This window comes from Saccopteryx leptura, chromosome 1 (assembly GCF_036850995.1).
Source record: "Saccopteryx leptura isolate mSacLep1 chromosome 1, mSacLep1_pri_phased_curated, whole genome shotgun sequence".
In the NCBI taxonomy this organism is placed as follows: domain Eukaryota; kingdom Metazoa; phylum Chordata; class Mammalia; order Chiroptera; family Emballonuridae; genus Saccopteryx; species Saccopteryx leptura.
Genome location: NC_089503.1, coordinates 103,470,244 through 103,614,422, shown reverse-complemented (window position 1 = coordinate 103,614,422; position 144,179 = coordinate 103,470,244). Strand labels below are relative to the sequence as shown.

At 43.2% G+C, this 144,179-nt stretch overlaps 1 protein-coding gene and 3 pseudogenes across 4 annotated transcripts; 2 read left to right on the top strand and 2 right to left on the bottom strand.

Moving 5' to 3' along the window:
* Window positions 1-6,232: 6,232 nt before the first annotated feature.
* LOC136388107 (protein FAM118B-like) lies at window positions 6,233-7,218 on the bottom strand (annotated as a pseudogene).
* A 24,805-nt stretch (window positions 7,219-32,023) lies between these two features.
* Window positions 32,024-32,918, top strand: LOC136388980 (probable ribosome biogenesis protein RLP24 pseudogene; annotated as a pseudogene).
* Window positions 32,919-48,241: 15,323 nt separating this feature from the next.
* USP28 (ubiquitin specific peptidase 28) lies at window positions 48,242-113,156 on the bottom strand. 4 transcript variants are annotated; one of them, XM_066372855.1, is made up of 26 exons: window positions 113,042-113,156; window positions 99,177-99,254; window positions 98,043-98,175; window positions 94,410-94,515; window positions 93,364-93,523; window positions 87,723-87,809; window positions 86,887-87,024; window positions 85,968-86,041; window positions 84,044-84,123; window positions 82,137-82,285; window positions 79,831-79,958; window positions 76,122-76,217; window positions 71,517-71,696; window positions 65,415-65,620; window positions 63,953-64,023; window positions 62,146-62,374; window positions 59,761-59,955; window positions 58,447-58,586; window positions 58,102-58,287; window positions 57,044-57,139; window positions 56,205-56,383; window positions 56,013-56,091; window positions 54,583-54,662; window positions 53,958-54,081; window positions 51,766-51,961; window positions 48,242-49,803 (listed from the first exon to the last, which is right to left on the bottom strand). In XM_066372855.1, the coding sequence occupies exons 1-26, from the start codon at window positions 113,096-113,098 to the stop codon at window positions 49,628-49,630; spliced, it is 3,423 nt and encodes a 1,140-aa protein (XP_066228952.1). In that variant the 5' UTR covers window positions 113,099-113,156; the 3' UTR covers window positions 48,242-49,627. The 4 variants fall into 4 exon arrangements, with proteins under 4 accessions (XP_066228952.1, XP_066228967.1, XP_066228958.1 ...); XM_066372870.1 differs by having other exon boundaries at window positions 62,146-62,284; XM_066372861.1 differs by lacking the exon at window positions 113,042-113,156 and adding an exon at window positions 105,449-105,499.
* LOC136389720 (pleckstrin homology domain-containing family M member 1-like) lies at window positions 67,354-68,819 on the top strand (annotated as a pseudogene).
* Window positions 113,157-144,179: the final 31,023 nt, after the last annotated feature.

The following is a 144,179-nucleotide window of genomic DNA, read 5'->3' as shown; positions in this document are numbered from 1 at the left end:
CCAGAACATTCCAAACCAACTGTCAAATGACAGCTCTGCCAAGAACCAGCCCTGAAGGAGCAGTTATCACCACAGCCGGGGCAAGCACGGGCAGAGCAGGAGCTTTGGTGCTGGGAAACTAAGTCTGTAGGCCCTGGTCCGGGACTGAGTCCGGGCTGAGTGCTGTCTGTGGGGCCTTGGCTGGGACCTGTCAGGCCAGGCAGGGACTCTGCTCTCATAAATTCTGCTTTCAATTGTGTTTGTAGCAATACTCCTGATGGACTAAGGAAAGCGATTTTCCACGTATAAAAGAGAGAATACGGTTTTAATTTTGCCATTTCACAGGTTTCTCTTGCCTACGAGGTATCAAATAGCTACAATGACTGATTTTGAATCACCTGAGAAATGTAATTCCCCCAGTGCCTTTGTAGGGTGTACCCTGTACTTGGCAGGACATTCTGAGTGCTCCTGGGAGCCACTCTTCATTGGACCTCTGTAGAAACCTATTACCCAGCAGGACAGATTTCATTATCACTAAGGCTCTCCAGAATCTGCTCCATAGAGCTCCTGCAGCCAGTGCCTCAGTTGGTTAGAGCATTGGCCTCAGGCACTGAGAATAGCTCCATCGGAGTGCAACAGCCTCAGGTGCTAAAAAAAAAACTCAGTGCTTGAGCATCTGCCCCAGATAGGGGTTGCTGAGTGGATCTTTATCAGGGTTCATGTGAGAGTGCCTCACTATCTTCCTCCTCTCACCAAAAATAAAAATAAAAAAACAAATAAAGCTGTTATAGGTGGGAGCTCTTCCTGGAGTGTGTACCTCTGATGCACATCAAGTTGCCAATTATAAAATGCTTAAACCAGTTGATCCTGTGGGAAATAACTCATCACCCAAATTATAATAGAAGCTCTCATTTCAAGATAATCTTTTCTATGAGCTATCAGTTGGTAAAGACCCACAGTAAATACCAAGCCACTGAATTATGGTTGTTTTGTGTGTCATGTATTCCATACTTTGTCAGATTCTCCTATCTGAACTGAATTAAAAAGTAATATACATATATGTCATAAATAAAGGGGGCATTACCTGAGCAGTAGATGTTTTGACTTCAAAAACTGTCTGAACAGGGACTCAGGTGGAGAGCTAGGAGGATGCAGGAAAACTGTCAGTACCTTCGTAGTTGCTGATCATGAATTACTCAGGGTAATTCGATGGGTGCGGACCAGGGATGGGGGGTATGGAAGTGGATGCTTAACAAGTATAGACTGAGCTGATGTGCTATCCTACAGGGTAGAAGACAGAAGCAAAAAAAAAAAAAGGCAGAGTCTTTGTACAGTTTTTGCTCACATATTAGATACTGAATAACCTACAAATTATTCATCATGAATCAAATATTTGGATTTTTACAGTATTTTAAATCCACACATAGGTTGGGTATACTGTGTTGAGAAGCAGGACATAAATTTAACAAACCCATTGCTGGTGTATTCTGACTGCTCCCGGGAAGCCTCCCAAATTGGTCCTACCGGGACTGTTGAAATCCAGCAGACCAGATGTTACCATCGCTAACGCTCTCCAAACTCAACTCTTTCGAAACACAGACATCAGGAAGAACATTATGAGAGAAAGGGGCTTACCCCTTTATCCAGAGACCAGGGGGGCTATGCTGGCTGACACCCAACCACCCTGCTCTTTCTTCGGCATTCATAGCACTGCCAACTGTCTTTTTTTTTTTTTTTTTAATTCTGCCATTAAGTGATTCCAGAATTGATGTTCGAGGCATCTGCATGTATATAAAAGAAAACACTGTGAGGGTCAAGTCAAGCTGTGTGATTTTACACAGGTCTGTTTTGAATGAAAGGTCCGAAACGTCACAGCAAGGAGATATAATCCTTGTTAAAAGGCAGGGGCTTTCTCTGGAGCATGTACCTATCAAAGTCATGGGGAAGCCAATTACAGAACACTTAATCTAAGGTGGAAAACTGTGAGGGAAAGACACCGCATTTATAATGAATGCTATTGTTTCAAAATGTTCTGTTCAACCAGTTATCAACTAGTAAAAGACACAAAGTCTATGTTAATCTGACATATCAAGGGCACTGTGTATGTCTAGCAAATTGCACATTTCAGGGTTTTTATATCTGAATTTAATTGAAAAGGAAAGAAACCATGAAAGCAACATTTCTATATCAGATCAATAAAGGGGGCCACAAAAGTTTTTTGACTTCAGAAGTTGTATTTAACAGGGTCTCAAAGCCAGGGGGACACAATCTCTGTCAGTGCCTTGATGGTTGCTAGTTCTGAAATACCCAGGAGTTCTTCTTGGTTTGAACAACAGGCTAGAGGCTATGATGTTGGTTAGTTAATAAATTTGGACTGAGCTGTAGAGCCAGCCCCCTGGGTGAAAGGTGACGAAGGAGAGGAAAAAGGAAGGAAGGAAGGGAGGGAGGGGAGAAAGGAGGGAAGAAGGGAGGAAGTTAGTTTTCTTTTGTGTAGTTTTCCATTACATACAAGAAATTTTAAAACTTACCATTATTCATTGTGTAAGAATATTGGAATTTTTATACTACCTTTTATTTTTAATTTATTGATTGATTGATTTGAGAGAGAGCAAGAGAGAGAGAAACACCAATTTGTTGTTTCACTTAGTTGTGCGTTCATTGGCTGTTTCTAATATGTGTCCTGACTGGGGATTGAATTTGTATCAGTATCAAGGTTGGGTCAAACTGCGCAATTTTACAGTGGTCTTCTCTTTTTTTTTCACTCTTTTTTCTTTTATGTATTTTTTTTCTGAACCTGGAAACGGGGAGAGACAGTCAGACAGACTCCCGCATGCGCCCGACCGGGATCCACCCGGCACGCCCACCAGGGGCGACGCTCTGCCCACCAGGGGGCGTTTTTTCACTCTTAATGAGTTAATAATAATAAAAAGAACAAATACAGAACAGGGGCCGAGTCAAAGATCCCAAATAGGGGACATCTGTAAAACAGAAGGAGCATTCCACAGAGCATGTACTTGCAAGTACTGCAAATTACAAATTCTTCATCCATTGAGGGAAGTTGGTCTTGAGAAAAGGACCCCACCATTCAGTTTATAATAGATGCTATCATTTCAAAAAGTTGTCTTCTATCTGCTATTAACTGGTAAAAGGCCCACAGTGTACTCTAACCCATCACATTAAAGACACTTTTTGAGTCGTGGATACTGCATATTATTAGAATCTCATATCTGAACTTGATTAAAAAGTAAGGAAAGCAACAGTTCTATATAACATAAATAAGCGGGGCCTTACTTAAACAGCAGATGTTTTGGCTTCAGAAGGTGGTTTTAATAGGTTCTTGGGGGAGCTAAGGGAACACAGGACAACTGTTAGTACCTTTGTGGTTGCTGATCATGAATTACTCATGGAGCTTTGATAGGCGTGAGCAAGGCGCCAGAGGGTGTGGAGGTGGTTAGTGAACAAGGGCGGATGGTGTTAGAACTTTGGACCTTGTGTTAGGTTTAGGTTTGGGGGCTCCTTTAGATCCAGAGCACCTTTAAAGCTCAAATTCCCCTCACCCAACTTCCCACTAGGGCTCAAAACAGAATATCCTCATCCCCCACCAGGGGATGCAAGTTAATTTGCTTGCTATTCTCTCTCTTAATGGTTTCTTGGCCTTTACTTTGAAATGTAGTAAAAAGTTTACCTTTGCAAGAATGTCAGGGAAAGCCTACATTGGGGAGGGACGTGGCCATTAGGGGAGTTAAAATCACAATAGTTGTTTGTGAAAGCCTAGCGCAGGCTCAGAGACACCAGGACCTTGCTATTCCTGGGATATTCCTGCCTTCCTGGCTGTCTTCAAAGTTTACCAAGGACACCTGAAAGGATCACGCAGAGTAAGCCTGTGCAACATCAAAAAGAAACTTGTGTTTCTGTAGCAGAATTCCCCCTCCTCCTGCTAATTGTCAAGACAGTGACTAAGGCCACCCCCCCCCCCATATGCTAATCTGAGCATGCCCAGTTGCAGGCAACCCCATGCCAGCAAATGCTTGCCAGAACTCCTATATCTAATGCTCCCTCCCACAGCTTGGGGCTGACACCTTTTGCTGGTCTCAGCCCACTTGCATCCAGGCACTTTTAAAATAACCTTTCCTTTTGGAACACACTAGCCTAGTGTTTTCTGTTTGTCCCACGGTTTCTGCCTTTCACCTTGTACTGCTAAAAACCTTTGCATTCCCACGGGACAAAATTTGTTACCTCCCATAACTCTACAGTAACTATTGCTGCCGTTGTTTTTCAGAAAACAACCAAAGCCATAGATTAGGATGTGCTAATCTGAGCATTTTAGATGTGCCAACCCCCACGTCTACGGATGTCTGCGTTTTAGATAGGAGCCATCCCTAGCCTCTATAACCCTAACTCTTCTGCACACTTGGGCTGGCACTGTTCTGGTCTCAGCTCATCTGCTGGCAGGTGATTTAATAGACTTTGCTCAGAAACCTCTCCAGCCTGGCTCCTCTGGGCACAACACCCGCCCTTACAAACGGAGCCTCTTCTGGGCCATCCCACTGGGTGGAAGCCACATAACAAAGCAGATTCATAAAGACAATGATACGATGGGTCTTTGTACAGTTTCTTCTTACACACGGGACATGGAGAAACTGGCAATTATTTGTCATGAATCAAAATAAAATAGGAATTTTCACAGTATCTCCAATCTAAACCACAGGTAGGGTTCACCCTGGTATTTGGTAAGGCATTGATCCTTCAAACCCACTGATGGTGTATTCTGACTGCTCCTAGGAAATCTCCCCCACTGGTTGTGCCTAGACCCTGTTATCTAGCAGGACAGACACTCTAAAAAGATATACTCTGTCAAAACATACATGTCAGGAGAAAGTTGTCAGGGAGAGAAAGTTATCAGCCCTTCCTTCAGACCCCAGGAAGGCTATGCCTGCTCAAATCAGATCACCCTTTGGATTTATAGCACTTCCATAGAGACTCGCTGGCCATAGTAGCACACATGTAACACCATTGTCTCTGACCACACCCTCATGCCCATGTCAGTACCCAGAATAAGGTGGCTATATAGACAAGACACAACTCTTTTTTTTAATTCAGATAGCAAGTGATTCCAGAATGCATACAAGTATCTCTGATGTCTGAGATACCTGTAATTGTAGTAAAGAAAATTCTATGAGGGTCAAGTCAAGCTGTGAGATTTTACACAGGGCAGTTACTTGAACATTCACAAGCACACAGGTGCACACAGGTGCCTGGGAACAGAGGCACACGAATATGCTCACCAAGGGAAAGCACTGGATAGCTGGACACTCCCTGGGAGGATGCTCCTTCTTAGGGGAAGTTCTCCTAAGTGGAAGGACTTTGTTGTTTATTTATTTCTTCTTCTTTTTATTAATTAATTAATTAATTAATTTTTTAAGTGAGAAGAGAGGAGATAGACAGTTCCCTGCCCACCCTGGGCTGGACATGCCTGTGTCCATGCATCATATCAGTATGATGTCCACATGTGCCCTGACTGGATCCACCCAGCAACCCCCATCTAAGGCCAATGCTCTGCCCATCTAGGGCCGATGCTCACAACCGAGCTATTTTAGCACCTGAGGGAGAGGCTCTACAGAGCCATTATCAGTGCCTAGGGCCGATGTGCTGGAACCAATCAATCCATGGCTGTGGGAGAAGAAGAGAAAGAGAGAGAGAAGGGGGAGAAGGAGGATACGAGAAGCAGATGGTCACCTCTCCTGTGTGCCCTGATAGTTCTTCTCTTTTTCTTTAATGAACAGCTTTTTAATATAGCCCATGTATGTAAAATACTGTACAGTGTAAAATATCTAGAAAGCTAGACCTTCAAGTCTTGTTTTCAAAAAGCCATTAATCTTAAGCGAAAATTCAAGTATGGAGTACAAAACCACAGCAAGGGCCGTGTTGAGTCTAGGTTGTCTGTAGCCTGTGTCCTCCATGCAGAGCAGCAGCTTACTCAGTGGACATCATACTGATATGATGCATGGACATGGGCATGTCCAGCCCAGGGTGGGCAGGGAGCTGCATCTGGGTCCCGTTGTCAGGTCACACAAGACCAAGAGCTGGCCAGCATAAAAGATTAAGTTGGAATGTGTCCCCTACACAGCCCCCAAATTCTGGGTTTTCGTTCTTCCCAGGAGTCATGCTGGGTTCTTGTAAACACTGTTCACCATAAGGCCTTACAGTCAGTCTAATGGTAGGGACTTCTGTAGCCCCCGCATGTGCTGCCGTCTCATTTCCTAGGTACTACTGATGAGATACGAGACTGACCCTCTCTTGCCATCCGTGGTCTACCCCTTGTGGACAGCTCACTGGTCAGTCACTTGAAACATCCTGGAAGATCAGCACGTTCATTTCCATAAGAGAGGATCATAACCCGTCTGCCCAGTGTTTTTTCTTGAAGCTTCCTGAACCCATCTGCATCTCCTCTCCAATCTAGCATGACGTGTTCTAAGTCAGATTTATGCTTGATGGCTCAAGTAAAAGGGGTTGGAAAGTGGTGTCCTGCACAGTCTGGCCACAGCCTGGGGGGAGAGAAATGACTGGCTTTCCTAGAGTTTCTGCACCTCTCCTGTAACGTCAGTGTCCCTGGGCAGGGTCTGACGTCCAGCGGGGCTGGTGTCAATGCCATGATGTGCAACACGGTCAGCTTCTGCCTTTTGTAAGTTGTTCCAGGACCTTCTTTCATCATAAGATCAAGGGGAATCAAGTTAATTTCCCTGATCAGCTGCATACAGTTCCAGATTATCAATATGTGTAGTCAATACTAGGGCTCCATTTTCTGTCAGGCGTAGAACTAACAGAAGTAGCTGTTTTCCAGAGCCTTCCATCTTTGACTCCAAGTCCTCGAGCACTTCATAGAGACAGTTCTTGAAAAAAAAACGTGGATCAAACATTACTAGTACAAGAGGAGAGTTTCTGAATGAGGTCACAGGCAGACATAGACAAGATTCTCAATTTTGTGGAGATGTTTTTGATATTCTTTGCTCTCCTCATCTTTAGCAAGATCAAAATCAATGGTGGCCTCCAGTGAGGCATGAGTTGACCCCTTCTTCCAGGGTACAGGGCAGGAGCCCGGGGTGCAGCCACAGATCCGACACCTGTTCGGTCACCAGCACATACATGTTCCTGAGGCTTCTTTTTAAGCTTGGAAGCAGCGCCCCAGGGTTTCTGGTGGCAGTGTGTGTGCGCGCCATCACTGAAGAATCCAAAAATCATGTCTATTTCTTAGGCTGGCTCCCTGTAGAAGCGTCTGTGGCAGCATCTGACACTGAGTCCCATGCTCTTCTCCTCTGAATACTGTGTTTTCCAGGTTTTGTGCCCACCTCTCTAGCAGAAACTCTCCTTCCTCTGCTCATTCTGCATCCGTGACAAACACCACACTCGAACTCTGTTCTTAATTACTTTAGAATTCACTCTTTTACTATAATAAACCCTTGCTTTCTTTGTAATAATCACATTTAAAAATACAAACTAAATAATAGTCTTCACCCCATTCCGTGGCCAAAGAAGGGATAACATTAACATATACTTTTAATGTTTCTAGAATTATAAAAGTAATGCACTGTATAAGAAATTTAACCACCATCTAAAGGAGACTTGATTGGCAAGCCTCACCTCCAGAAGTGATCATTGTGCATGGTTTGGTGGGTCTCTGTCAGGCTCTGTTTCTCGTTTTTGTCTTTTTCTGTCTGTGTCCATCACATGCTTTTACACATAGGCCTGTCTGCCTGTTGAAATTGCATGTATGTCATCTAACAGGTGGGATCCCAGATGTAGAGGGTTGGTCCCAGGGTCTCATCTAAAAGAATCCCGGGATCCTTAGCAGTGGCACAGAGAGACCCCTGCACCTACTTAAGCAGCTGCGTAGCTTCCCTCCTCCGTGTGGTCCAGGATGATAAAAGTCGAATCTCTCTGCAGGAACATTTCCACCAGTGTTCCAATGGGGAGACTTTGAAAATGCACCTCTGAAAAATTATGCATGTGTTCCTTAGGGTCACTTCCTAAGACAAGTGCTGCCTGTGGAAGCTTGACGGGTCCTGCACACTTTCCTCCCAGAGGGGGGCCTTGCCCCTCCTCCCCAGGGCATCTACTGGGGCCTCTGCTTTCTTACTTCATATCTGGGCTGGTTGCCTCCCAACTGGAAGCCTGTCTGATTGTGAGAGTGTGGTCTCCAGCGTTTATGTGCGTACATCCCTGTCAGAGGGGCCGGGCACCTCTGACATGTACTGGTTGGTGTATGCACTGCCTCTTGTTGAAGTGCCTGTGTTTTCTCTTTGTACTTTTTAAAACACTAACACAGAGAACATTTTGCACTGCAGAGACATTAAATCTTTCCCCGACCTTGTGTTGTAAAGAATGCTTTCCAATTGTGGTTTGTCTTTCCAGCTTTCTGCGTTTTTCTTGTTTTTGTTTGGGGCACAAGAACCAGCCCATTCCCTGATTGGCTGGCTCTTGGCTCTGGGCTCACACTCAGCTGGGTAGTCTCAGCCCTGGGATTGTGCACATATGAATTTCTTTTGGGGAGATAAAATATCCTGCAAATAGATTGTGGTGATGTTTGTGCACATAAGGTAAATAATGCTCATAACTTGCACAGTTTATAACACTTTATACTATGTAATTTACAACTTGAAATAAAATACGCGACTTAAAACAAAAATATAAATACCAAAACAAAAGCTCAAAAAAGGTGGCTAAGGGAGTCCTGGTGGAAGAGCTAGTGGAACCAGAGGCTCTATAGCTGACATTGAGGAATTTTGTATAAACCAGCTGTTTCTTCAGGGATGGTGGGTAATGTGCCAGCTCCCGGCCTCCAGCAAAATCCAATGCAGGTGTGTAAGTGATGGCTCTCCCTGCAGGGGCCTGGGTCACTTGCCAGCTCTTGTGTACAGAAACAAGGGATGGTCTTCCCGGTGGGGATGCTGTGTGATGTGCTGACGCCCGCTCTCTTGCGGAAGCTGTCACGGGTGCAGAAGATGGTTCTTACAGAGGGGCTGCTGGGCCCTGTGCCATCACCTGGTCTCCTGCAGTATCCAGTGCAGTTGCAGGTGATGGTTCAGCTGGCAAGGGTGATGGTTCCTGTGAGGTATCAGGTTACCGTGGGGGAACTAATGCAGGTGCAATCCATGCTTTTCTCAGCAGGGGTGGTGGGTCCAAGGCCAGCTCCTGGTGCCTTGCCCTTGAGAGTTACTGCACTTGCTGCCTCTCATTCCAGATCTGCTGATGGGATGGACGCTGGGGTTGCTGGCAGCACTGGGGTGGCTACTGGACGTGGACATTGCTCAGGTTCTGGAATGGCCTTTGCTTCTACACTGTTGTCTGCAATTGTACCTGGTTCCTTGGGATGTCTAACAGTTGTTGAAGTGGAAGCTGGCTCTGCTTCCGGGCTGGGCCTGGGGCTGCAAGAGGAGAAAAGGTCATCCATGTGCCTGCATCTCCATGTGCCCCCCCCCCCCCGAGACAGAATACAGGCATAGCCTTCCAGAGAGCCATAACCCAGGACCCAGCACAGGATATCTTCCCTGCCCAGACGGGCAGCCTGAGGACAGACTTTGTTCCCAGTCCAGTGCCAGCCTCCGGGGGTCCTCCCTGTGCACCTGGCCCCCGCCCCTCCTTGTATGCTCTCATGCACCCCCCACCCGCCTTCTCATGGTTGGCCTTTGCTATTGCAGGCTCCAGGTTCTCAAGCCAAATCCTGGGGAGTTGACACAGTGTTCCAGATCAAGGCTACACATGACAAAGCACACATAGACCATGGACGGGACCCTGGAAAGTGACCTGGGCAGTGTCTGGGCAGCGTCTGGGCAGGGCCTTCCCCAGACATCCCTGAGCCATTTCTGGAAACCTCTCAGGAAACCCAAGCTAACTGAGTCTGTACAGGCCCTCGTTAGTAGTTTGGCATACTTACCTCTCACTTGGGGAGATGGAGTGCTGCCTCAATCAGCCACCTCCTCGCTGATCTTTTGGGTTGAGCTCTGCAATGACAGTGACTGGCAGCCTATCTGGGGGCACCAGAGCCCTGCCAGTTCTTTGTTGTTCTTCTCCGGACCGTTTAACCTTCTGCACTTCGATGAGGCCCAGCACTGTGTCTGTGCAGTCTTCACCCTGGGGACTGTCCCCCTCCAGGGAGAGGGATACACCTCAGGCAGAGGGCCCGCCCACAGCCCACAGTCGTTCCCCCAGGCAGCCTTGACTTGTGCTGTGAACAGGACTGACCCTCCAGGCTTCAGTCCCCTCCTCAGCCTGCTCTTGCTTATGGCAGGCCCTCCCCTTCACACACACATGGGCTGGGGACATAAGGATGCCCAGGTGGGGTCAGAATGACGACCTGGCATGAATTGAACCACCCTGGACCTCCCTTCATTACCTTTGGGTTCCTGTAAGAAAAAGGCAAGAGGCTTTGGGTGAGACCCCAGTATCTACTATGTCTAAAGAGGCTGTCTTTGCCGGCTTTGCTGAGGCCACCACCCTGCATATTGGGGACCCAACAAGTAAACATCCTGTCTGTGCAAATGTCTGGAGTCAAGTGAGCTGGGTAAGGGCTTCTCTAGAATGTGGCTGCCTAGTTACCAGGGTTCCAAGTTCTGTTGAATTTCATCATAAAGAAGTAAGGTCACTTCCCGGGGTCCCCAGACAAGATCTCCTCAAGGGTCCCTCTGGACCCCTCTGGAGCATCTGCTGATGCTCATCCTGCACCCAAACCACACACAGTTACTAACTGTCCATACAGCCTGACAAAGTAAGGGGCTCAGTTTACTTCTTTCTCTTTCTTTGATGTCCTATGACCTCTGCCATTAGGGAACCTCTGGGGCTTGTAAGTGACTCTCATCTCAGAATGGCAATGTTGAGAGTGGCACCTTGGTCCCAACCCCAATGCCAACCCTCATGCTTCAGGGTGAGAAGCTCACCATGCAAAAGCCATGAGTGAAATAATGTAATATAAAATTATTCTGCCTCTGGCTTTTTTTTTTTTTTTTTTTTTGGACAGAGATAGAGAACCAGAAAGGGGTACAGATAGGGACAGACAGACAAGAAGGGAGAGAGATGAGAAGCATCAATTCTTTGTTGTGGCACCTTGGTTGTTCAATCATTGTTTTCTCATATGTGCCTTGACCAAAAGGTTACAGCAGAATGAGTGACCCCTTGCTCAAGCCAGCAACCTTGGGGTCATGTCTTTGATCCCACACTCAAGCCAGCAACCCCAGGCTCAAGCTGGTTGAGCAATTGCTCAAACTGGCAACCTCGGGGTCTCGAACCTGGTCCCTCAGTGTCCCAGTCCAATGCTCTATCTACTGCGCCACCACCTGGTCAGGCTGTCTCTGGCTTTTTTTAACTTAAATTATGTTTGTACTCTTATAGCAGTAATATTGGACTTAACTTTCATTGCTATGTAGAATTACATTTTATGAATACACTGTACTTCAGTTTGTTTATCCATTTTACTATTGGACTTTCCTTTTCCAGTTGGTTTTTTTTTTATAAATAATACTGCTATAAACTTTGTTAACACTTTTGTAAAGCATATATACATATTTTTTATTGGAAATATATCGAGTAGTGGAGTTACAGGGTGATTGGGTAACTAGTTAAGTCATTTCTAGATGTTTTTAAACTTTATTTCTTTTTTTGTGACAGAGAAACAAGGGACAGGTAGGGGTAGACAGACAGGGAGGAAGAGAGATGAGAAGCATCAATTCTTCATTACAGTTCCTTAATTGTTCATTGATTGCTTTCTCATATGTGCCTTGACAGGGGGGCTACAGCAGTGCGACTGACCTCTTGCTCAAGCCAGCAACCTTAGGCTCAAGCCAGCTAACCCCCGCTCAAGCTGTGAGCCTGTGCTCAAGCTAGACAATCCCACACTCAAGCCGGCAACCTCAGGGTTTCAAACCTGGGTCCACTGCATCCCAATCCAATGCTCTATCCAATGTACCACTGCCTGGTCAAGCTAAACTTTATTTCTTGATACATCAATGTAAAAATTAAATGCTTCCCACTGTGGTTAGATTCTCGAGAAGAATGAACTACCCTAGGTAATCCGAGGAGCCCAAAGTATTCAATAGTAAGCACTAGGGTTCTTATTTAAGAGGAAGGCTACAGGTTGGGGATGGGGGGGAGCATGTGATAACAAAAGCAGAGGCCAGTGTGGTGCTACCACTGGCTTTGAAGATGGAATTGGGTCCCAAGGAACAGAATGGTAAGCAGCTTCTACAAGCTGAAAAATATAAGACAGAGCTTCACTCCTGAGTCTCCAGAAGCAGGGCAGCCTTGTTGGTTTCTTGATTGCAACCCAGGCAAACCCATTTTGGACTTCAGATCCACAAACTGCATGATAATAAATGTATACCATTTAAACCACTAAATTCATGGTGGTTTGTTGCAGCAGTAATATTAAACCAATGTTTAACCCTCTTTCTACTTCATAATATTTTTTAAGTTTCTAAAATATTGATTTATTCTATGAATTCAAACAGAAGTCCCATGGAATCCTAGTGACCACTCTAACTGAGACCCATTTTAATGTCCTATAACTCGAGTAGATTTAGAACCTATTAGTGCAAAACTTATTTGAATATAACTTAAAATCTCTCTATGTAGGTAAAACATGCAATTTCATCTTCATATTGAAGAGCACAAGATACTGGGAGAAATTAAACACTTTGATCAAGTTCACAATAGAGCCAGGTCAGACCGCAACTTATTGTGTCCATTTTCTAGTGAGCACCTTGTGTATCCCCTCATTGTCTTCAGCATATTAAGTCAAAATCCTGTATATTTGAACTTCTAATGTATACCGAAACATACAACTTACATTAACATCTCAGATTTTTACACTCATGCGGATACACTAAGTAATTCAATATTTTAGGTAACTTTTAGGACATTTTTTTTTTACCATTAAATTATCCAAGATGATAGGCAAGGACAAAATAAAAAAATTTTGTCCCTTTGTGCAAAGCTAGTTTTCTGCAGGTATCTTTAAATAATCGGCACTTAGTAGCATGTTGCATAATGGGGGATTTAGGTTTCTTTTTATTTCAGAAAATGAGGGGAGATGGATTCTTTTCAACTAATTTTCACAACAGTTGTATCATCATGGGGATTAGCATTAACATGTTTTACTCCCTCTGTAATATATGTCCTGATTGGAAATAAACACTTTCAGTTAGGAATCCTTTTCATTATAAAACTCCATGTTATAATTTAATATTTATGTCTGTGATTATTAAACATCTCTCGGCTTTGGAAACAAAGCTTTGTGACGTCGAAGCTGGAAACTCAGCAGTGTATCACCTGTGCTTGTGTACACTGTGAGCCTTCGAAGAGGTTCTCAATAAGTAGCTGTATATGAATTTAGGTGGTAGGGAAACGTTAATGCCATCAGAACATGTTTCTTTCTGGTTTTTATTTTTTTTGTATTTTTTCTGAAGCGAGAAGTGGGGAGGTAGAGAGATAGACTCCTGCATATGCCTGACCGGGATCCACCTGGCAAACCTACTAGGGGGCAACGCTCTGCCCATCTGGGGTGTTGCTCCATTGCAACTGGAGCCATTCTAGCACCTGAGGCGGAGGCCATGGAGCCCTGGCCAACTTTGCTCCAATGGAGCCTCGGCTGCAGGAGGGGAAGAGAGAGATAGAGAGAAAGAAGAGGGGGGAGGGTGGAGAAGCAGATGAGCACTTCTCCTGTGTGCCCTAGCTGGGAATCCAACCTGGGACATCCACACTCCAGGCCAACACTCTACCACTGAGCCAACTAGCCAGGGCCAGAACACATTTTGTTTTGTCTTGTTTTGTTTTTAAAACCAAAATTGTGTTCTTGAAACAGTGTTCTCTTGTAACAAGAATCATAAAAATGTAAAAGAACTTCAATTGTTAAGAAAATTTGAATAGTCTGTGTAGAGACTCTTGTTCAGCAAGTTATTTATTTTTTTTACTGTGTTGTTAAACTCAAAAGTTAAAGGTAGATCATGTACCTTATGTATTCAATACATCTAACTGAAATACCTTTAGGGCATAACCATCTCTTTTTAAAACTTTTTTTCAGGTAAAGCTAAATGACCACAGTGTATTTTCCCTGACTTAACAATTGAAGAAATCAGAGCTTAGACATGAGCAGTAAATTGTTAAAATTAATATAGCTGACAGGCATTAGAGGAGGGGTCTCAAACTCACGGCCCTCCGAATAATTTTGTGCGGCCCGCAGACTAATCCACAAAGTTCAAAATATTTTGGATAAAATTAAGTAAGCCTAGGGACTTACTTGTATTTTTCATTTCTCTAGCATCCTAGCTAGATATTAGCTTAGTTAACAGCAGTTGTGATGCGAACTACAGTTTCTGGTCATTTTGTGACACTGAGTAAACTGCATGTACGATTGTGCTTGTTGTACTGATTTTTTTTTGTTTTCAACTGCAGTGAGAAAAGTGTTGCGTAACAGTTGCCTTTTGTAGACCTAGTGCGGCCCGCCGAACGGCTGTGCTCTTGCTCTGCGGCCCACATGCTGAGTTGAGTTTGAGACCCCTGCATTAGAGCATTTCTGAACAAATATTTGGAATAGGTGAGAACATTTTACCCACACGATAGATTTAAGTAGCAGAGGCTATAAAAACTGTATTATGATGACAAAGTCACTGAATCAAAGACAGAAAATGCAATGGAAACTAATGTCTACCTTGGTTGGTACCTTTATAGCAAATACCACCAGTGGTTAGCAAATACATTTCACTACTGGGAAAATAGAATAATAAAAGTTTAAAAATAGATCAGGGGTTTGACTTTGGGTGATGGCTATACAGCACAATAGACTGTCCAAATGATGTGGAGATGTTTGCTTAAAATCAATGTACTCTAGTTGACCAATGTCACCCTGTTAAATTTAATCATCTAAATAAAAATGTAAAAAATATTTTTTTAAATAGATCAGGGGAAAGTCTAAAGTCTAGCAATGTAAATTTCCTTCAAATAATATTAAGAAAAGTTAAAAATCAAGAAGTAGCCAATCAAGCATGTTGAAATGTATTGTTTGCTATGTAGTAGCCTTTGTTTTAGGTCATCACTAAAATTAACATTTTCTCTCAGTCTGAATGTGGTACTTAAAATGCATGTAAGCTCAGATTAAAAGGCAATCATTTCATCTTAATATATTTACCTTCATAAAATACTTGTGCCCTAGCATTAGCTCAGTTGGGTAGGAGCATCATTTTGAAACAACAAGGTTGAGGGTTTGATCCCTGGTCAAGGCACACTTGGGAAGCAAGCCAAAAAAAAATTGCACGACTAAGTTGAACAACAAATACTTCCCTTCCTCCTCTCCTCTCTCTCTGTCTCTCTAAAAATTGATAAAAATTAAGCCCTGGCCATATAGTTCTGTTGGTTGGAGAGTCATCCTGGAACATGGAGGTTGCCGGTTTAATTCCTCATTCAGGGCACATACAAGAACAGCTCAATGTTCCTCTCTGTCTCTCTCTCTCTTTCCTCGCCTCTCTCTCTCTCTCTCAAAAAAAAAATCACATTTCCTCTATTTTTCACATTTCATTGTTATCAAGTGAATAATTTGTCAGGGACCAGAACTAGTTTACGGCCAATGTTCCAGTAGATTCTTTTGTGTGACAGGAGGGTACAACATGTCAGTTGTTTTTCCTGTAATATTTAATAGTTTCTCATTTGTAATCCGATTCTCCCTCCACCCCAGTCCCACACACAACCCCAGTCACATCTGATCGTTTCGTGTTTCACTAGATGGAACACTCATCAGAGGCTGCTGTGTGTTTTAAATCACAGATATAAAATGAGTGATCCTATCATTCCTCGTGGCTACATTTAGGTGTGTCTCCTCTTACAAAGGTTCAGAAAAGTTAATGATGTCTCCTGCTATAACAAGTAACTGGTTACATGGAGAATTAAATCATCAACTCAAAAATTTATATCAATGGCTAAAAAGTACTAAAACAATGATTTGGTAGTTATTTCAGAATGAGTAGAAATTTAATTTATAAGAAAGTAATTTAAAATGTGTATGTATATGCTCTTAAGTAATAGGCTGTTCACTTAAAGAATTTTTAAAAAGAAATAATGGCAATTAATGTACAATTTTACAGCTTAATTTAATGGAAATCCTTAAATTATCAAGGTAGAGTGATAAGAAGCATACCTTTCTCATTGTATAAATATTTTAACCAACTTTTACCAAGTGAGATGTTATTACTGGTCAAGAATGATTAGACCAATACTATGTCTAGCAATGTAATCAAAGGGTTACTCAAATAAATGTGTGTATATATACACATATATATGCCTATTGGCTGATTACAATATTTCTAACTTTCTCTAAAGTAATGTGAGACTATAGCTTTAAAATGAGATTGGGGAAAAAAGACATGAGGAGTATTAAAAGACAGAAGAGAGACAGCTTTATTCACAAATAAAAACGGAAACATTATTGAAATTTCAGGATTTTGTGATTGGAAGAGACGAGAGTTCCTGAGGAATGGGTTGGTGTGTTTTCTAGAAACTAGTAAGAGTCCATTAAAGCCAGTTTCATGAGTGCTGTGAGTCACAACCACTGCCCGACCCCCCATGCTGTGTGTCAGGCTACGGCTGAGATAAATAGTGTTACAACGCCAGGCTTCTCACTCTGATTTCTCATTACTCAATAGTAGGACGTTTGGATATGAATTATCTTACAATTTCACTTTGGTTGAACAGAACAATGGCCCGTAAAGCATCATTTTCAGTTCCCGAGTAATCTAAAGGGAAAGTTTCACAATGTCCGGAGCCCTTGATTGTCCAGCAAATTAAGGAGGAGGATACCCTCAAAGCACTTACAGCCAGTGGTGGGATCAACTAATTTAACAACCAGTTCTCTGCCCTCATGACCATTTTAAGTATAAAAAAATGATATACCAAAAGGTAGTTTATTATTTCATGCATTTAATACTTAAATAAGAATAATAAAAGAGGTACCCAAAACTAAATTATGTTGTTTTACAATATTAATGAAAAAATATTAAATAATACCAGACAGAAAAACAATTAAACTGCTATTTAAGATATTTCCATATTGTTTCTTGATTGGCATCCTCCCTTGCAATTTTTTTCACCTGTGAACAGAAGAAACATTACTATGGGTGCTTAGAATACGTTGTTGCACAGATGAATGTCAAAAAAAGTAAGGAATGTAAATGTGTGATTTCCACATTGGGTGGCTGCCCAGGCGCCCACCTTAGCGAGAATCCTGATTACAAGTGCCATTTTAACAACCGGTTTACCGAACTCAGCAAAAAATTAGGTATTAGTTCTGTTGAACTGGTGCAAACCGGTGCAAACTGGCTGAATCCCACCACTGCTTGAAGCAGGAACACACTTGGGCAGCACCAACCTTGACTTCCAGGTGGAGGAGTATATCTAGAAATGGAAAAGTGATGTCGTTGACACTGTAAATCTGAAGAGGATCCGGGAGAAGCTTCTGCCAGCAGCTCCTGCCATTGTTGCCACTAAAAACCCTGCTGATGATGGCAGTGGCATATCGACCGGGAACACTGGCCTGCTAGCTGAGCTGAGTTTGTGGCTGCCACTGGTGCTGCTCCTACTGCCAGTAGCTTCCCTCCTAGAACTTTCACTAACCAGATCCAAGCAGCCTTCCTGAGCCAAGAGCTCTGGTGGTGACTGATCCCAAGGCTGACATCCCTGGCAACAGCGAGGGGGCTCACTGAGTGGGTCTGACGGGGTAGATGCTGGCCTGGGAAGTTCTGCACACACATGGCACCATCTCCTGTGAACACCCATGGGGGGGGGGGGTCATGCCTGACCTCTACTTCTACAGAAATCCCGAGAGATGGAAAAGGAAAAGCGAGCCATTGCTGAAAAGGATGAAAAGGCTGTGAGCAAGGAGGAATTTCAGGGTGGATGGACTGTTTCAGCATCGACTTCACTGCTGCTCTGCCCAGCCTGAGGCCACAGACCAGTCTGAAGGCATGCAGGTGCCCGTCCTGCAGTTCCCTGCTGAAGCCTGGGGCATTCAGCTGCCCCTGAAGACTGGTCTGCAGCGCCCAGCTCAGGCTGCTGAATGAGTAAGAACAATTGCTGAAGGGGCTTAAGCTCTTCTTCCACAAACTCTTAAGCAGAATGGAAATAAGGTTGACAAAAAATAAAGTTTCTTAAAAGAAAAAAAAGCCTCAAGTGATATACAGAGAATTCTCTGTTGAAACTATGAATCTAATTAATTTCAAAATGAATAAAAAAACAACAACACAGGAACAAGTAGATATTTTAATTAATGTCTGCTCTGTGAGAATGAATTGTGCACACTTTATTGATGTCAGGGTTTATGAATTACAGCACAATGATTTATGGTTATGTCAAGGTGGCGATAATTGTACTATTAGAGGAAAAGACAGCAGTACCAATATCTGAATAATTATATCATTTGCTGAGGGTAACTGAGCTTCTGTCAAATATAAAATCCCTGAAGAAGGCATCATGTGTGAGAAAGGCAGTCACAATGCTAGGACCGCATGGTTGGCCTAGATTTAGATAAGGAAATGCAACAGGTGCTGATAGACACATGAATATGGATAGGATTTGGGTAGATATGGCTATGACTATGAACATAAATAAAAAGTTAGGTAACCAGCACTTATTTTCACTCTTTTATTATTCTTTCCATTGTATTAAAGTGCCTTTAAGTCTAACAACTACCATTGGAGAAATACTTCTCTTTGCCAATGGTGTTCTTTTTTTTTTTTTTAATAATTTTATTTTTAATGGGGCAACATCAATAAATCAGGATACATATATTCAAAGATAACAACTCCAGGTTATCTTGTCGTTCACTTATGTTGCATACCCATCACCCAAAGTCAGATTGTCCTCTGTCACCTTCTATCTAGTTTTCTTTGTGCCCCTCCCCCTCTCCCTTTCCCTCTCCCTCTCCCCCCTCCCCCCGTAACCACCACACTCTTATCAATGTCTCTTAGTCTCACTTTTATGTCCCACCTACGTATGGAATAATGCAGTTCCTGGTTTTTTCTGATTTACTTATTTCACTTTGTATCATATTATCAAGATCCCACCATTTTGCTGTAAATGATCCGATGTCATCATTTCTTATGGCTGAGTAGTATTCCATAGTGTATATGTGCCACATCTTCTTTATCCAGTCATCTATTGATGGGCTTTTTGGTTGTTTCCATGTCCTGGCCACTGTGAACAATGCTGCAATGAACATGGGGCTGCATGTGTCTTTACGTATCAATGTTTCTGAGTTTTTGGGGTATATACCCAGTAGAGGGATTGCTGGGTCATAAGGTAATTCTATTTTCAGTTTTTTGAGGAACCACCATACTTTCTTCCATAATGGTTGTACTACTTTACATTCCCACCAACAGTGGCCATATATCTGTTGGCCATTTGTATTTCTTCCTGGGAGAAGTGTCTGTTCATGTCCTCTTACCATTTTTTAATTGGATTGTTTGTTTGTTTGTTGTTGAGTTTTATGAGTTCTTTGTATATTTTGGATATTAGGCCCTTATCTGGGCTGTTGTTTGAAAATATCATTTCCCATTTAGTTGGCTGTCTGTTTATTTTGTTATCAGTTTCTCTTGCTGAGCGAAAACTTCTTAGTCTGATGTAGTCCCATTCATTAATTTTTGCCTTCACTTCTCTTGCCTTTGGAGTCAAATTCATAAAATGCTCTTTAAAACCCAGGTCCATGAGTTGAGTACCTATGTCTTCTTCTATGCACTTAATTGTATCAGGTCTTATGTTTAGATCTTTAATCCATTTTGAGTTAATTTTAGTACAGGGGGACAAACTGTAGTCCAGTTTCATTCTTTTGCATGTGGCTTTCCAGTTTTCCCAGCACCATTTATTGAAGAGGCTTTCTTTTCTCCATTGTGTGTTGTTGGCCCCTTTATCAAAAATTATTTGACTATATATATGTGGTTTTATTTCTGGGTTTTCTATTCTGTTCCAAAGACAGCACTTCCGTAAGACCTGGGATGTCAAAAGTGTCAGATATCATTATGTCTTCGCAGATACATGCACGGGTTGCAACAAGAGTTAGAGGTGAGAATTTTCCACCAGCTTCCCAGAATTCTCCTTTAAAATAATCATTCTGGTGCTATAAACAACTGAGCTTACCGTTGCTGTTTTCCTACAATTTCTGCAAATTCCTTATTCCCTAAAAGCTTAGTGAAGGTTCTCCCTGACTTTTTTCCCCAGCCTTAAATTCAGAAGTCTTATTATTAAATCTTTTTTCTGTTTTAAATATTTCAGTTGTTTCTTTTTTGTCTGAACCCTGAGAAATTCACAAATATTACAAAAACCTCTATCCATAAAGAAAATGTTTTTCTTCCCTCAAAAAACAGCTTGAGAACATCCTTAACCCACATCTAGAGTCCTTCTAAACACACCCAACTCATTCTTCCCAGTGAGTTTGGAGTTATATCTTCCAAATCAACATTTTATCCAGGAACTGAAACCGGAAAAATGTCTCTCAGGTCTGCCTGTCACCATGAAAACCAGCTACATGGCACAGGTGCTGGTGGGAAGGCAAAACGTTTATTCAAGCGCCAGCCACCTGAAAGGAAGGGGGCGCTCCTGTCCTCAAAAACCCATCTTCTTCTGGTGCAGGAAGGGGTTTTTATAATGAAGGAAAGGGAGGAATGAACAAAACTAGAAGAGATGAATCCAAAGGAGGCAATTGAGAGTTCTTTGCTGAAGGGACTCAGCTCAGTTTGTTCAGATTAAGTGGATGAAGGTCTCATTATCTTTTGGAGCAGGTATATCTGAAAGCTGGAATTGATCTTCTTGGTTGTTACCGGAACCAAAGCTAGCAAATGAATTATGAACTTAGGATTTTTTAAAGACTTTATTCATTTTAGAAAAGAGAGAAAGAAAAGGTGGAGGGAACAGAAAGTATCAACTCCCATAAGTGCCTTGACCAGGTTAAAGCCTTGGGGTTTCGAACTAGTGACCTGAGTGTTCCAGGTCAATACTTTATATCCACTGCACCACCACAGGTGAGGACTGAACTTGGTATTTTTGTTCATGTAACAAGCGCCCAGAGTACCACAGTCAGGGTCTCTTTGATAAGTAGCTACTCTTCTTGCTCAGATGTTATCCCTTGATATGCATCAACTGGAGGGAAACAGGCCTTTTAATTGTCACATGAACTTAGCCAGAGGTGAAAGCACAGGATTGATTATATACATGTGATTTGTTACAGAATACTCAACTGTGATTACCAGACTAGTAATACTGGATCATGGTTATTGTAGGTCACCAAAGGAGAGTCACACAAGGCCCAGGAAATTTTTAAGAAGTTTATTTATGCATCTGCAAACAGATGGGCTGAGACCCTAGTGGGTTCAGCAGTGAGAGGATGCAAAGTCTCAGGGGGTCCTCGGTTACAACAGTCAACAAATGGTGTTTTTAGTTTATGATCCTCACTCCCATAAAACTTAAAAAAATTGAGATGTGTTTTGACTTATGCCGTTATGTCATACTTGTGGACTCCATGGATGAACAAATTTGGTTGCATGCAGTGCAAGAATATGCAGTATTTTTCTGTGGCTTAGTTGTGTTTCTATATTCTACGTTATGATTTTATAACTGTATTATGGAAAGGCTAAGAAAGGAGAAGTCAGGCTCCCTACCCCTCATTCCTGAGGAGGAAGAAATAAGAAAATGCAAGGGAGAGGAGCCTGCAGGGGCAACTGAGTCAACCAGTTATAGATTAACTACTTCCTATAGTTCTCTGAAAGAGTGACTGGGGCCACTTGCTACACAAAGCAAGGAACATAAAACTTATCTGTAAAACCTCTTCCCCTTTTCTTAAAAGCTTTTAAGAAACAATGTTTACATACCTTCATTAAAAAAGTCCAACATTTCTCCTCTGAACCCATCTAAACTCACCCTCCCATCCTGGAGTCATGAGAGTGACGTATACCTCTAGACAAAGGGATCATGAGCCCCTTGCATGAAAACCTGTATTCTGTAAAAGGTATATAACCTGTAAGAAAATCAACCTCAGGGAGCACGTATCTTTGGAGCTACTAGTCCCCACAAGGTCCGCTTGCTTTTTAATAAATTTTCTTTTCCTCTAATAAAGTTATCTGCGTGTCTATCCTCTGTTGAGTTGCTTCCTGCTACAGATTTTGGTGCGCTGGCCCGGAAGCAAGGAGGAAAGACACCTGCATTTGGCAGACTTCAGGTACCCCACTGAGGAGCCCCCAAACCGTCCTGTAGATGAACCCACTAAGTGTGCACTGGGAATTTGCTCTTGTGGACGCCTCATAGGGCAGAAAGGGAAATTCCCATCTGCGGGTCCCAGTAAGATTCAGATAACAGAGGAACGGGACAGGAGGTGCATCTCAAGCACAGTAAGACATACCAGGCAAGGGAAGCTATCTGAGGTCCTGCTTTACTGGGCAGAAGGGAGGCCTGATCATCCTCCGGAGAGTAACTAATCACCCCCCAGAGGTTAGGAGCAGCGACTATATACTCTCCATTGGTTGTGGGAAGTGGTCCCCATGGAGTGGTGACTCGTCATCTTCCACTGGTGTGTGGGAGGTTGTGTGAAAGAGAGTGAGTGCCAAGTGAACAAGAAGGACACCAGGAGAGGGTTCTGATTCTCTCCCACAGGGCCAGGCGAGTGTTGGGTTCTAAACCATGGTTCCATAGGGCACCTCATATGGCTAAGAGGCAGAATTGCATGCAGACAGTTTATATCAGCCTTCCATAAGCCAAGAGGGCCCGCCATTCCCACGAGGGAAGCAGCTGGTGACAGAGTGAAGCTAGTGATGTCCCCTCCAAATTTCCCTTACCCTTCTCCAATTCCTTCATGTGGCATGATTTTTGTCTGGCATGGGAGATTCACAGAGGAAACTCACTCCTTTAACCACGATGGTCAAGAATTTTAAGAAAGGGTTCTCAGGGGATTACGGGGTTACTATGTCCCCAGGGAAACTGAGGATCTTGTGTGAACTAGAATGGCCCGTCTTTGGTATAGGATGATCACCAGAGGGAAGATTGTATAGGTCTGTTGTACAGAAGGTGTGACAAGAAGTCACTAGAGATCCAGGCCACCCCAGTCAGTTTCCCTATATAGACGCCTGGTTTACATTAGTTTTGCACCCTCCCACTTGGCTTAGAGGTCAGGCCTCTACAGTATTGATAGCAAAGGCAAGGAAGCATTCCACATAGACCCAGAGAGGTGCTGCAGCAGCTGAAGCCAGAAATTTTAACCCTTAGTGAACCATAAGAAGCAGAAGCTCTGGCTCCTCCACCTTACGTGCCGGCGAGGCATTACCTTTCCACACCGGACTCTCTGTCCACCCCAGAGACTGCCACTGACTCAGGCCCATCATCACCAGGTTCATCAAGCCCCAGCATAAGCTCACCTGAGCCGGAGGTGACTCCCACGGCCCAGCCAGAATTAGGTCCAGGCTCTCCTCCCCTAGCTGGGAGGTTATGCTCAAAAACAATGCCTGATATGCAGATGCCTCAGAGAGAAGTAAGAAACACAGTGATAAATGAGCAGGGGAATATAGTGGAACAGCAAGTGTTGTGTATCAACCTTTCACCACCACCAACTTTCTCAACTGGAGACACCACACTCCCTCTTATACAGAAAAGCTTTAGGCTCTAATAGATCTCATGTAATCCATAGTCTAGACCTAAAATCTTCTGTGGGTAGATTGCCATAAATTGCTCCTCACTTTGTTCAACACAGAGGAAAGATGCTGGATAATGCAGGCGGCAACTAAACAGCTAGAGGAGAATGCTCCTGAGAAACACCAGAATCCCCAGGAATATACAAGGGTCCAGATGCCAGGAGAGGATCCTAAGTGGGATCCAAATGAAGAGGAGGGTTTGAGACGGCTCAGGAGATATAGAGAGGCTCTCCTCCAAGGCCTACAGAAGGGAGGCCAGAAGGTCACTAATATCAACAAGGTGGCAGAGGCTTTGCAGAGGAAGGATGAAAGTCTGGGTGACTTTTATGAGAGATTGTGTGAGACCTACAGAATCTATACCCTTTGTGACCCAGAGAGTCCAGAGAACCAAAGAATGGTTAATATGCCCTTTGTCAGCCAGAGTGCAGGAGTATAAAAAAAAAACAAAAAAAAAAAAACTCCAGAAATTAGATGGCTTTGCGGGAATAAACATATACCAACTCATGGAAGTAGCCAATAAAGTCTATGTGACTAGGGAGATTATAAGCAGAAAAGAAGATGAGCGTGGAATGCAGAAAAAGGCTGAGTTCATAGCTGCAGCCCTTCAACAGAAGGGAAAAGGAAAATCTCCCCCATTAGAAAAAGGGAAGAAAACAGGCAACGGCAAGAAAGAGCAGTCAGGCAGAGCTCCCCTGTGACGTGATCAGTGTGTCATCTGCCGGGGAACCGGTCACTGAAAAAATGAATGTCCCAACTGGGAATAGGGGGAGCGTGCCTGCCAACAGCCTCCCAAGGGAAAGGCTCCCTGTTCAACATGGCTGGGGAGTCCCTCTTGGACTGAGGGTGACTGGACTCAGGAGCCCCCCCTGATCTATGGTCTGCATGGAGGTAGGGGGCCAGCAGATGGACCACCTGGTTGATACAGGGCTGAACACTCAGTGGTGACCCGGCCAGTAGTGCCACTCTCCACGCATAGAGTGGACTAATTATAGGAGCTACAGGAACACAGGCCGGACAGGCGTCTGTCTGCCCCGTAAATGTACAATAGGAGGTCATGAAGTTATGCATCAGTTTTTATATATGTCTGACTGTCCAGTGCCCTTGTTGGGACGTGATCTGCTGAGCAAATTAAAGGCTACTATCTTTTGCTGACAGTGGCCGGCTGGACTTGCAGGTGCCTAAGCCTAGGCTTGTTCTAACTCTAACCGTCCCCAGAGAGGAGAAGTGGAGGATTTTTGTTACCGAGTCTGGGAAGCCACTAAGCCAAAAACTAATTCATAAACACCCTAGAGTCTGGACTGAAACCCCCCCCCCCCCCCACCTCGGGCTGGCAATAAACCAAGTGCCAGTGCTGATAGATTTAAAGCCTGGGGCAATACGTGATTCCCAGCAGCGGCCTTGGAAGAAATCCAGGTGCTTTTACAGAGGCTCAAGGAGCACGGCATTATTATCCTGTGCCAGTCACCCTGGAATACTCCTTTGCTCCCTGTCAGAAAACTGGAGACCAATGATTATTGGCCAATACAGAACTTGAGGGTCATAAATGAGGTAGCAGTGACTGCATTACACACTCCTAAGCCTCCTCCCTACTCCAGTCTCATGGTTCACTTGCTTAGACTTAAAAGATGCCTTTTTCAGTATAAGAATGGCTCCTGAAAGCCAGAAGCTGTTTGCCTTCCAATGGGAGGACGCAGCTACAGGGGAAAGGTGCAGTACACCTGGACGAGGCTCCTGTAAGGGTTCAAGAACTCCCCTACCATCTTTGGGGAAGCCCCCGTTTGGGACCTCCAGAGGTCTCCTGCACAGACATTGGGTGTGTCCTCCTTCAGTACGTGGATGACCTGTTGCTAGGTCACAAGACTCTCCAAGGATGTGCTGGAGGAACAGACAAGCTTCTAAATCATCTAGAGAAGAATGGATACAAGGTCTCGAAGAAGAAGGCCCAGATCAGCCAAAGGCAAGTAAAATACTTGGGATTCATTCTCCAACAGGGGAAAAGGAGGCTAGGGATAGAAAAGAAACAGGTTATTTAGAACAGCCCAGTCCCCACCAGGAGGAGACAAGTTAGAGACTTCCTGGGTGCAGTAGGATTGTGGATCTCCAACTTCGCAGCACTGGCCAAACCCTCTATGAAGTCACAAAGGGGGGAGAAAAAGAGTCCATGGATTCAGGGCCAGAACAGGACTGACCCTTTCAGACTCTTAAAAAGGAATTACAAGTTGCTCCAGCACTAGGTCTTCCTAACCTAGCAAAAACTTTTGTGCTGTATGTCTCAGCGAGAAGCAAGACAGCAGTGGATATTTTAACCCGGGATTTAGGGTCATGGCCTAGACCGGTAGCTTACCTCTCCAAGCAAGTAGATAGGGTTGCAAAGGGCTGGCCTCCATGCTTGAGAGCCCTAGCAGCCACGGCCATGCTGGTGCAAGAGGCAGACAGACTAACTTTAGGACAAGACCTGAAAGTGCAGGTGCCACATGCAGTGACTCTGATGAATGCCAAAGGACATCACTGGCTCACTAATGCCCGCCTCACTAAGTACCAGAGATTATTATATAAAACCCTAAGACTAGTAATAGAGGTGTGTACCACTCTAAATCCAGGACACTGCTCCCAGTGAATGAGGGATAGCCGCAGCACAATTGCTTGGAAGTACCTGATGCAGTATACTCCAGCCAGCTGGACTTACTGGATCAGCCCCTAAGGGAGCCCGACTGGGAGCTGTATGTAAATAGAGGCAGCTCTGTCAACTCAAGGGGAGAAAAGCAGGCAGAGGATGCAGTAGTGACTCTAACAGAGACTACAGAGGCATGGCCTCTACCCCAAGGCACTTCTCTGCTCAGCAGGGAGAACTGACTGCCCTGACTTGAGCCTTAGAGCTCAGTGAAAGGAAAACAGTTTATATCTTTACAGATTCCCATTTTGCCTTTCTCACTCTCCAAGTACATGGGGCAATTTACAAAGAGAGAGGACTCTTAACTGCTGGGGGTAAAGAATTTAAATATCCATGAGGAATTCTCCAGCTGCTGGAAGCAGTCTGGAAGCCAAAACAAGTAGCAGTGATCCACTGCCAAGGACACCAGAGGGAAGGAACGGTAGAAACCCAGGGAAATGCCAGAGCAGAAGCAAAGAGGGCTTCTACCCTGCCCTACCAGAAGGGCACTAAGTCCCTCTCATCCCATGGGCCCCAGTATTTGCACCCAGGTATTCCGAGGGAGAGAAAAGGTGGATAGAGAAAGAAGGGGCCAAAGAATTAAATTGATTGGATGCAACTTCCAGATAGTAGAGTCGTCATTTCCCATCTGTTGGGGCCAGTGGTAATCCAGGCTTTGCATGCTGCCACCCATCGGGGACAAGAATAGACAGAAAAACTGCTAGGGAGATATTTCTAAATCCCTCTCCTGGCAACCCTAGCCAAGAAAGTCAGCCTGCGCTGCTCAACCTGCCGTCAGAATAACGTGAAACAAGGACCTTCAGTACCCTCAGTATCCAGTCTTACGGGGAAGCCCCCTTTGAGGATATACAGGTGGACTTCACTGAGATGCCCAAAAGCCAAGGTTACCAGTATCTATTGCTGTTAGTATGCACCTACTCAGGATGGGTAGAAGCCTATCCCACCCAGACTGAAAAGGCTAGAGAAGTAACAAGGGTATTGCTCAGAGATGTTATTCTGAGATTTGGACTGCCACTCTGGATAGGCTCCAACAACAGCCTGGCCTTTGTGACTAAGGTAGTACAAGGAACAGCTCAAGCATTGGACATCACCTGGAAGATTCACGCAGCATAAAGACCCCAGACCTAGGCCCTGGCTGGTTGGCTCAGCGATAGAGCGTCGGCCTGGCGTGCAGGGGACCCAGGTTCGATTCCCGGCCAGGGCACACAGGAGAAGCGCCCATTTGCTTCTCCACCCCCCCCCCTCCTTCCTCTCTATCTCTCTCTTCCCCTCCCGCAGCCGGGGCTCCATTGGAGCGGGGATGGCCCGGGCGCTGGGGATGGCTCCTTGGCCTCTGCCCCAGGTGCTGGAGTGGCTCTGGTCACGGCAGAGCGATGCCACAGAGGGGCAGAGCATTGCCCCCTGGTGGGCAGAGCGTTGCCCCTGGTGGGCATGCCGGGTGGATCCCGGTCGGGCGCATGCGGGAGTCTGTCTGACTGTCTCTCCCCGTTTCCAGCTTCAGAAAAACAAACAAACAAACAAACAAACAAAAAAAAACCCAGACCTTGGGAAAGGTGGAACACATGAATAGGACTCTGAAGTTAGGGCTTAGCAAATTATGTCAGGAAACAGGTCTTAAAATGGGTACAAGCTTTGCCTCTAATATTGTTTAAGATTTGGTCCACACCCTCCAAGAACACCGGGTATTCACCTTATGAGGTATTATATAATAGGTCTCCCCCAATATTACGTAGTTTGCCAGGGACTCCCTGAGAATTAGGAGAAACAGAACTACAGACAATTAGAAGCTTTAGGCAAGGTGGCCAGTGCCATATCCAAGTGGTACTAGATAGGGCTCTAATCAGTTTGTTTGACCCTGTCCATTCTTTTTCTTCAGGAAACCAAGTGTGGGTCAAGGATTGGAATCCAGTTCCCTTCCAACCCAGGTGGAAGGGACCCTACACCGTGATCCTGACCACTCCCACTGCTGCCAAGATAGAAGGCACACCTGCCTGGATTCACCACAGCTGACTGAAGCCCCAAAGGAGATGCCCTCATGGACAGCGGAGACTGGCCCTACCTATCCTTGTAAATTGACCCTGAGAAGGTCAACATGTCCTGCTTCAGTCACAAACTGGGAGCTGGCTGGTCCACGTACGACCAAAGTCTGAGGAACCTTGCTGTGGGGCTTCTTATGATTTGACTCTGGGGAGGGAGGAAAACTAAGGTTAAAGGAAAGCCAGAGTAAATCATCTTAATGTTTAATGCTTGTGCCACTATAAGTCATACAGAAAAGGGATGTAGGTCCCTTGGCTGGGAGAGAAGTTACATGGTAAAGGAAACGTATATATGTGCTCACAGCTACCCCTGTAGAATAACCTGTGAACGTTGATCATGTGTCCAATAGGCTACTTAGAAGAAGGACACCTCCAAAAAGAAATATATTTTAAAAGAGGATTAGTTATTACTCACTTAATCCTGACTGAAGGTTAAGGTTTTTAGAAATTAAGAATTCTGATTAATTGGATAGGAATTGTATGGTTTTAATGATAAAAGGTATAAGGCATAGAGGTACATATAACAAACTTTTTTTTTCAGAGACAGAGAGTCAGAGAGAGGGATAGACAGGGACAGACAGACAGGAATGGAGAGAGATGAGAAGCATTAATCATTAGTTCTTCATTGCGACACCTTAGTTGTTCATTGATTGCTTTCTCATATGTGCCTTGACTGTGGGTCTTCAGCAGACCAAGTAACCCCTTGCTCAAGCCAGCAACCTTGGGTCCAAGCTGGTGAGCTTTGCTCAAACCAGATGAGCCCGTACTCAAGCTGGCGACCTCGGGGTCTCGACCTGGGTCCTCCGCATCCTAGTCTGATGCTCTATCCACTGCACCACTGCCTGGTCAGGCAGCATAGAGGTACTTTTAAAAGGAAAAAGTTGTTGTGAAAGCTGGTTATATATGAATATTAAAGAAAGTTCACAAAAGTTGAAGGTTTGTGTAAGTTGCAGAAAGTTTGTGCAGGTTATAGGTTTGTTCAGAAATTTAAAAAAAAGAAAGGTGAGACTCCAGTATAATAAAAAGTTCTGGAGGTCTCAAAGTTGTAAATAAGGAAAGAAAAGGCAGGCCCCCTAACCCTACTCCCTGAGGAGGAAGAAACAAGAAAATGCAAGGGAGAGGAGCCTGCAGGGCAACTGAGTTAGCCAGTTATAGACTAACTATTAATATTTCCTATAGTTCTCTGAAAGGGTGACTGGGGCCACTTGCTACACAAAGCAAAGAACATAAAACTTATCTGTAAGACCTCTTCCCCTTTTCTTAAAAGCTTTTAAGAAACAATGTTTACATACCTTCATTAAAAAAGTCCATCACTTCTCCTCTGAACCCACCTAAACTCACCCTCCCATCCTGGAGTCATGAGAGTGATGTGTACCTCTAGACAAAGGGATCATGAGTCCCTTGCATGAAAACCTGTATTCTGTAAAAGGTATATAACCTGTAAGAAAATCAACCTCAGGGAGCACGTGTCTTTGGAGCTACTAGTCCCACATGGTCCGCTTGCTTTTTAATAAATTCTCTTTTTCTCTAATAAAGTTATCTGAGTATCTATCATCCATTGGGTTGCTTTCTGCTACAAGGTAAGTGACTTAGGCTAGGGTGTGTTTTGCCTTACACCAAAATTTGGGTTATATCACTGTCGTAGGAACAGAACTGTGTTGTAACCTGAACACTCCCTGTATAAGAATGAGTTTGGCTGTATTTCCATTGCAGGGGGAAAACTTCTGTTACCTGTGGTGGTTGAACAATGGAAGGGCTAAACAGTGGGGGTGGTAGTAATTAATGGCCAAGTAACAAAACATTCAGTAAGTAACCAGCTGGCAGAATGTCCGAGGGTCAGGTGGAAGTAAGACATCAATTAGGATTGCACAGGTGGAGAGCTGCGGGAACTGCCCTGGCCCTGGATCACCTAAAGCTCAGCTTGGCTAGTTGAGGCTTTTGGTAAGGGGCCCTGAACCTGACAGAAAGGAGAGGAATACAGACAGAGGCCTGCCTCAGTGTTAGTGTGATCTGAGACAGGAAAAGGGCCCCCTCCTCTCTGAGCAATGAGACGTGGCTGGTCTCTCCACCTTTGTCTTTCTGCTGAGCTGCAGGCAGGACCCATTGTCCTTAGGGGCTAGTTCTCAGGCCTCAGGACTCCATTATGTGACATGGAAGGAGCACCAGTGGGTTTACACCTGAGGAGGCCACTCTGTGGAATGGAGTGGTCAGTGTGGTAAGGTGGGTGTAGCCCAGTGAAGGGCCCGGGGGGAGGGAATCTTCCCATTTGTGAAGAGGGTGTGGTCAAAAGAGCAATGCTTAGGTAGGGTCTGGCCCTCAGGCAGAATGCTGACATTGAATTTCAGACATGGTGCAAAGTGCGCCAGGGCCAGCAGGGGGCACAGTGGCTTGTGTCTGAGCCCTGTGCGCTGAGATCACAGATCTGAAGCTAGCACCTGACTGCTTAGTTACCTATTTCCCTATGTATAAGATGCACTTTTCCCCCTGAAAAATTTGGGGTCTACAAACTGGGTGTGTCTTATACAGTGGTTGTTGATTTTTTACTTGCATTTCCTGCTTTTTCGCACTTGTTTTTGTGCTCATTGTTGAAGACAGTGATTAGTCCTCATCAGACACAGACGAGGACAAGCTAATGGATGGGAGTTTTGACAGTGATGAGGAGTTGTACAAATTTTTTTTTTAATAATTTTATTTTTTTAATGGGGTGACATCAATAAATCAGGATACATATATTCAAAGATAACATGTCCAGGTTATCTTGTCGTTCACTTATGTTGCATACCCATCACCCAAAGTCAAATTGTCCTCTGTCACCTTCTATCTAGTTTTCTTTGTGCCCCTCCCCCCCTTTCCCTCTCCCTCTCCCCCCTCCCCCCATAACCACCACACTCTTATCAATGTCTCTTAGTCTCACTTTTATGTCCCACCTACGTATGGAATAATGCAGTTCCTGGTTTTTTCTGATTTACTTATTTCACTTTGTATCATGTTATCAAGATCCCACCATTTTGCTGTAAATGATCCGATGTCATCATTTCTTATGGCTGAGTAGTATTCCATAGTGTATATGTGCCACATCTTCTTTATCCAGTCATCTATTAACGGGCCTTTTGGTTGTTTCCATGTCCTGGCCACTGTGAACAATGCCGCAATGAACATGGGGCTGCATGTGTCTTTACGTATCAATGTTTCTGAGTTTTGGGGGGTATATACCCAGTAGAGGGATTGCTGGGTCATAAGGTAATTCTATTTTCAGTTTTTTGAGGAACCACCATACTTCCTTCCATAATGGTTGTACTACTTTACATTCCCACCAACAGTGGATGAGGGTTCCTTTTTCTCCACAGCCTCTCCAACATTTGCTATTACCTGTCTTGTTAATAATAGCTAATCTAACAGGTGTGAGGTGGTATCTCATTGCAGTTTTGATGTGCATTTCTCTAATAGCTAAAGAAGATGAGCATCTTTTCATATATCTGTTGGCCATTTGTATTTCTTCCTGGGAGAAGTGTCTGTTCATGTCCTCTTCCCATTTTTTAATTGGATTGTTTGTTTGTTGTGTTTTATGAGTTCTTTGTATATTTTGGATATTAGGCCCTTATCTGAGCTGTTGTTTGAAAATATCATTTCCGACTTCCTTTCGAGCTCGGCGTTTGGATGGTGGGTCCCCACGCGCGTTCAACATGCGTATTGAGAAGTGTTATTTCTGTTCAGGACCCATCTACCCCGGCCACGGCATGATGTTCGTCCGCAACGATTGTAAGGTGTTCAGGTTCTGTAAATCCAAGTGTCATAAGAACTTTAAAAAGAAGCGCAATCCTCGCAAGGTCCGGTGGACTAAAGCATTCCGTAAAGCAGCTGGTAAAGAGCTGACAGTGGATAATTCATTTGATTTTGAAAAACGTAGAAATGAACCTGTCAAATACCAGAGAGAGCTGTGGAATAAAACAATTGATGCAATGAAGAGAGTCGAAGAGATCAAACAGAAGCGTCAAGCTAAATTTATAATGAACAGGTTGAAGAAAAATAAAGAACTACAGAAAGTTCAGGACATCAAAGAAGTCAAGCAAAACATTCATCTTATTCGGGCCCCTTTTGCATGCAAAGGAAAGCAGCTGGAAGACAAAATGGTACAGAAACTGCAAGAAGACGTGGACATGGAAGTTGTTTCTGACAATGTTACCATTTAACCATCTCTGTGAGCACATTGGAAAACCTCCTTTAGAGACTTAGATGTTCTAAGTTATTGATATATTTCTTACATATTGTGACTCAAATGGAAAGGTGGTTAAAAATACGTTTCTTCTACATTGCTATTGGCAAAACATCAGATAAGGTGGATGCATAGTTGCATCTCAAAGGTAAACCTTCACTGATAGGTTCACTTATGTAAATCAGTAAAATTTTGTAGATACAAAGTGGAGTGTAGACATAAAATATCGTGCCATGTAGATAATGGCACCAGGCAGCATTTATGTAAGAACTAATAAAAATTCATGGCTTGTGATGTATAAAATAAAATTTCCTTTCCAGTAAAAAAAAAAAAAAAAAGAAAAAAAAAGAAAATATCATTTCCCATTTAGTTGGCTGTCTGTTTATTTTGTTATCAGTTTCTCTTGCTGGGCAAAAACTTCTTAGTCTGATGTAGTCTCATTCATTAATTTTTGCCTTCACTTCTCTTGCCTTTGGAGTCAAATTCATAAAATGCTCTTTAAAACCCAGGTCCATGAGTTTAGTACCTATGTCTTCTTCTATGTACTTTATTGTTTCAGGTCTTATGTTTAGATCTTTGATCCATTTTGAGTTAATTTTAGTACAGGAGGACAGACTGTAGTCCAGTTTCATTCTTTTGCATGTGGCTTTCCAGTTTTCCCAGCACCATTTATTGAAGAGGCTTTCTTTTCTCCATTGTGTGTTGTTGGCCCCTTTATCAAAAATTATTTGACTATATATAAGTGGTTTTATTTCTGGGTTTTTCTATTCTGTTCCATTGGTCTGAGTGTCTATTTTTCTGCCAATATCATGCTGTTTTGATTGTCGTGGCCCTATAATATAGTTTGAAGTTAGGTATTGTAATGCCCCCCGCTTCATTCTTTTTCTTTAGGATTGCTTTGGCTATTCAGGGTTTTTTATAGTTCCATATAAATCTGATGATTTTTTGCTCCATTTCTTTAAAAATTTTGATGGGAATTGAATTAAATTTGTATATTGCTTTGGGTAATATGGCCATCTTGATTATATTTATTCTTCTTAACCAAGAACAAGGAATATTCTTCCATCTCATTATATCTTTTTCGATTTCCCTTAACAATGGTTTATAGTTTTCATTTTATAAGTCCTTTACATTCTTTCTTATGTTTATTCCTAGGTATTTTTTGTTGTTGTTGCAATCGTGAAGGGGATTATTCTTTTGAGTTCGTTCTCAAATGTTTCATTGTTGGCATATAGAAAGGCTATTGACTTCTGTATGTTAGTTTTGTATCCTGCGACCTTACTGTATTGGCTTATTGTTTCTAGTAATCTTTTTGTGGATTCTTTGGGGTTTTCGATGTATAGGATCATATCATCTGCAAAAAGTGATCCCTTTACTTCTTCTTTTCTGATATGGATGCCTTTTATTTCTTTGTCTTGTCTAATTGCTCTGGCTAGAACCTCTAGTTCCACATTAAAAAAGAATGGAGAGAGTGGACAACCCTGTCTTGTTTCTGATTTAAGGGGGAAAGCCTTCAGTTTAGTGCCATTTAATATGATGTTAGCTGATGGTTTATCATATATGGCCTTCATCATGTTGAGATATTTTCCTTCTATACCCATTTTGTTGAGAGTCTTAAACATAAAATTGTGTTGTATTTTATCAAAGCCTTTTCTGTGTCTATTGATAAGATCATGTGGTTTTTGTTTTTTGTTTTGTTGATATGGTGTATTACATTAACCGTTTTACGTATGTTGAATCATCCTTGAGATTCTGGGATGAATCCCACTTGATCATGATGTATTATTTTTTTAATATGTTGTTGTATTCGATCTGCTAGTATTTTGTTTAGTATTTTAGCATCAGTATTCATTAGAGATATTGGTCTGTAGTTTTCTTTTTTTGTGCCATCCTTGCCTGGTTTTGGTATGAGGATTATGTTGGCCTCATAAAATGTGTTGGGAAGTATTGCTTCTTCTTCAATTTTTTGGAAGACTTTCAGTAGAATAGGAACCAAGTCTTCTTTGAATGTTTGATAAAATTCGCTGGTATAGCCGTCTGGGCCTGGACTTTTATTTTTGGGGAGGTTTTTAATAGTTTTTTCTATTTCTTCTCTACTAATAGGTCTGTTTAGGCTTTCTGCTTCTTCTTGACTCAGTCTAGGAAGGTTGTATTGTTCTAGGAATTTATCCATTTCTTCTAGGTTGTTGAATTTAGTGGCATAAAGTTTTTCATAGTATTCTACAATAATTCTTTGTGTATCTACGGTGTCCATGGTGATTTCTCCTCTTTCATTTTGGATTTTGTTTATATGAGTTCTTTCTCTTTTTTCCTTGGTAAGTCTTGCCAAGGGTTTGTCAATTTTGTTGATCTTTTCAAAGAACCAGCTCCTTGTTCTGTTAATTTTTTCTATAGTTTTTCTGTTCTCTATTTCATTTATTTCTGCTGATTTTTATTATCTCCTTTTTTCGGCTGGTTTTGGGTTGTCTTTGTTCTTCTTTTTCTAGTTCCTTAAGGTGGGAAGTTAAGTGGTTCACTTGGGCTCTCTCTTGTTTGTTCATATATGCCTGAAGTGATATGAACTTCCCTCTTATCATTGCTTTTGCTGCATCCCATAGATTCTGATATGTCGTATTGTCATTTTCATTTGTCTGTATATATCTTTTGATCTCTGCACTTATTTCTTCTTTGACCCATTCATTTTTTAAAAGTATGTTGTTTAATTTCCACATTTTTGTGGGATTTTTTCTCTCTTTTTTGCAGTTGAATTCTAGTTTCAAAGTTTTATGATCAGAAAATATGCTTGGTACAACTTCAATTTTTCTGAATTTGCTGATGTTGTTTTTGTGGCCCAACATATGGTTAATTCTTGAGAATGATCCATGTACACTGGAGAAAAATGTATACTCAGTCACTTTGGGATGAAATCTCCTGTAGATGTCTATCATATCCAGGTGCTCTAGTGTTTTGTTTAAGGCCACTGTATCTTTGTTGATTCTCTGTTTGGATGAACGATCTAGAGCCATCAGCAGTGTATTGAGGTCTCCAAGTATGATTGTATTTTTGTCAGTTTTTGTTTTAAGGTCAATAGTAGCTGTCTTATATATTTTGGTGCTCCTTGGTTTGGTGCATATATATTAAGAATTGTTATGTCTTCTTGATTCAGTGTCCCCTTAGCCATTATGAAATGGCCATTTTTGTCTCTGAGTACTTTTGCTGTCTTGTAATCAGCATTACAGATATGAGTATTGCTACGCCTGCTTTTTTTTGGATGTTATTTGCTTGGAGTATTGTTTTCCAGTCTTTCACTTTGAATTTGTTTTTATCCTTGTTACTTAAATGAGTTTTCTGTAGGCAGCATACAGTTGGATTTTCTTTTTTAATCCATTCTGCTACTCTGTGTCTTTTTATTGGTGAGTTTAATCCATTTACATTTAGTGTAATTATTGACACTTGTGAGTTCGCTATTGCCATTTTATAGATTGCTTTCTGTTAGTTTTGTGTCTTGTTTGATCTTCTCGTTCATTTTCCTATCTTTTGTTTTTATTTGGTCATATTCCATACATCTTTCCTCTGTTGCTATCTTTTTTAAATCATGTGCTTCTGTGGTGGTTTTTTCAATGGTGGTTACCTTTAAGTAATGAAAAGGGTTCCTACCCTATTTATTGTAGTGCACTATTTTGTGAGTACTTTTGCACTCCATCATTCTTTGCTACTGTTAATCTCTATCCTCTACCCCCTCCCTTTCTTTTTGTTGTTGTCACAGTTTAAATTTGGTTTTATTATGTTCTTCTTGGAGCTTTTACTTGTGGCTTTGTTTTTTGTTGTTGTTCTTTGTATCTGATTGGAGAACCCCCTTTAGTAATTCCTGGAGTGGGGGTTTTCTGATGATAAATTCCTTCATCTTTTCTGTATCTGTGAATGTTTTTATTTCTCCTTCATATTTGAAGGATGGCTTTGATGGGTATAGTATTTGTGGCTGAAAGTTCCTCTCTTTCAGGACTTTAAATATTGGGGTCCACTCTCTTCTAGCTTGTAGAGTTTCTGTTGAGAAATCGGATGATAATCTAATGGGCCTTCCTTTATATGTTGTATTCTTCTTTTCCCTGGCTGCCTTGAGAATTGTTTCTTTGCCATTGGTTTGTGCCAATTTCATTATGATGTGCCTTGGAGTAGGTTTGTTGGAGTTAAGAAAACTCAGAGTTCTGTTTGCTTCTTGAATTTGAGGCTTTCGTTCTTTCCACAGGCTTGGGAAGTTCTCGTCTATTATTTGTTTGAGTATGTTCTCCATTCCATTTTCTCTCTCTTCTCCCTCTGATATACCTATTATTCTTATGTTATTCTTTTTGATGGAGTCAGATAATTCCTGTAGGGCTATCTCATTTTTTTAAATTTTTAAGTCTCTTTCTTTTTCTCTCTGTTGTGCCTCAAGTTGCTTGTCTTCTATTTCACTAATCCTACCTTCTATCTGGCCTATTCTATTAGCTAAGCTTGTTACCTCGTTTTTCAGCTCGCGAATTGAGTTTTTTCATCTCTGTTTGATTTGTTTTTATAGTTTCAATTTCCTTGGAAATATATTCTTTGTGTTCAGTGAGTTGTTTTCTGAGCTCCCTAAATTGCCTTTCTGTGTTTTCTTGTATATCTCTGAGTATTTTTAGGATTTCTATTTTAAATTCTCTGTCATTTAACTCCAAGGTTTCCAATATATTAAATTTTTTTCTCCATAGATTTTTCCTCATCTATCTGTGTTACCTCTCTTTCTTTTGTATCCATGATATTTGATTTTCTCTTCCTTAAATGGCATCTGAGGGTGGTTTTGTTGATAGTATTAATGAGATTTAATAAAGAATAAAAAGTTAAAAAATAAAAATAAAAAATTGAAAAGAGTTGTTCTTTTTTAAAAAATTAATAATTAAATAAAGAAAAATAAAATAAAATAAAAATTAAAAGAAAAGATATTATTCCCCCCCTCCTTTTTTCCTCTCCTCTCCTCTCCCCTCTTTCTTGAGACTATCTTGTGGTGAACTGTGAATTATATTGTACTAAATAGAACAAACAATGCCTGTAATGGAGGGTCTGAATTGGGGAGAAGTAATAAAGGGGCAAAAAAAAAAAAAAACCCAGAAAAAAAAGGGGGTATGGAGCCACAAAAAGCAAATAAGGAAAAAATTTGGGTCAAGAATAAAATGATTTGCTTTTAGGTGTTGGTTGACTAAGAGTTATGATGAGAGGAATAAGGGAAACAGGAAAATGGGGGGACAAATTAAAAAATTACTATTGTATTTAGTGGAACAAGAACTAGATAAAATGAAGAGCCAGGGATGGGAGCACTGCTAGTGAGTTAAAAAGGTGAAGTAAAATCCCCCAAAATGCCTCAAACATAAATTTGAGTCCCAGATAAGATAATTTGTTCATTATTGAGGTTTGAATGAGAGGAGACCTAAAGGAGAAAGAAAGAAACTAATATAGAGGGAGAAAAGAAAGAGAGAGAGAGAGAGAGAGAGAGAGAGAGAGAGAGAGAAAAGGGAACTACTAAAAGAAGAAAAAAGAAAAGAGAGGAGAGAGAGAGAGTTAAGGGTTTTGGAGTGCAACCCTCATAGAGAGAAAGGAAGAGGAAAGAAAAGATAATGGGAGATGTAACACTTATGGGTAGTGTAATTCAAGGAGAGGAGAGAGTAAGACCGGCAGAGAGTTAAACGATCAAATTGGAGGAGGGGGGAAAATCAAAAATGAAGATAAGAGAAACAAACGAACAAATATAATAAAATGGGATAGGTTATAAAGTCTGCGGATTATTCTTGATTTTGAGAGGTTATCTTCTTGCTTTTTCTTTTCTCTCCCTCTTCCTGGTCGGTGACTCTGTTTTCCGGGTTCTGCCCCTTTGGCACGCTCAGGTAGAGGTTTGTAGTTGAAAAGTCTCTATGGCGATGTCATGTATTGTGCGTCAGTCTCGTTGGCAGTCGAGGCTCATTAGCATTTATAGGCTCTGACAGTGAGAGAGTCCATGTTCCTGGAGCCTCTCTCCTAGTCTTTCCTTCCTCAATTAGTAGCCTGATAATCCAGCTATGGGGTTGCTGCTGCCTCTACCTGGATAGTAAGAGGCTCAAAGAGCTGGCAACTCCCCACTCTATTCCCACTCTGCACAGGGCTCTGGGTAAGGCTCAGTCAGTCAGAGCTGCTAGAATAATCAGGTGGGGCTTCCGCCCGCTCACTATCTGTGCGCAGACCAGGATATCAGGCTGGAAGTCTCACACTCTGAGTGAAACCCCTGCCCGCATGGAAAAGTTCCAGCGTTGGAATTGGCTCTTGCTCCCTCCCCATGCGTGGCTTTTTCAGGGCACTGGGCAGCCTGGAGATTTCGCTTTTGGCCCACACAAAGGCCCTTGACTCTGCCCCTCTGTGGGATAACATGGGTGCGCACTGCCGAGGCACTCGAAGGAATCTCTTGCTCACTATCTGCGCTCGCAGACCAGGATATCAGACCGGCCGCCTCACCCTCTGAGTGAAACCCCGCCCGTACGGAAAAATTCCAGTGTTAGAATTGGCTCTCACTCCTTCCCCGTGCACGGCTTTTTTAGGGTGCTAGGGCGGCCCGAGATTCCACTTTTGGCCCACACAAAGGCCTCTGACTCTGCCTCTCTATGGGATAACATGGGCGACCACTGCTGAGGCACTCGGAGGAATCTCTCGCCCACTATCTGTGCGCCGACCAGGAGATCGGGGAAAATGGCTGCCCCACTTGTCTTTCTTTGTCTGGGTTTGGCGCGAGTGTTAGCTTGTATTGAATGGGTTGCCACAGGCACAGTTTTTCCTCGGCTTGGATCTTCGTGCCACAGCCTGGTTCAGCCGTTTGTGCCGCAGCCTGGATCTATTCACCCCCTTTGCCCGCCTCAGTTTCTATATTCTCAGTTCCCAGTGAAAGTAGCCCTATTTAGGTTAGTGAGGAAGGCGGAGCATTTCTTACTCCCTATTTCCTTCGGGGTTTGATTATATATTTAGCCCATTTTTCGCTCGACCATACCTTTGGGTGTATTGCGAAACATCTGGAGGCTCCAAGGATAGGTTTTTCTGTTTCTGGTTGAAGATCTTGTTGAGTTTTGGGGGAGATTTATCAGTATCGCTTCCTACCGTGCCATTACTCTCTGTATGAATTTTATGATGAATAAAACTTGAGTTCAATAATTTTATGTAATTTTTTTTTTCAAATTTCGGGCCCCAAAATTAAGGTGCGTCCTATACATGGGAGCGTCTTATACATGGGGAAATGTGGTACTGCCCTCTGCTCTGGCTTCTTCCTATTTCTGCCTCTCAAATGTTCACCTGCTCCCTGTCCTCCAAATACAAACTCCAAAGCAAAGGGGATTGAATCTTAGTTCACAAACAGAGCTGGGACAGGCAGAGGGCCAGGAATAATTTCAACAATGGGCTCCCGCTCCCATCAGAGTGAGGTAAGGGACAACAGAATCAGGACATGTACCTCTTGGCTAGGGACCAGAGGGAGCTCTGGAGGTGTTTCTCCACGGCTGGACCCCTCTCCTCTTCTCCGTTTTATTCACTGCACAGTTGGGTAGATTCTGGGGTCAGTGGAGGGACACATAGGCCTTTCTTTCTTCTTGATCCTTAGCCTGGGATGCGGGCAAGGATCCTGTCTCTCCACATTTGTGACTATGTCCTTTATTGCAGGGTCCTGGGCACAGTCTTCACTGACCCAGTCACCATTTGTGTCAGGGACTCTGGACAAAAAGATCACTTTACTCTAGAGATAGCAGCAACATTGGATCATATAATGTCTGTGGGTTCTAATTCTAAGCTTGGCTTCCCTCAAACCTTGGACTCTTGGAAAGACCAGTCCCTCAGCATTCCTAGATGATCCTCAGGATCCAAGTTGGGTCACATGGGCTCACTGATCTTCCCTGGGCTCCAACCTGAGGACGAGGTTATTATAAACATCACACATATGACAGAGATATTGATGCATGCAGTACTGGGTACCTAAGAAGTCATGAGACAAAAACCACTTGCGTCCCAGACCAGATCGTTACTCCACTGTGGTTATTGTAACCTGTGACACCAGCACCTGATGGTCTGAGGCCCTTGGATGGGTCTGTTGATTCAAGAATGTCCCCACACTGGCCCCAACCTGGCTGTGAAGGGAGCTATTTCCAATGACACATGTTTCACCTGGTCACACCCACAAAGTCAGGAGCTCCATGTCCAGGCACGGAGAGAATGATGGGACAGCAGGAGGTTAATTCCAGCCACGTCAGAGAAAGAAGGACTAGAGACTGAGCTCGACTGGCCCAGCAGCCACTGTCACCCCGATCTCCAGCTGCAGCTGATGAGAGTGTTAAGGAAATAAATGTATTAAATTTGGGGCATCTAGATCTATAAAATACTGAAGAGAAAGTGGTCTCCATTTTTGGAGTTGTAACAAAGGATCTAATAAAATTATATGCGTGTTACACTGGTCAACTTGAGAGTCAGACTCTCTGTGGCCCCTTTGTAGTGAGAGGGACAGTCCTTAGCTGGACACCCACCCCGTTGTCTGAGGCCCCAGCTGCCCTGGCTCTCTCTCTGACATCTAGTGTAGATTCAGAAAAGAGGGTCAGGACAGCAGCGATCATCTTACTAGAGACCAGGTGTGTCAGAGAGACCAGGTGAGGCTGGGGGCTGTGGGACAGTTTGAAACAATCCTGAGATGCCCCTCCTGATGGGGACACCACTCAGGGACGCTGGAGGAAGGCTCAGACATTACTGGGCTCACTGCGATATGCTGTCCTGCCAGGACCAGGGTCATCAAAAGCCAGGTGCTTCTGCCTTCTGAGTCATTTTACTCCTCCTTTTCCCCCTTCTGACCTGTGAGGACCCAGGGCAGAGAGGACAGGAGCAGGCAGATGACCAGGGTACATTTGAATGACCCAGCTTTTCTCCCGTATTTACTTGAAGTGATATGAGATGCGGGGCAGCTCAGCCTATGTAACAGAGCTTTAAGGGTCAGGTTTGAGTCTCCACCACGACCTGGGCCCCTCTCACTCTCACTTTTTTCACTCTTTACCGAGGCTGGCCTTACCTGGGGGTTGGAGGGTCCACACCTGTCTCGGTTCCATGCCGCACCCTCCTGCACAGTGACCTGAGGTCTTGCTCTCATCCCTCTCTGTCTCCCTCACAGTGTCTGTGGCCCAGGCAGGGCTGACTAAGCCACTGTCAGTGACCGAGTCCCCAGGACAGATGGCCACCCTCACCTGCACCAAAAACAGCAAACATTTTGGCAGCAAGGAGGCAGCTTGGCTACAGCAACACCCACGCCATATTCCCAAATTCCCAACCCAGGAATAGCAACTGGCCGTCCAGGGTCTCAAGAGAGATTCTTAGGATGGGCAGTGTGGCCTCCTGACCATCTCTGGGCTCCAGCCTGAAGGCAAGGCTATTACTGTTCAGAATGGCCAGAGGCCGTGACGCGCACGCAGTGCTCCAGGCCAGCAGGGAAGGGGGACACTGCCCTGCACTTGCCGGGCCTCACCCAGCACGAACCCTCTCAGAGCCCAAGGAGAGGACAAGGGCTGGATTCCAAGTGACAACAGTGTGGCCTGCTCAGGACTATGAAGAATTATAAAACAAGTGAAAAAGTACAAATCTGCATAATTAGCAAATATACAAAAACAACATCCATTCTGAATATATTGGTGCCTATATTAATATTTGCACATTTATGTGCTTTAACAATTACGTGAAAATTTTTTCAAGGGTGGGAAGATATTTTCTTTTTTCAGATTTTTCTTTTCACTTCCACTGGGGATGCTGGACTCGTGCAGAGGGGCCGCCTGTGCCACCAAGTGGCTGTTTGCCAGCATCACAAGCAGCCTCTCAGTTCCTGGCCTTGGCCAAACCTGCCCCCAGCAGCCCCTTCACACCACACATGCATGCAGGGCAATGTCACCATATTGTGCACTTGTTACCTGTCATCTCACACACATGTGCAATGTCTGCCACAGCAGGCAAGGTTGGAGCTATGGGGGGACAGTGAGTAGAGATTGGCATTTTGAGGAAATGATAAGTTTTCCATAGAGACAGTAGTCCGAGTGTGAGAGCATCCTCACCCTTTGGTGGATTTAGTAGGGCCCTTTCTCACCCCCCTCTCTTGGGAGTGGCATTAGCAAAGACAACTGTAAAAATACTGCTCTGCCTGGTGTGCTCAGGAACATACATCCTCCTGGCTGGAGAACGTGGGGCCATGGCCAGCAGGGGGCGCAAGGCAGCGTCTCAGAGTGTGTGCTGGGCCAGAGAGCTGACTACCCACGCAGTGGGCTCTTGGTTACTTGGGTAGATTGTGTCCTCACTGATGTGTGACTTTCTTCTCCAGTGAGACTTCCTGTTATCCTACGAGCTCCTCAGTCTGGACTCCTCGCTATGCTGCTTCCAATTTGGGTCATCACCCTTTTCCTTTGTGGAATCTTGAGCCAAATCCGGGACAGGTTGGAGCTGATAGACAATAAGGAACAAGCATGCTTTTCCAAGGAGGAAGCAGGCTCCTAGGAGAGTCTATCCAGAGGATAACGCACAGCCTGTGGACAGAAGCCTCAACACAGGACCTCAGGAGCCAGCGATTTGTGTCCTGGAGTCTTCCTGTTTCGGTGCCTTAGACAGTGAGATTGTCGATTCTAGGGAATGAATTCCCCGGGGTCACGTGAGACATGCCTTCTCCCCAGTCCCACGGGAGGCAGGTGCTGTGCCACTAGACTCATCCTCTGTCTCAAGTGTATTGGTCACTCCCTGTCCTGGAAGCCTCCACTACGTGGGCTTCTAGCTCTGAGACAGAAGCCCCACGGATGTTACGGGAACGTTACTGAGGGGGCAACGGTGAGTGTGAAGCAGGTTACTGCTGCAGACCTGGGATGATGGCTCAGAATTTACAAAGTTCTCTTCCCTCCTGGACAAGTGAGGGGACACCGCCCCTCTGTGCTTCCTGCTCTGCCCACTTTTTTTTTTTTTTTTTTGACAGAGACAGAGAGAGGGAGGGATAGGGACAGACAGGAAGGAGATGAGAAGCATCAAATCTTCATTGTGTCACCTTAGTTGTTGCTAAGGTGATTGATTACTTTCTCATATATGCCGTCACTAGGGGGCTGCAGCAGACCAAGTGACCCCTTGCTTAAGCCAGGTATCTTGGGCTTAGACTGGTGAGCTGTGCTCAAACCAGAGGAGCTCACACTCAAGCTGGCGACCTCAGGGTTTTGAACCTGGGCCCTCCACGTCCAAGTCTGATGCTCTGTCCACAGCGCCATTGCCTGGTCAGGCTCTGACCACTGCTTTGTCACTGACTTTTAACATCTCTGGACAGAGTCAGTGATGAGGCTTTCACTGGGGAGACCTCTGGTCTCACTGCTGTGCCAGCACCACAGAGGATGAGGCCATAGCACATATCTGGATCCTTAAGAATGTCTGCTTGGGTTGCAGATTCGATTCCCAGTCAGGGCACAATGAATGCATAAATAAGTGGAACAAATCAAACTCTCTCACACCCTTCTCTCTCTCTCAAATCAATAAATAAAATTATAAAAAGAATGTTCACTCAACCGTTTCCATCAATGCTGAGACTTAATCACTGATTTCACATCTTTATCATAGTGTCTAATACTTGCAAAATAATGTTGAATGATGATGGAGGTAAATGCCTGGTCTTGATCTCTATGGAAATGCTGTCCTTCACAGTAACAGCTAAAATGCTGGCCTTGGGATTAGATTATGTGTGTGTGGGTAAGATAGTATGTATTGTCATATTATACATGCATCTGTTTTTAATTTGATGTTTCTTTTTTGTTGTTGTTTTAGTTGTTTTTGTATTTTTCCAAAGTGAGAAGCTGGGGGGAGGCAGACAGACAGACTTCTGCATGCGCCTGACTGGGATCCACCAGGTATGCCTACCAGGGGGCGATGCTCGGCTCCTCTAGGGCGTTGCTCTGCTGCAATCAGAGCTATTCTAGTGCCTGAGGCGGAGGCCATGGAGCCATTCTCAGTGCCCAGGCCAACTTTGCTCCAATGGAGCCTTGGCTGCAGGAGGGGAAGAGAGAGAGAGAGAGAAAGGAGAGGGGGAAGGGTGAAGAAGCAGATGGGCACTTCTCCTGTGTGCCCTGGCCAGGAATCAAACCCGGGACTTCCACACACCAAGCCAACACTTTACTGCTGAGCCAACCAGCCAGGGCCTCTTTTTTTTCTTTTTCTTTTTGAGACGCCAGGAGGCAGAGAGACAGACTCTCACATGTGCCCCAACTGGGATCCACCTGGTAAGTCCCCTACCAGGTTGCTCTGCCCTTCTGGGGCCAGTGCTCTGTTGCTTGGCAACTGAGCTATTTTTAGCACCTGAGGCAGGCCATGGATCTATCTTGCCCACCCAGGGCCAATTTGCTCAAACCATTCAAGCCATGGCTGTGGGAGGGGGAGAGAGAGAGAGAGAGAGAGAGAGAGAGAGAGAGAGAAAGGGGAGTGGTAGAGAAGCAGATGGTCGCTTCTTCTGTGTGCCCTGACTGGGAATCGAACCCAGGACTTTCACATGCCGGGCCAACACTATTGCTGAGCCAACCAGCCAGGTCCTCAAGGAAATTTTGAAAACACTCAAAAATGGGCAGTTTATTGTACTGGAAATCAAGACTTGTAAAGCTCCTCTAGTTAAAGATTGTGTGATGTTGGTATAAGTAGACAAAGCAGCACAGAAACAAAGGTACAGCCTGGAAAATGGACAATGCTTTCAATAAATGGTGAGGGTCAATTAGCTAACTGTTAAGTGTAAAATAGTAAAACTTCAGCCCTGGCTGGTTAGCTCAGTCGGTTAAGAGCATAGTCCCGAAATAACAAGGTTGCAAGTTGATCCCTAGTCAGGGCACACATGGGGAGAAACCAAAAAATGCATGACTGAGTGGAACAACTAATGCTTCCCTTTCCCCTCCCTTCTCTCTCCCTTCTTGTCTTTCTACAAATCAATAAAAATTAAGCCCTGGCCGGATAGCTCAGTTGGTTGGAGTGTCATCCCAGAGCACTGGGTTGCCAGTTTGATTCCCTGGTCAGGGCACATGCCGGAGCAGTTCTACGTTCCTGTTTCTCTCTCTCCCTGCCTCTCTCTCTCAAAAAAGTAAAACTTCTGGAAGATAACCCAGGCATCAGCGAGCATCCTGAGCACTAACTATGAAGGAAAAGGAAGGTAAGTTATACTACATTAATATTAAAAACTTGTTTTCATTGAAAGATATCAAGAGTGAAAAACCAGAGTGGAAGAAGATATATGCAATGCATATAACCAAACATTTCCATAATTGGAATGTTTTTTTATGCCTATAAACTAATAAGTGAAAGACAGTAAATCCAAAAAAACTGGGCAAAAGACTTAAATAGGTATTTCACAGAAGATAAGAGCCAAAGGCCATTAAGCATCTAAAGGGAGGCTCAACATCATCAGCTCCTGGGGAGTAAACAATATCATTACACATCTGCCAGAAAGGCAAATGTTAAAATATTGACCAAATCTTGCCAAGGATATGGGACAACTGGCCTTCATAGAAACTGCTGGGAGGAGTTTACATTGGTATACGTGTTTTGGAAACCTATAGGCAGTACCCAGTAAAGACTACCTATCTATTCCTATGACCCAGTACTCTCACTTCAGATACTACCAACAGAAAGGCATTCATGTGTACAAAGACAGACACACGCTTGTTCTGGGTAGCAGCTCAAAACTGAGACAACTCAAGTAACAGTTACTGAAGAAATCAGAAGATATGTTTATAAAATAAAATACAATAAACCGAGCATTGGAAATGAATGAACCACAGCTACAATTGATCCCACCTTCTGTCCCACCCAGGACACCTCCCAACCCTTCAATCAATACTGGCCTCTAGTTTATTCATTGTTCAAGTTGTCCTGTTATGTTACCACCACACACCTCTCTTGTGAAGTAGGTAGGGTAAACTTGAGCCTGTATGTCTCCTAGTTCTTTAAAGAGCTAACAAATCCAAACTGAAGAGCACTGTAATTCCAGTTAACCAGGGAGTCCAAATCCAGCCTCAAGGGAATTTATGCTGAGGTTGAGTACTGTGCCCAAATTCAAATCATTTTAGGATTTTAGGTAAGGGTTACATAGGTTTCTTCTCCTTCCTCCTGCCACCCTATTCATTCTTTTTTACACAAGCCTTTAAACAGTAAAAACCATTCTTCATCTGAAACAGTCTGTGAACTCTGTAAGAAACCAGGCTGCACCTAAAGCAGCTAGTTAATGGAAAGAAAAAGAAATTAATTCTCAGCACTCCTCCTGGCAGTGTGAATGAATCCCAGATCTCAAACCACTCCAACACTGCACCCTACAGATGCCCATGTGTTAGTGTCTTGGCCACCTGTAGATTCCAGGCAGCTAACTAGGAAAAAACCAATGTGGACAGGTACAAAGCAAAAGCTTTTTCAGGACTACCAAGTACTGTTGAGAAGTTGTTAAAAGCAAAGGCCATAAAGTTAGAAGCAGAGACCAACAAGGGTTAGTGTCCTGGCTCTACTACTTAGGACATCTAATGACCTTGGGCAAACCACAGTCCATCCCCATCATCATCTCAAGGCTGTTACATTAAGTGAAATAATATCACTGCACAGTATTCACTAATGACAGGAACTTCAAGGTGAAAGGCAAGTGGTTTATAATTTTAAAAGGCAATCAGCCCTGGCCGGTTGGCTCAGCGGTAGAGCGTCGGCCTAGCGTGCGGAGGACCCGGGTTCGATTCCCGGCCAGGGCACACAGGAGAAGCGCCCATTTGCTTCTCCACCCCTCCGCCGCGCTTTCCTCTCTGTCTCTCTCTTCCCCTCCCGCAGCCAAGGCTCCATTGGAGCAAAGATGGCCCGGGCGCTGGGGATGGCTCCTTGGCCTCTGCCCCAGGCGCTAGAGTGGCTCTGGTCGCAATATGGCGACACCCAGGATGGGCAGAGCATCGCCCCCTGGTGGGCATGCCGGGTGGATCCCGGTCGGGCGCATGCGGGAGTCTGTCTGACTGTCTCTCCCTGTTTCCAGCTTCAGAAAAATGGAAAAAAAAAAAAAAGGCAATCAATGGGTAAAAAAAACTTGATCCATTTCCCGTAAAACAAATCTTTACAGTGAACTTGAAAACAAAAAAGGTACCTCTGAATATCTGTAAAACATGACCAAACTGTTAATTTAATCAAAGCATAAGAAATTGTTAGAATAAAAACTTTGTTTTCTAAATTTGACAAATTATAAAGTAGATCACTTACACACAATACAACTATCAAGTGAGATAAAAAGTTACCAGTCACCAGCAGGTGCCGCTCAAGAACTGACTGCTGCCTGGTCTTATTTCAACCCCATGAAGTTTCTCAACCCTTTAATCTATTCTTTTCTTTAAAAAAGAGAAACTGACCCTGGCCAGGTAGCTCAGTTGGTTGGAGCATTGTCCCAGAGCGCCAAGGTTGTGGGTTCAATCCCCAGTTGGGCTACATACAAGAATCAACCAATAAATAAGTAGAATAATAAATCAATGTTACTTTTTCTCTTTCTCAAATTCAAGAATAAAAACTAAAAAAGAAAAACTGAATCATGACGAATACTTACCAAGTCCATCCATTTCCAAAATAGAAAACGTATTTAAATAAAGGCCGTACTGCACACCAAAGGTAAAACAAATACTTTTATTGCACATTTATAAGATCTGCATAGTTGTAGCAATCATTCTTCCCTCCCACAATGCCCTCATCCATCTTAAAATTTGTTTAAAATACAATAGCAAAACTGCAGCCTTTTAAAAATGGTCAACAGAGATACTTCTCTCTCTACATATACATATACACAGATTTGTTTTTCTTTGTACAAACCCACATCCTTTATTTTTTCAAAGAAAAATGGAGAGAGCGTCTGACTGCTCTCTCGGGCTAGCAGCAGCCTTAGTCATGTTTCTGACAGTTTTCAGACCCTAGGAAATTTTACCTAAATGGTTAACAACTATCAAAATGCTCTCTTTAACCATAAGTTTGACCTCTGTCTCCGAGTCTGTTTTTGTTTTGTTTTGTTGGGGGAGGGGGGGGTGTAGGAGGGACAGGTGAGAAAAGTGAAGGGGAACATAGCCATTGACATTGTGACAAGTTTGCACAGTGACAGGTGGTTACTGGGCTTAGTGTGGTGATCACAGCGTTAAGGTATATAAATGTCAATCACTATGTTGTACACCTAAAACAGCTATAACATTATAAGTCAACTATACTTAAATTAAAAATAAAATAAAATAAAATAAAGACTCCCTCACCAAAAAATACACACAAAAAGGGGTCAACTGTACTAGTATGGGACACCCGAGAGTTTACATACACTCATGTTCTCATTTAAAAACAAAACAAAACAAAACAAACCCGCTATCTTTAGTCAAGTTTCACAATGTTATTCTGTCTAAAGTCCCTAATACTTTCCTTTCTTTCACTCAGGATTGAGCATGAGGTTTTCCGGTTTATTTAAAAATATAAAATAAAAGAGCAAAAAAAGGAGAGGCAGCATTATTGCCACATGACCTTAGACTCCACCCACAGGTGAGAGGGCGGTGGTCATCTCCTGCCCACGGCCAGGGAAGGCTTGTGTTTCTCACCTCTCACAAGTGAGAATTTCAGATGTCATCTGCAGTAAGTGGTAGCTGTTCATCTGGCTCAGTTTCTGATGAATCACCCGGTTCTATTCTGCTGTAATTATGCCTGTCGGGTAATTAAAAAGTGGCAAAAGGCTCAGAAAAGCCCAAGCATTCTCACAGGTACAAGGGGCCGCTCAGGTCTGCTGGCACACTTCAACACCTTAATACGCTGGTTCCTGCCTTTTTTTTTAGTAAATTGCTTTAGTGATTCTGTTCTGAAAAAGTGCAATTTTATTTTCAATCTTTTGTTACACAGACAGCATGGTTGGGGTGTGGATCTGAATCTTAGTTTTTCATCTAATACCTTTTCCAAGGTAAACACTGTGATACCAGACTTCTGTTTAACAGGTGGGCACCAAAGACCAGGACGGCCCTAAACAAGTAACGGCTTATTTCACTGTCACAGCTGAAACCCCTTGAATTGACTCCATGACAGCGGCAAATCGGCTGCAAAGGTCATACGGAGAATTGGGTCGAATAGTTGGAGGCTCCTTCAAGACAATGATTTCTGCAGAAGGATCTAGAAGCCTGGGTAGAAACTCCCCTAAGCACAGCTGCAGATTTTCTGTGGAGAGAAAATGGATGGTTGCATATACAGCTAAACAGATCTCTGAGTAAAAACTAATCAAGCCTGCAACTATATGAAAAGGTCTTCTACACAGCTCATTACACAACCTCAAGGCATTCCTCTGGCCAGCCTACAACAAACGGTAATTCCTCAGGCCAAACCAGGAGCAAAGACCTACTTCCCAAATATAGCAAAGCTTTAGTTCACAGCTTGAAGCCATCTGACATATGGGAGAATAACACTACATACTGACTTCACTATGGACAGGTCTACTAATCAATCATATAATTACTACTATTTTTTTTGTCTGTGTGACAGGGACAGAGAGACAGAGAGAGGGACAGATATAGACAGACAGATGAGAAGCATCAATTCTTCATTGCAGCTCCTTAGTCTCCTTAGTTGTTCATCGATTGCTTTCTCATATGTGCCTTGACGGGGGGTGGGAGGTGGTGGGAGGCTATAGCAGAGCAACTGACCCGTGGCTCAAGCCAGTGACCTTGGGCTCAAGCCAGCAACCTTTGGGCTCAAGCCAATGACCATGGGGTCATGTTTATGAACCCACGCTCAAGTTAGCAACTCTGCGCTCAAGCTGGTGAGCCCACGCTCAAACTGGCAACCTTGGGGTTTTGAATCTGGGTCCTCTGCATCCCAGTCCAACGCTCTATCCACTACGCCACTGCCTGGTCAGGCAATTATTACTATTGTTGTTGTTGTTTTTAAGTGAGAGGAGGACAGACAGAGAGACAGGCTCCTACATGCACGCAACTGGGATCCACCTGCCATCTCCAGTCTGGAGCAGACACTTGAATCAATCAAGCTATCCTTAGTGCCCAGGGTGATGCTAGGACCAACCAAGCCACTGGCTGATGGGAGGGGAAGAAGGAGAGGAGAGGGAGAGAAGAGTGGGAGGGAGGGGAAGAGAAGCAAAGAGTTGCTTCTCTTGTATGCCCCGACCGGAAGATTGAACCCAGGATGTCCATACACTGGGCTGACACTCTACGCACTGAAACAACCGGCCAGGGCTCAATCATCCTTTTAAACCTGGACAAAGTAGATATAACCGTCTGTACCATAAATATAATGTTGCCACTGTCTTTCAAATGATTAAAATATACAGTGTGCACAAAGAGCATTAAGTAAAGCTATACATTACACATGGTCTAAACCAGTGGTCGGCAAACTGCGGCTCTTTGGCCCCTTGAGTGTGGCTCTTCTACAAAATACCACGTGCAGGCGCTACCTCAATAAGGAATGTACCTACCTATATAGTTTAAGTTTAAAAAATTTGGCTCTCAAAAGAAACTTCAATCGTTGTACTGTTGATATTTGGCTCTGCTGACTAATGAGTTTGCCAACCACTGGTCTAAACAAAAACTAAAGACATTAAAAGAAAATTCATACCTACTAATTAAAATAGAAATTTTCAGTGAATATTACACACTTGAACACTTTCCAATAGGTCAACAGAATATCTTTACATCAGTAAGAAACTAACAAAGAGGATTCATATTAGTATACACAACAACTTTCTAAGTCTATCAAACTCACCTAAAAAGAACTAGTTTTAGGCTCCCTCCCTAAAAGACTTTGGATAAGCAAGACTATCCCATATAGTTATTTATTAATCTCAAAGGCACAGGAATTAACATGATTATGCCTTGATACTTCAAGCCAGAGGAAAATTTAGGGATGACATCATCAGGAAATCAAGCTGCATATAAGCACATTTTGGTTTTTAAACTGAAAAATTAAGAGTTCAGATTTTGGCAAATGCTAAGAGGAACAAAGACCCAGGTTACCTTTCCTTGTTTCAACAGAGCAGATTTAACTCACATCCCAGGGGTTCCAATAATCTCTTTAAAAGGCTTGGCCACCGGTGCTACACAGTGAGATCATTGTAGTGTCTATAATTCTTAAGAGCCTCAGAAATTACTAGGAGGGCTAAAGACAACATACCTGCAATATCTTGCCCAAGGTAAGAGCACCAGTGTTTCCTCATGATCTCAATGGCATCCAGGTCATCCTGGGAGATGTCATTGTTAATGATAAGGTGAATGCAGGGAATGATCAACTCATTCATCACGCTGATGCCCTCTGTCACAGAGTGGTCATCGTTTGTCTCAAAGAGAGATGCCGCTCTGGCATTCAGCTCCTATAGGCAAAGGGACAGGGAGAAAGAAAAGTCTGAAAAAGATAAATACCTGTTTTAAAAGATCCTAACAAGTGGTTTACAAACTTGATTGCCCATTGGAATTGCCCAAGGAACCTCTAAAAACCATTTCGCTCCCTACCCATGTTAGATGCTGATATAATGGGCATGGAGGTGACCTGATCACTAGGATTCTTTAAAAGCTCTCAACGTGTGCCTGACCAGGCGGTGGCACAGTGGATAGAGCATTGGACTGGGATGCGGAAGGACCCAGGTTCGAGACCCCGAGGTCGCCAGCTTGAGTGCGGGCTCATCTGGTTTGAGCAAGGCTCACCAGCTTGGGCCCAAGGTTGCTGGCTCCAGCAAGGGGTTCCTCGGTCTGCTGAAGGCCCGCAGTCAGGGCACATGTGAGAGAGTAATCAATGAACAACTAAAGTGTTGCAACGCGCAATGAAAAACTAATGACTGATGCTTCTCATCTCTCTTCGTTCCTGTCTGTCTGTCCCTGTCTATCCCTCTCTCTGACTCACTCTCTGTCTCTAAAAAATAAATAAAAAAAATTTAAAAAGAAAAAAAGAATAGCTTTAAGAAAAAAAAAAACGTGGTTCTAATGCAGCTAAGCCTTTGACCCACTGGCCCCAATTTACAAGTCAAAATCCTGCTTCCACTCAAGACTTATTCAATGGTCCTCTGCCCCAATGAGCACCAGAATCACCAGCAGAAGATAAGTGATCCCTCAGGCCCCAGTGTAACTGCCCCGGGGGACAGGGACAGAGGTAGGGGGTGGGGGGGCTATGTGGCACCACTATGTGGCATCACTGTGTGTGCCAGTTCCCTAGGGCAGTGTTTTTCGAACCGTGGTCCCTCAGAAATTTCCTGCAAGTCCTTGAAAGAGTTAAGCACAGTAATATTCTATGAAGATGATAGACCCAATGATCTTAGTCTAACTTGCTCATGCTCAGGGTGATTTCTGCCTTAGCGGTCCCCCAAATAATTCTCCATTTTCACCAGTCCTCAAGTGGAAAAGGTTAGAAACCACTGCCGTAGGGGGCTCTGACATCCCGAGGGTGGAGAGCCAACAGGAGACAGTCCGAGCCCCTGTCACTGCTTACCTGGGGAAGTGAGCAGGACTTCCCAAATGTAATCTGTACTTGGTGATTTAACAAATAAAAATATGACTAATAAAATTCAGATCCATCAAATCTACAAGCCCTCTTCTTCAGCTTCAAAATGCCCAGCACTCCTTCAACTCCTACAGAATCCACAGCATAAACCAGAGCACGGAGCTCCTGAGGTCAGCACACCTGACGTAACCCCCCCCCCCCAGGTGTTGACAAGGCAGTGATGCAAACACGGGCCTGTGTCCCCTGAAGGCACACGTAGCACACAGTCCGAGGAGAGCACCCACAGTATTCTGGAGGACAAGCACCCCATTAAACTCTTGGGTAGGCAGAGTGGATACAAGTCTGCCTTTCCACGTGGCTGCCGCATGTAAACAGGCCAGGAGGCCTTCAGTGTTGCCCAACAACGACAGGACGCAGGACCAGGTCTAATGGTTCATGCCTTAAAAAGAGACCGAGTCTCTTTAGATGCCACTAAACTCTCATCTACTAGCGAGGAACACAGAAAAACACTGCCTCCCAGTAACACATTTAGACATGCTTACTGCGTTCCAGACACAGGGAGAACAGCTAACAAAGAAGACCGAGCTCAAGGAGCCCCCCACCTGGGGGAAAGCAGTGTGGTCAACGCAACCCTACATAAAGGGACAGAAAAGGGGTAACTCATTTTCAACCTAACTTCTATCAGAGATTGAGGAACATAAGTAATTTAAAATAATCTGTTTCAATGTTAAACTCCTCTTGAGAGCTTGGGAAAAAAATCTAAAGCCAGTTGGAGATCATTTAGTTTTTCTAAGTTATACTTCTTCATGGCTTCTAGGAGCAGAGGTAAAGACTATCAAACAATAACGATCATAAGCTTGGCAAACAGGACCAACCAGGAGGCACTTTCTTCGGTATAAAGCGATCACGGATTCCTTCACCCCCCGGCGGGGCCCCTTCGTCAGCAGGGTCGCGTTGCTCTGGTAGGCGTACACCAGGTAGGAAAGAGCTTCTTGGTACCTGAGACAATGGTACATAAACAACAGCTGAATGCTCCTTCTCCAAAATCCAGGGCTTAGACCTCACTGTTCCCAAATACAAGGGTTGATGTGGCAGCAGTTACAAGAGTCTCAGAGGGGGAGGTGGCACCGGGCGCTGGGTAAAGCCTGAGGGAGGCAGCTCTAGGCAAAGCCTGAGGGCAAGGACTACGGCCAGTCTCAGCTCTTCCACAAACTGGCCAGACACCTGAGACAAATCGTGAAACCTCCCAGGGCCTCAGCTTTTCCTAACTCCAAAACAAAGAAGGGGTCGGTGCTTATTAAGGGCTGCAGCAACTCCAAAATCCATTCTCTCTGAGCTCATTTACCACAAAGAACATGAATCCATCTCTATGTGAAGGAAGAACACTGGGAAAAGCAGAGGAACCTGGTGTGCGTGACAGGGGAGCGCACGCTGTGCTCTGAGAGCAGTAAATAACAGTGTCCTGACCAGTAATCTTAGTGACATCAAAAGACAACATACTTCCCTTTCTGATAGAGTTCAAGGCCTGTCAGGAGGTACACAGACACCTTCCGGAACAAGCTATAATCTTCATGCCACTTCTGAAAAGGAAGGACGATCATTAATGATTATGACCAGAATAGACTATTTCAACACTTTCCACACAGTTTTTAAAAATTTTTTCCATTGATTTGAGGGAGAGAGGGGGAGAGAGAAAGCCATCAACTCGTTGTTCCACTTAGTTGTGTACTTGCTGGCTGCTTCTCATATGTGCCCTGACTGGAAACTTAACCTGCGACCTCTGGCATGCCAGGATGATGCTCTTATCTACTGGGCTACCTGGCCAGGGCCTCCATCACAGTAAGTAACTCTATACAATTATTTACTGAGCATATATGGCCAAGCACAAAAGCAACAAACAAAAACTTTCAGATAAAAACATTCAACATTTAGAATAAGTCTACTGTTGACCTTAATTTTTAATGTCCTATTCCTTCCCCTGAGGAACAGAAGTATATGTTTCCTATGAGCCTCAGAGTCCATCATCTTAATTTCCAACACCCAGTCATTCGGCTCTGGTGTAATGAATGGCCTCCCCTGGTCTGATGGAGCCCACAGCTGTGAGAGGGTGACAGGGGCCGCCCACCACTCAGGACAACACGCAGGCAGCGTGGGTTGGCACACCTTGGCTGCAGTGCAACAGTGTTCACGTACAACAGAATACTTTTATTTTACATTCGTAGTTATATATGCATTTTTTTTTTCTGAAGCTGGAACCGGGGAGAGACAGACAGACTCCCACATGCGCCCGACCGGGATCCACCTGGCACGCCCACCAGGGGGCGACGCTCTGCCCACCAGAGGGCAATGCTCTGCCCCTCCAGGGCGTCGCTCTGTCTCGACCAGAGCCACTCTAGTGCCTGGGGCAGAGGCCAAGGAGCCATCCCCAGCACCTGGGCCATCCTTGCTCCAATGGAGCCTCGCTGCGGAAGGGGAAGAGAGAGACAGAGAGGAAGGAGAGGGGGAGGGGTGGAGAAGCAGATGGGCGCCTCTCCTGTGTGCCCTGGCCGGGAATCGAACCCGGGACTTCCTCATGCCAGGCTGACGCTCTACCACTGAGCCAATTGGCCAGGGTCTATATATGCATTTTAATGCACAGAAATTTAATTTCTAATACAGAAATATTAGAAAACTACATTATTTAACAGAAACCCAGACCATGAGTTGAAGAACTTCATTGCCTAGAACAAGGCTAAAGAAGTATGTAATTAAGAAAATGAAATGTTGATTCACGTTAACAGAAGAATGGAATAAAGAAACCTGCTGTTGTGAGGGTCAGAAAAGATCATTTATCCATTCTTACCCAGTTTTTTTTGGGGGGGGGGTGAGGTGCAGAAGAAGACACAGGAATGAATGTTTGTGGCTTTGTAGTTTTAAAGAAAAAAATTCACCTTGTACTCCTCCATGTTCATGTCATTGGGACCAATCTCCTTCAGCTTAGCCTGAGCCACCTTCATGATACTGATGGATCTGTGTGGACAAGTTCAGAGAGCAATGAAAGGTCCCAGTGCAGCTTCCCCACCAGGATGTCAGCCAAGCCAGACCCAGGAGGACGAGCATTCACCTGAGCACACCCTTCTCACCTTTCATCATAGCTAAGGTTTTTATCCGCAAACTGTTCCAGAAGGGTTCGCTCCACGACCCTTTTGGGGGCTTCGTTCTGGAAGAAGTAGACGAGCACGTGCTGCAGGCGCGGGTCGCTGTGCGAGGCTGGGGGCTCCCGGGCGAGCTGGTAGAGCCTGGAGTACTCTTCGTGGAATGCCTAGCAAGGACAGGTAGCAGTGAGAGGGTGCCGTGCGGCTCCGCAGTCGGAACCTGATGCCTATGGGCAGAGGGGCTGCCGTACTAAGAGGGCTGCTAAGAAAGGTCTTATTGAGGAACGACAGAGGCAACTATAGAATCTGAAGTCTGCACTTCATAAGGGATGAAGATCCTGTAGCATTCTGGCACCAGAGACCTATTATATTTTTAAGAAACATTTTTTCATAAAGTTCTCAGAAAAAAACTTATTTAGTTTTACTTATTTCAGGCATACCTTGAGTCCCAAGGACTCAAATTAAAAAAAACCCACATAATGCAATGTTTTCATGTACCTTAAATTTTACTCAGGTACCTTACAAAGCGTGGCCTACTTTCTCATATTACAACCCCAATTACAAAGACCCTGTCTCCATCCCACCTTTACCGACAGACATTCCCTAAGAACAACAAGCCCCCTCCAGGCCGGCACCGCTCACCACGGCTGCGTTAGTGCAGGCCAGGAGGGGCCGTCGGTGTGGTGGGCCGGCTGACAGGTGGACAGGAAAGGGAGTTTTACTTCAATGAAAGGCATTTTTTAATCCAGTTTACCATCTATTAGAATAATTGCCCCAGTGTGATGATACCTGTGGTATGAGGATGAGAAATGAAAAAACAGAGATACCTTAATAAGCCCTGCTTCAGACCCGTCCCGGTCAAAGGTCTGACGGGCTTTAGCTATGGCCAGGATGACCCCTTGCATGGCAGGGCTCAGCATCACCTACCACAGAGGGCACACAACACAGAGAAAGGAAAGAAGAAAGGTTCAGAAGAACAGTGCATGGGAGACAGCTGAGCCGACAGCTGAGGGAAGCCGGGCGGCATGCTGCTTGGTCAGCGTCTACTGAGCATCTAGTTCCGCACACCTGTCCCCATGCACACTCACAGCCCTTCCCCACACAGTGTCCAAGACAAGCTCCTTCTACATGGTCTCCGTAACTTACAAGGGAATACGTATGTGTGTAAAACTGTCTATTACAGCACTGCTCAAGGATCTAAAATATATCAGAGCTCTCAGTGGGGGACTATCTGAGCTGAGAAGTCTAATTCTGTTCTGTAGTTTGGGTGTATGTCCTAAACACACAATTATCTTAGACTTTTACTAGAACAAACAGTACATTTTAAACTAGTCTGGAAACTAAGGGATGCACAAATATGACTTTATAAAATGGAAACCTTTCAATAAATTAAGAATATATCACAGGAGAAAACAGAAATCTGAGGGACAGGACTCATGATTGCTTATGTGCAGTGACAACCATAACAGAGATTCACAACAACCTGGATTCGGAAGCTTCTTCCTTCAACTTACATTTACTTTCTCACTAGACAACTGAACATTTTACACTTGGAGGAAAAACAATGAACTAATACTACAAAGACTAAGACTCCTAATCTAAAAGGCAATTTTTTTGTTCCTAATACAAAAAAAGGAACTAAGTTATATCTGAGCCACGTACACTTTGCAGGGGCCCCCGTAAATAGGTGCCTGGGTAGAGAGGCCGGGAGCAGTGTACGGTGAATTGAAGCTATCTTTTTAAAAACAGTAACTGAGGTCAAACAAGATAGGCCCTCTTGTTTCAGTAAGAAAATACCAACCATTGCCAAACACCCTACAGCACAGTCAGCGACATGGAAGGGGCTGTGAGCCCGCCAGCAGCTAGCCCTGCCTCAGCTCTGTACCTCCTCATCATAGCCATCTGCATCGGCTCTAACCAGGATCCTTCCCACACTGGGGATCTCCACTTCCGAGACCTCAGAGGTAGGTGGGGCAGCAGGCTCTGCAGCATGGACCTTTGGGGGCTGTTCTGACTGCTCTGCAAGGTTTGTTTCCGGGGGCGTGAGCTCCTTGGGTTCAGCTTCCTTAAGCTGTGGCAGCAGAAAGGAGAGCATGAGTAAGAAAAAAATAGGAGAAATAAAGAGGGATGGTCAAATGCAGCAGACACAAAGTAAGAGAAATGGGAGAAAACTGTGGCGATGGCTGCTGGAAGCCCACCCGCGTGAAGCTGGGCTTCTTCCTTCACTCACCTCACTCAAGGCTGCTTCCACACCGCTCTTCTTGTACGCCTGGGCTGTGTTTGCAATGGCCTGGGCAGTCTGCTCCTTGACAATCACGGCGTGCTCAGAGGACAAGCAGCGAGCCCCATGAGAAGGGGCTACTGAAGGCTCTGGTAAAGAATGTACAGAGGAATTAGCATCTGATGACCAGTGAGGTCTAGAACACTCTGTAAAAGACAAGCAGGATGGATACGTGGTTTAATATACAACCCTTCTAACAAACCTTTTAAAAAAAAATCTATATAAGTTTTCCCTAGAAACTGACTAGGAGAAAAGGCTACTTCAGCAAAATCCCCAATCATGATCCTGTAAAATTTAAAGTGCACCCAACTTTGCCATCTTCCTTTATGCCAACAAGGCTTGCTACAATACAAACAGCCATCTGTTAGGAAGATAACATTTGTTAAAAAAATTTTTTTCAGCGCTGGCCAATAACTCTGGATATAGCGTTGGCCTAGCATATGGATGTCCTGGGTTTGATTCCCAGTCAGGACACACAGGAGAAATGACCATTTGATTCTCTCCCCCTTTCTCTCCCTGTTCCCCTCCTGCATTCAGTGGCTCAATTGGTTTGAGCATTAGCCCCAGGCACTGAGGACAGCTCGGCTGGTCCAAGCTAGTCAGCCTCAGATGCTAAACATAGCTTGGTACTCAAGCATAGGGCCCAGACAGAGTTCCCAGGTGGATCCCCGCTGGGGCACATGCGGGAGTCTGCCTTACTGTCTCCCTTTCTCTCACCTAAAAAAGAAAAAAAATTCATATATTTATTTTTAAAGTTCTTGAGTTCTGACACATTTACATTTGCATACAGCATTAAAATTAATGCTATAAATTTTTTATTAAACTTATTGGGGTAACACTGATTGATAACATAATAAAATTTTTAGGTGTACAAGATTATAACTTGACATCTGTGTACTCTATTGTGTGCTCCCCACCCAAAGTCTAATTTCCTTCCCTTACCATATATCTGACCTGGTGGAAGGTCACCTGCGGAGAATCATTTATATAAAGCCTACCTATCAACCCTATTATCATTCCTCCTACAATCTGGGAAATAAGCAAAAACTAAACAGAGTAAAAGTACAAGGAGCTAATTTTTCTGCTATTACTTCTACTCATCAGAAGCCACAGTTATTCCAGGAGGTTGTGCAATGCCGACTCTATTTGAAGCCTGCTGTAATTACAGACCGCGGCATCACCCCATGGGCTGAAGCGCACAGGCAGGCTGAAAGGGTGCAGCGCGAACACTACTGGATCATGGCATTGGCCCTTCTCACACACCTTGTGATGGAGAGAAATCCTGCGAGGGTGAGTTGATGGAGGATTCCATCTGAGCAATTTTACAAGACTGCTCTTCTTCCCACTCTTCTACTTCTTGTTCAAATCTCCAGTTATCTTCTTGAATGTAATGCTTAAGTTCAACAGATAGGGTTTCCAGTTCTGCTAACATCTGATCTGATTCATTTGGGGTTGCCTCTGAGAAAGAAAAAAGATGGAGAAATGAAAAGGTCCTTCCTAATGAGAAGTGCATACATACATAATATATACTTAATGCATCAGAAGTGATGACACTGGAAGGCCAGCAGTCACAGCACGTCATTAGCCACGTCTTTAGCCATGCCTGGCGTATCAGCAGGCACACACTGAGTAGCTCTTAAAACAAATGAATGCTTAAACAAATGAATATAAAGATTTAAAATAGAGGCCAATCACTGGCACAATAGTTAGAATGGGACAGACATTTCTTGGAAATTCAGAAAAATCATTAGATCTGATAGAAATTTTAAGTAGAACAGTTTTGTCAGTGTAACCACTGTATCTATTATTGCTAAGAATATCTATAGAGATAAATTTTAACACTTTCATGCAATTAGCTGTCATCAGAAAGCAGTCTGATACCACAGTTAGACAGTCAATAATACCTGGTTCATTAAAAGCTCTGATAAAAAATGGTTGGATATCAAGGATATATTAAATTTCATTTTTAACCTTTTTTTGTTTTGACCAAAATAAAAGCAAACAAAACAGAAAACCTACAGCAGAACCACACATCCACTTATTGGTTGTCATTCACTAAGCAAATGACAGTTCCCACTTGTTTGTTTCTAGAATATGTAATACCAGGCCCTTTTGTACCAACAGCCAGCAGGGTCACTGGCACAGTAACACCCACAAGCAACTGCCCCTGCTCTCCCACTGCAAATATGCAATTAGGAAGATCATTACTGTCAGGTGATGTTCTTCCACCCCTCCCATCCCCAGTCTCATTAGCAAATCAGAAAGACAATGTGCTGCCTGGAAGAAGTACCCTAAGCGTTTCTTATCTATGCAACTCAGTCAAGTTTAAACACCGAAGAAAAAAAAGGCTTCTGTGATCTGAGATGTGAAATGCGTCCCATAACACTATCTCTCAGAGAAAATGTGAAAGGGACAGAGAATAATGGAAATGGAAAAGAGCACAGAATTTGGGTTCAGAACTGGGTGTCTGAATCGTGGGCCTGTCATTTATTTCCTGAACGAGAGAGCCTCAGCTAGAAAGTGTGAATAGTAAGAATTTTTACCCCACCTACCTTCCTTTTTAGAGTTATGTTATTAGAGAAATAAAAACTAAAAGCATGCAGTAAGAAGTACCAACATAAATGATAAGTATGATTGCTCTTAGAATAATAGCATTATGAGAAGTGTATAATTACTCAGGTAGGCCCTGGCCGGTTGGCTCAGCGGTAAAGCGTCGGCCTAGTGTGCGGAGGACCCGGGTTCGATTCCCGGCCAGGGCACACAGGAGAAGCGCCCATTTGCTTCTCCACCCCTCTGCCGCGCCTTCCTCTCTGTCTCTCTCTTCCCCTCCCGCAGCCAAGGCTCCATTGGAGCAAAGATGGCCCGGCGCTGGGGATGGCTCTGTGGCCTCTGCCCCAGGCGCTAGAGTGTCTCTGGTCGCAACATGGCGACGCCCAGGATGGGCAGAGCATCGCCCCCTGGTGGGCAGAGCGTCGCCCCGTGGTGGGCGTGCCGGGTGGATCCCGGTCGGGCGCATGCGGGAGTCTGTCTGACTGTCTCTCCCTGTTTCCAGCTTCAGAAAAATGCAAAAAAAAAAAAAAAAAGAAAGAAAGAAAGAAAAAAAAAAATTACTCAGGTAAATCTACTTATAAAATTTAGCTAGATTCCTAAGGGTACAAAAATATGTATAGAAAAATGTTACTAAAAAAAGAAAAAAACTAGAGACAATTTACAAGTCTATCAACGGGAGGCTGGTTTAACAGATTACATACATAGTCCATGCAATAAAATTATTATGGAGTTGTTAAAAAGAATGTCAATTTTATCTATGAAAAAATAGAGGTTCCTAATTACACAATAAAAAGGATGCAGAACAGAATGGAAAAACACGGAATGGAGGAGATGTCCATAATGACATGCAGCTGCTGCACAGAGCACCATCTGAACATTACGCAAGAAACCTCACCATGGACACTTGGGCTCAAGGACGGAAGGGGTACACACCTGATTTTCCTCTTTAGTCTCTTTTGTACTGTTTGTATTTTTTTAAATGCATTATTTATTTGTAATAAATTCTATGTTAAAAAATTTTAAATTATTAAGACTGTTCCCCCTTCCCTGAGCAGTACATATTTCCCGCATCTCTGGCTTCTGCTGAGATACTTTTACCTGCATTGAAGTGGGGTAGCTTGTCGTTAATGTACATCAGACAATAAGCACTAACATTTCTCAGGCCTCCATAAGAATCTCTTTCAAGTTCTTCCCAGGAAGATTCGGTAACAGAGATGTCATTGTACTTGAGCCAGACCTGTCGGGGTTGATTATAGATATAGGCCCAGTAGTGTCCAGCATTTGCTTGTCCTTCATGAACAAGAACTGCGTGCAAGCGATAAGGCACCTGCACATTGGAAAGCATATTTTTAAGTTAGAGTAAGCACAGTAACCTGACAAAATTTAGGTTATCAAATTCAAGATTATTCCCAAATCTAAGACGTAAGAAAACTATACGTGTGTTTGTTACAGGGTTCAGATCCAAATATCCTGGTGATTTAAGCAAGATGAACTAACAAAGTCACAGCCTTGGAACCTACCAATTATGTGTCAGTTCCCACATCTTTAAAAGCAGATAGTTGACCGATGAACTAGATAACCTCCTGAGACCTCATTCAATTTTAAAAGTCTTACAATTATAGATGTATAACCAAAGATGCCTAACCTGTGGTGGTGCAGTGGATAAAGCATCAACCTGGAATGCTGAGGTCACCAGTTCAGAACCCCAGGCTTGCCTGGTCAAGGCACATATGAGAAGCAACTATGAGATGTTGCTTCCTGCTCCTACCGCCCTGATTCTCTTTCTCCTCTATCTAAAATCAATAAATAAAAATCTTAAAAAAAAACATACAAAGATAACCTAGACCTATTTATCCCCACAATTACAAACCCAATTTATCTAAAAACAGAATCACCTTGATTACTCATGTTGAGAAAATGCTTAATGTTTATCACATTTGGGACCTACAACAAGTTTACCAGTTATCTTGCTCTGAATCTATTTTATTTGGTACATAATTTAGCGTATTTCATTATGAATCAGTCCCATGGTCCCTCTATTTCTTCCCCTGAGTACTAACACTCTATCTGGGATAAAGGCCTTTTAACTACATAACAATTTGTTTCACCATTTGAAAAGCACTTCTTTCTTACAATATGCAGAAAATAAAGAATGCTTTAGTGCCAAGTAACTCATGGTGGGAAAAAGGAAAGTCAGCTATAGAATCAAGTTAAACTTACATTTACTCAGTACTTGGATATGTTTTTACTTGTGGTAAAATTTTTGAAATAATACAAAAAACAAAATGGGGAAAAAGCAAGAATGACATGATGCATCCTGCTGTGCACAGGACCGGCCTCATGCAGCCCCGGTGACAAGCTGTTCTCCGGCCACTTTCACAAAGCCACGGAGAGGCCATGCCCCTGCCTGGAACCTCTTTTCCCCTCCATGCCCAGAATGTTATCATCAACAATTTATGTGGACAACAGAATTTCTGCCCTGTCCACTTCCCTTTTAGAGTCATTAGAAAAATAACCTTGACAGCACATTGGTAAACAAAAGACCACACATAGTGCTTTGGGAAGGATAGGTAACTGGTCCTCAGTTCAGATTCCCCATTGTACTACTTAAATTACTACTGTAGAAATTGTTATTAATATTTGACAGCAAACCTTTGTAATATGTCAAGAACTAATACGTGGCAGAATTAAAACAAATATATTTTGGCACATACTGGTGGCAAAAGATATATTGCCTTTTCTTTTAGCCTAAAGTAAAAAAATAGAACACTATCAATTTCTTTCCTAAGTTTATTCTTATATCTCAGAAACGTTCCCACTCAGTTTCAAAGAAAACCATCTAACTTTCTATCTGCCGTCAGCACCATCACATGCCTTGACTGCTTTCCCATCCATTTCATTTTACCTGACGAAGGAGAGGGTCACAGTACATCTGCTCAATAGTCTGGGTGGTGCTTGCGATGCAGTTCTTTAAATCTGTTGAAGAAGAACAGTCAGTTAAGATGAGCTTCCCTTCCCTCCATGAACCACGAAGGAGTGCATGGTTTTACAGCAGCTAGTGCTTCTGCTTACAAAAGCTATTAGTTGGCCCTGGCCGGTTGGCTCAGCGGTGGAGCGTCGGCCTGGCGTGCAGGAGTCCCGGGTTCGATTCCCAGCCAGGGCACACAGGAGAAGTGCCCATCTGCTTCTCCACCCCTCCCCCTCTCCTTCCTCTCTGTCTCTCTCTTCCCCTCCCGCAGCCAAGGCTCTATTGGAGCAAAGATGGCCCGGGTGCTGGGGATGGCTCTGTGGCCTCTGCCTCAGGTGCTAGAATGGCTCTGGATGCAACAGAGGGGCAGAACATCGCCCCCTGGTGGGCATGCCAGGTGGATCCCAGTCCGGCGCATGCGGGAGTCTGTCTGACTGCCTCCCCGTTTCCAGCTTCGGAAAAATGAAAAAAAAAAAAAAAAAAAAAAAAAAAAAGCTATTAGTTTAATATAATCAAATTAAGATTTAAAAAAATTACTGTATTTCCCCATGTATAAGATGCACATTTTTTCTGAAAAATTTGGGGTCTAAAAACCAGGTGTGTCTTATACAGTGGTTGTTTTTTTTTACTTGCATTTCCTACTTTTTCATGCTTGTTTTTGTGCTAATTGTTGAAGACAGTGATTCGTCATCAGACACAGATGAGGACAAACTAATGGATGGGAGTTTTGACCATGATGAGGAGTTGTATGAATTTTATAATGAATAAAAACTTGAGTTCAACAACTTCATGTAATACTTTTTTTTTAATTTCGGGCCCCAAAATTAAGGTGTGTCTTATACATGGGAATGTCTTATACATGGGGAAATACAGTATCTCTTATAATTGGCACCAAAATTTCTTAAGAAGAGAAAGCCTACTTAGAGAAAGATGTAATGGGCCACTTGGGTGTAAATAAATATCCCAGAAACAAGACCTAAAAGACGCTGGCAGAACAGGACAGGGCTAAATTTCTGTGAATAAGAAATTGGGAGGAATCTGAATTTTTATGAGTATTTTTTGCTTCCCCAATAAAAGGAGAAAGTAAGGGGACAAAGAAAAGTCTGAGCAGCATGACCATGAGACCATACAGAAGAATCCTAGCCAACCAAGAATTGCCACAAATGGGAGGAGGGATGCTAAGAGGGACCTGTTCACAGCTGTGTAATGGGAGTGTGTGAGCCAATCTTACAGGGAGCTGAAGAAGTCACACCCCATGTGGGAGTTTAACAGAACATACGGCAGAATTCAACAGCATGTATGACAATGGCAGCAAGTAGAACCAAGGGACCAACTTCCAAATATTCAAACAAACAGAGATGGCAAAAAGTGCTGTTTGACAAGTTTTAAAAGAGCCAACCTTGTATGTCTTGTTCAATTTCACTCCTCCACCTCTGAAGACAGGTCTTAACAAAGTTTATCTCCTCATCTGTGACTGTTCGAGGAGCTGGGTGTGCAGGCATTTCCACAGAAGACCGGGAAGATGTAAGTGGCATATTCACTGTAGACTTGGGTAGACAGTCTTCGGGCAAAGCGACATCCTCACAAGAGCTTCCCTTATTTATACTGAAAGAAGACAAATTGTACTCATACAATGATTTCCAAAGTACGTCCTGGCGCAAAAAAAGCAAGCTGCTACATGAGAAAGGACAACTGTGAGTTGGTCTTTACTCTGCACAGGTACTTAGCCAAATCTGTCCTTTATATAAACGCATCCTCTCGTTAACACAACTTGCTTATGAGACAGATACTGCTAATATACAGATACGACCCCTATTGAACAATTACAAACCTAAGGTTTAGAAATATTAAGCAACTCACCCAAGTTCACCCAGCCAGTGAGTGACAGAGAGGCAGTACACCCAGATGGCCCTGAGTCTACGGCTCACACTCTCTTAACCCCTCATTACGATGCCTTCTCATGAGGAAGGGAGGAGAGAGAACACACAGAAGGAAAGCTAGGGCTGGAAGAATCTAGAAGCCAACTATAGTTTTCAACATGCAACCAATTAAAGTGGGATGGATTCAGGGATCCAGAAACAAAACATACAGAGCAAGAAAAACGGAGGATCAGCTGAACACCCAACTCACAGGAGTACAAATGAGGTGGGCCCAGCTGCACCACCCTTCAGCTAAATGCCCAAGGAAGGTTAGCAGACTCAGGTGTAACTCAATACTCAGCTCTAAAGTGTTAACTTTTACTCCACTGCCCTAAACTCAGAATAAAGTATGTAAACGTTATCTACTAGTTAACTATTGTCAAACAAACGATACACAGACAAACCAGCAGAAATATACACTAAGCTTCTAATTGTAGTTAAGTTTTTTTCACCATCAAAACCAAAGAACACCCTGGCCGGTTGGTTCAGCGGTAGAGTGTCGGCCTGGCGTGCAGGAGTCCCGGGTTCGATTCCTGGCCAGGGCACACAGTAGAAGCGCCCATCTGCTTCTCCACCCCTCCCCCTCTCCTTCCTCTCTGTCTCTCTCTTCCCCTTCCGCAGCCAAGGCTCCATTGGAGCAAAGATGGCCCGGACAGAGTGGCGCCCCAGATGGGCAGAGCATCACCCCCTGGTGGGCATGCCGGGTGGATCCCGGTTGGGCGCATGCGGGAGTCTGTCTGACTGCCTCCCCGTTTCCAGCTTCGGAAAAATGGAAAAAACAAAATAAAACAAAACAAAAAACCCAAAGAACATAAACCTCCTTTAGCTCTGACATAAAAGAAACCCCCACTCCCTACTATTCCCACCTGCTCTCTCACACAATATAATGGAAAACACCTCTTCCCCAAGGACCCACATATATGAGAGATCTCTCCATCTCAGAAGACACCACACAGAGTAACTTTAAAATCTAATAATATCAAGCAACAGGCAGTAGTATTTTATGTGGTTAAATAGACTGCCCAACCACTCTAAAAATTTAAAACAATTTATATTTCATAAAGAACATGAAACCATTCTATAAAAAAACCAGCAACACAGGAGAGTATAGAAAGTAAAAGACTCCCGTGTGCCCTGACATGTGCCACCCCTGGAGACGCTGGGTAAGGTCTACGCAGATGTGCACCTCCATACACACATGGATGAATAACTATTAATATGGGGATCTGGGAATGGGTGGGGTTTTTAACATAAAAAGTCTAACCTTTTATAGTCAGTAACCAGGAGGTCACAGGGTCGGGCTGGAGCCTCTGGGGTGCTGTGGCTGGGAGTACCCCCTGCCTGCCTCCCAAGCCCTTTGCAGGTGTCATGTGACTCCCCTGGGGAGCTGCTGCATGAGGGGAAATGCTCTCAGTGGCGATGGTGGAAAAACGACTGGAGCCCAGGCTGCCATCTGGTCACCAAGAAGCTAGCGGGACCCATAAAGGCACTGCACAGCAGGACATGTCCGCGGACACAGAGGTCACTAGTGAAGACGGAGATGCCCACTGGAGCTGTGTTTATCCAGTCTGCACGCTAAGTACATTTGAGCCAAAGTGTGGGGGGAGGAAGAAGAGTGCCACCCGAAGCCTCTGCCTCAGTGTGTCTTCTGGCCCCTCCTGAAAGCTGTCACCACAAACACACCATCTCAGAATTGGAGCACCTGGTCTCTGTCGGCAGGAACGTGGGCCACTGCAGGCCTGACTGCGCTGGCCCTTGAGGACGGCCTGACCCTGAGGTAGTGCTACCTGCAACTGCATCTCTGGGAGCAAGCCTGCTGCGGGTACATCAGCCCACCCACCATCCTGTTCAGGATGCCTTGGGGGGGGGGGCAAGCTCCTCCTAGCTTCCTGCACTTCTGCCGACTGTACAAGTCCACCATTTTAGACGAGCGGACACTTCTCCTACTAAAGTTCACCCACTGTCTGCGCTCAACCCCATCACTACTTCTAGCACAGAAATTCAGTAGAAGGCATCTCCAGACTCCATTTCCCTTCTTCAGGCTCTGAGAACATCGAAGTCCAGTACTTGGGCCACAACATCCAACAGAACCGACAGCTCCCTGACTCCCAGCCCGGACGTGGCCAGTTCATCCCAGCAGTCCGCAGCCTAAACTCTGATAGCTGCCCACTCCAAGAGAATGGCAGCAAGAGTCTAGAGGATTCTGGGGAGCCTGTGTCACGTGACTCAGACCTGGGGACAGCAAATGCTGAGATTCGGATCCGTCTCTGCAGGAAGTGTGGTCGGAGTTCAGCAGAGCCCAGGCACACTCTGTACCAACCAAGAGACTGAACCAAGAACCAGAGCTTCCCACACGGCAGGCCTCCCTCTCCCTACACAGCCTCTGCCCACACCAGCACAGGCCTGCACACCGACAGGCCCCCAGAGCCCCTCTCTGCATGACGGCCTCTGGGACTCCAGATGGTGGCCACAAGCAGGAACCATCTCCCCAGGCACCTGGCATCCTGGGCTGGCAGCATGTGGGCACTGCCAAAGCTGTCAGTCGGGGAGCACTTCAGAGCAGCAGCCTTCCAGTCCTGTGAGCACAGCTGGCTGAGGAGTGGCCAGCAGGTCTTGGGTGGATGGGGGAGCTGCACTGAGCCTCAGGGGGTCCTCACTCACCAATCTGAAAGGCACGAGCTGGATCCTGGAAGATGAGTCATACTGGCCTCCCCAGCACAGCCCCAGAGTCTTTCCCATAGCTCCTAGCTTCTCCCAGAGGGACTCCAGAGTTCAGGCCTGGTCTCCTCGGGCACCTTTCCCAAGGACTGAGAGAAAGTTCCTCTGGGGGGGCCTTAGACAAAGCTGTGTGCTTCTCCAGGGGACAGGACAAGGAGGGCAGCTGAGGAGTGCACTGCATGGGGCAGGAGGAGCCTCACCGGACGGCACAAGTCCTCTCTTCCATTCCCAACTGGGTAGTGTCTTCTCACAAGAAAACCCTCATTCCACAATGTAATAAGGAACACCCTTGCTGATTAATTCAAGAAAGCACTGCAGGAAAAGTACTATATTTTCTCAATCTTAACAAAGTAATGCCCAAAATTGTCTACAGAGCACAAAAACACTATTTCATATATTGAAATGGAAACTATTTTCCTTGTAACTGCCCTGCACCTCTTACAAACAGCACCCGGCTCTGTCCGTGGCCAGAGCAGCCCCTCTGGAAGCCCAGGCGTTCAGGGCTCCTTCCCGAGGCCTATCTCCTGTTTCCTGATCAGCTGTTTGCTCAGTGCCCTCCAGTGCCATTTACACGAGGCCAGCTTGGTCTCCATCCCAACCCTCCATGAATCCAGAGGGGGCTAAAATATCAGAACTGAACTTTTCTGTGATCCTCGTAAATAGCTTCTTCCTTCACACAAAGAAGTGTGTACTCTGGTCAGTCTTTACCATTTTCTTTTGCAGTGACCCAGCAGAGAGTTCTGGCCAGTTCCCAGGCTCTGGCTTGGGGACTGCGCACAGAGCCCTGTCTCCATGCTGGCTGCTTTCAGTTTTCTGTCAGCCTATGTGATAGCTGTCACCTTCTAGAGCTGTGCTTTGTGCCTGGTTGTCAGGTTCCCCGAGGAGTAGGCAGACTGTATGCAATGGTTTGAAATCTCCAAGGCTGGTCCAGGCTGGGAGAGAGAACTGTGTGTCCTCTGAATCTCCTAGCTGGTGGCAGACCCCTGGAACAGGGGCAATGAGCAGTGTGTGGCACATGGGTCCTCACTCACTCACTCAGCAAATATTTACTAAGCACCTGTGATGCACCAAGCACTGTTCTAGGTGCTAGGGACACAGCAGGGAACAGCAAAGTCCTAGCTTCATGGGACTTATATTCTAGTGGGAGAGACAGGAAATAAGGAAATTAGCCAGTGAACATACAGGATGGGCAGGTGATCACACTTACTATGAAGAACAATACATTGGGGAATGCTGAGGATGCTGAGGAAGGCCCATAATGAGGTAACAATGGAGGAGATGTGGAGAAAGGGACAGAGGAGGACACAGGCGAGCTCTGTGGGTCAAGCAGGAAGACCAAATGCAAAGACTTTGCCCGGGAACATAGCTGATGCACCCATGAAACAGAAGAGATGAGAGGAGTGGAGAGGAGACCGTCAGAGGCGAGGTCAGAGGGGCAAAGGACCTGTGGGCCACAGAAAGGATCCTGACTTTGCAGTGAGAGACACAGCAGCCACTGCAGGGTTTCAGGCTGAGGGACATGACCTGACATCTAAATGGGAGAGTCGTCTGGCTCATGTGTTGAAGGACTAAGGGAGAGAGACCAGTTAGATAGCTACTGCCATCACCCTGCAGGGGTGTTGGTGGACTGAACCTGTGAGGTGGTGGAGGTGGTGGAAATGGAAGATTCTGGATGTGCCAACAGGATCTGCTAATGGATCCGATGTGTGTGTGAGAGAAAGAAACCAAGGATAATTCCTTATCTCCATGTCCTGCCCTGCCCTGCTCTCCCCTCTCCCCAGTGGCAACAGTGCCCCACTAGGAAGACGGCCTGACCACAGCCGAGCTGCCATCCTGAGCGGGTGGAGCCCAGCCTGTGGGCAATGCTGCAGGAGCCTGGCTCTGTGTGTGGGAGGCAGCAGTGGTGAGGCCTTGGGGTACTCGTCTGTCCCCCCTGCCACTCCACTCGCCCCACCCCTGCCTCGTGGAGATTAGTAGCCCAGAGCTGACCCTCCCCCACCACCAAAAGCTGCTGATGCTTTCAGATGAGCAGACTTTTACCCCCAACAGAAGCTGATGTGAACCTCAGCAGCGGCCACACTATATTTAAATTGTCATTTTATGTAATAAACTTGGCAGTGTGGGGTCCTGGCCCTGAGAGGTGCTTCACAATGTGGTGAAGGAATGGCTGCCCTGTGATTCTTGAATGATTTTTCAGTCAGGACCTGGTCCTTCTTCAAAGAAAAAAAAAATCTAACTTTTTAAAATAGGTTCTAGTGTTCTGTTTTGCTTTTTGGTTAGGGCACACACATCAGCTTTAATCCAAGCTGACCCTGTGGCGCCCCCTGGCTGCGGAGGCTGCTGCAGAGCAGGACTGCAGGCCCAACTCACACTCTCCTCCCTGAGTCTTCCCTGCACAAGCCCCTCAAGGCTGTCCTCGCCCAGGCTAGCAGTTCTTGTCACATTTTAATTTTCTATTTATCAGTCAGTATCGCCTTCCCTGATGTTTACTTAGTCCTGCAGACTTTCAGCAGGGACAGTAAGAAGTATAAAAGAGCAGGGCTAAGGTTTCCTCTTAGAAAAAATTTTGGTGCTGCCAGACTACAGCTAGCTCATAAAAGGCAGCCCTGGTGCCGCACGAACACTATTCCATGTGGCCCAGGAAGCCACGGAAAGAACCCCGACCACCCCATGGGCAAGATGAGTGCGTGGGTGGGACTTATGAACATTCTCTCAATGCTTAGCAAAATCCCTCCCTTTAAGACAAAGAGCTCACAGACCTTGAACTCATATAAGTGAATGTTCATCAGCTGGAAGATGGTGCACATTTCAAATGAAACCAAAAACATATACATAAACTATTTGCAACAAGTTTTTTCCATTACCTTTCCTTGGATGTCAGGTCAGAAACAGGGCAGTGCACTGAAGAAAGTGGTAATGCTGCGCGTGTGTCACTCTGAGATGTAGGGCTTCCTGCAGCAGGTTTTGTACTGGCAAATTCAATGACATATTTCAGCATGTCCGGGAGTGGGAACCGGGCGGGGCCTGAGCCGTACTTCACATACCTAAGAGGCAAGCACAGTGCACATTACTGGCCTTGTCTATCTGGTATTTTGAGGCTTGCTGATAAAACATCTATTACTGTATGAAGAGTCAACAGAGAGCTATCTCTAAAGACTACACAATATTTAATACATTATTCAAACAATCTATAGGGTAAAAATATCTCTAACTACAAATGTAAAAATTCTTAACAACCTAAATTTTTATATCCAGCAGAAAACATTTCAAATGGGCTCCTTCCTAATCAAAGTCATGCCTACTGTGCTTTTTCTTGATGTCTTAGCACATTGAGGCTCTGGTCATAAAATTGAGTGCTGCTTCTTAAAGAAAAATAGAGGCCCTGGCCGGTTGGCTCAGTGGTAGAGCATCGGCCTGGCGTGCGGAAGTCCCGGGTTCAATTCCCGGCCAGGGCACACAGGAGAGGCGCCCATCTGCCTCTCCACCCCTCCCCCCCTCCTTCCTCTCTGTCTCTTTCTTCCCTTCCCGCAGCCGAGACTCCATTGGAGCAAAAGATCGCCCGGGTGCTGGGGATGGCTCCTTGGCCTCTGCCCCAGGCGCTAGAGTGGCTCTGGTCGCGACAGAGCAACGCCCCGGATGGGCAGAGCATCACCCCCTGGTGGGCGTGCCGGGTGGATCCCAGTCGGGCGCATGCGGGAGTCTGTCTGACTGCCTCCCCATTTCCAGCTTCAGAAAAATACAAAAAAAAAAAAAAAAAGAAATATTACCAGTACTCCAATCTGACAATAATGCTGGTGAACTAGTACCCAAAGGTGTTTCTCTTTGCTGCTCTTTAGATTGACCACTTTGCAAGTATTAGAAAAAAATGAGAGAAAGCTGGAAACAAGCAATAGGTGTTGATAAAGGTCAGAGTTTAAAACAATTGGCCAACCTTCCTTTCGCAGAGTCCCAGGAACCCTACTGTTCATACACTCATTCCCAGCACAGGCCAGGCAAGATTTAGTAATGGTTTCTTTGGGATTAGTGAATCATAAATATCTGGAATATGTAACCAAAATAACTAACATGTTATAGTAATAATACCCAATATGCTCCCATTACTAGCATGTAGACTTAGCAAAGCAATTCACTTTAATGAACTCAAGTTTAAACGGTACAATAATTAAGTTGACTGATTGGCACAGGTAAACTCTACAATTCTGAAATTCTGTTTACAAAGGATAGAGGCACTTAACGTTTTTATTCTGTGAGTAAAGTAAAAAAAAAAGAAAAAAAGAAATAGGTACAGAACTAGGAAAAAGGAAAACTGTTTTCATATTAGAAAGCTCCTTATGCCTGACCAGGCGGTGGCACAGTGAATAGAGCGTCAGATTGGGATGTGGAGGACCCAGGTTCGAGACCCTGAGGTCGCCAGCTTGAGCACGGGCTCATCTGGTTTGAGCAAAAGCTCACCAGCTTGGACCCAAGGTCGCTGGCTCGAGCAAGGGGTTACTCGGTCTGCTGAAGGCCCACGGTCAAGGCACATATGAAGGAGCAATCAATGAACAACTAAGGTGTCACAACGAGGAGCTGATGATTGATGCTTCTCATCTCTCTCCGTTCCTGTCTGTCTGTCCCTGTCTACCCCTCTCTCTGACTCTCTCTCTCTGTCCCTGTAAAAAAAAAGAAACTGGATGCCACCAGGAGCTGCAGCTTTCATTAAAAAGGATGTTGAACATGTCAGGCCAGAGGAACCTCAAAGAACTGTTCCGTTCCTTAGATGTATTTCCTTACCTTCAAATCAGCTACTATCAGTTTATCTAAATTCTGTCCTTCCAGATCCACTTTCTCCATGAAATCTTCCTCAACACGCTGTCTCCCCAATGCCGCAAAGACCATCTCCTCTCCCTGAGCTCCTAGAGCATGCGACCTAACCCCTCATCTAGTCCATGAGTCTGCTGAAGCCCTCCACATCTGTTGAGTTAACTAATAAATAGCTGGCCAAGGCCACAGGAAACATTTTCTTACTAGCGACGAGGCATTGATTTGTATGTCGTGGGTTTTTGGTTTTTTTTTCAGAGACAGAGAGTCAGAGAGAGGGATAGATAGGAACAGACAGACAGGAATGAAGAGAGATGAGAAGCATCAATTATCAGTTTTTCGTTGCGACACCTTAGTTGTTCATTGATTGCTTTCTCATATGTGCCTTGACAGTGAGCCTTCAGCAGACCGAGTAACCCCTCGAGCTAGTGACCTTGGGTCCAAGCTGGTGAGCTTTGCTCAAACCAGATGAGCCCGCGCTCAAGCTGGCGACCTTGGGGTCTCAAACCTGGGTCCTCCACATCCCAGTCCAACGCTCTATTCACTGTGCCACTGCCTGGTCAGGCTATGTCATGGGATTTTAAGCCATCATTTTACATCTTAAGTCTTCACACGTGTGCTGTATTTTAATATAATACTCATACAAAATTTCAGGGAAAACTTTTTTCTAAGAAACTTATCTTCAATTTTGTCACTTAATAATTTTCCTGTTCTTTTACTGAATTCCTTTAAACCAACTACTTCCTACAAAGCAGTTTTCAAAGAAGATGTCTACACTGTACACAAGAAATCTTATTTTTAATATTGTATCAAGGTATCTTAGAGAAGAAATGGTGAAAAAAATTTTTTTAAATGATAAAAGAAATGCAATCACCTGATAAGAAAATGCAAATGTAAAATAGTGTAAAACAAACCATAAAAGTCACCCACCCTCATCTCTCACTTCTACCACCTAATGGTATTCATTAGCAGTTTCCTGTATATCTTCCTCGGAGTATATCACACATACACAAGCAAGTTTTAAAAAACTTACCCAAGTTAAATTATCTAAAATTTTAAAAGTCATTTTACTTTTTTTAAAAAAAGTAATATCATATCATACAAAATGCTCTAATACACTATTTTAAAATCTAAATAAGCCAGAATGCCTTTTTGGTTACTGGAAAGCTGAGGATTTTGAGCTATAATACATCAGGTATATTTGGTTCTATAAAACAATTCAAATTTTCATGTCTAATGAATTATCATAAAACTTTAAAAGTAAAATATTATTGCAAGTAGAGTCCTGAAAATCACTTCCAGGACAGTGTTTGAGGAATCAATCCTCAGCTTAAGTCTATATGAAGACAAGTAGATGAGAGGACCCTGGGGGTGGGGGGCCTATTGGTGCTAGGTCTTCTCAGGGAAATGAAACCTAACAATGGAGTGGGAGGAGGAAGGGTCATGGTTGTAGCAGAACTGTTAAGCAGATAAAGAGGGAAAAGCCACTGACATTGTATGGCAGGGGTCGGGAACTTATGGCTCGCGAGCCAGATGTGCCTCTTTTGATGGCTGCATCTGGCTCGCAGACAAATCTTTAATAAAAATGTTAAAAATATAAAACATTCTCATGTATTACAATCCATTCACTTCCTACTGCTCATGTTCATGAGCTGGAGCCAATCACAGCTGTCCTCTGGGACAACACCAAATTTTTATTGGATAATGCATAACATACACGGGTCATTGTATGGCTCTCACAGAATTACATTTTAAAATATGTGGCATTCATGGCTCTCTCAGCCAAAAAGTTTCCCGACCCCTGTTGTGTGGGATTCGTTCTTAAATGCTAAATCAGTGGGCTCTATCTTGACTAGACATTAAATCCTCTTTAGGAAGTCTTAGGGGTGATTTCACAGAAATAGCTTAAAACAAACACACAAAAGTGGCTGATTCCTCTATATGGGAAAGGACTGTGAATGTGTCAAATATATTTGTCTCTTAATCAGTGAGCACTGCTCCAGCCTTGTTTCTGGTTTTTACCTTCCCTAAGCACTGCAGAAACTGCTTTCCCAAGACCAAGGGAGAGGAGTGCTGTGACAGTGACCTCCCCTGTGTTTGGGAAAAAGGTGGCAAGGGGATCAGGAAAAGCACAGGGCTACAGAGTCAGGACGTGGGTTCTCTGCAGCACACTGTCAGTAACTGCAGCACACTTTGGTCTCCGGGGACTACTAACTGCCCATGGACACTATTAGCGCATTGTGAAGACTGCAACACACTTAGAAAAAAATTCTCTTATTTTATAAAATAAACTACGTATGTACTTAATACTTAAACTCTGAATTAATCCTTTGAGTAGTGAGTTTTTTTCATGCTCATTGACCCCCGGGAGTGAGTTTTGTTTCAAAAAATGAAATTAGTCCAGTTACAGTTTTATTAATTTAAAATCATGTTTGTTTGATAACCAATTTATGGAAACGAAGAGAACATACATTTGACTTTTTTTAATGTTGCTTTACACATTTTTAAAATAATAATTTTTGTACGATTGTACTCTGGATGGTCAGGAAGCACGAGGACATACATGAACGTTCATACTACTCAAAGGGTTAATTTTCAAATATAAGCAAATGATCTGATTTTAACATCCTACTCACATATTTCCAAGCACCAAGGCGCCTGCAACGTACCTCTCCAGTCTCTGCTGCAGGACTTCTACTTCCTCCTTCAGCTTCCGCACACACTCTCTCTTCCTTCGAATAAACTCTTTGCTTCTGTACATGTACCTAAGCAAATATGCCCAGAAACACAGTTTATATTTAAAACATTAATGATACAAGTCTCAGCAAACTAGGGACAAAAAGAAACTTCCTCAATTAGACAAAGGGCTTCTATGAAAACACCCGGTTAACATCATACTTCAATGGTGAAGACTGAAGGCTTTGCCACTTTGAGGCAATGAGTTTTAAAAAAAAAATTTTACAATAAAATTAAACAGCCTGACCAGGCGGTGGGGCAGTGGCTAGAGCGTCGGACTGGGATGTGGAAGGACCCAGGTTCGAGACCCCGGGGTCGCCGGCTTGAGCACAGGCTCATCTGGCTTGAACAAAAAGCTCACCAGCTTGGACCCAAGGTCACTGGCTTGAGCAAGGGGTTGCTCAGTCTGCAACACACTTAGAAAAAAATTCTCTTATTTTATAAAATAAACTACGTATGTACTTAATACTTAAACTCTGAATTAATCCTTTGAGTAGTGAGTTTTTTTCATGCTCACTGACCCCCGGGAGTGAGTTTTGTTTCAAAAAATGAAATTAGTCCAGTTACAGTTTTATTAATTTAAAATCATGTTTGTGGTCAAGGCACATGTGAGAAAGCAATCAATGAACAACTAAGGTGTCGCAATACGCAACGAAAAGCTGATGATTGATGCTTCTCATCTCTCTTCGTTCCTGTCTGTCCCTCTCTCTGACTTTCTCTTTGTCCCTGTAAAAATAATAAATTAAAAAAAAAAGAGTGGTTATTTCTAAAAAAAAAAAAAATTAAACATGAATTAAGGGAAAAACAATTAGATATGTACAAGACCTGTGCACTAAAAATTACAAAACACTGTTGAAAGAAATCTACAAAGAATTAAATAAATGGAGCTACAGGTACTGATCGACTTACAACCTATGCAACTTACAACCATTCGATTTTATGACCACAATCACTAGCCACGACTGCTCCGCGTCTGGCAGCGCAAGTGTTACCCAGCTGGGCGTACGACAGTGCTGGCCAATAAAATGTTTCGTACATGTTTATATATTTTGATATGTTTTGCAATTGGGAAAATGTTTCCTATGGTATTTTTTACACCTATATTTTGTATTTTTGTATGCACCTGTATTTTGTAATTTTGTATGTTTTGCAAATATTAAACCAGTTGTACTGGTAATGCAGTGTTTTACTTAAACCTGACGAATGTAAAAATAAGAAACAAAATGGTGTAGAGATGATACAAATGGCATAAAATGAACAAAGAATTATGATATATAATAATAATGAAAGAAAATTATGATAAAATATGACTTAAAGATTTTTATAACATCATTTCACAGTACTGTACATATAGGCTACTCAACTTACAACCAAATCGTGTTACAACCGGTCTGTCGGAACCAATCGTGGTCGTAAGTCGAGCACTAGCTGTATACTATATGTTTATGGACTGAAGGACTAAAGATTGTTAAATCAACTTCCCAAAACTGATCTAAAGATTCAATACAATCCCAATGAATATCCAATCACTATTAGAAGCTGATGAGCTGATTCTAACATATACATGTAGAAATGCAGAGGACCAGAATAACCAAAACCAAAACAATTTTGAAAAAAGAAGAGCCAAGTTGGAGAACTTATAATGAGGTCAGGATTTTTAATAAACCACAGTACTCAAGACAATGTAGCACTGTTCTAAGATTAGGCAATAGAAAGAATAGAGACTAGAATAGATGCAGAAATACAAGTTTAATTAATTTTGACAATAAAAGTACCAAGAAAATTCAGTGGAGGAAAGGAATATCTCTAACAAATGCTGCTAGAATAAAAGAAGAGCCACATGCCATCTTCCCCACTCCTGTGTAAAAAAACTGCCTTTCTCACACTGTACATAAACATAAATTCTAAAAGGACCATAGATATAAACCTAAGAGTTAAAATTACAAAATTTTTCGAAAAACATAGAAGAAAATCTTTGTGGCCTTAGTTTGGCAAAGATTTCTTACTTAGAACATAAAATACAAAAACTATAAAAGAAAAACTGACACTATACTTCACCAAACCTAACTCCTGCTCTTCTAAATAGAAGCAACAAGCAGAGAGAAACTATTTGGATTTGTATTTAATACACTGCTCACAAAAATTAGGGGATATGGTTGTCCCTTGCCATAGTGCGGTTCACTTTTCACAGTCTCACTGTATCGTGGATTTTTAAATTGTATATATCTAATTTTGTATCATGGATTTTTCACTATATCACAGGATTTTGTGGTATCTTTATATATTTATTATTTTAATTATTTTTTTGTAAAATAAGCATTTTCTAGCCTAAAACATTGAAAAGTTTTATAAGAGTGTGCAGAGGGTTTATAAAGCCTTAGAATATATATAAATAATAAAATAAGTATAAGGTCGCTACTTCACGGATTTTTGCCCATCACGAGGGGTTGTGGAACCTAACCCCCGTGATAGACAAGGGACCATTGTATTTCAAAATAAATATGAAACGTTGAATTATCCCCTAATTTTTATGAGCAGTATACATAAAAAACTCTTACAACTCTGTGAACACAGCAAACCTAGTTTTAAAAATGGACAAAAGATTAGAAAAACACTTCACCAAAGGAAATACAGAAATGACCATTAATTAAGTACATGAAAAACTGCTCAACATCATTAGTCATCAGGGAAATACAAATCAATAGAAAGCTAAGACAGCCCTACACAAACCCACTATAATGGCTAACATTACAAGACTGAAGGTGCGCATACCAGTGAGGACAGGGAGCAAACGGAACTCTCACACACTGCTGGTGGGAATGCAAAACTGCACGGCCACTTTAGAAAACAGTTTGGAAATTTCTTATAAAGTTAAACATATACTTTTCATACAACCTCGCAGTCTCACTCCTGTTTTTTTACCCAGAAGCACTAAAACCCACACCAAGACTTTATGTTAAATGTTCACAGCAGCTTTCCTCAGAATAGCCTAGAAGTGTATGATACATCGGAAATGTCCACCACCTGGTAAATGGAAAAAATGCTGTGGTATGTCCACACAATGTACTGCTCAGTAATGTGAAGGAACAAATCATGGATATATGCAATGGCATGGATGAATCCCAAAATCATACTCATAAATGAAAGAAGATAGCCACAACAAGGTACATGCTAAATATTAATGTCCCTAATTCTAACATTCTAGAAATGCATAACTCTAGGGCCAGAAAACAGGTGGGGGGGGGGGGGGCACAACATGATGTTCTGTGTGATGGTAGTGTTCTGTATCTTGATGATAATGGTGGTTACTTGGCTATATACACTTGCCAAAACTCATTGGCTGTACTCTTAAAAATGGTAACTTTTTCCACACATAAACTATACATCAGTAAGCCTGGTTATTCCACACATTGTTCTTTACCCTCAAATTAGCAGGGGTTCAACTAAAGCCTAGCTCTCAAATTGTGGTCCAGATATCAGAAGCATCATTAGCATCATTCTGAGAGCTTCTTAGAAATGCAAGCTTTTAGGTCCCAACCTAGATCCACTAAATTCAAATTTCAAGGAGACTCATATACACAGCACAGGTATGGGCTCACTTTTGTGCAATGTACCATGAATACAATCAACCATAGAACTCACCTGTCCATATAAATGATCTGAGGAAATTCCAGCTTATTGTGAATTTTCTCTGGCTGACCAAGGGACTGATTGAACTCAAATCTTGAGAGTTCAAAGGTCAACACTGGAGGTAGTTTTGTAAACCAACACTATGTCAGGAGTAGAAATGTGGGAGAAAGAAGTTATTTTTAGGAAATGTCAATAGCCAGATTTAAAATACCCCTCATCAAATTTGTTCTTTTGATACAGAATTTATATTCAAATCAAACTCATACTAGAGGTTTTGTTTACTTTCAAATCCTAAGAGAAATGACCACTTAGAATCATGCCCTCACTGAGAATATGGTTAAACATTCCCCAGTACCACAACTCAACCATCATTCTCAGAAACAAGCAACCCTAAATATGTGAACTGCACCAAGCACCTACACCACTCATTCATTCCGCCATCAGGACGCAAGAGAACTTTACAACCTGAGGAAGATAGCTCACCTACCCAAAGAATTACAAATGATGATCTAAGCAGCATATAAGTAAGGAGACAACCAACTCCACTAATCTGCTAAAAAGACTAATATGGGTACATATATCACGTACTATTTATTTATAATCAAATCCCCTTTATCTTTAGAAAGGAAACTAGAAATTGCCTCATGAGTTTTCAAGTTTCTGAAGCCCTGGCCAGTTAGCTCAGTGGTAAGCGGTGGCCTGGTGTGTGCAAGTCCTGGGTTTGATCCTTGGTCAGGGCACACAGAAGAAGCGACCATCTACTTGCCCACCCCTCCCCCTTCTCTCTCTCTCTCTTTCTCTCTCTCTGTCTTCCTATCCCACAGCCATGGCTCAATGGTTCAACTAGTTCAAGTGAGTTGGCCTCAGGTGCTGAGGATAGCTCAATGGCCTTGCCTCAGGTGCTAAAATAGCTTGATTGCCAAGCAACAGAATAGCAGCCGCAGATGGGCACAGCATCGCCCAGTAGGCGGTTGCTGGGTGGATCCTGGTTGGGGCACATGCAGGAGTCTGTCTGACTGCCTCCCTACCTCTCACTTATTAAAAAAAAAAGTTTCTGAGAAAAATATCTCAATTCCAACAGTTTACAAATGTCTTCTAAGAGACCCAGACAAATGAACCTACAATGTTACCTTCAGGCTCAAGAAAAGGGAGCCCTGACTTGTACAAAGAAAGAGCTCAACTGTCACTGACCACAGAGGATGCAAAGCTCCACCAGGAAAGGCATGTCTGTTCAATTCATCTGTAGCAAGAGGTCTGTATGAACAGCTTGAAACGTTCCCTTCAGCCAGAGGTCTGTATGAACAGCTTGAAATGTTCCCTTTACCAAAGGTGCAAGCAGCTTGTTCCCTTCACCTACGCTTGTCAGCAGGAGGCGAATCCAGACAGCCTGTGTGACTACCTCAGGACTACATCTAACCAAGTGTAATGATGCTCTTTTCACATGCATACACACATGTACAGAGACGTCCCACTCTCGAGTAAAAGTCTGCAGAGGGCAGGGTAGCTAACAAACACTCCCTCTCCTGGAAGCACATTAGCGGGCTCCACACAGCCCTCCGAACCAGGACTGCTCCTTTCTCCCAGCTCCAGTCCTGCTCGGCCAATAATGCACTCTGACAAGGCTCATGGTAGGCTCCCTATTTTAATTCAAGAAAGCTTTTCTTTCCCCTATGGTAATTACCGAGTTGGACTTGGGAGACAAGCTGCAATTTTGACAAAAGGAGAATAATCCAAGCTGTGTGATGTTGACAATAACATTATAAATGCAGCTCACAAGTCCTTACCTAGCTGGACTTATGAGATATTGATTACACTTTCTCTCCCTTTAATGTCCCCCTTTTTTCCCAACCCACAAAAATAAATGAATGAATATAAATTTTTTTTTAAATGTTAAAGCAAAGGCAGAAGTTACAATTGAAAACAGTAAATACTGTAATAGGGAAAATAGTCTAAATGGCATACCATAGGAGTTAATCACTGTACTTTTACCCTCCGAAAATATGGAGGCAGTGGGTTCTCCCTACTCAGGTACAGGTAGGCTTCAACAGAAAGAGAAAAACTTGATCATACTTGAAACATCAGAAGCAGAACAACCTTTACATGATTAACTCAAATTCCAAATTCATCCTTTTAATAAATTTATTTATCAAATAGCAAGACTTACTAACTCATATGAACTCGTGAGACACTTCAGATTAGTTCAAATTTTGTTAAGTGTGAAGTTATTTGATATGTGATGGGAAAACTATTGGCCAAAAAGCTCAGTTCTAATTAACTGGCTTTGTCATTTGCACACCTGATAAAAATGTCCAACTCACCTCTTGTCCATACTTCACCGAATGCCCGGAAGGAAGCAGGTCAATGTCCCCTTCCACCATGGCCCCTTCCAAACATTCGTCTAAGTTGCGATAACCATTTACCTGGAGGGGATACTGGCCGAAGGTCTCATTGTTACAGAAGGGCTTTCCTAGACAAAGAAACAATTGCTTTAGAGAACATCACCACCACACTGCTATCTAAAGCCTTTTTTCTGGTCCCACAGAGAGAATATCTTCTTACTTCAGCAACATCTTGAGAACTGGTCTGAAGCACACCTGAGCCTGGGTGGCAATCCCTAATGAACCAGTGGACCCCGGCACTGATCACTAGCAACTGTCAGCACGGCAGAAGGGCAGGTACCCGGGCACTACATGCCCCTGATCAAGGCCACCCCCAGCTGCGAATCTGTCTTCCTAAGAACACTTCAAATCCAGTCAAACTCTAGATACAACTACTAACTTATAAAAAGAGGAGAGGAAGAGACACATTAAACTAGATCACAAATATGCAAGCAGCAAAATTCAGAGTGTGGGGAATAAAAATACTACAGAACAAACAACCTAGTTTCTTAAATTTTTTTTTCCAAGAAAAAAGACTGGGGGAGGAAGGAGAGTCTACAGACTTTTAAAAGAGACTTAAAAGATCTATCAACCAATCAAAAGTAAACCACATTTGGATCCTAGTTAAAAGAAAATGTAAAAATAAACACATTCCCTTTTCATATGTAAGTATACAATAAATTAAAATTTTGAATAGTGACTAGGTATGTAAGAAATGCTATTTCTAAGGGGAGACAAATTTATATATGGTGGTAGAAACTGATCTGACTTTGGGTGATGTGCATACAACACAATCAATAGTTTAAATGCCAGGAGATGTTCACCTGAAACTTATGTATTTTTATTGATCAATGTCACCTCATTAAACTTAATTTCTAAAAAGAAATGTTATTTCTTGGGAGCATTAATCATATTAGAGAGTTTAAAAAAACGTCAGAGAGCCCTGGCCGATTGGCTCAGCGGTAGAGCGTCGGCCTAGCGTGTGGAGGACCCGGGTTTGATTCCCAGCCAGGGCACACAGGAGAAGCGCCCATTTGCTTCTCCACCCCTCGGCCGCGCCTTCCTCTCTGTCTCTCTCTTCCCCTCCCGCAGCCAAGGCTCCATTGGAGCAAAGATGGCCCGGGCGCTGGGGATGGCTCTGTGGCCTCTGCCTCAGGCGCTAGAGTGGCTCTGGTCGCAACATGGCGACGCCCAGGATGGGCAGAGCATCGCCCCATGGTGGGCATGCCGGGTGGATCCCGGTCGGGCGCATGCGGGAGTCTGTCTGACTGTCTCTCCCTGTTTCCAGCTTCAGAAAAATGCAAAAAAAAAAACGTCAGAGAGATAAGAGTAAATAGGGGTTACATGGGGAATGACTGGTCATGGGCTAAATATGGTTCATGGAGGTTTTTATACCGGTCTATCTATATGTGTTCAAAATTCTCTACTGCTGGAAAAAAAAATCTCAGGTATCCAACATGCAACTTCTACAGCAGACACACATCTTTGGCAGTCTAATACAATAAAACCTTTTGAGATTAGATATTACATTGGAATAAAAACATATAAAATTGAGTAACATCCTTGTGTGTCTAAAGTTAATACTAGATTTTGACAGTTCAAATCTTATATGATTTAATATAACAACTTTGAGATAATGACTGGGCCCCTCCTACAGAAGAAGAGACCAAGGATCCAGGAGCTCAGGTAATTTGTCTGCAATTACACAGATGCTAAGAGGCGAGCCAGCAATCAGACCTGCATTTGTCTAATTCTCAACCCTTTTTACTACACTGCATCCCCAAATGGACACAGTAAAGACAGAGGGGCCACAGGACCAGCATTAGCATTGAGCGCAGAGGAATTACCTTCACGAACCCCTTCAGTGAGGAAAGTACCATAGAATAGCTGCACCATTGGATTTTCAGATTTGTTCCTGGGATTGCCGCTTATAAAAAAAAAGGAGACAACTTGGTATCATTTGGATAAGATAAGCATCACACTAAACCCAGCCATTATTCAAAGGCAAAAACAGTACATTTTCATTTAATGCTAAAGAGCCAGGTATGGTCTAAAATAAGTAACGAATTATTTCAGTCCAAACATTCACTGAACAAGTACATGCTAAATCTGAAAATACTACAACAGTAAGGTATGATCTCTGGCTCTGGCCATAAGGAGCTCAAAGTCTAACACATGTATTTGTATGTAATACATACATACATATACATATACATATACATATACATATACATATACATATGTATATGTATATCTCCAAGGTATCAAAGTAGAGATAAGAATGAACCCTCTTGTGTAGTTCTGCAAATCAGTAGAAAAAAGTTTTCCCAGTGGCATATAGTAATGAAGTGAAAATACAATTGACCCTTGAACAATGAGGAGGTTAGGGGCAAAACTGAAAATCTACGAATAACTTTTACTCTCCCAAAACTTAACAACTAATAGCCTATTATTGAGTCTTACTGGTAACATAGTCGATTAACATATATTTTGTGTTATGCATTATATACTATATATATTCTTATAATAAAGCTAGAGAAAAAAAACATTAAGAAAATCATAAAAGAAAATAAATACATGCATTTTTCCACATTCATGATATACCTAATTTTTTTGATATATCTAGGCTATATGGTTCATTTCTTAAGTTTTTTTAAAATTTTAGCAAATCTCTAAAAATGCTGTCTAATATATTCATTGAAAAACATTTACTTCCCTGGCCGGTTGGCTCAGCGGTAGAGCGTCGGCCTAGCGTGCGGAGGACCCGGGTTCGATTCCCGGCCAGGGCATACAGGAGAAGCGCCCATTTGCTTCTCCACCCCTCCGCCGCGCTTTCCTCTCTGTCTCTCTCTTCCCCTCCCGCAGCCAAGGCTCCATTGGAGCAAAGATGGCCCGGGCGCTGGGGATGGCTCTGTGGCCTCTGCCCCAGGCGCTAGAGTGGCTCTGGTCGCAACATGGCGACGCCCCCTGGTGGGCAGAGCGTCGCCCCTGGTGGGCAGAGCGTCGCCCCTGGTGGGCGTGCCAGGTGGATCCCGGTCGGGCGCATGCGGGAGTCTGTCTGACTGTCTCTCCCTGTTTCCAGCTTCAGAAAAAATGCAAAAAAAAAAAAGAAAAAAAAAAAAAGAAAAACATTTACTTATATATGGACCTGCACAGTTCAAACCCATGTTGTTCTAGGGTCAACTGTAGTTTATATCTACAAGCCCATCTTAAATTGTTGTTAACTGTATGTTTCTATTTGCAAAGCTGTTTTATGGTATGCATTTCTTCTACCCAAAGTTGTAACAGCTTAGAAGACAAATTTCTTAGCTGGGTGAGGGATACCTGTATCTTTTCCCTGAAATTCACTTCTGTCTGTGAGTGATATGACCAAAAGCTACTTTCTAACATTCTACATGGATTTTACAAGTTGTCTTAGATTAAATTTAATGTATCCATATTGACTTAACCTCTTAACACATTTTACAGAATAGGATGTGGATGTAACAAAGTTAATAATTATGACCCTCCTAGTAAAATATTATGGGTTAACAGGATCATATCCTCAAAGAGATAAACCAAAGGCAATGGGGATACACAATGACAAATATCTGAGTGGTTACCCTATGAAGCTGGGTAAAAACCAGCAATTTCTACATAAGATGGGGAACTTCCCATCTTATGGGATTTTCCCCATCTTATGTAGGATGGGATTTCCCCCCTTCCCCCTTCATAACTCTCACTGGAGCACTGTGAGTAGGAAGGATGTACAAACAAATACTCGACACTCACTTAACATTAACAGCTAGCTGGAATGCGTCCTCCAGCCAATCCAGGAGCTTGTGTGTGAATTCACTCACATCTTGCTACAAGAGAGGTAATAAGAGTTAGACTCACCCTATACTTAGGGAAACAAACATCTGCTCTTATCCCATCAATGACTACGATTCTATTACTGTGGAAGAATTTCTAATTTAGGGCCAAATACCATGGAACACTGGGCCCAGTTGCCACAGGTAAAACAGCATGCTAGGCAACCTCTGACAAGTGTGGTCAGAGGAAACGGGCACACTACCAATTCCAGCCACATCTTGTAGTAAACTAACAACAACCACCAAAAAAGGTCCAAAGATTACACTGTAGCTCTCTAGAATTCATATGCAATCTAAACAGAGAAAGAAAACTGAAGTGTTTCGAGATTTTGTAGAACTGTAGGACTGTTAGAGAAAGACAATTTTATGAGAAAGAAGCTGCTCTAAGGGTGACAGCTTCACTTTTTAACTAGAAGTGAGGAAAAGAAAGTACTGACATCTAGAAGACTGCTCAGAAAAGCTACTGAACTCAAGTTTAGATAGTTTAAAACATAAGATTTTTCTCTGGGCTGTCCCCAGACAAAGGTGCAAAGGACTTGACTTTTCTCAGTGACCCTTGCTAGAATTCACTGAGATATTTTCCAATCTCCTCCTACTTCAACAGCCTCTAATTCTATTCTTTCTATTACTACTACTTCTTTCCTTTAGAATTGCCAGCCTCCCTCCACTTCCACCCCCCCACACTCTCTCTTTTAACCATCTGTTCCTTAGACATTATAAAGGGCAAAGGCAGGCATCCGCAGTCCCATGCAGTGTGTTCCCAGTTTATTACACACTACAGTAACATTAAACACGATTTCAAATTCCACAGAGTTTGAGGGAAAACACTCTCCTTGTACCTGCTGTTCCTCAGGTGATCGGAATGCTCCCTTTAAGAGATCTAGGGCTGCTGAAGGGTCTACAAATTTGCGATTTGATCCCATCATCAGAGCAAACAAGTACTGAAGCTCTTGCATAAACATGATATTTCTCTTTTCCTGTAGAAAACACAGCAATGTGTACTCTTACAACCTCTTACTTGGAAAATTAGAACATACAGAGAAAAGCTGTCAACGATCACTCCCTAATTTATATTGACCTTAGATCTAGACCAGGGTCAGGTCTCCAACTGTGTTACAGGTGCTCTGGTCAGCTCTCTGTAGGGACTCCCCTAAACTGAAGGAATATCTGTGCAGAAGCAAGAGAGATAGGTAACACTGCCAGAGAAGCAGACATATTTGTTCTCTGAGGCTCTGTCCTTGCTCCTTTCACCCAGGTGGCACCCTGGGAAGGGTTAGCTCGCTGGCAAGAGGCTTTGTCCCCTGGCAGGAACCCCTAACGCCTCTTCGCGCAGGTGCAGGGCTCCAGCACCAGGCCCTCGTTCTGTCACCAGTCTGAGTGCTAATGCAGCGGAAGGACACACAAAGAGAACAGGGACTTCTGACCGCCACGTGCTGATGCTGGAGGAGTGACTCACCCTTTTCTTGGAACTGATTTTCTAACTTTATTCCTACTAACTTTATATTTTTGAAAACAAATCCTTATTTCTTATCACAAAGAAGAAAAAGAGCCATTTTGAAGTGAAAACAATATTAGCACAAGCCAAAGAGCATCACAGTTATCAGCTGTAACCAAAAAAACGGCAAACTTTGGGATGACAGGACTAAACAGTGAAGATTCCTCAAAAGCAACTCACCGTGTGACTTGGACAATTTTCAAGTACATTTTGTGGCAGACTGAAGCCAAGAACAAGTCTTCGAAATTCAGGCAACTGAAAGAGAGACTGAAATAAAGAAATAAATTCATAGCCTTTCTTTCAAAATAATTGCAGCAAAACAATATTTCTTTTACCTTAAAAGTATGTATAGATGTTGATACAGTAATTCTCCTTCTATTATGTTGAAGAAAATAATAATGGTTATGCATAAAAACTGAGCTGAAAGAACATAAATCCTTTGAGGAAAAACTAAAAACCACCTAATGGCTAACAAGAGGAACAGAGTAAATAAACTATAGTACATTCATTCAATAGACTATTATGGCCTGACCAGGCGGTGGCGCAGTGGATAGAGCGTCAAACTGGGATGTGGAAGACCCAGGTTCAAGACTCCGAGGTTGCCAGCTTGAGCGCAGGCTCATCTGGTTTGAGCAAAAGCTCACCAGCTTGAGCCCAAGGTCGCTGAGCTTGAGCAAGGGGTTACTCGGTCTGCAGAAGGCCTGCGGTCAAGGTACATATGAGAAATCAATCAATGAACAACTAAGGTGTTGCAACACGCAACGAAAAACTAATGATTGATGCTTCTCATCTCTCCGTTCCTGTCTGTCTGCCCCTGTCTATCCCTCTCTCTGTCTCTGTAAAAAAAAAAAAAAAAGACTATTATGTAGTCATTAAAATAATTTTATAATTTTGTAATGGCCCAGGCCGGTTGGCTCAGTGGTAGATCATCAGCCTGGTGTGCGGAAGTCCCAGGTTCGATTCCTGGCCAGGGCACACAGGAGAAGCGCCCATCAGCTTCTCCCCCCCTCCCCCTCTCCTTCCTCTCTGTCTCTCTCTTCCCCTCCTGCAGCCAGGGCTCCATTGGAGCAAAGATGAACTGGGCGCTGGGGATGGCTCCATGTCCTCTGCCTCAGGCACTAGAGAGGCTCTGGTCGCAACAGAGCGACGCCCCGGATGGGCAAAGCATCGCCCCCTGGTGGGCGTGCCGGGTGGATCCCGGTCGGGCGCATGCGGGAGTCTGTCTGACTGCCTCCCCGTTTCCAGCTTCAGAAAAATACAAAAAAGAAAAAAGAAAAAAAAAATTTTGTAGAAAAGTAATGTTTTCATGAAATGGACTGCTACACAACAGTGAAAATGAATGATCAGGAGCTACATTAATCACCATGGATAAACCTGAGACGTGTATTTTGAGTGAAAAAGTCAAAGAAAATTAGAGTATTACATTGTTTATATCATGTATAATTATAGATAAAACAGTATCATATACTGTTCAGGATTCCTACAGATATGGGTATGTCTGAGGGGAAAGAAGGGGGACTGGGGACAGGAACACCGGGACTCAACGGTACTGAGGCTGTAACATCTACTTCTGAAGCCGGTAGTGAGCACGGCGCTCCTACTATCCCCACTCATCATAGTAGCACATTTAAAATGGTCACAGCACAGATCTCTGGCTGACAGAGTTAGGGAGAAGTATTTTTTGAATTGTTCTGTAAATCACACATTTTTCTAATATGAGTATCTTTTGAAGGATATTGTTTTCAAATTTCTCATATAACTGTTACAACTCGTTGCAATACACCCCTCAAATGAGCCATGCTGCCCACACCCGGAGCCTGTGAAGCGGCAGCCTGGGCAGACGGAGACTCCAGCTTCATCATGCAATCGTGAGGTCTCCTGGGTCCCACCATGAAGACAGGTGTGCAACTGCACTGGCCCATGTCCTCTCTGCGCACCCCGGCTGTCTACCGGACATGTCTCCACTCTCCCAGGCCCATGTCCTCTCTGTGCACCCCGGCTGTCTACCGGACATGTCTCCACTCTCCCAGGCCCATGTCCTCTCTGCCCACCCCGGCTGTCTACCGGAGGTGTCTCCACCCTCTCAGGCCCATGTCCTCTCTGCGCACCCCGGCTGTCTACCGGACATGTCTCCACCCTCCCAGGCCCATGTCCTCTCTGCGCACCCCGGCTGTCTACCGGACATGTCTCCACTCTCCCAGGCCCATGTCCTCTCTGTGCACCCCGGCTGTCTACCAGACGTGTCTCCACCCTCCCAGGCCCATGTCCTCTCTGCGCACCCCGGCTGTCTACCGGACATGTCTCCACTCTCCCAGGCCCATGTCCTCTCTGTGCACCCCGGCTGTCTACCAGACGTGTCTCCACCCTCCCAGGCCCATGTCCTCTCTGCGCACCCCGGCTGTCTACAGGACATGTCTCCACTCTCCCAAACCCATGTCCTCTCTGCGCACCCCGGCTGTCTACTGGAGGTGTCTGCACCCTCCCAGGCCCATGTCCTCTCTGTGCACCCCGGCTGTCTACAGGACATGTCTCCACTCTCCCAAACCCATGTCCTCTCTGCGCACCCCGGCTGTCTACTGGAGGTGTCTGCACCCTCCCAGGCCCATGTCCTCTCTGCGCACCCCGGCTGTCTACTGGAGGTGTCTCCACTCTCCCAGGCCCATGTCCTCTCTGCGCACCCCGGCTGTCTACTGGAGGTGTCTCCACTCTCCCAGGCCCATGTCCTCTCTGCGCACCCCGGCTGTCTACTGGAGGTGTCTCCACTCTCCCAGGCCCATGTCCTCTCTGTGCACCCCGGCTGTCTACTGGAGGTGTCTCCACTCTCCCAGGCCCATGTCCTCTCTGCGCTCCAATCTCCCAGGCCCATGTCCTCTCTGCGCACCCCGGCTGTCTACCAGACATGTCTCCACTCTCCCAGGCCCATGTCCTCTCTGCGCACCCCGGCTGTCTACCGGAGGTGTCTCCACCCTCCCAGGCCCATGTCCTCTCTGCGCACCCCGGCTGTCTACCGGACGTGTCTCCACCCTCCCAGGCCCATGTCCTCTCTGCGCACCCCGGCTGTCTACCGGACATATCTCCACCCTCCCAGGCCCATGTCCTCTCTGCGCACCCCGGCTGTCTACAGGACATGTCTCCACTCTCCCAGGCCCATGTCCTCTCTGCACACCCCGGCTGTCTACCGGACGTGTCTCCACTCTCCCAGGCCCATGTCCTCTCTGCGCACCCCGGCTGTCTACCGGAGGTGTCTCCACCCTCCCAGGCCCATGTCCTCTCTGCACGCCCCAGCTGTCTACAGGACCTGTCTCCACTCTCCCAGGCCCATGTCCTCTCTGCACACCCCAGCTGTCTACCGGACATGTCTCCACTCTCCCAGGCCCATGTCCTCTCTGCCCACCCCGGCTGTCTACAGGACATTTCTCCAGCCTCCCAGTATCACTGCTCCTCTGCTCATCACCCAGGACAATCTCTAGGACGTCTGCTCCACGAGAAAACTGCTTTATATTTCAGTTACATCACACTGCTCCTCACCTTCACCAAAATTGGGCATTCCCCCAAAATGCCACTGTTCTTAAAAACCACAAAAAGGTACCCACTTACCAAATGCCCACCTATCAAAAAGGCCACACATAACTACCCTGTATGAACAGCAGCCAATCCCTCTGCAGCTGAGCCTTCTCTGGGCCCTTTCACCATCACTGATCTGTCTCCATGGGACTCGTCACTACCTGACACATATTCTATTTACTGCACGTCTGCTCTTTTCAGAGTGAACTCCATGAGAGTAAGGGTGATTTATTCACTGTGGTTTCCCAGGGCTAAAACAGTGCCAGGACACAAATCCATGGACTTTTGTGGATGGAAAGGGAGGATTCCACCTTTGGCTGAGCAGCTGGGTAGATGTTAAGTACTAGGACGGAGAAGATCACAGAGCAGGACCATGTGCCATTTTATGGCCATGTCAGTCCAGATGCCTAGAGACAGTTCCAGAGAGGCGGCTCTCTCAAGAGAACTTACCACCCCTGGGCTTTGTCAGCACCCGTGCACTAATTCCCAGTATTGTATCTGCAGCCAGATCTTCTACTAAAGTACAGATTTACACAGCTAACCGTCTACGGGATACCTCCGTGTGGCGCCTCAAACCCGTGTGTACAAAACTGAACTGATCCAGAGGTCAGCTTCCCAAGAGTCAGTGATTTGAGGTGCTGTTTCCAGGACACCCAAACATCAGAGTCCCACATCAGAGCAGGGGCTGGGCTGTGTGGCCAGTTTTGGGATTGGCGGCCACGACCCCCTGCACACCCTCCCGGCTCTACTCTGTCCAGAAGCAGGTGGTTTCAGGAGTGTGATGGCAGCAGATGCGAGGGTGATACACATTGGAGCACATGTCAGCAGCTGTCTGGGGAGGGCGTCCTCGGCCAGTTTTCCAAGTGGAGGTGAGGGGCTAGGGGGTTTCTCTGTGGCTTCTTGCTGGATTCAGGTTAAAGCTGGAAGCCCACTGATAAGTTAATCCTAACGTTACTTTGCAAAGTACCCCTGGATGGCTACACAGAAGAACGAAGATGGCTTCTGTGAGGTTTAGCTGGAGACTCCTAGGTTAAAAACCTGCACATGAACATCAGGGAGGACAGGAAACTCAACCATAACATCAAGAGAAGAGCTCAGCTGTTCTCCTGGGGAAGCTCAGTGGGGATGGGGGCAGCCAAGGCCACCCACCTGTGCTGGCAGCAGCCCAGGTGATGTGTTCATGTTGCTTCAGGAGGAGGAAAATGTGGCCAAATCTGCCCCACCCTCACATGAAGGACTGACTCCAAAGCCATGATGGGGCCACAGGTGAAATCTGCCCTGGAGGGTCACCTGGCTTCCCAAGGCTTCCTCAAAAGCCTGGGTATGTTCTTTCAACCCCTGTGTGTCACAGCACGTGACACACTTTCTTCCACCACTCTGTTCACTCACTTGCTCATTCATTTACCCCTTCAAGAACCCCTGAGAGGGGAACTGTACACTGGCTCTGCCTTTAAGAGTCCAATGTCCAGAACATGATTTTTTTTTTAATTTTTTTTTAGTATTAAAAATCTTTTCAATGAAAAGATCATCATATATAAATTCAGAGAAGATAAAAAGTTAAAACAAGACCTCTGGACTGGAATACCTTAAAGGTTCCTCTCTTATTCACACTCTATGATTCTTTAAGGGACGACCTATCTTATTTTTGTCACATATCTTGGCTCTGCCACTTTATAAATATTACTAGAGAAAAGAAAAAAACTAGACTGAAATCCTGCTCTTAACACACATCTACATCAGCCCTACTGAAGTGTCAGATGGCATTACCATCCACCTGGTTATTCAAGCTAGAAACCTGGGAGTCGGTCTCAGCTCTCTCCTATAGAGATCCTGAATCTAGTCACCTTACTAAATCCTGCAGACCTGACCCCCTGAACACCTCTAGAATGCTCTCACTTCTCTTCCTCCATGGCTTATGCCACAGCTCTACTCCAGACTACCATCCTTACCTGTCTGGATATTTACGATAGCTTTCCAATAATTGATTTCTCATTAACTCTTGCTCTGCTAATGATGACCCAAAACACCTCCTCAACATATTTAGAGCACAGAGATTGTTTTTAGTACTGCCCAATTTAGACACCAGCGCAGATAAATCCAAAACACAAGAAAGCAACCAAACACAGTGATGCCACGGAGAAAACTCCCCAGTTTTATCTGTATTTATATTTTTTAAAAACTATGTTTCTCATATTTCATTTGAACCAATTACAGTACTGTTTCCAGAAGACACAGCTGTCTCTCTAAAGTGCCATACCTGAATAACAGCACTGAACCAACATGTATTGCCGACATTTTTCAGCCCAACTGGCCAACCATCAACTCGCCTCCAGTCATTGGGGTTCGCACTTTCTCCCCAGACTTCACAGCGTTTTCTCTTTGAGCGTTTCATTTCCACAGAGGCTGCCTCGTGCATCCTGTATTGTGCCCACACACCACATAACAGGAAAAGAAAAAAGTTCAAGAACAACATACTAGATGGAGGATGTTGGTAGTCTTTCATAAGTAGTTTAAACTATTTACTGGGTAATCACTAGCTATAGAGTAATTAAAATATCATAATGTAAGTGAAAATATTTAAACATAGAGATGTTAATTCTTCCATAACAGAGATTATTACTAATACAGTTTTTTATGAAACTGAATTGAGACTCAAGACTATTTATAGCTATCATTTTAAAAGTTTTACATTTCAACAACAGTGCTTTGTCTCAGATTGTGTCACTGAAAGAGGCAAGAGAGATATGCTGCTTAATATAAGAGCCTCCAAACCATCCAGCACCCAAACCTGGCCCTGGGTTTCCCTGAAAGCAAAGCTCAGCAGTATGAGGGAAAAACACATCTGGAAACTGACACGCTGGACCTGGATATGTGTGGACAATTCCAGACAACCATCAAATCAGTACCAATTCAAAAAATATATCCCCTTTGCACTTCTGAGAGAGGGTAGCTGAATCATAATTTCATTTTCAAATAGTCAACATAACCTTCAACATTTACAAAGGGCACGCATATTTATCAGATACTTGCACTAAGGTGTTTTTTTCCCCATCACTTGGCAAATCTCAACTACAAAACCTGCAGGGTTTTACTCCAGGACCACAGGCTGCATAAGACACTTATCGTAGCTGGCTTTTTCAAAAGTGAACAAGAGCAAGCTCAAAAATTCTCTTCTAAAATTTTTTTAATTCCAGTGCAATTGAAGGAGCCTGGCAGAATTGTTCCTGAGTGACACTCACAGAGCTACTGCCTTTGACCTACACACTAATGCGAGGAGCAAAGATTATAAATTAATTTAATTACCTGTTAAGATCTCTTCCATCAGCTTGAACACTGGGGGACTCCAGTAGACTCAAAGCAATAGCAGCCTGAAGATCATCTTTGTTCTCATGAGTAAGATCTATTACTTCTGTAAGACACATTGAAACTTAATCAGTCTACATGCAGGAAACACTGTACTCCTGTCTCTACTGAGGAAAAAAAATAAAAGCATTCACAAAACTAGATAGACTCAAACTCACACATGATTACAAATGCAAAAAACCTATATAAATAAAACATTAGCAAACAGAATCCTGATAATGTACAAAGAAAGATTATATATTAAGACCATTATATATTAAAAGATTATATATTAAGAGTTTACTGTAGAAAATATTGAATTAACATTAGAAAATAAACCAGTAAAATTCACTATCTTAAAAGTTAAAGGAAGGCCCTGGCCAGTTGGCTCAGTGGTAGAGCGTCGGCCTGGCGTGCAGAAGTCCTGGGTTCAATTCCCGGCCAGGGCACACAGGAGAAGCGCCCATCTGCTTCTCCACCCCTCCCCCTCTCCTTCCTCTCTGTCTCTGTCTTTCCCTCCCGCAGCGAGGCTCCATTGGAGCAAAGATGGCCCGGGCACTAGGGATGGCTCCTTGGCCTCTGCCCCAGGTGCTAGAGTGGCTCTGGTCACGACAGAGCGACGCCCCGGAGGGGCAGAGCATCGCCCCCTGGTGGGCATGCCGGGTGGATCCCGGTCGGGCGCATGCGGGAGTCTATGTCTGATTGTCTCTCCCCGTTTCCAGCTTCAGAAAAAATACAAAAAAAAAAAAAAAAAAAAAGTTAAAGGAAAAGATGATAATAGATATAGAAAAAATAGTTAATAACAGTCAACCTCTATTCAAGAATAAAAACCTCAAGTTAACTAAAAAGAGAAGAGAATGTCCTTAGTCTGAGAAAACACACCCATGAAAACCCCACAGCAAACATTACACTTAATGGTGAGATGTTAAACATGTTTCCTTTAAAACCAAGACTAAGACAAAGATGTATACTATCAAAACTTTTATTTATTAACTATGGTTTTGAAAGTCCCAGTCAGTGCAATAAGAAAATGAAATAAGAAATAATTTTTTTAATATAAGAATTGGAAAATAAGAAACAAAACTGTCATAATTCACAGACAATAATCACCTACAAGAAAGACCCAAAATCTAAAAAAATACTAGTTATAATAAAATGTGGCTAGCTAAAAGATCAATGTACAATAGTTAAGTGAATTTCTATATGAGAAGTGAAAAACGTTTAATTTGAAAAGAAAAAAACCACCTAACTGCAGTAATTATAACTGTGGGCTGCTGGCATAAGTACAAATACAGAGATAGATGGAACAGAATCAATGGAACAGGAAAAAATTCTCATACTTATGGTCCACTGATTTTCATCACAGGTACCAAGACAATTCAACAGAGAAAGACTATCTTTTCAACAAGTGGCACTGAGACAACTGGATACCCACATGCAAAAGAACAACCTTAACCCTATGCCTCACATCATTTACAAAAGTGAACTTACAGTGAATTGTGCCCTCAAGGTAACAGCTCAAATTATACAACTCTTAGAATAAAACACTGTAAACCTCTGTGACCTTGGATTAATAATGGCATCTTAGAGATCACATCCAAAGCAAAAACAACCAAAGAACAAAATATTTAAATTTGACATAAAAACAAAAACAAGCAAACAAAAAACCACCTTTGGGCATCAGAGGACACCACCGAGAGTGTCAAAACGCAACCTACAGAATGGGAGAAGATTTTTGCAAATCATATATCAAGGAAGGGACTTATATACAAACTATCTAGAAATTTTCTGCAACTAAATAAGCACATGAGAAAATGCTCAACAACATTAGCCATGCACAAGTAACATGAATCCAAATAGCTCCCAGAAGCCTTGTTTATAATAGCAAAAAATGTGAAACAACCCCAAAGTCAGTAAATATATATATAAACTGGGGTATATTCAAATCATGAAATAATACACACCAGTGAAAATAATGAACTGTATAATCTTCAACATGGATGAGTATCCCAAAATAGTGATTGAGAAGAGTCACTATGGCCTGACCAGTGGTGGTGCAGTGGATAAAGCATCAACCAAGAACGCTGAGGTCACTGGTTCAAAATCCTAGGCTTGCCTGGTCAAGGAACATACGGGAGTTGATGCTTCCTACTCCTCCCCCTGCCCTTCTCTCTCTCTCCTTCAGCCTCTCTCACCTTCTTCCCCCGCCTCTAAAATGAATAAATAAAAAAATTTAAGAAAAAAGTCACTATGTGCACTGACATATACAAGAATATTCATACCAGCATTATTCAGAAGAGCTCAAAACTGCAGAGACCACATATCCGTTAAAACCATCTTACCCAGCCGATGGTTCCCTTCCCCTGGAAACCTCCTTTGCTTCCCCCTGGACACTTTGTTCCCTGCCCAGGCCTCCTAACACTGGGAGTGCCCACTGCTTACTCACTGCACCTTTTCTCTTTTCTATACCCACTCCCTTGGAGAGTCCATCCAGTCTTGTAACTTTCACACCATTTACAGGTTTATGATTCGAAGTTTTCTCTAGCTCCAGCCCAGATCTCTCCCCCGAACTGCACACTTGGATCTCCACTGCCTTTGTGACACTCCACCTGAATGTCTAACAGGCATCCAAACTTAATATTCCAAAACCAACTGCTTTATCTTCCGCCCCAAATTTGCTCCATCTACTGCTACTCCCACTTCAATTAAGTGCAAATCCATCCTTTCAGCTGCTTGGGGAAAAGAAACCTGGAGTCACCTTTCACTCCTCTTTTTCACAACCCTTATCCTGTAAGCAAATCCTATATAGCAAGCCGTTCTCACACCTCCATCACTACATCCTGGTCCACCCAACTTCATCTGCAACAGCTCTCTGACTGGTCCTTGGCTGCCCACTCAGACCCATGCTCACTGCCCACTCCCCCACATTCTATTTTCAACAGAGCAGTCAGAATAATCTCAGAAAATAGAAATAGTTTCTATCACTCCTCTGCTCCAAATGCTCCCATGGCTAGCCAGCTCACGCACAGCAAACACCAAGCACATGTGAAGGCTCTGCGTGACCTGCCTCCTGTTCCCTCCACAGCCGCATCTCTTCCTGCCCTCCTCACTCACTAAGCCACAGCCCTGGCCTCCTGGCTGGCCCTTAAGCAAACCAGTGTACGTTCCACGTTCCCACCGGAAGGCTCACTCACTCCCCCTTCTCAAAAGGCCATCCTATTTCATATCTAATTCTCAGAACTCCTTGTCTTACTCCCTCCTTTACTCCTTCTCTATGGGACTTACCATGTTCTAATGTGCTATATAATTTATTTGTTTGTCCATCTCCTTTCAAAAAATAAGCAACACGAGGGCAGGAATTCTTGTTTATTCTGTTCATCTCCAGTTCATCAAAAGTGCTACACAAAGTAGGCGCTCAGCAAATAAGTGCTGAATGAACGAATCCATGTAAGTGCTTAGAACTGTGCCTGGCACGCAGTGACGGTTTAATAATTCACTATCATTACCATTATTCCCAAACACTGACATGATCGATAGGAAACTCACACTTACTTTTCGCTAGTTCAGAGCAGGACTAAGAGAGGACATACTTACTTGCTAAGACTTCTTTGTTGGCAGCACTTTCCTCAGCTTCAGTTGGTTCCGCAGCAACACTGTCCTCACTGGGCTCCTTAACTCTCTCATCAGTGAGAAGGCTGACAGCCAGAGTGATATCACCATTACTAGCCTAAGGAGAAAAAAATAAAAACTTCAAAAGTAAAGCATCACAGCATTTAACATAAGTAGTGAGAGTTAGTTTTTTGGTGATAATTCCTTACTACCCTGGTGACATACCAAGTGTAAGCATATGTCTAGCATAGAATTAGAACACAAGGGTAAGGTGGAAGATGGTAAGAGAGGGTGCTTAGAACGTATATCAAACTCCTAGTTCCAGGGAAGGAGCTGCTAGGTTCTGATTTACCACAATGTGCAAAAAGGAAAACCTTGCTAGAGATTCCTTCTCACTGTTTTGGATGCTGCTACTCCTGGTTTAACAGAATGGTCAGGGCATGATGTATAAATGGGGGCTGGCTAAGAACCAGAGATTCCTGCATGAAGTCAGGCTCTGCAATAAAAATGCCACGCAGCTGCCATGTTCTGTAGTGATGACCATACTTCTGTTTGTTTTGAGGTTTTTATTAGGAAAACTCTCTAACATTTATAGCAGTAGAAGGAATGTATAATTATTGCCTATCACTCAGTTTCAACAATTACCAAGGTGGTCTACCTTGTTTTACCCATTCTGCTCAAGTCTCCCAGAGTGTTTTAAACAAATCCTAAGCATCTGATTACTTCTTCAGTCAACATTTCAGAATGTATCTTTTTCAAAATAGAACAAGCAATGCTATTATCACATCTGGAGAGTAAGTAACAAGTTTTCAAATAACAAATAACCATTTCAAACTTCCCAGACTCAGATATTTTTAGGTCATTTGTTTGAGCAGGATCCATGATGTTTATACAATACAGTTCGTTGATATGTTTCATAAATCTCTCCTGCCCTGTATGTTCTGCCACTGAGAGTCTCCCCCATCGAAATCCCACCCCCTTTATAATTTACATGTTGAAGATACTGGGTGTTTCAGCCTGTAGAGCTTCTATCCCTGTATACACTTTCATTCTGGCATTAAAATGGCCTGAACTGACATAACTATGACATGGACAACTGTTACAAAGCTTGACACTGACCTTCAGCGCCTCGTGGAGGAAGGAAGGATCCTGGATGCCTGTGATTTCCCTCAGCTGGTTTACCAGCATCTGGCAGCTCTACATTTGAGTGGCAAAAACATAGACATTTGTCCGTCAGAACATAAGCTTGGATACATTTAATGAGTATCTGTATCCTGAAAAAACAGGTCTGAGACTCGCATTTTTCACTTTAAAGAACTGACAACTTCCGAGCAACAAGATACTGGCTGTTGTCAGAGTCTTCTAGAATGTGCCACCCTGACAAACAGATCATTGTGAGCTGAAAACAATTAAAGCTTAACAAAATAGAAAAAGTTAGCTTCTCCTTTCTCACCTAGAGATTCGGATAGAAAACTCTGCTTCTGGAAGGAACCCTTAGCATAATCACCTTAGCATATTCACTTAGGCACATGTGAATTATGTGTGCCCCACTGTTTCTGAGTCACCTAGCAAGAACTTGCTGTCAACTTTGGTGTCTTCCCTGTGAATCACTTCTTTCCCCTTTGAAATCCCAGACTCTTGTCCCAGCTGACATAGCTACCTCATTTTGCCTCCGTCTTCGTAATTTTCACGCTTATATGACTTCGTAATTTTCACGCTTATGTGAGTACTCTGTGCACACATATTAAATTTTATTTCTCCTGTTAACTGCTGCTGTATGTCATGTGAATTATTCAATCAGCCAGAAGAACTAAAGGGGAAACTTCCCCTAGCCACAACATGGTCCAGGCACGTGCTAAAGCACCTCATCTATTACTCTCTTAAATGCTCACTCGTGGAAAATGTTTTTGGCACTTGTGGAAAAAATATGAGTAAACAATGAAACTGTAAGTATGTAAAACATTTAAACGTAGTATTCTATCCTAAAGGGATGCTTAAAGTGCCTCAGGTTTTTCTTCTTGTGAGTAGTACAAGAGTAAGTAGGTCATCTCTGGAGTTCGGGGAATCTGCATGGATGTGAAGATGAGCTATTTTAAGCTTCAGTGCACATGCCTTTTGTATGTGTCATTTTTCACTGACATTAAGTTTCCAACATGTAATTAACAAATGAGATCACCAACATCATAGTTAAAACTTTAGGTTTAATTGCTTAAAATTAAGTTTAAAGCTAGAATTTTTTGAATTATAAATAAAATGCCAGGGGTAATAAACCGTGGGATGTTTTCTCTTCATTGATCTGAATCACAGAAAAACTGACCCTATGGTAACTTTCAGCTCCCACAAGATCAGTTTATAATAACCCTTTTCAGCCTTAAAATCTTCACTGAATATTTTATCCTGTGTTGCACAAAGACAAAAGTTAACACACAAAAAAAACTACTTACAAGTAAGCTCAATTTAAACTGGCTGTCCAACTGAAGACAATGATCATTTAGATCAGGGTAGTCAACCTTTTTATACCTACTGCCCACTTTTGTATCTCTGTTAGTAGTAAAATTTTCTAACCGCCCACTGGTTCCACGGTAATGGTGATTTATAAAGTAGGGAAGTAACTTTATTTTATAAAATTTATAAAGCAGAGTTACAGCAAGTTAAAGCATGTAATAATAATTACTTACCAAGTACTTTATGTCAGATTTTCACTAAGTTTGGAGGAATAAATCTTTATAAAACAACTTACTATAGTTAAATCTATCTTTTTTTTATACTTTGGTTGCTCCACTACCACCCACCATGAAGGCTGGAACTCCCACTATGGGTGGTAGGGACCAGGTTGACTACCACTGATTTAGATGAATATTTAAAACAAAACGGTTCAAATTTATGTCAGTGAGAAGAAATCTAATGTAAACCATTCCTAAAGTTATCCAAGAATTAAGACCAGAACAAATCCTTAACACGTCACCATTAACAATCTCAGTTAGTAGCATGTCTTCAAGAGGCATTGTGCATCACCACCAGCTGCAACGGAAACAGTATCCTAGGTACTTCAACAGCTGAGGGCCCAGTGCAACACACTTAAGTATCATACAACTAGAAATAACTAAATGAAACATCCCTACAGTCAGTCTCTCTGTTCTAGTGATAAGCCACAGTCATAGGATAGAAATGAAACCCGACCCTGCTGAGACCATCAGTCTTTGAGGCTATGAGTTTTGTCAAAAGGAGTCACTGCCTGTGGACTGGGAGAGCGACTATCAGACTAGACTAGCAGGTGTCCAGATTTAGCCTTGGCAAATGCTGAAAACAAAAAACGTGTAATTTTTAGAAAATTAAATTTTAAAAAGTTTTCTCCAAACTAATTTTAATTACATTTGATTTTACTGGGTAAAAGTATGTGGCTCTATACATCAAAAATTACATACAGTTCATTAAGAAATCAAAATCAATATGCCCCAAAAAGAGGTGGAATAATACGAAGAGGTAAAAGAGTAGCACATTAAACCTAAACTGGAGCCTAGAAGGTAACAGTAAGATAGATAATCACATCTCGACCTCAAATTACTCTGTATATCAACTGACACTTAGGATTCACAGAAAATAATCCCAGTAAAAAATAAATAACACACATTGCTCACTCTTAGCTGGGTGTTCTTCTCATGTATTAACTAATTTACCCCTCACACAAACCTGAGACAGATATTATGCCCATTTGACAAAAAACTGAGGCACAGAGAAGTTAAATAACTTACGCAACATTATTGCTTACTAGTAAAGGGTGGACTTGAGATTTAACCCCAAGCTGTCTGGCTCCAGTCTGCACTCTAACCTCTATGCACTGCTGTATCTGAGAAAACAAAACAGGTAAGAATACCTATTTGATGTGCCCTGGCCAGGTAGCTCAGTTGGTTTAGTGTTGTCCAATACGCAAGGTTGCAAGTTTGATCCCGATCAAGGCACACACAGGAATCCACCAATGAATGTATAAATAGGCAAGACAACAAGTTGATGTCTCTCTCTCTCTTCCTCTGTCTCTCAAATCATTTAAAAAAATACCTACTTGATCCAAAACAATACAAAATTTTATTCTTGTATTTTGACTTCAACCTTTGCATCTCATCAAGTTTCCTATCTCTTTCGTTTGCCTTTATATAATCACAAATATGATTACTTAATAGTACAGTCAGCTCTAAACAAGCTAGCCTCGGGAGAATACATACTATACTTGAGGTAAATACTGTATTTGAGGTAAATACTATATTTGATGGAATCTAAGGTGCCATCAGCTATAAAAAGTATTTTATACACTAAGGAGAAAAACTGTTTCCACTTATCTATGACACAATGTCTTCAGGACAGTCCTAGGAGACATGAATTGGTCACATCAACTTCTTGTAGCTCTACAATTTCTTATTTATGTTGGAAAATATAGCAATTTCCCCTCCTTCCAGATGTACTAGGCCTGCCATGCACTAGGCAATTCTTCTGCACATTTCTCAGTCACAAAACAATATACCTATAGCATTTTTCCTTCTTAGGTCCCATAAAGCATTTGAGTGTAGCTTTGCACAAAAACTTGAAACTGCAATCCCTTTGTTTCACATGAAATCAAATATATATCCTGCATTTGTTCCTATGCCTTTCTTCTTCTTTTTTTTATTTAAATGTTGAATCATAGTGTCATCTTTTTAAAGATACTTTACATGGCAAATAAACAAACCATGTAGTACATACAGTGCATATAACTCCACTGTTTTGACAGTGGAAACAGCTATGACCAAACCTACAATGATAACTATATCACATCTAGATGACAGTAAATGTAAGGATCATCTCAATTTCAGAGCTCTCAGAATGCCAAATAAATGCAAATCAGTGATGTACAGTACACAAGTATGAACTAATTCACTAATCAGTACGTTTGGCCATGGGTTAAAGCCCCACTCCTCTTTCTCTACTTTGTAATGGGTAGCGGTGGACATCAATACATCTAGAATAGTACACTCAGGAAAAAACACTCTCAATTTACCCTTTTCAAAGCTATTGGACAGAAGTGATACCTTTGTAAATCATTCTCTACAGCTCTAAGAACAATATTCTACATGGTAATTCAAATCCCAATTCCTCATCTTGCTATTATTCAAAGACCATTATTTGATTCTACTCTCACCATGCTCAACCTTTTCTCCTACACAGTTCCTTACCTCACAAACTCACCCTCTCACGCCTTAAAGGGCTACTTCTACTATTTCTGGTAATACCGCCTAGATTAACCATGGAATGCCAATCTACAATCAAAGCTTATATTCACCTTACGTCTTCTTTAAAGGTGTTCCCAAGGACTCTGGTCCTTACTATTCTCTCCCCTTTCTAACTTCGCTGTTGAGGGAACAGATGAACTTGTGAATGAATAAGTCTGTCTTTACCAGGTTTTGCTCATCATGGGGTACTCCAATTGTTTTAATTATGAAATTTTAGCCTCCATAAAGGTAAGAATGATACAACATACTACCTCATTTGAATTATCCATAGGACAGAGCTCAGAAGGTAGCTAAATATGGATAAAGGAAGGATCAAAAGAGATCAGACACTAAGAACCCTAGTAATCAGCTGGGATGCTGAATCCAGTATTGGACCTGCTGCGCTGGGATGCTGCTGCTTTCACAGGCTCTCCAGGGGACTTGTATACTCCGCCCTCAGGGCCTAATCCTCAAGGGGAAGGAAGGACTGAGGAATAAAAACAGCAGGAGAAATCCCTCTGCTGGGCACCTGCCTCTAGAACTAAGACAGTGATCACAGGGGGTGGAGCCTAACCTGGGAAAAGGATACGATTGGATAAGGGACACAGAACCCAGGAAGATATAAGACAGGGGTGCCCAAATTACGGCCCGCGGGCCACATGCGGCCCCCTGAGGCCATTTATCCAGCCCCCGCCGCACTTCTGGAAGGGGCACCTCTTTCATTGGTGGTCAGTGGAGGAGCACAGTTCCCAATGAAATATTGGTCAGTTTGTTGATTTAAATTTACTTTTTCTTTATTTTAAATATTGTATTTGTTCCTGTTTTGTTTTTTTACTTTAAAATAAGATGTGTACAGTGTGCATAGGAATTTGTTCATAGTTTTTTTATAGTCTGGCCCTCCAACGGTCTGAGGGACAGTGAACTGGCCCCCTGTGTAAAAAGTTTGGGACCCCTGATATAAGAAATGGACTGGTTAGGGGAAGCAGCCAAGACCAAACCCAGGGATAATTGAGAAGTTGACTGGTAGTCTGAAAAGGCACCTGGTCCTTCCCAAACTGGAGATAATATAATCAGCTTAACAAAGCATGCTCTCTCTTTCACTAAAAAAAAAAAAAGTTTGAATAACAAAGGATTAGGTAGGCTATGCTGTTAACATAAACAACAGCTATTACATGATTCAGTCTTAATAAATATTCAGCTAAACCTAAGTTCTCAAACAGTACCCACAACCAAAATCCTAATAAGTACTATATATTAAATGTGTACTTTACAGTAACGGACAAACTAAGATCACTAGGATCCTACTATATTACTAACTCACAGTTTCTCCTGGAACTTCACAGGAAGCTGATTTAAATATTAACTTCACCATTATGATGCTGTGCACACGCACACACACACACACACACACACACACATACAGTACACATCTAACACAAGACAAAACAAAGCTTGTGCTCCCATCATAAGTCAAATAATTGACAAGAACCAACAGGTTTGCATTTCCTTAGCTGAATTCACATTGTTTTTATAAAACCAAAAGTACTCGCTTTTCTTGCCCAGAGGCAGTGAAGAAAGGCACTAGAAAGGAGGAATTCAAGCTTTCTGATCTCAGCGACTTGGTGCTTTGGTGTGATCCAGTGCACTCCTCAGGACTGAGGCTTGTTTATGGCAAAGACAGTACCTCATCTTGTAATAAGCAGTAAACAAGATTATTCAGACAATAAAAACATTAAGCTATCAAATTTTTGTAATAAATAACTGGCCTAATCTACTGCAACTAATTTAAATTCTCTTTAATCAGATGAGGCCAATTTGTGAGATGACTGAGTTTTATCTTTAAAATACCTAGCTTAGTATTGAGATAAGAAGCATTCTAGATTATCTCATTCCTTCAAACAAGGAAGATATTTTCATCAATCTGGTGTACATATTTCCTGATCTCAATTGTGTATTTTTACAAAGGCACTGCTACACTTAAAACTAAATAAATATTGATAAATGTTTCTTTACTCTAAAGAACTTACAAGATATGCCTAATAAAGTTCCCTCCAAAATTAAAGATCTTGTTTTCTAATTTTAAAATAAAACTTAAGTACCCAAGAAAAGTAAAATAAAAGTAATAATTTCTAGAAGTGAAAGAAAACATACAGCAGCAACTCCAGAAATTCAACCTGGATAACAGGGTCTTTTATACCCCCACTGACCTGAAAGAGAAAAATAAAGGGGGAGGAGAAAGAAAGAGAAGTATCAATGTGTTGCTCCATATACTTGTTCTATTTAGTTGTGCATGCATTGGTTGCTTCTCATACATGCCCTGACATGGGACAGACCCACAACCTCGACGCACTGAGATGACGCTCTACCCACTGTGCCATCTGGCCAAAGCCTGGACAATCAGGTCCTAATGCAATCTGAAACACCCACTAACCTTTCCAACTTGCACAAAACAAGGAACAGTCCATAAGAACCCTTCGGCTTTTTCAGTTTTTCTTCCAGTAACAACTCTTTGTTGGTCCAATTTACTAATGAAGCAGAAATCTAATACACTAATAAGAAAAAAACTCTGAGATGGTCTAAATTAAAATCACAGTGGACAGAGAGCGAGAGAGACAGAACAGTAGTAGCCTGCTAATAGCTGTGGACCAGCTCTGACAAAAGACTGCTCACATTCTAGAATATGTTGAAATTTAGTAACCCCTAGTCCACACTTGCCCCATTTCACCTTCTTTTATCCCCTCAGTCTAGAGCTAACATAAATCAGCTTACATCTTTCTCTCCCCCCCCCCACCTGAAATATAAAAACATTTGCAAAACTCCAGGATGATGGACATGTTGTCCTTCTTACCTAGGACTATGGTTGGTTTCGATACATGTCCCTAGACATGTCTTCTTCTTGTTTTACTAGCAAAGTCCTGGTAAACCGTTTTGTTTAATAAAGACTTTCAGAGTGCAACTTGAGATTTTTTTATTTAAAAATGCCATAAGGCTGTCCTGGCTGGTTGGCTCAGCGGTACAGCATCAGCCCGGCATGTAGAAGTCCCGGGTTCAATTCTCAGCCAGGTCACACAGGAGAAACATCCATCAGCTTATACACCCTTCCTCCTCTCCTTTCTCTCCATCTCTTTTCCCCTCTCACAGTCAAGGCTCCATTGGAGCAAAGCTGGCCTGGGCATTGAGGATGGTTCTATGGCCTTTGCCTCAGGCTCTAGAATGGCTCCAGTTGCAACGGAGCAATGTCCCAGATGGGCAGAGCACCGCCCCCTTGTGGACATGCCAGGAAGATCCTGTTCGAGCACATGTGGGAGTCTGTCTCTCTGCTTCCTCGCTTCTCACTTCAGAAAAATATTAAAAATTTTAAAAATAATAAAATAAAATGAAATGAAAATGCCATAAGGCTATGACTCTCTAAAAATAACAAATATCAGTTTTTTTATGGATACAACTAAACCTCCTGAAATAGGTTACTAGATAACTGATTTTAATGATGCAAAAAATAAGTGCATTTTGAAAATGACTGTTTCAGTTCATTAACTGGCTTAAAGTTTTTAAAAAGCATTAAAACAGGGGTCGGGAACCTTTTTGGCTGAGAGAGCCATGAACGCTACACATTTTAAAATGTAATTCCATGAGAGCCATACAACGACTTGTGTACATTACACATTATCCAATAAAAATTTGGTGTTGTCCCAGAGGACAGCTGTGATTGGCTCCAGCCACTCGCAAGCATAAACATGAGCGGTAGGAAATGAATGGATTGTAATACATGAGAATGTTTTATATTTTTAACGTTATTTTTTTTATTAAAGATTTGTCTGCAAGCCAGATGCAGCCATCAAAAGAGCCACATTTAGCTCGTGAGCCATAGGTTCCTGACCCCTGCATTAAAAGCTTTTAAAATTTCATCACTCTTATATTGCATATAGAGGGGTTTAAACTGGAATTAACAGGAAAAAAGGAACTAATTATTATTAACCTTAAAATTTTCTCATATCTTCTTCTTAAATGCACTAAGAAATTCCAACAGTACAAAAAGATAAAAAAATGAGTAGGAAATTTTCCTTTACTTCCTATCCCAGTACCATTTCCCAGGAGTAACCACTGTTAATAGTTTCTGATGTATCTTTCCATAAATGGTCTCTGCACATAAATATATTTTTTACAATATCCACCACGTCCTGTACCTTGCCTTTTTCTTACTTTAGAACACATTTGCATGCAGAAACCAAATATAAATTAGATTAGGAAACAGTTACAATACAGTCATATGAAATGCATTTTCAGTCCTGGCTGGTTGCTCAGTGGACAGAGCGTCAGGCCAGTGTATGGATATCCCAGGTCCAATTCCCAGTCAGGGCACACATGAGAAGTGACCATCTGCTTCTCTGTCGCTCTCTCTCCCCTCTTCTCTCTCTCTTCTCCTCCCACAGCCAGTGGCTCAGTTAGTTTGAGCTTTGGCCTCAGGTGCTGGGGACAGCTCGGTTGATTTGAGCATCGGCCCCAGAAAGGAGTTGCCATGTGGTTACCAGTAAGGGGACATGCAGGAGTCTGTCTCTCTATCTCTCCTCCTCTCATTTAAAAATAAATAACAAATAAGTGGCAATAAAGAATCATTAGAAATAAAAGCATGAGAACAGGACTCGAGAAATACTTGAATAACTAAGGGAAAATGTTAAAAAGAATTATTACTAAAAGGCCACTGATTAGACCAAAGGTAGTCAGTCACTGGTCATTTCCAAGAGATGCGTTTCATTTGCTAGTGACAAATTCTAAAAGCCTACTCTTGGCAAGGCTCTCGTTGGGCAGCATGGGAGATGCTGACCACATAAAACCACTCACTACCCTACAAGCTAACCTTCTGCTGCCCGGTCAGCCTCTCTGCAGGCCTCTGGGCAATCAGCCCTCCTGCTGGAGACTACATTGGTCCCCACAGCCAACTCCCAACAGGGCTTTTGCAGAACCTGTCACTGCTACCTCAAGCTGTCGTGGAACCTGGGAATCAACTTGTCTCAGTCTAGGGGCTGTGCCTACTACCAGCCAAGAGCTGATCTTGTTGGGTCCGTGCTTTCCAAGTTTTCTACAATGTAGCAGAATTAAACTGTTACTGGAAAAACTTTTAAAAAGAAACAGGAAGATTTAGAAACTGTTAAAAACTGAACAAAGTGAAAGAAAGGAGGTGGACAAGGCAACAGCTGAGACAGGGCAGAGAGGAGGGTTAGGCTAGGATAAAGTAAACAAGTAGACATGAAATAATTTAGGAGTAAGGAGAGACATCATACAGACCAGGGTTTCTCAAGCCTAGTATTACTGACATTTTAGACCAGACAACTCTTCATTTAGGGCAGGGGTCGGGAACCTATGGCTCGCCAGCCAGATGTGGCTCTTTTGATGGCTACATCTGGCTCACAGACAAATCTTTAATAAAAAAAATAATAACGTTAAAAATATAAAACATTCTCATGTATCACAATCCATTCATTTCCTACCACTCATGTTTATGGTTGCGGGTGGCTGGAGCCAATCACAGTTGTCCTCTGGGACAACACCAAATTTTTATTGGATAATGCATAAAGAACATGGGTCACTGTATGGCTCTTATGGAATTACATTTTAAAATATGTGGCGTTCATGGCTCTCTCAGCCAAAAAGGTTCCTGACCCCTGATTTAGGGGATATACTATATATTGTAGGGTGCTTAGCAGCATTGCTGGCTTTTGTCCACTAGATGCCAGCATCCTCCTCCTCCAACAGGCGCAATCAAAAAGGTCTCTAGACACCAGTGATCTAGATTCATCTCTACAAATGAAGGAAGAAGGATGAGTATCTTTTCCATTGACAAAAGAGATGCTGAAGGCAGGGGTCCAGGGGGAGACCATGAGACAAAGAGCTCCCTTCAGATGTCAGCAAGTTCAGTGGAATGGGAAAAAGAGGTTATCTATCTAGAAAGAGTGCAAGGAGGACTGAAAGTTTAAAATATCAGGAGAAGTCTAGAGAGTAATATAAAGGTTCTGGCCCAAAAATATTGGTTCACCAACTAAAAAGTAGGATCAGGGATATCTTCAGTTCCTGGAGTCAGAATTGCCTGGGTTCAATTCTAGCGGTACCACTTACTAGTTAGGTGACCTTGAGCAAATTGATGAACAATTTTAAGCCTTCTTATAAGAAAACTTCATAGAGGAATCATAAGTACTGAGATAACATGTAAAGTTCTGAGCACAGGGTCTGGTACACAGTACATGCTTAACGTTAACTACTATATTATTATCAACATCATTATTGTCCTTGAAAAATATCTGCTTCTCTTGGCTATTGCTTTACATCTCTTTGATGAAACAAATCACATGGAAAGATGTGGCCTGCTGAGGCATTATTTGTCCATGTGTTTTACGAACAATGTACTCATGTGGAGGCATGAGGGTTGTGGAAGCCAACCAAACACTCATTTACTGATGCTCCAAAAATCACAATTAACGAGACAAGGTAAAAGGGAATGAAAGCCAATAAATCAAGGGAAAACAAAAAGGGCATTAAGTTTTCACTGAAGCTGGCAGGTTTTTATAGAGCTTCAATTAGCATAAAGAATGTGTGATGTGGCCTCAGCTGGTTGGCTCAGTGGTAGAGCGTCATCCAGGCATGTAGATGTCCTGAGTTCGATTCCCAGTCAGGGCACACAGGAGAAGTGACCATCTGCTTCTCCCCCCTTCCCCTTCTCCCTTCTCTCTCTCTCTCTTCCCCTCCCGCAGCCAGAGGCTCGACTGGTTCGAGTGTGGCCCCAGGTGCTGAGGATAGCTTGGTTGATGGAGTGCATCAGCCCCCGGTGCTAAAAATAGCCCAGTGGATTTGAGCACAGACCCAGATGGGAGTTGCCGGTTGGATCCTGGTTGGGGCACATGCAGGAGTCTGTCTCTCCAGCTCCCCTCCTCTCACTTAAAAAAAAAAAAAAAAGAGTACTATATTTTTCCCTCACTAAAATTCTTGGGAGGCTAAGGAGGTTTGCCCCATGTACAAATGACCAATAAGGAAGGGAAGCATTCTAGGTTTTAAATAGCTTCTCAGTGTTTTTGGAGGAAACCTCTTCTCAACTAGAACAATGAAAGATTCTCAAAGAAAAACATAGAATACTACAGAGAATTCAAAATAGAGTCTATTCTAACAGGAAACTTATCAAGATGAGGAAGAAGTTACTAAAAATCTTTCCTCTGAGATGGGAAAGTTAATTCCCCCATGTAAGATTCCTTCAACCTAGCCTGCTAACTTCAAGCATTTTACATTAGCAAAAACAAAAAGGACACACACATTATCAAACATACCAAGTTTATCATCTGTCTGTATGGGGCAAATCACTGGGAAGAACAGTTAATGTCATCACTCTGTAGGTCACCAGCAATCAGGATACTCCAGCCAACCACAGCCACTGGACTTCCAAACTTTCCAAAAATATCTATGACATATACAAGCGTTCACAAAACACCTCTCACACAAAAGTCTCAAATAGACAGTGATGAGACAGTGTTCACCGTGCTCAAACTGTGGCAAAGGGAAATGAAGATGCAACTGATGAACAGGCAACTGGTCTCAACTGCCAGTCCTGATAAATTTAACTATGACTTGCTCACCCTTAAAAGTCTCTTCTCTAAATCAACACAACTGTCTCAAAACCAAGATCGTCCTACCTGTTCTTAAACATTGTTCTAAAACTAGTAGAACTGATTGATCTCTGAAACAAGAGAAAATCCTGACTCAGATTTCAGGAGGCATTGCTGAACACCTAAAAGTACTACTTCCGCCTGACCAGGCGGTGGCGCAGTGGATAGAGCGTAGGACTGGGATGCGGAGGACCCAGGTTCAAGACCCTGAGGTCGCCAGCTTGAACGCGGGCTCATCTGGTTTGAGCAAAGCTCACCAGCTTGGACCCAAAGTCTCTGGCTAGAGCAAGGGGTTACTTGGTCTGCTGAAGACCCGCGGTCAAGGCACATATGAGAAAGCAATCAATGAACAACTAAGGTGTCGCAATCGCAACGAAAACTAATGACTGATGCTTCTCATCTCTTCGTTCCTGTCTACCCCTCTCTCTGACTCTCTCTCTGTCTCTGTAAAAAAATAAAAATAAAATAAAAGTACTACTTCCATTAGAAATCAGCACATACTTTAATTTTGGGTGAAAGGACCTTTTACTACAGGAGTTTTAAAAAGGAAGTGTGTTCACTTTATACACTACGGGTCTCCTTAGTGCAGGGGTCCCCAAACTTTTTACACAGGGGGCCAGTTCACTGTCCCTCAGACCGTTGGAGGGCCGCCACATACAGTGCTCCTCTCACTGATCACCAATGAAAGAGATGCCCCTTCCGGAAGTGTGGTGGGGGCTGGATAAATGGCCTCAGGAGGCCGCAGTTTGGGGACGCCTGCCTTACTGCATGAAAAGTTAAAAGGCGCAGAAGGTTCACCCTGGCCCGTTAGCTCTGTCAATTCAATTAGAGCATCCTACCCCAAAACGACAAGGTTGAGGGTTCCATCCCTGGTCAGGGCACACACAGGAAGCAACCAATGAATGCACGGCTGAGTGGAACAAATGAATGCTTCCTTTCCCCCTCCCCCCTCTCTCTTTTCCTCTGTCTATAAAAAATCAATCAATAAAATACTTAAGCCCTGGCTGGGAAGCTCCGTTGGTTGGAGATCCATCCTGAAGCACAGGGGTTGCAGGTTCCACACCGGATCAGGGCACATACAAGAACACATCAATGTTCCTTTCTCTCTCTCTGTCTCTCTCTCTCCCTTGCCTCTTTCATTCTCTCAAAAAAAAAAAAAAAAAAAAAAAGCCATAAAAGGTTTCTCACGTGGGGGTATCTGACAGCTTTGCATTTTAAATATTTTATGAAATTCCTCACTTCCAAACTCACACTTGAATACCTGGCACAAGTTTCCCATTTTGTCTTGAAAAAGAGTAGTACTTGAGGGGGTGATGAGACAGTGTGAGGTTATAACATTCCAAAGTAACATTAGAAGACAGTCTCAGATTGCCCACTTCCCAAGCTTCTCCACACAGACGTCAGCCTGTGGATCTTCTCTCTAACCAATGTTCCTTCACACTCACCATCTCGGCCCAGAAATCCTCGTACTGTTTCGATCTTCTGAGATAACAGAATAGGAAAACATTATCCGCATACCTTGTATGTATGGTGCTGCTCCTTTCCCCTTTAAAAAAATCTGGAGTAACTACTACCATCATTATTCTCATCACTGGGGGCAAGGGGTGGGTGCTATTTTAAAACAGCGGGGGCGGGGGAGTAGGAAGTGGTACCTGGGACCCCGGTTTATCACAAGGGGTGGAAAGATCCCGGGCTTAAGTTAGGTAACTTTTCTCTGCGTGGGACTCTTGAAAGCAGCACTGCCGTAAAACGGATTTGAAAATAAAAACAAAGCAAAGAAGCCCGCACAGCCGCCCCCGGGAGCCTCACGCCGGGTAGCGGCCCGGGAGCACCCCCGTCTCCGTAGAGGTCCCGGTGCAGACAGCTCATCGCCAGCCTTTACACACCCTCCAACTCCCACAGCCCCGATTCGGTCCCCGCAGCCAAGCCGCGCAAACTTCAGCCTCCTTCCGGGCTCCCTCTGCGCCCTCGACGCCCCGCGCCCAGCCCCGCAGGCCCGCCGCGACCCGCGCGCTCCCGCCTGGCCCCGCACCCTCCCCATTCCGGGCATGGAGTCCGCCCCCTAACTCCTGGCTCCCATCGCCGCCACGGGGCCCACCGAGCCGTGGCGATCGGCTGCTCCGGCCGCGTCGTCCTGCTGAAGCTCCGCAGTCATGGCCGAGACACAGCTCCACGGGTCACCGACCTCCCGCCACCTCCGCCAGCCCAGCCTTCCAGGAGGAGGAGGCGGAGGAGGTGGAGGAGGCCCCGCCCCGTCCGGCCCTCCACCCCGCCCCATTACGGCTCCGCCCCCCGCGCGCCGGAGGCTCGGTCTACACGCCCCGCCCCCCGGGGTTCGCGCGCACGCCAGGCGCGCGGCCGAGGGTCAAGCAGCTCTGCCTGGGCGTCGGCCACGTGATCGGGCCCTGAGCGCGGCTAACGGTCAGCGTCGCGGTCCTGGGCGGTGACTATCGCGCCCAGGAAATGGCTTCTCGGAGTGCCGGCGCGGCGTCCTCGAGGCGCGCTCGTTTCTGGGCGCAGCACTGGCTCAGTCTTCTCCTCCAACGAGTCATAACTGCTCACCGACTAGGGACCCTGTCTAGTGGCCGCGTAAATGGGGTTTCCTGCCTGGTTCTTTAGCCGTTTCCAAGTATGGTGACATGAAAAGTTATTAATCGTCGTTAAAAAACAGGAGAGGCAGAGGTTGAATGGAGGAGAACTTTCTAAACTTGACCAAACCTGTGTTCACTGATGCCCAGCGTGGTGCCGTGACATTCGTCTGGGCTTGGGGAGACTGGACAGTGTCTACTAGGTGTTCTGTCACCAAACAGCATTGGGCGAGGGAGGGGGAAGGAAGGGTGCAGCTCAGAGTGTGCAGACCGGGGAGCCGCACGCATCGCGCAGCTGCTCAGATGCAGAGAGGCTAAGAGAAAGGGAGGGACACTGAGGACACAGAGCTCTACTGTACTCATGGTCTTCCTACAGGGTCCTCTGCACGGACTTAGAGAACTCTTCCTGTAGCCGCTGGTTCCTCCCACGGACACTCCCACTGGTCTTGTTGATTTAAGGTCTTAGTCAAAAATCTTTATCTGGAGCAAGAATTGCCTCTGGGGTGAAGCTCACAAAAACCCTACTGAGACCAAGGTTCATAAGTTTACTGCCCATGTATGGTTTCAGGTCTTGTTATTCAAGTCTTTGATCCATCCTACCTTCATTTTTGTGTACAGTGTCAGCAGTCTGGTTTCATTCTTTTGCGAGTGACTTTCCAGTTCTCCCAACACCATTTATGGAAGACACTTTCCTTTCTCCATTGTATGTTTTTGGCTCCTTTGTCGAAAATTAGTTGCTCACCTATATGTGGGTTTAGTTCCAGACTCTCAAGTCTATTCCATTGGTCTGTGTGTCTGTTTTTCTGCCAGTGCTATGCAATTTTTTTATTTTTAATTTTAGAGAAGAAGGGAGAAGAGAGAAGGAGAAGAGAGATGAGAAGCATCAACTGGCAGTTGCTTCACTTTGGTTGTTAACTGATTGCTTCTCATTCGTGCCTTGACTGGTAGGCGGTGGGAGGAGCAGGGGCTCAAGTCAAGCCAGTGATCCCTTGCTGGAGCCAGCAACCTTGCACTTCAAGCCATGACCCTGGGTTCATGCTGGCAACCAACGACCTTTGGGCTCAAGCCAGCGACCATGAGATCATATTGACGATCCTGCTCTCAAGCCTGTGACCCCATGCTCAAACTTTCAAACCTGCACTCAAGCCACAACCTTGGGGTTTGGGACTGGGGCCTTCAGTGTCCCCAGCTGATGCTCAATCCACTGGGCCACCACTGGTCAGGCCGTATAGTTTTGATTATTGTAGTTTTGTAGTACAGTGTGAAGTCAGTGTGATACCCTCAGCTTTGTACTTTTTGCTCAGGATTGCTTGGGCTATTCAGGGTCTTTTGTGGTTCCATATAAATTTTAGGATTATTCTAGTTCTGTGAAAAATGCCATTGAGATGTTGATGGGGATTGCAATAAATGTGTATATTGTTTTATCAGGCGTCCCCAAACTACGGCCCGCGGGCCGTATGCAGCCCCCTGAGGCCATTTATCCGCCCCCCCCCCCCCCCCCCGCACTTCTGGAAGGGGCACCTCTTTCATTAGTGGCCAGTGAGAGGAGCACTGTATGTGGCGGCCCTCCAACGGTCTGAGGGACAATGAACTGGCCCTCTGTGTAAAAAGTTTGGGGACCCTATTTTAGGTAATGTTGGGCAGATAAAATATATTATGCTCACTTTGTTAAAGATGGCACTGCCACATGGAAGCCTGTCGCCCAGGTAATATTAATGTGTGTTGGAGGCGAGCTGTGGGCAAGCAGGATCCTTGTAGCCTGGGGCTTGGCTTTAGGACTAAGCCTTTCCCACCCTTTTTGATGTGGGGTGGTACAATCCAATTATGCCTCAGTTAAGTACTTTGTATCAGAGACTTCCTTATATTGTATATTGGATTAAAGGTTTTAACTTCTACACTCTAAAATGGGGGCAAAATGGGAGCTTGCTCTCTCGGTTCCGGAGATTAGCATTAGAGGAGAGAGCAGAGAAAGGACACGTGGAGGAGGCCAGGAGAAGCAGCCAAGATGGCGGAGTGTTGAGTGAGAGGCCAGTTTGTACAGAGTTTGTGCAGGGAGAAGGAAGGAGATGGAGAACAGAGGTGAATAAGTCTGGTGAGCTAGAAACCTTTGATTCTAGGAAACTCGGATAAGTCAGTAGCTTTGTGAGCACTGAATGAGTGGGTTTTGGAGCCCAGTGTGTGTTTTTACTTGCCCGCCGCATGCAAGCTAGGATTAAAGATGATGGTCCATCAGTTTTTGGCTCCGTTGTTTCTTTACCGACTGTCCGAATCCAATGCGAATCTGCATGGGCCAGGCGGCTGTGATGGTGGCCCTGACAACTGGCTTTACAGGTAATACGGCTATTTTAACAATGTTAATACTTTCAATCCGTGAACAGGGAATATCTTGAGAGTATTATGTTAAGTGAAATAAATCAGACAAAGACAAGAACTGTAAGGTTACATTTATATGTGGGACATAAAAGAAAAAGCAACAAATGAACAAATAAAAGTTTTAAAGACCTAGACACAGACAATAGAATGGTGGTTGGTGATTTTCAGAGGGAATGTAGGGTGGAGGAAGGACAAAGAAGGTAAAGGGAGTTAAATACACAGTGTCAGAAGGAGTCTCGGCTTCGGGTGGTGTACAGATGTCGCGTTATGAGGTTGTACATCTGAAATTTATATAATGTTATTAGCCAATGTTATCCCAATAAAATTTAAAAACAATAAAATAGAAAAATATTATTAAGCTGGTCTACTTTAGATTTTCTGGAGTTCAAACTAAAATGTTGTACTATTTTGTTACATTTGAGCTAGATGCTTATGATAATATTTTAAAGCTAAGGTACCGTAAATTGAGTTTTATTTTCAACAACCTGGTGGAAATTGTACAAACCATGTGTCACATTCATGTGTATCATGACGGCAGTTCACTGGGCACACTCTTGGCTGTTCATGTGTTGCTGGGTTCCTTTTACTGTTGCTCTGGTCCCTCCCCTGGGCAGCACCTTTGGTGTTAATTTTATGTGGAGGGGTGGCCTTTCCTGTACTCCTGCATTGCTGTCCATGTGAGGGTGATGTTTCATTTATAGGTCTTTCTAGTCTGCATGTGGCCATAGCTTGTGGCATAAGAACAGAGGTGCAGCTTCCATGAGAGACCTGATTAATCTGAGGGGCCTGAACCATGACTGGGGATAGATACTTCTTTCTCCTGAAGATATGGGAGCCCCCTTCCCCTGGCAAGTAACTTTTAAAGTGATCAGAGTCTTCCACATTTAACAAGCTGACTGTGTTTATGTCTAGTGCTTGTAACACTATTTTTTGTGGCTCCCCCCCACACACCCATTTTTTCATGAATAATCAAAACCTGTGTTCCTGGTCAGGGCACATATACAACAAAATTGATCTCTCTCTCTCTCTCTCTCTCTCTCTCTCTCTCTCTTACCCTTCCTCTCAAATAAATAAACAAATAAATAAATAATTTAAAGAAACCCATGTTCATTGTCTCAGCCTGGGGGATCATTGCAAAACAAGTTGATTTCTTAGTTTCTTTGCAGCATTGCATATTTGTATGTTGCTAGAAAGCCTGAGTTCTGTGTGTCTTTAGCATGTCTCTGGAGCAACTCTTGTTTCATCTTTGCACATTCATTTTAGGAAATTGCTTATTTAATGTGTGTAAGTTGGTAGAATCCTATTACCCTTATTAATGAAAATTTTCTTAAAACACCAGAGACTGCCTCTACCCATGTCTTTGAAACAAGTATGTACAGACCATTTGGTAAATACAGGTCCCTGAGTTTTGATTAAGTGCTTTCTGCTATATGGTTCTCAATAGGGCTCCAGATTAATAAACTTGACCTAATCAGTTTGAGGGCTATAGCCCCATTGGGTTTAACTATCACCTGGCCCTGGACAGGGTAATCAATTAGAGAAACTGTCTATCCAGCGTAGTTAATGATCACACTACATTCGTGCTTGGCAATCGGTCGGCAAGCTTCATGGTGATCAAATAAAAGTGGGTATCATGGAATATTTGCTGTCACCACAGAAAATTCTCTCTTATTGCTCCTTAAAACCTATACAGGAAGGCTCTAGAATAATTACGTTATTAGTTGGTAATCATTTTTCAAGAGTATTCAGGAAAAATAATATTAATATGGAGCAATAAATAGTTGATCTGTAAAAGGGGGGGGGGGTAGTTTCCAGAGCATTTTCCTAAAGAAGAAACTGAATTTTTTCCTTTTCTAGAAAACTTTTTGTCCCAATTCTAGGTTATTTTCTTAGTCCATGGATTTATATTTCTTCTTCTGATTCACCACAAATCCAAACATAGTTTGTATTATAGTAAAATAATCTCATTTCAATGTTATTGAATACTTGTATAAAGCTTGTGTGGGATCAGTGAGATGGAAGGGAAGGTGTTAGGAAAAGAGAGAAGGGAGAAGGAAAAATGTGCACTTGTATTTCATCTGGGCCTCATTCTATAAATAGTTTTTTTGCCACTGGCTCCAGAGCAACTGGATTTGGAAGTTAACGGCTGAGACTGATGGGCAGGTGTGGCTGTTCTTTGAGCCACAGGATTCTTTCCAGGAATGATCTGGTTAGAAATATCCTTCAGGGCCAGCTTCTCAGAAAAGGCTTTTTTAATGCTAGTTGACAGATAAATGGGTCTTCAGCCTTCCTGAAATTTGTACATTAGGCAAATGTGGTTTGTGGAGAATTGAAACAACTTGCAATAAAGTTAGAAAGTTCATTTTCATTTTAGAAGTATTTGGCCTTGGTATTCAAAATAACAAACTCATACCCCCTTCCATTTGTTTCTCTACAAAATATAGAAACACTAAAAGAAAAAGCTCTTAAAATTATGAGTTCTGAAGAATTCATAAAAAATACTTGAGGTCCAATTTTCTTTTTATAGGAAAGTGAAATAGCTTTAGTTTCCAAATAGAAAGGTAACAGTAACAATCAGCCTGGGAGTCAATCCCTCCCGTTGATGTGCCAACAGCAATCAAGGCTCAACTACAACAGAAGGGTTCACACAGTCCACAAGGGGGGCACATACTCAGACTGCCCAGCTTGGGTGACCAAGGAGCTTACACCACTGTGCTCTATAGAACACCTACTACAGAAAACCACTCTACCAAAACTAAGAGACATAGCAGCCCTACCTAATACATAAAAACAGAGACACAGTCAAAATGAGGAAACAAATAAACATGTCCCAAATGAAAGAAGAGGATAAATCTCCAGAAAAAGAACTAAGTAAATGGAGTCAAACTACCAAATACAGAGTTCAAAATAATGGTTATAAGAATGCTCAAGAAATTTGTTGAGAACTTCAGCTGCATAAAAAAACATAGAAACAATAAAAAACACTCAGAAATAAAGAATAGCTAAAGTGGAGACTACACTAGAAGGAGTCAACAGCAGATTAGTTGAAGCAGAGGATCAAATCAGAGATTTGGAAGACAAGGTAGCAGAAAACACCCAATCAGAACAGCAAAAAGAAAAAAGAATAAAAAATAGTTTAAGGGATCGCTGAGACAACATTTAGTGCAATATCCACAGAAGGAGAAAAGAGAGAGCAAGGGATTGAGAACCTATTTGAAGAAATGACTGAAAATTTTCTTAACCTTGTGAAGAAAAAAGACACATTAGTCCAAGAAGCACAGAGAGTCCCAAACAAGATGCACTTAGAGGCCTATGCCAAGACATATCATAATTAAAATGCTGTCAACTGATGCTCATTGGCATCAAATCAACACAAACAGGAACCCCCAACTTGACGTGTGGTGAAGAACAAAACTTTATTCAGTGCAAAACAGCTCAGTTATGATACAGCACAGCTATGAAAACTGCATGGCTATGAGGCAGCCCTGGGGCCAGGCTGCTTTCTAGCCAGACACCTCTGCTCTGTTCCATGCCAGTCTACCTTGCACTTCATTGATCTGTTTCCCTCTGCTCTGGCAAGACATCTTCAGTGTTTCAGTTTAGCCAAGGAGATGCAGTTCTCAGTCTTTGGTGGACTGTGTGTTCTCTGAGCTAAATGAGAGTTGGGTTATATGAACAGAAGTCCCTGCTCCTGGTCTCTGATTGGTCTATCTCATGCAAATGAGGACTCCAAATCCTCACAGTTTGATTGGTCCAAAAAGCATTGTCCTGATTGGTTAGAGTAGAGCTGTTCTGATTGGTCAGAACTGTGGAGTTCTGATTAGAAGGGGAAAGCTTCAGTCCTATTGGTTAAATAGTATTCTAGGAACTCCTTTAAGAAGACTGGCTCAGATGGCAGAAATAGTGCAGGCAGGCAGTTGAGTGCATAGGCAGGCAGTCCTGTGCCAGCTCTGCGTAGTTGCAGTTTGTATGAGAGGTCCCAAGGAAGAAATGACTGCTAGGCTCCTTTTTTTTCTTTTTTGTCCAGTTAGCCACCAGAAGCCCTTCTTAGTGGGTGTCATTTTCCCCCTCAGGGTTCACAAAGGTTAAATTCAAAGAGAGAATATTACAAGCAGCAAGAAAAAAATAGTTACCTATAAGGGAGCTCCCATAAGACCATCAGCTGATTTCTCAATAGAAACTTTGCAGGACAAAAGGGACTGGCACAAAATATTCAAAGTCATGAAAAGCAAGGACTTATAAGCAAGATTATTGTACCCAGCAAAGCTCTCATTCAGAATTGAAGGACAGCCTGACCAGGTGGTGGCACAGTGGATAGAGTGTTAGCCTGGTATGCTGAGAACCCAGGTTCAAAGCCCTGAATTCAGAACCTTGAGTGTAGGCCCACCACCTTGAGCCAGGGTCACTGGCTTGAGTGTGGGATCATAGACATGATGCCATGGTCACTGGCTTTAGCCCAAGATCTATGGCTTGAGCCTAAGGTTTCTGGCTTGAGCAAGGGGTCACTGGCTTGGCTGTAGCCTCCAGGTCAAGTCACATATGAGAAAGCAATCAATGAACAACTAAGTTGCCATAATGAAGAATTGATGCTTCTCATCTCTCTCACTTCCCATCTGTCTGTTTCTACCTGTACTTCTCTCTGTCTCTCTCTGTCTCTGTCTCTCTCGCTTAAAAAAAAAAAAGGAATTGAAGGACAGGTAAAGAGTTTCCCAGACAAGGAAAAGCTAAAGACGTTCATCACCACCAAAACTGTATTATAAGAAATGTCAAAGGCCAGCATTCAGCTTCTAGGGCAAACTGAAGTTCTCGAACCCACAATTCCTTCTCCAGCAACTGTTGCGGTTCAAGCTATTGCTGGTGCTCAGTCTGCAGCTCATCCTGGAGTTCTCAAACCGGGGAGGCCTTTCATCTTATTTTTTTGTGACAGAAACAGAGAGAGAGAGAGGGACAGAGAGAGGGACAGATAGGTAGACAGACAGGAAGGGAGAGAGATGAGAAGCAATCAATTCTTCATTGCAGCACCTTAGTTGTTCATTGATTGCTTTCTCATATGTGCCTTGACTGGGGGGGTTACAGCAGAGCAAGTGACCCCTTGCTCAAGCCAGTGACCTTGGGTTCAAGCCAGAGACCTCAGGCTTCTAGTCAGCAACTTTTGGGCTCAAGCCAGTGACCATGGAGTCATGTCTATGATCCCACACTCAAGCCAGTGACCCTGCGTTCAAGCTGGATGAGCCTGCACTAAAGCCAGAGACCTTGAGGTTTTGAACCTGGATCCTCTGTGTACCAGTTTGACATTCCATCCACTGTGCCACTGCCTGGTCAGGCCAGGAGACCTTTCACATAGAGCTTTCAGTTTCTGTTTGTTGGGCTGTAAAAAACACCCAGCCCAGGGATCCTAACAGGGTAGCCACAGGGAACCACATGCTCAAGAACGGCAACTCGTCTATTCTACCCTTCAAAGGTGGTGGCAGCTCCATACCAGTCTGATCCAAATCCTGCCCATTACACCAGATGTAATGCCGATGGCCAAGGCCAGGCAGGTTCACACTGGATTTGGGCAGATGGTAGAGGAACTATGGAGCTGGAACGCTTTGAACCATTCTGCTTATTAGAGTATCCCAACGGTGGGGGAGCAAATAGGCAGGGGAAAAGCGCTTCTCATGGCAGCAGGTGAACAAACAGCAAAACAGCCCCTCATAGTGACAGGCAAGTGATCCGCCAAACACTGCCTGGTGTAAAAGCACCTGTAGCCTTACCTAGGCTATGCACACATGGCTCTGCCACGTGCTCACATACTAATCATTCAGAGTGCAAGTGAGCAAGCCTAACTCAGTTGTTTTCCCTACACTTAATAAAAAAATCAAAAGAACACTTTTAACAATAAAGATTAAAAGCATACCATCCTCACTCTCGACTAATATTTTTGTGTGCACAAAAACTACCAAGAAATATAGTTTCTTCAGTTTACAGAAGATAACTTTTTAATGCTGGCTGATGCATGAGGCAAAGATTTTACATTCTCTCCTAATAAGTAGAAATTATGATTTGATTGTCTCCAAGATAAAACAAATGAAAATTTTTACCATTCCATTTTATGCAGAGTATGCCAAAAAAAAATCCAGATTTTAGATGATCTTCAAGGAGCTTCTGAAGCCTGTTTTGCACAATATTTTCTCTTTTAGCTCCAAGCATTTAGGGAAAGAATTCTACAGAAGCCTTCTACAGAAATTAAAAGCATGACTCAGGATGAAAACCAGAAAAACTACCCAGAAAAAGCAAATAAAAACTTGTACAATGCTGCAAGTACTGGGACATAAATTGGGACACCAGGGACTAATTTTTTTTCACCTAGGACATAATTGAATTGAAAATTCAAAATTTGAAAGAATAAAAGAGGTCTGTAATGCCAGTGGTCAAGGTCAGGCAGGTCTACATTGGGTTCGGGCAGACGGTAGAGAAATTGCGGAGCCAGAAAGCTTTGGGCTATTACCTGTTTATTGGAGGCTTGCAGAGAGGGGCCAGTGAATAAGGAAAGAAAAATCACTTTTTGCAGTGGAAGGCAATGGATCAGGAACACCAGCCCTCGTGGTGGCGGCTGCGGCAATCAGGAACCACATCCCGCAGTGGTGGGAGAGCGATCTGGGAGAATCGTCCCTGAGGGAAAGCACCCATAGCTTTTCATAGAGACACACATGTGGCTTTCTGCCCCATGCTCACTCACTAATCATGCGATGTGCTTGCAGCCAAGAAAACAGCAAGCAAGCCTAGCACAACTGTTTCCCCACAAGGCCCCAAAAGGCTTATACAGACTTTCCTAAAGCAAATGTGGCCCTGGCCAGTTAGCTCAGTTGGTTAAGAGTGCCGTTCTGAAACAACAAGGTTGTGGGTTTCATCTCTGGTCATGACACACATGGGAAGGAACCAGTGAATGTACAACTGAGTGGAACAACAAATTAGTGCTTCCGTTCCCCTGCCCCTCCCTTCCTTTCTCATTCTCTCTAAAAATCAGTCAATAAAAACTAAGTATGGCCGGATCGCTGGGTTGGTTGGAGTGTAGGCTCAGAATGAGGAGGTTGCAAGTTCAATCCCCGGTTCGGGCACACACGGGAGCAGCTCAATGTTCCTGTCACTCTCTCCCTACCTCTCTCAAAGTTACTAAATAAATAAATAAATGCAAATGTTTTTACTGAGGTTTTATAGATTTGAATACTTGAATCTGGAAAATAAAAAGGACATTTTTAGAGAAAGTAACAGCTAACTTTACTGAGTGTTTAGAGGGTAGGTTGCGTTTTGAGTGCTTTTCATGCATGAACTCATTTTATCCCTACAATGAGCTATGCGGTGATTAAATTTATGGCTGAGATCTCAAGCTGGACATGATGAGTTGGGGGCACTGTAGAAGAAGCTCTTACACCTTTTGTCCTGAAAAAGCCCTACAGGAGAACTCCATGTTTACAACAAAACTCTCTGGTTGTGGTACACCTTTCCTTCTCTTTTTTTCTACTGTAGAGTACCTGCCCTGCCCCCTTTATTTCTGCAGGATGCTCCATATGGCTCACCATGGCTGTAGGCACTGGATTGCAATGTTTCTCGTTCCTGGATAAATTCTTTTTGTTAATGCAATACTTACTCAATTCTGGAGATAGAGAGATAGACGCCCACATGTACCCTGACCAAGATCCACCCGGCAACTCACATCTAGGGTCATGCTCCAACAGAGCTATTTTTTAGCGCCTGAAGCAGAGGCTCCATGGAGCCATCCTCAGCGCCTGGGGCTGATGTGCTTGACCCAATCAAGCCATGGCTGTGGGAGGAGGAGAGAGAGAGAAAGAGCAAGATAAAGATAGAGAGAAAGAAGGGGGAGAGATGGAGAAGCAGATGGTCACGTCTCCTGTGTGTCCTGACCGGGAATTGAACCCGGGATTTCTACACACCAGGCCAATGCTCTACTACTACTGAGCCAACACGCTAGGGCCCAATTCTGTTTTATGGTCAACAAAAATACGTGTTGTTACCATAAATATTTGCTTTACAAATGAGTAGACAGGTTAAGTAATTTGCCCCAGGTCTTTCTACTAATAAGGTAGAGCCAGGTTTCTAAGTCAAGGAGTCTAGCTTCATCTATAGATGAAGTACAAGATAAGATTCTGGTTTAGAGAAACCCTCACTGGGAAACATAGATTATTACAGAAGCAGCCCATAAAACGATTCTGAGGGACCACTTGAGTGAGTTGAGAAAGACGGGGAGAGCTGAGGGGAAGACAGTGGGAGACCTGGCATTCAGCGAGAAGGCTAGCTGTGGTTGGCGTAACCACAGGTCCCAGCTTGCCTGGGGCAGGTCTTGTTTATTCTTGTTTTCCCAGCATGATTGCTAGTAGCAATCTCAAACTTCCAGGTTTGGAGAATGATTATATGGTCACCCTACTTAACAGATCAGTTCATCTTGAATTTAAGCAATGGTCTTAGAGAGTCTTAGCATAGTATCTCTCAAAGTCTTTCAGATATATCTAACATGAAGATTCCTAGCCAAATCTGATAAGTACGCATCATTAACAAAGACTGACTAATCTGTTTCTAACGAACACAACCAGAGGTCATAGAAGGAGCTCCATCTTGAAGACTGCAGCTTTCTCAACCCTGTAAGCCAAATCCTACTGTCATTTAGGCTTGGGAGCCTCAGGGCAGCCCTTGAAGAGAAGAAGATCTCCCTGGAATAAGGATAAGGAAAAATAGTCAGTGGTCTCTCTCTGCCAGTGGTAAAAACTGAAGCTGGAGATGGATACGGCTTTCTGTACCACTAGAGAACAGACTTTAGAACAGGGGTCCCCAAACTACGGCCCGCGAGCCGCATGCGGCCCCCTGAGGCCATTTATCCAGCCCCCACCGCACTTCCGGAAGGGGCACCTCTTTCATTGGTGGTTAGTGAGAGGAGCATAGTTCTCATTGAAATACTGGTCAGTTTGTTGATTTAAATTTACTTGTTCTTTATTTTAAATATTGTATTTGTTCCCGTTTTGTTTTTTTAGTTTAAAATAAGATATGTGCAGTGTGCATAGGGATTTGTTCATAGTTTTTTTTATAGTCCGGCCCTCCAACAGTCTGAGGCACAGTGAACTGGCCCCCTGTGTAAAAAGTTTGGGGACCTCTGCTTTAGAATATCAGATGTGGAATGGCAAAGGTGTGAACTCTTTAGTTCTGAACACAATTATTTTTTGTAGTATTTATTGTCTCTTCTTCTCCAGAGTAATACAGTGTGTCCGTAAAGTCATGGTGCACTTTTGACCGGTCACAGGAAAGCAACAAAAGATGATAGAAATGTGAAATCTGCACTAAATAAAAGGAAAACTCTCCCAGTTTCATACCTATTCAGTGCAGTTCGATATGGGCTCATGCACAGATTTTTAGGGCTCCTTAGGTAGCTATCCCGTATAGCCTCTACAGACTCATCACTGACTGATGGCCTACCAGAACGGGGTTTCTCCACCAAACTGCCGGTTTCCTTCAACTGCTTATCCCACCGAGTAATGTTATTCCTATGTGGTGGTGCTTCGTTATATATGCGCCGATATTCACGTTGCACTTTGGTCACGGATTTTAATTTAGCGAGCCACAGAACACACTGAACTTTCCTCTTTACCGTCCACATCTTGACTGGCATGGCCGTGGGCTGCTCTGCTGTATACACGGTGTTACGTCATCATCTGTACATGCGCACATGCTGCCACATCATCCTACAGAAACTGGGAGGGTTTTCCTTTCATTTGGTGCAGATTTCACATTTCTATTGTCTTTTGTTGCTTTCCTGTGACCGGTCAAAAGTGCACCATGACTTTACGGACACACTGTATATAGCAAGAAACTTAACACCAAAGGAACAGGTGCTGAATAGACTGTCTAGAGTCCTCAGCCTTTGTTTTTTGGGTGTTTTTCTTTGTTTTTTTTTTTTTTTGAGAGAGAGAGAGGCAGGGGGAGAGAGAGAGAGAGAGAGAGAGAGAGAGAGAGAGAGAGGAGAGAGAGAAACATCAAGCTGTTCCTCTGTGTGCCCTGACCGAGGAATCAAACTTATCAACCTCTGCCTTCTGGGATGACACTACAAGAACCAACTGAGCTATCTGGCCAGGGCTTAATTTCTATTGATTTGTAGAATGACAGAGAGAGGAAGAGAGAGAGAGGGAAGGTGAAGGGGAAGCATTTGTTGTTCCACTCAGTCGTGCATTTTTGGTTTGCTTCCCCTGTGTGCCTGGACTGAGGATCAAACCCTCAACCTTGTTGTGTCGGAAATGACACTCTTAACCAACTGAGCTAACTAGCCAGGGCCTCCTCAGCCATTTCTGTGAAGAGCTGTACCCTTGTAGAGTGGATGTCAGCTGCTTTGACGGGCACAGGTGAAGTACTGTGTTCCTGGGGCCAGCAGATCAGAGAGTTGGCCTATGCTAATCAAGTTGCTCTAGTACAGCGGTTCTCAACCTGGGGGTCGCGACTCCGGCGGGGTCACCTAAAGCCATCGGAAAATACATAATGCATATCAGGTATTTACATTCCGAATCATAACTAGCAAAATTACAGTTAGGAAGTAGTCACCAAAATTATTTTTTGGTTTGGGGTCACCGCAACATGAGGAACTGTATTGCGGGGTCACGGCATTAGAAAGGTTGAGAACCACTGCTCTAGCACAAGGAGAAAAAGTTTCAGGAAAGCATTTTAACAAAATTGTAAGTCATACCATTTGAAGTAAAGAATTCTCAACATTCGTTTCCTCAGCTTTATGAAAAGACAAGCAGTGATCTGAACAACTATTGTTTTATGCTAACTCTCAGTTTTCATTGGCAAAATAAAGACAATGGGTGAGGGCAAAAGCAACACTACAACTTGATTATGGGATGGGTCTTTCGATGCCTCATCTGATTATAAGATTGTCTGAAGAACATGATGAAAATATTTTGAACATTTTTCAGTGACACTTGAAAAAGCTTTGATTTTTACAAAAACTAAATATGCATCACTCAATTTGGTGAGATAGTTAAAGAGTCCCCTTTTCCATTATTTTGTGGACTTTATTAAATACGCTTACACATTCAGAGCAGACTCTGAATATAGGATGAGGCAGGTTGCTTGAAACAAGGTTGTAAAGCTAAAGCGTTGACTTACTTTCATGGTTAGAAACCCACTCTCAGTATTTAACCATACCAGAAAAGCTAAGATACATCTTTTGCTTTTTCCACTCATTTTAAGTTAGCTGGTGTCAGCAAAAAGATATGCTAATGATTCTTTCCCCAGAGAAAATTTTGTCCCCCAGGAGACATTTAGAAATGTGTGGAGATATTTTTGGTTGTCACATTTAAGGGATGATTACTGCAGATATCTACTGAATAGAGGTCAGGGATGCTGCTCAATATTCTATAATGCCCAGGAAAGCTTCCCACAACAAAGAATTATTTGGCCCAAGATGTCGATAGCACTGAAGTTGAGAACCTTTGTGTGCATGCTCGCATGTGTGTGTGTGTGTGTGTGCATGTTTCTGAAGTGAAAAGCAGGGAGGCAGTGAGAAACAGACTCCTTCTGCATGCGCCCAACCAGGATTCACCCGGCATGCCCACCAGGGGGCGATGCTCTGCCCATCTGGCATTGCTCTGTTGCAACCAAAGCCATTCTAGCGCTTGAGGTGGAGGCCATAGAGCCATCCTCAGCGCCCGGGCCAACTTTGCTCCAATAGAGCCTTGGCTATGGGAAGGGAAGAGAGAGATAGAAAAAAAGGAGAGGGAGAAGGGTGGAGAAGCAAATGAGCGCTTCTCCTGTGTGCCCTGGCTGGAAATTGAACCTGTGACATACACATGCTGGGCCAACACTCTACCACTGAGTCAACTGGCCAGGGTGAGAAACCTTATGATAGACAAACATATCAATGCAACAGAATTGAGAGTCCAGAAATAAATTTACAGAGTCAATTGACTTTCAGAAAAGATGCTGATGCAGTTCAGTGGAGAAAAAAAAAAGTCTTTTCAATAAATAGTGATAAACAATGAGATACTGTATGTGTATGGAAAAAGTGACACTTGACTTCTATCTAACATCATATATAACAACCACTTTAAGATGGTCCATATCTATAAACATAAAACTAAAATTTTAATACTTCTAGAGACAAGACAACATGACATTATCTTCTCTACCTAGGAATAGGCAAAGATTAGTTTGACAGAACATAAAGTACACTCAACATAAAAGAAGAGATTGATAAATTGGCTTAATCAAAATTTAAAAATTATGCTCTTCTATAGGCAATAAAATGGAAAGGTAAGCCACAGACTGGGAGAAAATATTTATAATACATAATTGCAAAAATTATCCATAATCAGATCTATAAAGAACTCTTACAATTTATTTTAAAAAGACAGCTCAATTTAAAAATGAGCAAAAGACTTTAGCAGATACTTTACAATTAAGATATATAAATGGCCAATACATTGTTAGTCATCAGGGAAATGTAAATTAAAACTATAATGTGATACTGCTACACACCAACTAGAATGATTATAATTTTAAAGACTATAAAGTATCAGATAGGGATGTAGAGCAACTCAAACTCAATACTTTGCTTGTAGAAACATAAAATGGTAAAACCACTTTGGAAAAATATTAGTTTCTTAAAAATTAAACATACACATCTGGTATCCAACAATCCACTCCTGAGTTTTTACCCAGGAGAAATGAAAGAAAGTGTGCACCCATGAAAAGACTTGCTCTAGAATGTTCATGGTATCTCTCTTTGTAATAGTCCTAAATTGAACATGACCGAATGTTTATCAACAGGAGATTAGATAAATGAGTTATGTGATATCCACATAATAAAATATCATTTAGCAATAAAAATAAAAGAATTATTGACATGTATATAACAACATATGTGAATTTCACAAACCTTAAGTGGAGAGGAAGAAGCCTAACACAAAGGCTACATACTGTACGTGATTCTAGTTACTGTATAGACATTTTAAAAACTGGCAGCAAAAACATGAAGAAACATTTTAGACATGGGCCATATCTTGATAGGGATGTTGGTTATGTGAACTTATACATTTTTCAAAACTCATCAGTCTGTACATTTAAGATCTGTGCATTTTAAATTACCACCTCCTTTGAACAGTTACACAGCAAAGCACAAAAAAAAAGAAGAAAAGAAGAAAAAAAGTAAAAAAATTAAAAAGTGAGCTGGCCAAACTTAGGCTATAAGCTAGAAAGAAAGCCTTTAAAAAACTGTTTCCAAAAATCACATGATCCTATCAATAGGTGAAGAAAAGGCATTTGTCAAAAATCCAACATTCATCTATCGTAAAAACTGTCAGTAAACTAAGAATGTAAAGGAATGCCCTCAACTTGATAAAGACTAGCTAGAAAACCCTACAGTTAACATTATACTTACCAGTGAGACACTCAAAGCTTTCTCGCTAAGATCAGGTAGAAAGAAAGGAAGTTCTGTCTCCCTATTCTTTTCAACACCCTACTGGAAGTTCTACCTAATGCATTTAAGATAAGAAAAGGAAATAAAAGGTATATAGATTGAGAAGGTAGAAATAAAACTGTCTTTATTCAGAGATGACATGATCATCTATGAATAAAAGCAAAAGAATTGACAATAATAACAACAAAGAAACCCTTCTGGGACTATTAAGTGTTTATAGCAAGGGTGTACAATGCATGGTTAGTATACAAAAGTCAATCACTTTCCTGTACACTAAAAGGAACAAAAGGAATTTGAAATTATAAACACAAAATCATTTACATCACCCCCCCACACACACACACATAATGAAATACTTAGGTATAAATCTAAAAAAAAAATGTGTACTATATCCAAATGAGGAAAACTAGAAAACTGTAATGAATAAAATCAAAGAACAAAATAAATGGAGAGAAACTAGTCCAAAATAATATTGAATGTAAACTGTAATTGAAAAATAAAAATAATTTAATAAGCAAATGGAGAGATATCCCATGTTTGTGGATAAGAAGCCCAATACTGTAAAAATGTCAGCTCTTCTCAATTGATCTATAGAGTCAATGCCATTCCAACCAAAATCTCAGCAACTTATCTTGCAGATATTGACACACTGATTCTAAAATTTATATGGAGAGTCAAAAGATCCAGAATGGCCAACACAGTATTGAAAGAGAAGAGCCAAGTGGGAAGACTGACACTACCCAACTTTAGACTTACTATAAGGTTACAGGAATCAACACAGTGGGGCACTGGCCAGAGAATAAACAAGTAGAACAATAGAACAGAATAGAAAGTGCAGAATTAGACTCACATACATATAGTCAAGTGGTCTTTGACAAACAAGCAAAGGTAATACAATGGAGCAAAGCCAGTCCTTTTGATACATGGTACCAGAGCAACTGGACATCCACATGCAAAAAAAATAAATAATCCTGACACAGACTTTATACCCTCCAAAAATTAACTCAAAATATGATATAGACCTAAACGTAAAACACAGCACTAAAACTCCAGATGACCTTGGGTATATTGATGAGTTTTTTAGATATTATACCAAAGTCATAATCCATGAAAGAGATAACTGATGACCTAGATTTCATTAAAAATCAAACCTCCGTTCTGTGAAAGACTTTGTCAAGAGAATAAGACAAGCCATAGACTTGAAGAAAATGTTTACAAAAGACAAGTCTCATAAAGGACTGTTACCCAAAATATAAAAGGAATTCTTAAAGCTCAACAATTACAAAAAACAAACAACCTGATGAAAAAAAATGAGCCAAAGACCTCAACAGAACCCCATTGAAGATAAACATAGCAAATAAGAATATGAAAAGAAACTCCACATCATTTTTTTGTCAGGGAAGTGCGAATTCAAATAACAGGGAGGTGTGGGATAGGTGCAGGTGGGCAAGGGGCGGGGCGACCGGGCTGGAAAGAGCCATTGCTTTGCAGTGATGGACACATGATGCTGGGTGCAGATGATGTTTTATTGAGTTGTACACTTGAAACCTATATGGTTTTGTGAACCAAAGTCACCCCAATACATTTTTTAAAAAAACCCAAAACAATGAGGTACCCGTACACACCCATTAAAATGAAGAAAACCTGGAACACAGCGCCAACCCCTGGTGAGGATGCAAAGCAACAAGAACTTTCATTTATTGCTGGTAGGAAAGTAAAGTGATAGAGCACTTTGGAACGCAGTGTCAGTTTTTTACTAAACTAAACATATTCTTATCACATGATCCCCAAAGCATGCTCCTTGGTATTTACTCAAAGGGGTTGAAAAGTTATGTCCTTACTAAAACTTGTACACAGACATTTATAGCAGCTTTATTAATAATTGCCCAAACCTGGCAGTAACCAATATGTACTTCAATAGGTAAATGGATAAATAAACTGTAGTCCATCCACACAATGGAATAATATTCAGCACTAAGAAACAAATGAGCTATCAAGTCATGAAAGACACTCAAATTAATACTGATAAGTGAAAAAGCCAATCTGAAATGTCTGAGTCTAACTATAGGACATCCTGGAAAAGGTAGAGCTGTGGAGACAGAGAACAGATCAGTTGTTATGGGGTAGGAGGGGAGGGAGAAGAGAGCACAGAGGATTTTTAGGGTAGTGAAAATACTCTGTGTGACACAATAATGATAGACACATGTCATTATACATTACTTCCCAATCCACAGAATGTGCAACATCAAGAATGAGCTGTATCGTAAACGATGGCCTTTGGGTAATTGTGACGGGTTGGCGTGGGTTTCTCAGCTGTAACACTTGCACTGCCCTGGGGACGGACATTGATGCTAAGGGCGGCTATGCGTGTGTAGGCGCAGGATACATATGCTCCTTAATTTGGTTTTAAACCAAAAATTGCTGTAAAAAAATAGAGTCTTAATTTTAAAAAGTGAAAATAAAGCAAAATTTAAAAATTAAGCATCCATTCCAGTTTTGATAACAAAACTGTGTGCTGGGAACTTACCTATTTTTCTGCTGAAGCTTGTAGCTCTAGATTTCCTCCAAAGGTTAATCATGCCATCTGGAGTAATTCAATCTGTAAGATGCTTTGGAAGTTAGGAACTAAGACTCTGAAGGAACCGGCACACTGAGCCATGATGGAACACTCAAGAGTCTTCCGTTTGGAGACACTAGGCCCGTTTCAGTTCATCAATGAAAGTGTGGAGCAAAATAAATGAAAAAAAAAAAACAAACAAAAAACCAACATTGTTATGGGTTGAATTGTGTCTCCTGCAAATTTTTGAGTTGAAACCCTTACCCTCAGGACCTCAGAATGTGACTGCATTTGCAGATAGAGATTTTAAAGAGATTTTTAAGTTGCCTGACCAGGCGGTGGCGCAGTGGATGGAGCATTGGACTAGGATGCGGAGGACCCAGGTTTGAGACCCTGAGGTTGCCAGCTTGAGTGCGAGCTCATCTGGTTTGAGCAAAGAAGCAAGGGGTTACTTAGTCTGCTGAAGGCCCATAGTCAAGGCACATATGAGAAAGCAATCAATGAACAACTAAGGTGTCGCAATGAAAAATTAATGATTGATGTTTCTCATCTCTCTCCGTTCCTATCTATCCCTCTCTGACTCTCTCTTTGTCTCTGTAAAAAAAAAAAAAAAAAAAGAGGTGACTAAGTTAAAATGGGAACACTAAGCAGAGGTAGATTAAGGTCAGTTGAGGCCCCGGGTGCAGAAGAAAATATTGAGCCCCTTATGTTAGAAAAAAGCATAAAGTTGGGCTTTTGCGGGGCCCTTCAGAAGTCAGGACCCAGGGCACATGCCCAGTGTGTGTGCCCACCATTAAATCTGCCTCTGTCCCTTGGTCCAACATGACTGGGGTCCTCACAGGAAGAGATTAGGACACAGAAGCAAACAGACCAGGGGCGACCACATGAAGACACAGCAAGAAGTTGGCCACCTGCAGGCCGGGGAGCAAGGTCTCAGAGGAAACCATCCTTGCTGACACCTTCATCTGGGACTTCTGTGAGAACATACATTTCTGTTGCTTAAGCCATCCAATTTATGGTGCTTTGTTATGGCAGCCTTAAAAATACATACATACACACACTATTTGACAAGCCTAACAATTGAATTCAATGATTACTTATTGAACATCCACTCTACACTGTACTGTACTAAGTGACGGCTGGATGACTAAGTGACCTCTAGTGAGAAATGATTTCTCCACAGGCTCAGAAATGTGTGTGTACTATCCTTACATTCCTCAATGTGTTTGACCCAACAGAAAGATATTTTTTTTTGGCACAAAGTTAGTACTTGGCCAAAACATCATTGTTTTAACAATATTTGACATTTTTTTTAATTGATTGATGTTAGAGGGAGAAGAAAGGATAGAAAGTGAAACATGGATTTGTTGTTCCTACCATGCATGCATTCACTGGTTGATTACACTGACCAGGGCTCAAACCAACAATCCAGGTCCATTGGCTCCAACCAACTGAACTACCTGAGCAGAACGTTGTTTTTTTTAAGTTTTAAAACACTCCAGATGATCCTATTGTTCTTCCAGGGTTGCAAACTACTTGTTTAGACTTAACTTAAGACTTCAGATTTTATGATTTCATATTTTATTCTTTAAAAAGTGTGATCAAGTTAGGAATCAGCTGCCTCTGCAAAAATTGATGGCAAAATTAAAGCAATCCTGAGAAAAAAGACTGAAGCTAGAGGTATCGTACTACCTGACTTCAAATTATACTAGAGCCATGATAATCAAAACAGCGTGTTATTGGCAGAAAAACAGACACACAGACCAATGGAACAGAATCAAGTGTCCAGAAATAAAACCACATAGATATAGACAAATAATCTTTGACAAAAGAGCCAAAAACGCACAATGGAGAAAAGAAAGCCTCTTCAGTAAATGGTGCTGGGAAAATGAGAAAGCCACATGTAAAAGAATGAAACTTGACTATAGTTTGTCCCCATGCACAAAAATTAATTCAAAATAGATAAAAGAAAGAGGAACAAATATATGTCTCACATAGGTGGGATATAAAACTGAGAGGCATGGACATAGACAAAAGACCTGGGGGAAGGGATGGGGAGAGGGGAGTAAAAAGGGACAAATATATGGTGACAGAAAATGATCTGACTTTGGGGGATGGGCACACAACACAATCAATATTTCAAATGGTATAGAGATGTTCACCAGAAACCTATGTACTCTTTTTGGTCAATGTCACCCATTAAATTTAATTTCTAAATAAAAAAACCATCAGGGAGAAAATGTCAAAAAAAATTTATGGCAAAATCATCATTGAGTATTCTGAGGAGAGAAGAGTTTCCTTCAGCAGGAATAGTCTCAATTTGAGAATAGTTATATCTGTATATTGCTGTATAATTAGGCTCTGACAAAGTTGATCTCCAGATTCCTTAGAAAGTGACTGATTCTGGAGAAATAAGAAACTTAACAGCTCTCGTAATCTTCACTGTCTCTGCAGGGGAAGCCTTCAGTGGTCTTCCCAGGTCTTCGCAGATCCCCTTTTAAACTGTTTCTGTGCTCCCTTTCTAGATTCTTTATTCTAGTGCTTCGAAAGGCTCACACCAAAATTCTTTTCCTGGGCTACTGAATGTTTTGCCTGCCCAGGAAAAGAGCTTAAAATGACTGGGAGTTCGCCACCTGCCACTGCCTCCCTGCCCCAGCAGGTGTGAGTGACAGTATGAGAGCCAGGTTCCCTTACTAATGCACAATTCTTAGTGTATCTTTCACTGTCATGTTTCCTGGTACGGTTCGGCTAAATTATCTCAAAACCCAGCCTAAGACAGTCAGCTTTCTGGAAGTTTACTTTTCTAATATTAAAATTCTATATGACTTTTTAATAATACTATTTATAAGTTTTCAGAAGTGGACAACCAAGCTTTATTTATTTCTGCTCTTGGAGGAGAGAGTAGAGAAGTTTTACCCGGAGAAGTCACTGAATCACTGGGGAAGCTGGGAGCCCCAGGGACAGAAAGTTTGGAAGAAGGAGAGTGAGGAAGGAAGCAGGGAGCGATCTCTTGACGGCTGGAACAGAGTGGAAATGAAGTAGACTTGGCGATGTGAGTTGGTGTTGGGGAACCTTAGGAGGGATGTTCAGAGCAAAGAAGGAAGAAAGGAGGACACAAATGAAAGGCATGACATAACTCTCAAGTCATGTAAAAGTGCACAGTGCAATACAACAGTTTTAAACCTTTTTCATCTCATGGCACACATAAACTAATTGCTAAAATTCTGTGGCATAGCAAAAAATATATTTTTTGCCAACTTGATAAAAAATAGTATAATTTTGATTCATTCATACTGGACAGCTATTGTGTTGGCTGTTGTCATTTAAAAATTATTTTTAGTGAGAGGAGGGGAGATAGAGAGACAGACTCCCACATGCGCTCTGATCAGGATTCACCTGGCAAACCCTTTCTGGGCCAATGGTTGAATCACCCAAGCTATTTTTAGTGCCTGAAGCTGACTGTTGAACTAAATGAGCTATCCTTAGCCCTGGGGCCTTTGCTCAAACCAATTGACACACTGGCTGTGGGAGAAGAGAAAGAGAAGGGAGTGATAGAGCAGGGAGGAGAAGCAGATGATCACTTCTCCTGTGTGCCCTGACTGGGAATCAAACATAGGACGTCCATACGCCCAGCTGACGCTCTACCACTGAGCCTGCCGCCCAGGATTGTTGTAACCTTTTTATTCGACAATCTGAGGGAAAAGAGGTCAGTGCCCCTGACTAAACCGTCAGGTGGTGCATATTTTAAAAATTCTTGCAGCACCCTGGGTTGAAAATCGTGGTGTAATAAAATGTTCAACACATTGCAGTTTTCTGGGGCTGCAGGTATAAGAGGTGCCACAAGGTGGCGCTCTGACTACACTCACTTCTGTTTCCACGGAGCTTTCCACTTCCCACTCTGCTTGTAGACTCTAGGGCTCTAACTAGAGGTCTGTCACACTCCAGCCACAGCCAGCCAGCCTGTTATTAGTGTGAAGCTTTCCTCCTGGTGCAATGACAGTGTAAATCTCAGCCATGGCAGAAAGGGGACAAATACAGCTGCTGTGCGTTTTAGAATAATTGCTGCAGGCCATTTGGAGACAGCTTTATAATCACAGCACTTGGGTAGACTTATACCATATTTCACTTTTCCATTTTATTTCCCTGAACACTTCATAACACGAACTTGTTCATCCACGCAACCCATGTTAGTCTGGAGTTATCTCTCCCCTCCTCCCCCAATTGTACAAAGGGCGGCTTGCCAGCCTCCAGGAAGATGCCCTGCTCTCTGGTGCTGCCATCCTGCCTCTGGCTGGGAGATCCAGTCCCCTCTCCCCCCTGGCTTACTGTCTCCCCTCAGCCCACACCAAGTCTGGGCTCCTTTTCTCTCACCTTCCTCTTCCTCAGGTCACTCACCTGACCTTGCTGTGTTCTCAGTGCTTCCCGTCTGTCACCTCTGCCCTGAGCTCCCTGAGTTTCCTCGTCTTTATGTATCCCCAGTGTCCATCATGATTCCCCACATAGTGAGCAGATGGATGAATGAGTAAATGAATAAAACAAGCTCAAAAGGATCAAAGACTTTGTCCCATCTTGAGTCCACAGCAGAAATGAAAACATCCAGAACTTTAGACCCAAACCAGAACATCTTACTGGCGGTTGCGATTAATGATATCCAGGCCTCTGCAGAGAAGATTCCTACGTAGGCCTCATGGAAATGCCCTGGGCCCTGCGTGAGCACAAATTAGAGGAGACTCCCTCATGCTGGCACAGCAAGACCACAAGGCCCACACTCTGTGCGGAATCCTGACAGCACGGTGTACTGAGTGACACTGTCTGCTGGAACTGCTGCAGGTGGGGGAGTCAGCGGGAGAAAGCCCAGGGTTCTCTGTTCCTCTGGCTTTGGGGGGCACCTCCCTCCCGGTAACATTGAGGTCACTGAATTGTAGGCACTCTGAGAGAGTCACAGAGGAGCATGAATGCTCTGAACCTGTGTACCAGGTTCACCCCGTGCATGGCTTGCGAGCTAGTCCTGCAGCAAACCGAGGAAAAGCAATCTCACTCCAAACTCAGACTCGTTCTCTCCCAATCTTTGTGAGATGGGTGCTGAGAGAGAAGTGTAGTGGCCATAGTTTTGAAAAAGCTAGGCCCTTCTTGCTGTCACCCTTTGTGCATGAACTAAAGTTCTTTCCTGCTTCTTTAAATTTTCCAACCCTCTCTTTCTTCTATTCTTCTCCAACATTCAGTGAGCACTCACCAATTACCAAACTCTGGGCCACAGATAAAGATGAATAAGACCAGAGGTCACCTTCAAGGAACTCACAAAATTCCAGGAGAGATGGGGAAGTAAACACACAGTCCCCCTACGCTTGAATAAGTGTGATAATGGAGGTGTCCCTGAGACCCTGGATATTCCGGGGAATGGGCCATGGTGCGCTGGGAGATGTTAGTGACCAGCAGGTGCAGTGGCCCTGGTTTGCTCTGTTTTCTGATTTCCGTGTGGCACATCCTCTCATCATGCCCATTCCAGTCTACTCACCTGATGTCACCGAGCACAGTCGGGAAGGGAGGCACACCATCTGCTCTGGTGGAGTGGTGAGACCTGGCTCCAGGTCACCACTGTGGTTCCTGCACAGAGAATTCACCCACACGGTTCCTGGGCTTCTCACCTACAGACCCATGAGTAGTCAGTCACTTGAGTTTTATTTTAAGTGGTTAAGTGTGTGGTAATTTGTTAGGCAGCCTTAGAAACTAAATGGAACCTATGGTACTCTTTTTACAGATTGGAAAACTAAGGCTTAGAAACAGTAAGCAATTTGACCAAGGCTGTTACTCAGGCTATGCAGGCTGTGAGTATCTAACAATGAGCTGGATGACAAAATAAGGTGTTTCTGACCTTAAAGCCTGGAACCTTAGCTCCTATATTCTGTAACTTCCCATAGAAAACATGTCCTGTAAACCCTGAAGGCCAGAGCCATCAGGAATCTACTTCCTTGTTAATTTTTATTTTTTAGGGATCAGAAAAAGTTCATTATTATTACTACTACTACTATTACTATTTTAAGTGAGAGTAGGGGACATATAGAAACAGATTCACACATGTGCCCCGACTGGGATCTACCCAGCAACCCCCGTTCTGGGGCTGATGCTTGAATCAACAGAGCTATCCTCAGTGCCTGAGCCTAACACTTAAACCAATCAAGCCACTGGCTGTGGGAGGAGAAGAGAAAGAAGGGGAAAAGGGAGAGGGGAGAGAAGCATATGTATCCTGACCAGGGATCGTACCCAGGACATCTGCATGCTGGGCCAATGCTCTATCCACTGAGTCACCAATCAGGGCATTCATTATTATTATTATTAATGAAATTCTGGACCAGAAGAAAATAAAATGTTGAGTGTAGCTTTGGATTTGCAATGGTGCCCCAGTGGGTTCCATGGTATTCATTTCAGAGGACGGTGCAATAGAGTAAAAGAAATTCCACATGGGATCATCCTTATTAAATATGTGAGTTTGGCCAGAGTGTCCATTTCTGCTTTTCTTCTCTAGCCTGACCAGATATGCTAAAAAAATTTGGTTCCCTCTGAATATGTACATCTGTCAAAATTTCTGTCACTTTTAGCGGGACTGCCAAGGGACTGAACAAAGGGAGTTGGCTATTAACTTCAAAGAACTTTGTTGGAGAGGAATAAAGATATTTAAAGGCCTATTTTGTGAACTAATTGCATTTGCATATTTATGGGATTACTGATATAGCCATAATTAAAAACTATTTAGCAGTCTTAAAGGACACATAACTCAGTTGCTGTTTGCATAATAAACACTTCCTTATTATATTTGCATAATAAGCTCTCTCCCCCTGCTTCCTCCAAAAGACACTGGTCCATCTAAGAGATGCCATATTGTACTTGGAAGTAATGGAGAAACAAGCGTACAGGCTCATGGGAATGTGGAGAGGGGACTTCAGGAAAAAGTATATTTCTAGGGACTCGCTTAATGATAAGTCTGTTTTGAACTGCTGTCTGAGAATGGCAGATTCAAACCTTAGATTAATGCATCTTTCTTCCTCCTAGGTGGTGTTCAAGAAACCTGAATGCTTAGCCTCTGAAAATTCTAATTTTTCATTTAAACAATAGTCTTCTCAAAGGACCTGAATGGAATTGTCCCCATCCCCAATATTCATCCTTCTTAAGGAGATATGTAAGGGAGACAAAATCCCTTACTAAAGGGTTGTAAGAAACAATGTTAGTAAAAACTGCTGTATTTTAGGAGTGAAAAGCAACCAGTTTTCATAAAAAAATTATAGGTTGAACAGAGGAGAGGCACTAAATGCAGAGAGGGTGAGAAAGTGGGGAAAAGAAAGACCTTGGCCCCCCAGTTGCTCGGGCAGGGCACCAGAGAGTGGCCAGGAAGCCTCTGTATATAAACTACTTTGAAGGTAAGTTGTTCACACAAAACCTTTCCCATCTTGGCAGAATTTATCAGCCAATAAGGAGCTCTAATGGGCAGGATCGCCAGACTGTTCTTAAATTAGCTAATGAAGGTCGTAATGTACCTGTATTACACATCATTAGCAACGGCCTTCCAGTAATAGATGTGCATTTGAATAAGTGAGAGGAAAACGGAGAGGGAGCCTGTCCCAGAAGGCCTGACTTAGAGTCATAGCTTACTGAAATGCAGGGCAAGAATAAAACGTCAATCATCATCTCAATTATACCTTTGCCTAAGTGGCAAGCTTCTGTGTCCCTTTCCCATGGAAAGTGCTACCTGCATAGCTATGCTGCCTGCAGCTTGTCTTCCTCTTGTCCAAGTGCATCCCATTGGCAGAAGTCAACGATTCAGAGAACTGATGAGAAGTGCTGGGACTTCGATGGCCAGATTAATCCATGGTCACCAGATAAATAAACCTAGAGATAAATAGCTCTAAGGAATAATTCTCCAATAAACTTTCTATAACTTTGTATCAAAATTCTTCTGCTAGGTAATACTCAGTTTTTTATTCAAATGCACAGCAAAATTAGTAGAACTTTCACCCCCCCAACCCTCTAACAACCATTTGAGAGTAAGTTGCCAACATGATGCCTTTTTATCTGTGAGTACTTAGTGTTTTATTCTTAGAAACAAGAATATTCAGCCCTGGCTGGTTGACTCAGTGGTAGAGCATTGGCCAGGCATGTGGATGCCTCAGGTTCAATGCCCAGTCAGGGCACACAGGAGAGGTGACCATCTGCTTCTCCACCATCTTCCTTTGCTTTCTCTCTCTCTCTCTTTTTATCTCTCTCTCTCTGTCTCTCTCTCTGTCTCTCTCTCTGTCTCTCTCTCTCTCTCTGTCTCCCACAGCCATGGCTCGATTGGTTCAAGCACATTGGCCCCAGGCTCTGAGGATGGCTCTGTGGAGCCTCCACCTTAGGTGCTAAAAATAACTTGGTTGTGAGCATGGCCCCAGATGGGCAGAGCATCAACCCGACAGGGTTTGCCAGGTGATCCCAATTAGGGCTCATGCAGAAGTCTGTATCTCTATCTCCCCTCCTCTTACTTGGAAAAGAAGAAGGAGAAAAAAAAGAAGCAAGAATATTCTTTTATATAATTTCAATATAATCAAAACCAAGAACAGAGTGGAAGGAGAGCCAACAGTTGAACTGCTGATTCAGTGTGAGAGGAGAAGCTGAGGGATTAGAAATTGGATGACAAAGAGGAAGATGGTTGTGTTAACAGATTGGATGACCGCAAGTTGTTGACATTAACAGATTTTCAATCTTTTTCATCTCATGGCACACATAACTAATTACTAAAATTATGTGGCACACCAAGGAATATATTTTTTGCCAATCTGACAAAAAATAGGTGTAATTGATTCATTCACAGTTGTCGTTTGATTCATGGTAGTTGTCGTTTTTTAATTTTGGCAATCTAACTGGAAAGAACTCAGTGCCCCTGACTAAATAGTCAGGGATTGCATCTCTTAAAAATTCTTGTGGCACACCGGTTGAAAATTACTGCTCTAATTCTTTAGTCTGCCTGTGTGTGTGTCCGAGGGTTGTTGGACAGGTGAGTGCTCTGGCCAGGCTCACCTTTCTTTGCCCTATAATCTTGGGCAAGGGTCTTCACCTCTCAGAATGCTACTTTACTACTATCTCATCCACAGACTCTATTTGAGTTTCACCAATTCTCCCCAAATGTTTTTTTTGTAATAAAAGGATCTAATTCAGAACCACACATTTCGTTGAGCTGTCATATATCTTTAATCCACTTTTGTTTGATGCAGTTCCTCAGCCAGCCTTCCCTTGACTTTTATAACTTTGACTCTTTCAAAGGTTACATACCTTCTATTTCATGGAACATCCCACAACGTGGGCTGTCTGTTTCCTCCCTGGTAGGCCAGGCTGTGAATGTCTGGCAGGATACCAGAAGTCCACGGCACCTTCTCCATTCGTCCCGTCTTGTGCCACACAATGCTCGCGACTGCTGATGTTCGTTTTTGTCATGTCTGCCAAATTTCTCCACTCAAACTCCCCCCCCCCCTGCCAATCTTTGTGATTGCTAAGTTGTATAAATGTCCTGTTCCTCATCAAACTTCCACCAACGAGCTTTTATCATCATTGATGTTTCTTGGGTGAATGTTTACTAGGAAGGCTCCAACATCCCTTCCACATTGATTAGTTGGCATTTTAATCTAAGGAAAACCCTCCCTTTCTTCCCATTCCTTTATTTATTTAAATCAGTATGGACTTGTGGATTATTCCTTAATTGGTAGGTTATCACTTTTAACCATCATTATTAATCTGGATGCTCGAATTGTCCCAAAGTTGGCGATTAGAAGCCCCTTCAAGCTATCTCTTCTGTCCCATTGTCGTGCCCTATCATTCTTTTAACATTACTTCATGACACAACAAGATGTTCTAGGCTCTTACACCATCCCTCTAAGATCCTGGTGCTTGACTTACTCATTGTTATTGGGGTGTCCCTGATCACAGGCCCTTCAGTAGACAGAACTAAGGATATGAGTGTGCACAAATATGTATATACACATTTATGCTTGTATTTTTTTATTTTTATTTATTGATTGATTTTAGAGAGAGGAAGGAAGAAAGAGAAACATTGATTTGCTGTTCCACTTATCTATGCATTCATCAGTTGATTCTTGTATGTATCCTGACCCGGGATCGAGAATGAAACCTTGGCATATTGAGACGATGCTCTGACCAACTGAGCTACCCACCAGGGCCATTGGTATTGATTTCTATATTGAAAACCCTGAGTTCACACTGATATCCCCCAAACCAACTCCACACACAAGGGCCATCTTAGTTTTCTCCTTTTGCTTATTTGAAACTCTTCACCGACAGTAGAAAACCAGTCACACTACATTTGATTGGTAGAGGAGAATCAGGAAGAGAATTGCATAGATTCTAAACAAAGGGGCTGAATAATTAGGAGAACAGGGATCAGTTATACACCTTCCCCCCTCTCAATTTGTTCTGTGAAAACTTGTCTCACATGCGCCTCTACAATCATTTATAGTGAAAAGAATACAGCTCTTGGAAAGGGTATGAAACATAGTCTTTGTTTCCATAGCATCTAGGAGTCTACCAATGGAAGATAGAGTTATTATATAGAACAGGGGTCGGGAACCTATGGCTCATGAGCCAGATGTGGCTCTTTTGATGGCTGCATCTGGCTCGCAGACAAATCTTTAATAAAAAAAATAATAACGTTAAAAATATAGAACATTCTCATGTATTACAATCCATTTCCTACCACTCATGTTCATGGTTGCGGTTGGCTGAAGCCAATCACAGCTGTCCTCCGGGACAACACCAAATTTTTATTGAATAATGCGTAATGTACACAGGTCATTGTATGGCTCTCACGGAATTACATTTTTAAAATACAGTGTTTACGTAAAGTCATGGTGCACTTTTGACCAGTCACAGGAAAGCAACAAAAGATGATAGAAATGTGAAATCTGCACCAAATAAAAGGAAAACTCTCCCAGTTTCATACCTATTCAGTGCAGTTCAATGTGGGCTCATGCACAGATTTTTTAGGGCTCCTTAGGTAGCTATCCCGTATAGCCTCTACAGACTCATCACTGACTGATGGCCTACCAGAATGGGATTTCTCCACCAAACTGCCGGTTTCCTTCAACTGCTTATCCCACCGAGTAATGTTATTGCTATGTGGTGGCGCTTCGTTACAAACGTGCCAATATTCGCGTTGCACTTTGGTCACAGACTCAAATTTCGCAAGCCACAGAACACATGGAACTTTTCCTCTGAACCATCCACATTTCGACTGGCATGGCCATGGGCTGCTCCGCTGTATACACGGTGTTACGTCATCATCTGCGCATGCGCACATGCTGCCACATCATCCTACAGAAACTGGGAGGGTTTTCCTTTCATTTGGTGCAGATTTCATATTTCTATTGTCTTTTGTTGCTTTCCTGTGACCTTTCAAAAGTGCACCATGACTTTACGGACACACTGTATGTGGCGTTCATGGCTCTCTCAGCCAAAAAAGGTTCTCGACCCCCCCCCCCCCCCGATATATAGAACTATGCATTCTTTTTTTTTTTTTTTTTTAATTTATTTATTTATTCATTTTAGAGAGGAGAGAGAGAGAGAGAGAGAGAGGAGAGACAGAGAGAGAAGGGGGGGAGGAGCTGGAAGCATCAACTCCCATATGTGCCTTAACCAGGCAAGCCCAGGGTTTTGAACCGGCGACCTCAGCATTTCCAGGTCGATGCTTTATCCACTGCGCCACCACAGGTCAGGCACTCTTTTTTTTTTTAATAATGAAGAGTGAGGGTACTCAGTCAAAAGTGGGAAAAAATTATTGAATGATGCTAAACTTTAGTAGTTTTCATATTCCATAAGGCTAGAGTATCCTCTCTTACACAGTTACTTTCTGAATTGTGGGCAACGAACATTTAAAAAGCACTCCCCTTTATCAAAAATGAATGTTTCTTTTAATTAAAGGGGCTTAGGAAAAACAAAGAGCAGTGTTACCACTGTATTGTTAGCAGTTGTTCTTTGTTGGGCAATACCAGGTTTCCGTTTGCTTTGTGTAATTCAAGAGTCCAATAACCACTGTGAAATGCTGAAGATGTCAGTGCATATTTAGAACAGCTATTTGGGTCTCAATTATTAATGAAATTAGTGTCCTGACTGTTAGCAAGAGCATTGCTTTAGGTAAAGGCTGGAAGGGAAATTATATTAGTGTGGAGTTTCCTCTCCTCAGGGGCTCCTCTTAGATTGCATTATTCACTTAGATAGCTCCAGG

Coding starts and splice junctions, on each gene's coding strand:
- USP28 (XM_066372855.1), bottom strand. CDS start 113,098: ATGACTGCGGAGCTTCAGCAGGACGACGCGGCCGGAGCAGCCGATCGC. Junction 87,025..87,722: donor AAAATTGTCCAAGTCACACG/GTGAGTTGCTTT, acceptor TGTTTTCTACAG/GAAAAGAGAAATATCATGTT. Junction 76,218..79,830: donor CAGATCATTTATATGGACAG/GTGAGTTCTATG, acceptor ATATTTGCTTAG/GTACATGTACAGAAGCAAAG.